We start from the raw sequence: 144179 nt of genomic DNA, 5'->3' as shown, positions 1-144179 counted from the left end.
ATATGAATACACATGTGAGAGCTCCCTCAGATAAATAGGAAGATAAACTACCTCAACCCAGGGCCCAGCCCACATTGTTCAAGGATAACAGTATCCAGTAGCACCATCTACAGTTTCCAGGCCTAGGGAAAGGGCTTCAAATCAAGGTTACAGATACTCCAGAGAAAGGAACCAACACTGCCTACTGGGGCGGGCCCACTTGGAGTTACAAAGCCTCTGGGGACCTCAACAGTAAACCACTGTGAACCAACCCCTTCCCCAAAACAAGATATTAGGAAACTGAAGTAAAGCCAGAGGAAAGAGGAGTTCATAGAAAATTACCTTGGAGCCAACTAGAACTTCGCAGGAGAATATGATTTAGTCTCAAGCCCAGAAATACATACTTAAATAAATCAGGAAGGAGTTTGAAAATCAGTTGGAAAGTTTTGGAAAAGAAACCTAAGAGAATATAAACAACTTAGAATAAGAAAACAAAACCTTGGAAAATAAAGTTGAACAAATGCAAAAAGTAATTCTCTCAAAACCTCAATTGGTCAAATGCAAAAAGAAAATAATTCTCTCAAAAACTCAACTGGACAAAAGGAAAATTCTTTAAAAAATAGAATAGACCAAGGGGCAGCTGGTTGGAGCAGTTAATAGAGCACCAGCCCTGTAGTCAGGAGTACCTGAGCTCAAATCTAGCCTCAGACACTTAATAATTGCCTAGCTTTGTGGTCTTGGACAAGCCACTTAACCCCATTGCCTAGCAAAACAAACAAACAAACAAACAAAAAACAAGCAAAAAAAAACAAAACAAAAACAAAAATAGAATAGACAAAATGGAAAAGGAGTTGTAAAAGGTAAATGAAGAAAATTCTTCTCTAAAAAATAAATTGGAATCTGTGGAAATTAATGACTTCATGAGACAATAAGAATCTGTTAAACAAGGGGTGGCTAGGTGTTGCAGTGGATAGAGCAGCAACCCTGAAGTTAGGAGTCCCTGAGTTCAAATACAGCCTCAGACACTTAATAATTATCTATCTGTGTGGCCTTGGGCAAGCCACTTAACCGCATTTGCCTTGCAACCCCCCCCCCAAAAAAAAGAATCTATTAAACAAAAGCAAAAAAATAAAGTAAATAGAAGAAAATGCAAAATACCTCATTAGCAAAATCACTGAATTGAGAATAGAACCAGTAGAGACAACTAAAGAATCATTGGGCTCCCTAAAAATATTGACGAGAAAAAAAGCCTAGTCTCAATATTACAGGATTTAGTGATGGAAAATTGCCCTGACATCATGTAATCAGAAGGCAATATAGTTATTGAAAGAATATATCGATCCTCTCCGGGAGAGCATGCCAAAATGAAAACACCAAGGAATACTGGGGCCAAATTCCAGAAATATAAGATAAAACATAAAATCCTGCAATTAGCCATAAAGAAACAATTTAGATACCCAGGAGCTGCAGTAAGGATTACACAGGACCTGACTGCATCAGCATTGAGGGACCGAAGGGCCTGGAATGAGATATTTTGAAGAACAACGGAGCTTGAAATGCAGCCAAGAATTCACTAGTTGGCAAAACTGAACCTTCTCTTCCTGGCGAAAAGATGGACATTCAAAGAAAAAGGAGACTTCCAACTTTTCCTAATGAAAAGATCAGAGCTAAATGGAAAATTTAGAAATCAAAGAGGAGATTCAAGATATACATGAAAAGGTTAAAAAAAGGTGGGGTAAAGAAAAATATCTACAGTCCAATAAAATAAAACTAGCTATATCCCCACTGTGAGAAAGACTAATAACTCTTGAGAATTTTAATGCTATTATAGAGAATATAGCTAGCCAGAAATAATGCACACTAATGACTTAATAGTGACTCTGATAGAATGCTTCAAAATAATATCCCCTAAAAAAGGGACAGTAAAGAGATGGGAGGGTGGAGGATATTCAGTTGGATAAATAGCATTACATAATGAAGTACAAAGAACCTATTGCAAAAGAGAAGAAGAAGGGAGGAGGTGTGAAAGATATGAATGTTACTCTTATCAGGTCTGGTTTAAAGTTAACAGAAGGGGTGGCTAGGTGGTGCAAGGAACAGAGCACTGGCCCTGGATTCAGGAGTACCTGAATTCAAATCCAGCCTCAGACACTTAACCTAGCTGTGTGACCTTGGGCAAGCCACTTAACCCCATTTGCCTTGCAAAAACCTAAAATATAATTAAAAGGGGAAGTGAGAATGGGAAGGAAAAGAGGAAATAACAGAAGGGAGGGAAGGAAGAAGGTGGATAGGGAACAAGGAAAGAAAGGGGAGGAGTGTGGGATATACAGGTGCAAACAAAATGAACATGGTGGTATTCAGAAATAAAATACTAGAGAATAGATTTAAAATGACAAAGGGGAAAAGCAAACAGGGAAGTCAGCATGGTGGGCAATAAAGAGTTAGTAATAATAACTTTGAATATGAATGGGATGAACTCTCCCTTAAAATGTGAGAAAAATAGCAGAGTGGATTTTAAACTAGAATCCTACAATATGCTGCTTACAGGAAATTCATTTGAAGCAGAGAGATACTTATAGAGTAATTGAATAGTATGGAGCAAAATGTATTTTGCTTCAGCTGAAGTGAAAAAAACAGGGCTAGCAATCGTTATCTCAGACAAAGCAACTGCAAAAATAGATCTCATTAAAAGAGATAAGGAAGGAAATTTTATCCTCTTTAAAGGTACCAGACACAATTAGGCAATTTCAATACCAAATATGTGTGTACCAAGCAGTATAGCTTCCAGATTATTTGAATGAGTTAAAGGAAGAAATAGAGAGCAAAACCCTACTAGTGGGAGAGTTTAACCTCTGGCTCTCAGATTTAGATAGATCTAACCATAAAATAAACAAGAAAGATGTTAAGGAGGTAGAGTATTAGAAAATGTAGACATGATAGACCTTTGGAGGAAATTAAATGGGTATAGAAAGGAATATACATTTTTTCTGCAGGACATGGCATTTAAATTAAAATTGAACATGTACTAGAACATGAAAACCTAACAATTGAATGCAGGAAGACAGAAATAGTGAGCACATCCTTTCCAGATCATAATGCAATAAAAATCATATACAACAATGGGCCATGGAGAGATACACCTAAAACTAACTGGAAACTAAATAACCTCATGTTAAAGAATGCGTGAATCAAGCAACAGATTATAGAAAGTATTAGAGATTTCATCCTAGATAATAACAATAAAAAGCAACATAAAAAACTTGTGCAATATAGCCAAGCCATTTGGCAAGTGATATATTATATTTTTTAAAGCTTAGATGAATAAGTTAGAAAGAGGAAATCAATGAACTAAACATTAAGCTAAAAAAATTAGAGAAAGAACAAATTAAAACCCCCAATTAAACATCAAGTTAGAAATTCTAAAAATTAAGGGACAAATTAATTAAATTGAAAGCAAAAAAGCTATTGCACTAATAAATAAATTCAAGATTTGCTTTCACAGAAAAAAATGAAATTAGTAAACTTCTGCTTAATTTGATTAAAAAAGAAAAAAGAAAAACTAATTGCTAGTATTGATAATGCAAAAGGTGAATTCACCACCAAGGAGAAGGAAATTAAAGTTATTAATTCAGGAATTATTTTGCCCAACTTAATGCCAATAAACCTGATAAAGTAAGTAAAATGAATGAAAATTTACAAAATTGTAAGTTGCCCAGGTTAAATCAAAAGGAAATAAAATACCTAGATAACCCTATCTCAGAAAAAAAAGCACCAAGTGTCTATTGAACTCCCTAAAAAAAATTCTTCAGGGCCAGATGCATTCACAAGTGAATTGTATTAACCATTTAAGGAACAATTGGTTACAATTCTATATAAACTCATTGGAAAAATGGGTGAAGATGAAACTCTGCCTAATTCTTGCTATGACACCAATGAAGTGATGATACCTAAACCAGAAAGAGTTAAAACAGAGAAAGAAAATAATAGACCTATTCCCTTAATGAATATAGATGCAAAAATTTTAAATAAAATCTTAGCAAAATGATTGCACAAGTTATCACTAGGATAATACATTATGACCAAGTAGTATTTATCCCAGGAATACAAGGTTGATTCAATATTAGGAAGACTGTTACTATAATTAACTATATCAAAAACCAACCAACTAGAAATTATGATTATAGCAATAGATTCTGAAAAAGCCTTTGAAAATATAGCACCTATTCCTACTAAACACACTAGAGAGAACTGGAATAAATGGTTTCTTCCTTAGAATAATAAACAGTATCTAATTAAAAACATCAGTAAGTATTACATACAATAGGGATAAGTTAGAGACATTTCCAATAAGATCATGAGTGAAACAAGGATGCCATTTATCACCTTTACTATTCAATATTGTATTAGAAATGTTAGCTTCAGCAATAAGTGAAGAAAAAGCAATTGAAGGAATCTGAATTGGGAAGGAAAAAACAAAACTCTCACATTTTGTAGATGATGTGATTGTAAACCTAGAGAATCACAAAAATCATCAAAAAAACTACTAGAAACAAGTACCAACTTTAGCCAAGTTGCAGGATATATAATAAGCCCTCATCAATCCTCAACATTTCTATATATGACTAGCAAATTACAGCAGCAAGAACTAGAAAGAGAAATCCATTAAAAAGTTACTTCAGGGGGTGGCTAGGTGGTGCAGTGGATAAAGCACCAGCCCTGGAGTCAGGAGTACGTGGGTTCAAATCCTGTCTCAGACACTTAATAATTACATAGCTGTGTGGCCTTGGGCAAGGTAATTAACCCCATTTGCCTTGCAAAAACCTAAAAAAAGTTACTTCAGAAAATATAAAATATGTGATAGTCTACTTGCCAAGGCAGACTCAGAAATACAATGAAATCAATTACAAAACACTTTTCACGCAAATAAAATCAGAAGTAAATAACTGGGCAAATATTAACAGCTCAGGGATAGGTCGAGCTAGCAATAAAATGACAACTTTATTAAGGTATTTATTTAGTGTCCTGCCATTCACAATTACAAAACAAAATTATTTTAATGAGTTAGAAAAAATTATGAAAATGCATATGGAGGAATAAGAAGCCAAGAATTTCTAAGGATTTAATGGAAAAAGTGCAATAGAAAGTTGCTTAGCCCTACCAGATTTAGAATTATATTAGAAAGCATAAGTCCTCAAAACTGTTTGGTATTGGCTAAGAAATAGAGTGGTGGATCAATGGAATAGACTAGGTACAATAGCAGGAAATGATTATAGTAATCTGCTGTTTGATAAACCCAAAGATTACAGCTTTAGGGATAATAATTCTCTCTTCAATAATCATTCTTGGAAAAATTTGAAATTTTTATGTTATAAACTTGGATTAGATTAAAATCTCATAACCTATACCAAGATAAGATCACATTGGATACAGGATTTAGACATAAAATGCAATATTATAAGCAAACTAGAATATCAACAATAGATGTCAGATCTCTGGAAATGGAACCAATTTATGACCAAGGAAGAGATCGTGAACATCATTAACAACAAATTAGATAATTTTGATTACATTATATTAAAAAGATTTTGCTCAGATAAAGCCACTGTAACCAAGATCAAAAGATTAATTGGGAAACAATTTTTACAGCCAGTGTTTCTAACAAAGGTCTCATTTCTATATTATATAGAGAATTTAGCTCAAATTTATAAAAAAAAACCAAGCCATTTCCCAATTGATATAATTGTCAAAGGATATGTGGAGCAATTTACAGTTGAAGAAATCAAAGCAATCAATAATAGTCATATAAAAATTCCCTGTAGATTATTACTTATTAGGAAAAGGGCAATTAAAGCATCTCTAGGGTACCACCTTACACCTCTCAGAGTGGCCAAAATGACCAGAAAGGACAATGATCAATGTAGGAAGGGATGTGGGTAATCTGGGACATTAATTCATTGTTGATGAACTGTGAACTCATCTAACCATTCTGGAGAACAATTTGGAATTATGCCCAAAGGGAAATAAAAATATGCATACTCTTTTATCAAGTGATACCACTCCTTGATCTGAACCCTGAAGTGATCATGAAAAAAGGATAAAAACATCACTTGTACAAAAATATTCATAACAACCTTGGTTGTGGTGGCAAAGAATTGGAAATTAAGTGAATGTCCTTCAATTGGGGAATGGCTGAACAAATTGTGGTATATGTACATTATGGAAAACTATTTCTATTTTAGAAACCAGAAGGAATTGGAATTCAGTGAAACTTGGAATTATTTGCAAGAACTAATGCTTAGTGAGATAAGTAAAAACAGAAGAGAACTCATAACAGCAATATGTGGTTGATGATCAATCTTAATTGACATGCCCATTCTATGGTACAAAGATCAGGGATAATTTTGGAGTATCTGTGATAGTGAATACCATTTGTATCCAGAGAAATAATTGTGGAGTTTGAACAAAGATCAAAGACTATTAGCTTTAATTAAAAAAATAAACATTATCTTATTATGTAATTTTGTTTTCTCTTAATATGTTTTTTGAATAAGTATATGATTTATCTCTCAATACATTGATTTTTGATCTATGTAAAGCATGGAAACGATATAAAGTCTAACAGATTGCTTTATATGGGGGTGAGGGGAGAGAAGAGAGCTTAGTGGAAAAATTATAAAATATATATAGTATCTGTAGAGGGGTGGAGTAATGATGGCAGCATGTAGACAGGAATTCCTAGAAACTCTTCACCAGAAAACCCCTATTGCCTTAAAATAATGACTAAGCAAATTCCAGAATAGCATAACCCACAGAAAGATTTTATTGAAACAATTTTCCAACCCAACACAAATTGACAGAACCACTGTATAGGTCTCTTCAGCTGGTAAAGGTTGGAAAAATCCTCAGTTCACCTGGGGCCACAGCTGGGCCACAGCTGGAGCAAACCAGCTCCAGCCTTCCACTAACAGCCTGCAAGGGGCCTGGGTCTCTTGGGGTACCAGAATTCATCCAGTGGGAGCATTGTCCAGATATCCTAACTCACAGATCAACAAAGACAACTTGGAAAGCAAGCAGGAAAAATCTTCCTGAGTGAGAAAGGAAACCAGGGAAGCTTAGACCTTAGTGTAGACCTTGCCAGGTAAATAGGAGCAAGGCTGCAGAACCTCCTAGAAAGGAGTCACCCAGCAACTGTTTCCAGATCTGTCAGCCCACTGATGGTAAGGGAGTGGGGGAAGACTTTTGCGGTCACACCACTATCCTTGGGAGAGGACTCTACAATTTTGTCCATATTCTGGCTCAGGTCCCAGTCTGGACCTACCTATTGCCATTATGAAGCAGGGACACGACACCCTTTACAAATTAGGGTAGAGGGGAGTGCTTGTGGTCACTCACAGACCAGATCACAGGCCAGGAGAGCATTCAGAGATTCTCATAAATATTGAAGGAATTGATGTTTTTGAGGGGTAGTGTCCCCAAAATATTCAAAATCATGGGAGGCACATCAAAACCAGATCATAGGTTGAAAAAATTAGTAAGCAGAACAAAAGAATCTGACCAAAAAATTACTTTGGTTCCATGAAGAATCAAAATACATGCTTAGAAGATGGCAAAATCAAGACCACTGTATTCAAAGCCTTCAAGAAAAGTAGGAATTGGTCTTAGGCTATGGAAGAGCTCAAAAAGATTTTGAAAATGAAGAAAGGGAGGTATAGGTAAAATTGGGAAGAGAAATGAGAGCTAGTCAGCAACTTGGTGTAGGATATATAAAAAATACCAAAGCAAAAATATTAAATGCAAGTTTAGGTCAAATGAAAAAAAAAAAAACACAGTCCAAAAGGTCAATGAAGAGAAGAATGCCTTAAAAAGCAGAATTGCTCAGTTGTAAAAGGAGATCAAAAACCCTCTGAAGAAAACAATTCCTTCAGATGGAGAATGGAGTTAAGGGCAACTGATGGAATTTTGAAAAATCAAGAAACAATGAACAAAACTAAAAGAAAGGAAAAAACAGGACAAAATTTGAACTATCTCATTGGAAAAACAACTGACTGGGAAAACAAGTCCAGAAGAGATAATTTCTAAAATATTGTGCTCTCTGAACATCATGACCAGGAATAGAGGCTTGACTTCATTTTTTAAAGACTTTCTCCGGGAAATTTGTATTGATATCCTAGAAGCAGAGGGTAAAATAGAAATTGAGGTAATTTAACAATCTCCTGAAAATAATAATCTCCTGAAAGAGATCCCCTCCCCCCAAAAAACCCTCACATGAATACAGTGAAATTCCAGGAACTCCAAGTCAAACAGAAAATATTGCAAGCACCCAGGAAGAAACAATTTAAATATCATGTCACTACAGTCAGGATTACACATAGCAACGTCTATATTAAGGGCCCATAGGGGTTAGAATATATTAGAGAAGGAAAAGGAACTTGGATTACAACTGAGAATTAGCTATCCAGAAAAACTGAACATCTTCTTTTAAGGGAAAAGGTGAATATTCAATGAAATAGCAGAATTTCAAACTTTCATGTTGAAATAGCAGAGATGAACAGTTTGTTCCCAAGTACAGGACTTTGGCAATTCATAAAAAGAGTGGAAAGAAAGGGCAAATTATGAGGGATTTATTGATGTTGAATTGCTTGTATTTCTACATGGGAAGATAACTCATATGAACTTTCTATTCTCATTTGTTCAGGCAGTATAAGAAATGCCCTAATATATATATTATATATATAATATATATTATATATATATATATATATATATATATATATATATATATATATATACATAAATGAATAAATAAGGTAGAGGAGAATTCTAAATATGAAGGTGTAATATGTTCTAAAGATGGAGTCAGTAGACAAAACAAGAAAGGTGCTGGGGGCTAGGCAAAGGAGAGGTAGAATGAGATAATATATTTCTCATAAAATAAACAAGAAAAAAATATTTTGAAATGGAGTGGAAGGGGGAAAGGGTGGGTATAGGTGACCTAGGTTAGGGAAATTCATGGAAGATTGTGGTCAGATACAACACACTTTTTTCAGGGCATTTGGGATAAATGGCTTGCCCAGTGTTGCAGGACTTTATGATTGTTGGGTGTCTGAGGTCAGATTTGTGCTCTGGTACTCTTGGCCCCAGGACCAGTGTTCTGTCTACTTCCCCACATCACAGTTTTGAGGAGGAATGAAATGAAAGCAGATAGAGAGAATAGAATAAATGCGTGTGGGGACTAATAGTTGTAGTTAAAAAACAGCTAACAATAACAACTGTGAGAAAAAAATATTGGAACAACTTCTCTGACAGACTTATGATACAGAATGTGATCCAACCCAGAGATAGAACCAATGTTATCTGAACACAAAGTAAAGTACAATTGGGTTTTTTTTCCTTTTTCTCTCACCTTATTTTTCATGGGGTTTCCCTGTATTTGTGGGGTGGAGGAATATGTTTATTCTTGAAACAAGACAATTTTAGTAATGTGCAAATTAATTAATAGATTAATTAAGAAAATAAAGTAACCATAGACAACAGAAAATACTTTGGAGTCTCAGTAGATAATCAAACCAAAAAACTACATGGTAACAATTAAATATTTTTCACACAAATAAAATCTGATCTAAATAATTGGGCAAATGTCAATTTTTCATGGGTAGGCCAAGTTAATCAAATAAAAAGACAATTCCATCTTTAATAAATTACTTATTCAGTTCCCATATCATTAAAATTATCAAAAATTATTTATTGAGCCAGAAAAAAATAGAAACAAAATTCATATGGAGGAAAACAATGTCAAGAATATCACAGAAATTAATGAAAATAAAATGTAAAGGAAGATCACCTACTTGAACCAAATCTAAAATTATTTTAAAAGAATTAGTTATCAAAACTATTTGGTACATAAATTATCAGTGGTAGAAGAGATTACACATAAAAGAAATACAAGTAAATGGTGTAGTCCTCTACTATTTGCTAAACTCATTGACTCCAGATTCAGCCACAAGAATTCACTCTTTAATAAAAACTGTTGAAAAACTGAAAGATAATATGACAGAAGCTAGGCATTGATCAACATCTCACACCCTATATTGCAATGGAGTCAAAATGAGTTCTGAATGAGTACATACAATTTAGCATAAGCCAGTTATGAAATCAAGGAATAGTTTATTTGTTAGATCTATAGAAAGGGATGGAGTTTATGACCTTCAAGAGATGCAGAATATTTCAAAATTCAAAATGAATAATTTTGATTATATTCAATTAAAAATTTTGTTGCACAAATTAAATGAATGCAACTAAGATTAAAAGGAAAGGTGGAATCTGGGGGACAAATTTTACAATTAATTTCTAATAAAGGACTCATTTCTAAAATAAATTCAGAACTGAGATAAATATATGAGAATAAACATAATTTCCTAATTGGTAAATGTTAAAATGTTATGAATAGTCAGTTCTGAGATGAAGAATTTAAAGTTATTTATCTATAGTCATATAAAAAATTGCTCTAAATGATTATTGATAGAGAAATGCAAATTAAAACAACTCTGAGCTATCACTTCACACCAATTAAGATTGGCCAATATGACAAAAAAAATAAGGAAAAGTGATAGCTGTTGGAGGGAATGTTGGAAACGTGGAAGACTAATGCATTCTTGGTGGAAATATGCATTAGTCCCACCATTCTGGAGAGTAATTTGGAACTATGCCCAAAGGGCAATAAAACTGTGCATACCTTTTCATATAGCATTATCTATACTAAGTCTCTATCATACAAAGATCACAAAAGAGGTTCAAAAACTTACATGTACAAAATGTTTATAGCAGCTCTTTTTTTTTAGTGGCAAAGAATTGGAAATTGAGGGGCTTCTCATTATTTGGGGAATGATTAAATAAAATGTGGCATATAATTGAGTTGGAATGCTATTATTCTTTAAGAAATCATGAGCAACCAGACTTCAGAAAAGCCAGGAAAGTCTTTTACAAATTGATCCTGAGTTAAATGAGCAGAAACAGAAGAACATCATATGCTTCATTGTGTAACATTGAGCACTGATCAACTATTATGGAGTTTCATCTCGTCAATACTATAATCAAAAATAATTCTAAGTGACTGGAAAATACTATCTGCATACAGAGAACAAATTACGGAGTCTGAATGTTGACCAAAGTTTGCTATTTTTCAATTTTAATATTTTTTATATTTTATGCTTTTCTCCCCTCATTTTTTTTTGTTTCTTTTTATTCTGATTCTTCTTTCACAACATGATTAACATGGAACTTTGCTTAACATAGTTATATCTGTCTAAGCTACTTTTGATTGCTCTCTGATGGGGAAAGGGGAGTAGGAAAGAATGGGACAAGAAAAATGTTGAATCCAAAACCTTACAGAAAATGGTTGTTTTAAACTATCTTTGCATGTAGTTGAAAAAATATTTTAACAAAGTTTACTACTCTTTAGAAGATAAATTGTTCCACATCAAATCATTCCCATTATACCTTTTACTTTGTGAGATCATTAAGATACACTAAAGCAGAAAAGTTGATTTCAATTTAGTTGAACTAAATAATATATCACCAGCATCATCTCTAGTCATTAATCTAATCATGTGAGCATTATTGAATCTGATAATTTACCTGAAATAGCTAAATGGTATGTATTTATCTAGTTAAGGGCAATGCTATACTGGTTCAGCTAGGTGTCTAGAGGACAAACCCTGAAGCCAGGATGACCTGAGTTCAAATGTGGCCTCAGACACTTAATACTTACTAAGCTGTTTGACCTTGGACATATTACTTAATGGCATTGCCTTACAAAAATCCAAAATTAAAAAGATCAATGCTATACTCATCTACATTGACTAGTTCATCTAATTCTTCTATAAATGTCATTCTTGTCCAATGATGAATCCCAGCAATTTGTTTTTAGGAGAAAAAATTAGTGTGATATAGAAAGTGAGATGTCCATACAGATCAAAATATTGCATTTCTAGTTCTCCCTCTGATATGTTTGTTTGCATCTATAAAAATTTCTTAGGTGTCTGGATAATTCCCTAAAACAAAAGGGTACCAGCTTGCAATGTTAGTTTGCATTTCCTCATTTGAAAGATCTCAATACTATTTAAGACACAGGATTAGTAAATTTCTCCAACATTTTGTTATTACATATTTACCCAAATATTTTCACCCTCAAAAGAATATAAGCTCCATGAGAGCAGGGGTCATTTAATGTTATATTCCCATGGTGTTTAATTAATGGTTGCTGATAAAAATTAAAGAATATATTCTAGGAAAAAATAATATTTCTGCACTCATGCTAGTCACAGATATCTCTTGGACAACCAACTATTTGTGTCTACTTCAATCGGCAAGCTTAAGGAAGAAAACCAAAAATTTCGCAGTTGTACAAGTCTTCTAGTTAAGCTGAATGATGGAGAAATTTGCTTGATGTGCAATTTTAAAGCTAGGAATTAAGTGCTAAATAAAGAAAATCTTACAAGGAAAAAAATAAAAATAAGTTCCTAGCTTGTGTATGGACACATTGAGGTTGCAGATAAGCCTTGCTAAAAAAATTGTGGTTACAAAAATAATATAATGCTTTGCTTTTCTCATTTTCAATTTACCAACATCAGCTAATTTTCAGTAGTACTTTCCTCAGTTGTGGGTCTCAAGCTTCATTCCATCTGCCAACTTGAACAGCAGCACTCCAACATTAGAATGCAATTGGTAAAAATGGAAAGAATTTCTTTATCTGATATGTAGCAGTTATTGATGACAATCACTTTTAAAGAAATCATAATCATTAATGAATTTTATTTTTAATGGAATCAGATAACAAGATAACTTGGTAAATATTTGCTTCCATGATCCCTAGATGGGAAAAACAAGGATATTATTCATCTAAGAAAATTTATTTTTTCTTTCCCTTTAATACAGCAAATAGTTATTCTACTCCAGGATATTTAGACAGTATTTATCAAATACATAATGTAGTCAAGGGAGGAATAAAGTTGTCTAGGTAAACATGTAGCATGAAGGTGTTAGTAATAAGACCTCAATTTCTTACACAGATGGTAAATATGTACTATGCAAATTAATAGATCTCCCTTCAGCTTCTCACAGCTTTTCTATAGCTAGAAATATGTCTCATTGGTGATTAATACTCCTGTCATTCTTGGTGTTCACATAGGAAATTCTTTCAGGTCACAGATGAGGTTAATAAAAACAGTTTGGGGTGTCAAACCTGTACCCAGGATGACAGGCTCATTCTCATGTGCAAGAAGCTCACCTAAATAAAAGGACCAGTATGACTGCCCATTTGATTCTAATAATAATGGGCCAAGTTCTTATCATAAGTAATTGCTTAAGAATTTTCTCATTTAGAGGGAAAGATAGAAGGAAAGAACCCAAGACCACTTCCTTAATAACATGAAAATATACAACGCAATCATCTTTCTTGAGGATGAGAGGCAAGTAAAAATATTCTTAAATAAAGGGGTCAAATAATTAACCCATAAAGTCAATAGGAAGGTCAATAGAATTACCAAAGATGTGAAGCTTGTATTCATTGAATAAATATTTACACAAATGCCAGATTTTAGGTTTCTTTTATCTAAAGAAAATAGTAGTTCTCTAATTGCAGTTTTGATTTCTTCTCTATTGAAAAAAAAGCAATCAGGCAAACTTGTTGGTACTTAGAAAGTGCAAATTTTATATAATTTTTTTTTAAATTCAAAAATTCCTGGGCTTTAAACTGTAGTGCACATGTGAAGGAAAAAAAAAAAAACAGAGGAAAGTTGCCTTTCAAATCCATTTTCATTACTTGATAAGTTCTAGCTGAAAAGTGGTCATGCAAAACATCTGTCCATTAACCCTGTTCAAACTTTGCATAAACCTGATATCAGCACTTCTGTTCAAATAATAGTTCTGAATATCAATCCTAGTTCTCTCTCTGTCTTTCTGTCTCTCTGTCTCTCTGTCTCTCTCTCTCTCTCTGTCTCTCTCTTTCTCTCTCTCTCTCTCTCTCTCTCTCTCTCTCTCTCATACACACACACACACACACATGCACAAAATGCTGGGCATTTGTAAACATTGTAAAAAGGATTACTCTCACTTAATTTCTCTACAACAGCAATTAACTTGTAGCACAAGTAATTGCACCACAATAACTTGTAGTAACCTGCTAAATAAGTAGCAAGGGCTAATCTGAACTTTGACAGACTTGTCATATTTTTGAGCTGGAAGGGATCATTGGAATAACAAGGAATTTAATCAATTCACAGCACTGAATATATCTCTTTGGTCATGCAAGCACACAGGCCAAGTCAATTTAATCTCCTCTACTTCTTTTTTTGTCATCATTTTTTCATGGTAAACTGATGCTGAGTGAACTCTTGGACTAGGTCTTCACAGTACAAACTAAAAATTAAAGTAATTATTCAGATAATTTCAAGCACTCAAGAACACCTGAGTTTTCTACTTCACTTTCCTGTTAAATACATAATCTGAAATTTACAGGTGACAGTCAAATTGTTCTCTTAATCCACTGTATATCTATTTCCAAGGTAGTGGACTATCTTTTCAAATCCATAGCTTTTCTTCTAAACTCTTGGCAAGACTATAGAATACTTTAGGCAATTTCTGTTCTAAAATTACCTTGACTGTTTTGTGTTCTGAGGATTTGAATTCTTGGATTTTGAGCTTTGTTTTACAAGTTTTTTTTTTTTGCTTTTTTTCACATCCTTTATATTTCCTATTAAATTAAAATCATTGATATTAGCAAAAATATAAAGTTCACCCAAATCCAAGAGAATGAGTTGTCCTAGTCTGCTTGATTCTAAAATCAGGGAGTTAAACTAACTCTCTCATGTTCCTTTCAGGGTTTTTGACAGCAAGAAAGTATCATTAGCTTTTATTATTGTTGTTGTTGCTCTTATTTAAACATGTAAAATAAAAAAAAAAAACTTAGCTATGTTAAAAATAAGGAAACAAAATAATTGTTTAATGATTTCAGAAAATACATTGACATAAATATTTCAATACTTTCAAATTTTACTGGATCTATAATTTCACTGATTATGTGTCACCTCTAACTATTAAAATTACAGTCTATCTTTTCTCGTGTATGCCTTGTGAATATACCACCATAAGTCATCTATATGGATGTTCAGCTTTTTTAAAATTACTTAACATAAGGGATTCCTAGTGGAATACAAAAGCCATATATATTAGTTATTTCTTTCTCTTTTTTCATGAGCAGTCCAAGTCCATTTCCAGTCATTTCTTTGATGAGAAACATAGAGTAGTGCACAGGAAGAAAGACAGAGACAGGGAGAGAAACATAGAGAGGAGAATGTTATCAAGTGTTTACTATATGCCAGGTACTGTGACTTTAATTGCTAAGGATTCAAAAAATTAGCCTACCTATAGGAATTTTCCTTCAGTGTTGCCAGGCAATACATAAAAAGAAAATTGAAAAGTAAAAATGAGGTGGGGTAATTCAATAGGAGAGAGAGAGCAGGATCATGCAGTCTAGGCACAACTGAGATGAAGAGTGACTAGTGTTGTTCCTAGTACTAGGGAATGAGTCATGAATCAAGAAATGAAAATTCCATGGCAGAGTTTCTTAGGTTGGTAATTCGTAGTATAAGTCTTATGATACTCATTGTTCAAGATGTACTGTGGATACAACAAAGATGCAGCTCTGCCAAGTTCAAGTTTCTTTGGGTCCATATCTCCAAAAGACATGAAGCCCCACACAGCTATTTACCTCTGCTAGACAATAAAACAATGTATTTACTCCAAAGCATTTCAAGAAATGAGTAAGAAAAAGAGCAATAGAAGTTTTCCACATAAATTTAATAAACTTGCTCCCTACAATGAATGTATCATTAGAAAGAATAGATATTAAGATCATATTGTAAATATAAATATATATGTATATATAAAATTTTAGTGAAGTGATTTCTATCCTCAGATAGAAATAAGGAAGTGATTTTGATCTGACAAAAAACAATCTGGAAAGTTTAATTGCACTCTTTAAAATTACTTCACTTAGATTTAAAAACAAAGACATAAGACCCTTCGGACATGATTATTGTCCCCTGTTAATAATACAGTTATAGTGTGCCACCCACCAGCCCATCGTTAACTTTTGCCTCTCTCTCTTCAGAAACCGCCAAGCAAAACTGATTTTCTTTTGCATATTTCAACTTTTGACTTTCTTTACTACTCCCCTTACAATTAAAAAGCATTCAGTGATCTCATGCAGAAAAAGTCAAATGCATCTTTCTATTCAATATTTCCCCACTTTTTTCATTTTGGCATTTGGAATTTCATATCTTTATGATATCTAGGCCTTTTTTATTTATAGTAAATGTTGTCCTTGTCAAAGGTGACAGTCAATTCAAAAGAGAAGAGTCTCTCTATTCACAAGACATACCCAGAACATCAAATATAATCAGAATATTATGTAACCTCTGTGATTCTATGAACCTGAGTTGAAGAAATTGGAAGTAAACTCTGTGGCACAATTATAATTATGTTTATTTTAATTTTCTATAGTTACCAAATCATGAAGTTATAGAGTTGTGATGCATTTCAAAGATTAAAATTCACAAATAATTAAACTTTATATATATATATATATATATATTAAGTGTTTAATAAATATTTGTTAAATGAAATGAAATATGAAGGAAATACATGTCAGGTTCAAACTCTAAACAGTAGGAATCACCTACATGACATCTTCAAAATCTTTTAAAATGTCCACTGTCAGAATTCATGATTTCCTCAAGAACTGTATTCTAGTTTTGTACTACTCTAATTGTTAGAAAATGTATCTCTATACTGATTCATGGTCTGTCCCTGTTCACTTTCTATTCATTTTAATCTACATTCCATATGGAATCCTTTAAAATTATTGAATAAGGAAGGGGTAGGTAGGTGGTACAGTGGATAGAGAACTGTCCCTTGAGTTCAAATCCTGCTTCAGATACTTGATAATTCCCTAAATGTGTGACCTTTGGCAAGTCACTTAACACAGTTGACTTGCAAAAAAGAAATAGAAATTCTGAATAGAATAAGAAACAATTAATATTAATTTGCTAAGTATCTACTTTGTGTCAATCAAAGTTGGAACTAGAAAAAAAGTACTCTACTCATGAAAAAAGTACTCTACTCACAAATGATTGCATCATACTAGGGAAGATAAAAAGGAACATATAAATACATGTATTATAAATATAAAGTGAATAAATATAAATGAATATAAATGAAATACCAGAGTTTGAGAAAGAGAGCATAAGCAAATAGAAGGACCAGGAAAGACACCATGCAGAACAATATACTTGAGTAGTGTCTTAAAGGGAGAGAAAGTAATGGTAATGAGAGAGTGCACTATAATTATGTTGGTCAGTTCCAGATTCATGGAGAGAGGATATACAGTATGATAGGTGAGGAAGAAAGAGTTCAGTTTATTAGAAAAGGGAATAATACCCAAAGATTGTAGGAAGATTAGTCAGCATCATGCTGTGAAGGATTGTATACAGTAAACTTATAAGCAACAAAAGAAACACATAAAATTGACATTTCTATATAATGATTTTTAAATTAGAAAGGGAAATTTTAAAAAAGGAGAAACTAAGTAAAAATAATTACAATATGTATAAATATTGGTAGATTAATCTGCCAAAGCACATAATTACTTGTATAAATTTGAATACAAAGTTGATTTTTTCTTTAAAAATAAAAGAATAATTAGTAAACTTGAACAATATTTAATGCTCATGACAGGATAATTGCAATATAATTAAAATGGCAGTAACATTAAGGTTAATTTATACTTTTAATGCAAAATCAATAAAACTTTGCTATATAATAAATAACTTTTTAAATATAGAAAAACTAATTTATAGGAAAAATAGATTAGAATACTAAGATAAATAATGGGAAAATAAAGAAGGAATGGCACTTTTTGACTTCTAAATATTCTATGAAGAGGCAGGCATCAAAACTATCTAGAATCATTTTAAAAAATAGAAGTAGATCAATTAGATCTGAAAACAGAGAATAAAAACAATTGAACTCATTAAGACATTATGAAACAAACTGGAAAGTATCAGTAACTTAGTAAAGAACTTCCTATTTGATGAATGGTTTTTGGAGAAAATTCAAAGGCAGTCTGGTAGAAATTAGATTATACTAATATATTATACTGTATGCCAAAATTAATTCAAAATGAATACATGGCATTAATATTCAAGCTCATTGTCTAGAAAATTTAAAAAGAAGCATTTCTCACAGGTATGGGAATACTTATTCAAGTTTTGTGGGGAATTTTTTATTTGTTTTTTCTGGTTTTTGTGGGGCAACGTAATTAAGAGACTTGTCCAAGGTCACACAGCTATTAAGTATCAAGTGTCTGACGCTGAATTTTAATTTAGATCCTCCTGATTCCAGGAGCCCACCCACTGTGTGACCTGGTTCCCCCTAGGTATGTTTATTCTTAAGAAAGCAAAGAAATCCCTCAAACACTACTCAATTGTACCATTGTCTCCTCTGCCTCCATCACTATCTTTGTGCAGGAATTCATTACTTTCCTGACAAAAAGCTCTCCCCAATCCAGTCCATCTCCAATCATTTATCAAAATTTTCTTCCTGTAAAGTCCATGTCTCACTGTTTCACCATCACCTTACATATACACTCAACAAACTACAAAATCCCCTGATTGGTGTTCAAAAACCTTCATGACATTACATATCTTCACTTTGCCATTATTCTTAAACACTGCCCCAAGTCTTTCCATATGCTGTTTGGTTCAGTACCACTGACCTATCTGCTATTTCTTGAAGGAGATATTCTATCTCTTAATTCCAAGAATATTGATTGCTGTCAACTGTCTAAGTCTGATACTCTTTAATTCTATATTTATGATGAATAATTGGTTTCTCAAGTTGTAATTAATAGTCATAAATATTTTGTGTGTAAAAATGTCAGTCTGCTATGTCAAAAATCTGTCTCCTAGAAATGTTGACTTAGTCTGTGTCAGTACAACCTGGTCAGCTCTGTAATATCACCAATAAATTCCTTTACCAGTCTCAACAAACCATAAGATAAGAGACGTCATTGATAATGAGAGAGCAATTCTATAGTTATTTGTAAACATTTCCTCTCCAGTCTATGTGAGACTTTTATCAGTAAGAATTTGAACCAAATATTGTAACTTATGAGATGATCATAATATAGAACTATGTCATCTTTATGAAATTGCATTGATTGTTTCCAAAATTTTGTAAAACAATTGACATCGGTAATGACACAATCCACCCATGGGTTCCACTTAGGACCTAGAGAATGCAATTTCATTTATAATATCACCAGGGATTGGTGTCACCAATTTAAGATTGAGAGGCCTTAAATAATGAAAGAATTCACACAGAGCCCTGAGATTTAAAAACAGCTCAGTACTTATTATACATGCCTGCAAAGTATAGAATTTAATTTCTTTCCTCTTCTTTATTTTCAAGCAAATACCTTGTAAGCTGCTAACAGACAGGAGAATGAAAAAAAAGACTAGGCAAGGTGTGTGTGTGTGTGTGTGTGTGTGTGTGTGTGTGTGTGTGTGTGTGAGTGTGTGTGTGTGTGTGTGGTGTGTGAGAGAGAGAGAGAGAGAGAGAGAGAGAGAGAGAGAGAGAGAGAGAGAGAGCTGACTGGGCTAAGACTGGAGCAATTTACCATGAGGGAAGTTTAGTCCAATCTTTTAAAATCTTGCCCATTTTCTGTGTACAAAGCAGAAATCCCTCCCCCTCTATGTGACTGAAACCAGGTTAAAAAACTGGAAGTTGGGGGAATGGGAATGAGGAGGAGAAGTTCTGAATTTACATTAGCAATGGAACAATTGGGGTGGCTAGGTGGCACAGTAGATAGAGCACCAACCCTCAAGTCAGAAGTACCTGAGTTCAAATCTGACCTCAGACACTTAAAAATTACCTAGCTGTGTGGCCTTGCCCAAGCTTCTTAACCCCTTTGCCTTGCAAAAAATCTAAAAAACCCCAGTGGAATAATAGGATTCAATTTTTATCACAGGGGCAGTCATTTCTACAAAATTAAACAGTATAAAGGATTACTGTTTCCAATTACAAATTTCCTATGCCCCAAACTCTTGCATCAATATTACTAACCTCTGTTATCTCATTTTTAGCCTAAGAACAGTATGGTTAATACCACCAAGCCAAATGTTCTCTTATATAAAGTCTGCTTCCTTAAATTATAGACTTACTACAAGTTCCAACTAAAATCTCATCTTGACTTATTGAAAAATTAATAAACATGATATATTGACTGATAATTTGTCAAAAGAATATTAATTTATTCTAAATTTTGCCCTATTAGTAGAAAAATTTATGCTTCTATGAGGGAATGTAATTTTATTTAATCCCTATATTTAATAAGAACTGATATAAAAGTTAATGTCAAAAATATGTCTCACTGGAAAGTATGCAGGTAAGTCATGTGATAAGAAAGGGAAATAGCTGATAGTCTCCACACTATCCAAATTTCCATATGATATTAAAAATAACAAGAGAAATTTATAACATTTTTATCTTTGTAGAAAATTTATGAAAAAAGACATGGCAGTAATTACATTTTAGAGGAAGATGAGTAAGTTGTTTACCCTCATGAAAGTACAGTCTAAGTTAATTGATCCATTGAAATGCAAGTAATAAGGCAGTCAAAATGACAGTAAGAGTTACCATTTTTATCAGCTTGTCCAGCATATTTCTTCTACAGTAACCGAGAAAAAGTAAGAACAAATTGTAATTTGGAAAGAAAAGAAAAAAAATTACTATGAGTATTATAGCCCAGTGCAGATTAAGAAGAAACAGAGATTTACAGATTCTGGGTAAAGTCTGACTAGTAATTCCATACAGATTACTGCACAGAGAGATGGGAAAGAGGGCTGAAAATGAATATATGGGAAGGAAGCTTTAGGAAAGAAAAAATATCCAAGAAAAGCTTGAGTCAGCACTAGCATGAGAAATGAATATCAACTCATTGTTCAGGCAGTCATTATCCAGTTATAAGTCATCATTAGTCAGAAAGGAATAGTTGTGCTTGAGAAGGATTTGAACTAAGTAAAGCAAGGAAACATGTCCTAAAAATATAGTTGTGATGCTCTAAATCTAAGGAAAGAGTTGGAATTCAGTTCTAATGTTTAGGCCTATATAGCAACCAGTAGATTATCATTTCTGTATATTACTAGCAACACATAAAGCAAAAAGATTAAGAAATTCACTTAACAACCAATATAAAATATTTGGGAAGCAATCTGCCAAGATTCCCATAGGATTTACATAAACATAAGTATGATACACATTTTGCACAAATAATGATTCATCTAAATAACTGAAGAAAAATTAATTGTTCATTAGCATACCAAACCAAAACATTAAATGATACAATACTATGTTAATTAATTTACGTATTCAAAGCTATATTGGTCAAACTCCAAAGAATTACATCATTGAACCAGGGGGAAATATAAATTCCTTCTTGGAGGATAAAAGTTCAAGAATATCAATGAAATAATGATAAAACCATGAAGAATGTGTATCTAACAGTAACAAATAACAAGCTATAATATGTTAATCATTCAAACAGGTGCAGAGCAAAAAATAGAGAAGTTCATCAATGAAACATATTAGATGTTCCAACAAAAAGAAACAATTGGACCCAAGACCCTTGAGTTTCAAAAACCCAAACAGACAAGTTATTAAGGAAATAACTCACAATATATGATATAAACTCAAACAACTGAGTTGGGGAAATATGATCTAAAAGAAACTAGGCATAGACCAATATTTCATGCCATATATCAAAATAAGCTCAAAAACATACATAAATTTATCTTAATGTTTGTTATAAACAAAGGAATGGAACAAGAAAAATAGAATCATCCTTTGAAATCTATGGATAGAGAAAAATTCATGTACAAGAAAGAGAGAGTTTCATATGTGACAAAATGCAAAAATTTGATGAAATAAAAGGTTTTATGCAAGAGGCCAAAACATCTACTAAAAGAAAAAAAGCAGGAGGTACAGTAGATATAGCACCTGCCATGGAGCCAGGAGGACCTAGTTTAATTCTGCCCTCAGACATTTAAATTGCCTAGCTGTGTGACCTTGGGCAAATCACTTAATCCTAATGCCATAAATAAATAAACAAGCAAACAAACAAACAAACAAACAAACAAATAAATAAATAAGTAAATTCAAAAAAGAAGAAAAGCAGGAAACTGGGAAAAAATCTTTGCAGCAAATTTCTATAATAAATGTCTCATTTCTATGATATGTAGTAAACTAAATTAAAAGCATAGGAATAAAAGACATTGCCCAAAAGATTAATGATTAAAAGTATGAATAGGCAATTTGCAGAAGCATATGGCAAAGGTATCAATTGCTAAGTTTTTATATATACTTTACAACCTTAATATTGGAATACTGCAATAGCCTACTGTTTTAGCCACCTGTCCTCATTTCACCCCATCCCAGTCTATACTCCACTAAGTTGTCAAAGTCATCTTTGTGGAGAATATTTCTGAATTTTTTCAGTTTCATATTAATTAGACTCCTAGTTCCCTGTGATTAAACTAAACACACACACACACACACACACACACACACACACACACACACACACAGCCCTTTCCATCCTTCTTACAACTCATAATCTTCTCCCCTTATGTTTTGGCCTTCAATCCATTGCTGGTCTTCTTGTTCATTAAACCAGACTATTTAACTCCATATTCCAAGTATTTTCACTGACTGTCCTCCATTTCTGGAATACTCTCTTTCCTCGTGTTTGCTCCTATTTTTTATTGGCCCCTTTCACTTTCTGTGTTCTTCTCAATTATATTGCCTTCCCTGTTAATTATTTCCAATTTATTCTGTATACATTTGTTCATAGTTTTTTGGCATGTTTCCTGTTAAATTGTGAGCTCCTTAAGGGGCAGAAATTGTCTTTTGCTTTTCTTTTTATTCCCAGCACTTATCACAGTTCCTGCCACATAGTAGGTGAATAATAAATGTTTATTGTTGAACTGACTTAGGTGAATTTCATCTGCAGTTACTAAGTAAAATCCTAAGGAAAGCAATTGCTTTGGTGAAAGAATATGCAGCCTCCTGTATCTTCTCTTATCTCATCATATGAGACATTTCAAACCATATCAGTTTTCAGCTTCTGTCCTGATGTCTTCTCATAATCTGGTTGTCTCACTATAACATACAATACTAAAAATAACAATTAATTTGTCAAAATATATCCTATTACTGCTCATTTTCTCTATTTTTTAACGTTAACCTAGATTTGAAAGACCAATTGCCTGGAGGTAATCTGAACAGATTAAAGTTAACAAAAGGCTTTAAAAAGTTTAAGGGAACTACAGAGGCTTGCTTTTGATGGCCCTACTGTTATTTCATTTAAAACAAAAATATTCACTATCAATAAACCTTAAGTATTCACAGTATTATTTTCTTTCTTCTGATTCAACTTTGTTTATGGCAACTCACTTTATTCCCCATGGTGAGTAAACTTTACTTAGTACAACTTCTCATTTCTCACTGCAATTGCCAATTAGAAATTTCTGAAACTATAACTGTGTCAGATCAAGCTTAGGGTGGAGGTAGAGAAGGTAGCTTTTCACATGGATATTTGACAGAACTTTCTGTCCTAAGTTTTTAATACTTCCAGTAGATGTCTTTGAGCAAATATGAAAGTATTAATAAATAGAACAGATAAAGGAAACAATAAAAATCCCACTGAGATAGCAACAGAAAAGCAATCAAACCTATTTGTGGATCCTATGAAATATTAGGCATTCATTACAAAGCTCATGAACAGCCTAACAGTGAAGCAATAAGATCTCTTACATGCAAAATTGAATTCCTTCATAAACTTCCATTTGTAATCCGTGCACTTTTAAATTGACTTCTGAATATTCACCAAGAGATTGAATTCACCTTCTCCTGAGTCCCTGATGAGAATGGAAATTTTTTTTTTAACAACTGATTTTGCTTGGGTGAGGACTGGGGCAATGGTGCTTATGAGGCGGGGAGACAAGAAATGGAATCCAATAGAAGATCAATTATAATATTCAAAATTGATAACATCACAGGTTCACCTTTGTATTGTTACCTTGTGCTGTATATTTGGTGAGAGCGAAAGATCTGAATTTATTTTTTCATGAAAAAGTATTAGTTGTAAAATATTATCATCAAACATTTATTCAGTCCATTTACCTACCTTTACATAAAAAATATGTGCTTCTTACAGCCCTTCTTAATATTATTTCTTTTCATTTCTGTTCTGACTGAGCAAGGAGTGACTCATATGTCCTTAGTTACATAGTTCAAGGAGGGCTACCTCTGAAAAGTTTCAAGGAACTGGAAAAATTCTCATGCAATATCACAAGTAGGGCATTCTATGGACTAACAGAACCATACCTTCTAAGGTTACATTAAAGGATTATGATAGAGCAAACTTTGTGTTTGTGTGTATTACATGCACAAGGTGTGGTATTAGGTGGAATATGGATTATGTTTTATTGCCATGTAAAGTTTTAATATCATGCTATTAATGAAAAATCTTCAGAGTCTATTGTAGAACAAGGATTTACTTATGCTCAAGCTTTCTGATTTCATTGAAATTTTTCTATCTAATACATCTCATTTATTCTACCCCACCTGCAAAAAAAACCCAAAAGAATATCAAATACTTTTCTTCAGATTTAAAATTGAAGGGCAGGAGAGTACTGGAAGGAAAATATATAGCTTTAGAGAGGGTGTCAGTACACACAACGTTCTATCATTTTGGTTTTTTTTTTGATAGAAAACAGTGGCTCCTTCTGGAAGATCTTCAGTCAGCTTTTGTCAATTAAAAATAGATTTGCATCAAAGGCTGCATCCTAAGTCCTATTCTCTTTTCAGTTTATATTATCTTGTTTTCATTAGTTTCCAGAAATGAAATTATTTTCTATATTAAGATGATTCTCAGAACTATTCATCAAGACTTAACTTCTCACCTGACTATTAGTCATTCAGCTCAAACTGTGAATTTCCACTGACTGTCAGTAATACCTGGAATATTGTCTCTCAGTATTTCTTCCTTTTAACTTCCTTCAAGTATCACTTCAATTGTTACCTCTCACAAGAGACCTTTCCAGTACCAACCACTGTCAAAACTCTCCTTATGAAATTTCCTTTATATTAACCTTTATATAACTAGTATATACATAATTAATTGCAGACCTCTGTAATATCACAATAAGTACTCCTGAAGAACAGATCTCCCATGAATTTCCCCAAAAAATACTTAGCAAAGAACCTGGAAGTTACCTGACAATTCTTGCCAACACTTCAGCCTTGCATGTTGAAAGGTCATAGATAAAGGATGAGATGATCACATCATTCCAGCATGCAAAACACTAGTGTTATAGAAAAGGAAAACTGTGAGAGCAAGAGGGAAAAAAGGACTTTAGTAGTCAGCTGCATTTAGCATTGGATCTCCATGCTTTATAAGTGACCTACTATTAAGTACTGCTAGCTATTTTTTTACTTTGTGACAAAACAATCAATAAACAAGCATTAATTAACACTTAGTTTCTCTTGGGCAGTATGTTTCTTGAGAGGGATACAATAACATTAACAACAACAACAACAATAATAATAATAATAATAATAAATTATGTTGATCATTAATGCAATGATGATGATATGGTAAGCAAAATAACTGTTATTATAGTTGTTGCTAATGTTAAATAAACCCTACCAAAGGTACTTACATTCTATTGAGCAAAGACAAATATGCACATATTATTAATGCATGATAACTATGGAGTGGAACAATGCACTAGAAGTTACTAGATGACAATAACATATATCATGTATGAGAGATGCTAAATCCTTAAGGAGAATAGGGATTTTAAAAGGCAGAAATACGTTAGGAGCCCATTTTCAAACATATATGAAAGCTGGAACAAAGACCTTAAGAAGGGAAATAGAGTGGCATGGATAAAGAACTTTGGGGAAAATTGCTGTGGTTGAACAAAGAATTCCTGTCCTCTAGAACCTGAAAATGCAATCATGTTATAAGGGAATATTTTATTCCTCCTTTTTTTTTGAAGGAAATAGAGGGGGAAATGGCGAAGGGGAAGGGGAACTGACATTGAGAAAGAGAGAAAGAGAGAAAGAAACTGTCATCATAGAATGATGGGACTACCTCCATGATCATTTGACAAGAAGGTGGGGTGGATAAAGAGCGTGAGTGATTTACCATAAGTTTCAGTTCATGTTATCCTTTCTCTTTTGTAGTAATTCAGCATTATTTTTTTCTTTTCTTTTTTTTTGCCAGCACTGTCATGGAGGTCAGTGAAAGTTTATTTCAATTTCTCATCACACTCAACTTTAGCATCCCCAAAACACAAAAACAAGAAGCCCTCCCCACCCCAAGATCCCTTCCTGCCTCAGGACTACATTTGGACTAATCCCCAGAACACTAGACTTGAGGGATTGAAGGACAATAAATAAAGGGTAGGCAACCAGCAGGCAGGAAAGCAAATGGTACTCCAGACTCCTCCCTCCCCATAAGAAGTTGATATATATATATATATATATATATATATATATATATATATATACACACACATATATACACAAATAGGGAGCCCAGGGTCACCTGCTGCCGTCCCTCAGGAGTCACAGAGAAAGCTCCCAACCAGAAAGTGTTGCCTCAAGGGGTCCTACAGGCCAAGCTAAACTCTAGCCTTTATAGTTTTCACTGAGGGTATTTATTGGTCAGAGGCTCACCATGGACAAAGTACGGAAGAGAAACAAGAAGTTCTGGGCTACTTGGGAGCAAAAAGAAACAGACAGACCAGAGGTCTAACACAAAATAGTAGCCTGGTGGCTGTTGCAAAGGGAGGAGACAATGTGATTTCACCTCTAACCCCTTCTGCCCCCCCCCCCACAAGATGGAGGTGGATTTACTCCATCAAGGGCACAGAGTGCTTCCCTTGTGATCATCAAAGCAATCCATGGTCTTGAGGTTGAGGATCATGTGCAACCTGTAGGAGAAGGTGAAAAGCATGATGACAGACGTTACCAGCCCCATCCAGATGCCAGGGGAAAAAAAGCTAGCATAGTCACTGGCGTAGGAGAAGTTTCCACCAGACAGGCTGAAGGCCTGAATCTGGAAATTCTTCAAAGACACATGCCAAGAAGAGTCAGGTGAAGCCACCAGGAGGCCTTCGTTGAAAAGTTCAGAGCTAACATACTGGCAGTGGAAGGAATAGGTGCTAGGTGCTGTGACGTGAGGAATTGAAGACAACATGTGTGTTTTTGGAGAAGATCTCTATTTGATCCATGGTAAACCAGCTTCACACTGAAACTGGGTAGTATTGACTGCTCAGGATAAATTTGACCATCAGGAAGGAGCCAAAGACATTGTCATATGTCATCACAAGCTGGGCAAAGGAACTGTTCCAAATGGAGCCAGTCAGGTTGAGCATTGGGGTTCCAAAGGTGAGTTCAGTTCAGTCTCGCATCACAGTGTTATAGGTCACCGTGAAATTCTGGGCCCAGAAGAGGATGGGAGGCTCTGTATCATTGTAGCTCACTGGTGCCAAGGAAGTCAGTGGGGGTGACTGAGTCTTAGCATCGGAATCCTCCCCAAGGAGGTGCCACCCCACACCCCCAGACACCAGCGACAGGTCCCGAACCATCCGGGAAGGCCGAGGTCAGTATGGCCGTATAAGGTACACCTTCTGACTTGAGTGTGCTCATCACCTGCCCAATAATCTCCTCATTGCCTGTGAGTACTTCTTTGGGAGCCATCAAGCCAGAACTGGTGGTATACGGCAGTCTCAGGAGGAGTAGAGCAGGGAGGGTGTCATTGAGCTTCAGCTCCCTCAGGGTGGCCTGGTCTACATGTAGGGGACTAGCTCCCAATTTCTCCTTCAGGTAAGAAGTCAAAGTGTTGGCTGCATACCAGTCCACTGAAGGCAAGATCAAGGAAGAGGGAGCCATTTGAGGTTAGAGAAAGCACTGTCTTGCTTGTTGCCAAACACATCACTATAGGTTGTGAAATCCTCGATGCTTAGTTTGTCCTGCACGGTGCGGGGGCCCTTCCGCAGGGCCACCTCCAGGTAGGAGGCGAGCTGCAAATCCGGGGTGATGTGACTTTCGTGAGCCTGGGCCTCGGCAGCCCACAGATTGCCAGTGCTGGACCAGAGCACCAGCGGCACCTGCTGCTGCAAGGCAGCTGGCACGGCGCGCGCCGCTAGCCGCAGGAGGAAAAGCAGTGGCAGTGCCAGAGGCAGCAGCGGCCGCGGCCGGGCCATGGCATCGGGCAGGCTGGCCGAGAGAGCGCGACAGCTGGGCCTCCTCCGCTGCCGCGGCTGCTCAGATGACTCCCCTTAATTTTTAATTATACAAATAAATTCTCATAGACACAAGACTATTCATGTGGACCTCTGAGAGATTTTTTTATTCGGTTTTTATTTTTTGCCCTTTGTAACTGTGAATACTGTTTCTCCTGATTTTTTTTAGGTTTTTGCAAGGCAATGGGGTTAAGTGGCTTACCCAATACCACACAGCTAGGTAATTATTAAGTGTCTGAGGCCAGAGTTGAACTCAGGTTCGTGACTCCAGGGCCAGTGCTCTATCCACTGTGCCACCTAGCTTCCCCATTCTGATTTTCTTAAGTAATTGTTTTCTGTATTGCTGCTATAAACCTTGCAAACATGCCAAAAAATAAATTTTAAATATTTTTTATTTTAAAATTTTAATTATTTTTATCTTTTTAATATTTCATTTTAACTATGCTACTCTGAGTTCAGAATTTAATTCAATAAAACTTAGATTTGGGGGAAGAATTATTTATTAAATTTTAAAATACTAGCTTACTTGAAATTTTATAATTTTGATTACAAAATTTCTCTTTGTACTAAAATTCTTCTTGTATTTTGAAATTTATTTTTTCTCTCATCGAAGCTTTGAAATTGGCTTTTGTTTTGAACCCTGCTTCTGCTATGGAGTTGTATTTGTTTATATTTGTTCTCTTTTATCTTTTCCTCTTTGTTTTCCTGGACTTTATTTTAACCAGTTTACTACATTTCTACCTTACTTTTGCATCTAAAAGTCCATTGAACAATGGTCATGGTATTCTATGCATTATTTTTGCTTTCTTTATTATTAATATGTACATTTGCCTTCTGCTATTTGGTATATGTGAATTGTTTAGAAAACTACTCATATTATCATTATGGTATTACTTTGATTGCTAGTTTGTTTTCACTTTGTTTTAATTCAATTGCCACTAAGTATCAATATTTGGAAAAATGAAAATTGAATATGAAATGTATTATTATCTAAAGGACAATATAGGGGACAACTGTTTTTTGGGTAAACATAATGTGTGGAAACGATGCTATATCTAATGTTTCAAAGTTCATAGTAAAAAAAATTATGAGATTACATAAAAGTTTACAGTGGAATGACACCAGAATACAATAGACTTGTTCTGTGAATGTCCATACCTCTTTGACCTTTCAAAAATTCTTGTGGGGACCATACTTGAAACTTAACTTTTAGATCTCCAGACAACATGGAGGATGTCTATAAAAGAAGATATCATTGAATAAATGGCATAGCATAAAACTTGGAATACTGATTTAGGCTTGCATTTAGGAAGCCGATGTAATAAACATACATGTGGGAACTTAAGTCAAGATTGCTACCATCAGAAACATATAACAAATATTGGATAGATTCTTGCTAAATATCTTATGTTCAAATTTCTGACATTTGCTCTGACATATGTTCTGACATTTTTTTTGTGTGTACTTACGTTTCTCATCCTGGGTCAGATTTTTTTACTACTATGAGGCTTAATTTTGTCATCTGTAGAATGGAGGTATTTTATTCAACAGTCTTGATGATTCCTTTCATCCACATATCTATGTCTATGATCCCATGACACTTGTGGGCAAAGATGATTACAAATCATTTTATTTTATTTTATTTTATTACTTAAGGCAATGAGGTTAAGTGACTTGTACAAGTTCACACAGTTAGTAATTATTAAGTGTCTGAGACTGGATTTGAGCTCAGGTCCTCCTGAGTCTAGGGTGGGTTCTCTATCCACTGCACCACCTAACTGTCCCCAAAGATGATTACAAATTATTAATGATAAATCCAACTTCTGTTTACACAAAAAGAAAGGACTAACTGGTTTTTTTCAATATGCACAAGTATGCCTCTTATGAAAAAGGGACTAAAATGACTTTGGTAGAAAGAGATAGCTTACCTGTGCATTAGATGTGAGATAAATCTCCTGGGCTACCCAAAACATTCTCACCTGTGGTAATATTTGAGACTAGAGATACAATTTTACACAACAGTTCTTTGGAATGGACCTCTGCAATCCCACAGGAGTATTTAGAAATTGTGGCCAAACCTTCAACAAAGCTTCTATAAGACTAGAAGACATCTAACAAGGATAAGAATTGTTTCCTAGAAAGAATCATAGATCAAATGTATAAATTTTACTGGGGTCTAAAAAAGAAGTAAACCTGATCATGTTTCAAGAATGCTTAAAAAAATCTTGAGTTATTATCCTGATATGTCTTGATGGATGAAATGATAATTAGCCTTTGGGAATTCCACCTATTTTGATTAATGGGAAATGGCCATCCATATTCTTGTTTTGGGGGAACAGATACATATTTGGGCTTCCAAAGAAATACTAGCAATGCCTTAAAAGATGAATGTGGCCAGAATCGCCCAAATGGCCAAAGTAGTAGAGGGTTGGTTTGAATTAAGAATATTTTGTATGCTTTCATTATAAGGAATCAACATTAAGCTGTGGCAAATTGCTGCAGTAAATAAAAATATTTGAGCAAAGGGCAAGGGCTTTACATGACAGCCTGTCTTGAAAAGTATGCAAAAAAATCTAACTACATAAGAGTTATATGTGTGTATAGTCCACAGAAAATAAGAAGGGAAGTCATTCTGAAATGGCAAAGTTGACCAAAGGAACTCGGAGAAAATCCAGTGAAAGTTAGATGAGTGAACAAATCCATTAAATTGAAAGGGGATGGGGGACCACATGAATACAAAACACAAAAACCGACATGAAGGAAAAAAAAAACAGAAATGGTGAACTTCCTTGTCTTGAGAGAATATAGACATACACAGGTTGGACACACTTGTGAGAAGAATTTAATGTTTGTACTACAGAATCTGCATTTCATATCATTCAGAAAAAAGATTTCAGGTCAGAAAAGGAAATTGCTTCATTCCTTACAAACATGGCTTCATTTGCAATTCTTTATGGATTCTTTTTCAACTTGGATGAGTAAGAACACATTCAGAAATGGTGCTGAATATCAAATGACTATCATATTATTTGCCAACCATTTTGTGAGATGAATTTGAGTAAAATATATTTGCAGATTCATTGAAGGATTTGGCTTTGGATGTCTGAGTGTCAAAATCTATCTGTGGGATTAATTGAATTAATTATGAAATTTCTCAAGAAAGGTTGTGGTGATAATAGAGCAACAGACATGATTCTAATTAGTTCAGCCCCTCCTTTTCTCAACAGAGACCCAGTTCCAATGGAAACTATTTCTTGTCTGTTCTGGATTTTAGAAGAAGGAAGTGAACATTACCATAGTGTCACAGTCAAAAGTCTGCAAGTTTTTCACACTCTTACCTTGCTGTTAATTCAAGCGTTCTCTTTATATTACTTAATGAATATTGTAACAATAAGTGGTCAATGTTAACAATACTCCAGGAATGCTGATGGTAGAATGGATCATATATATATATATATATATATATATATATATATATATATATATATATATATATATATTAAAGTTCCATATATGTATATGGTTATATCATACCAACTATGATGATGGGAAAAAAGAGAATAGTTCCATATTATACAAATTCAAATTCAAAATTAATTACTCTCCCTCCAATACTTGAATTCTTCAGGTATTTTCTAGAGTGCTCAGATGAATGGATCATTAAAAAAGATAAATGCTCTGAATATACTTTTCAGATCCAAACAACCTATATGTTTTTTTCCTAAGGACTCCATGAAATGCTTGGTTTAGAGTTAGGAATGCCTGAGTTCAAATTGGGTCTCAGACATTTGCTACCTCTTTGACTTTTTGTGACAATTTGTCTCCTTAACTTTAAATTGAATGTGAGAATAAGAAACAGATGTCGAAGGATCAAATGAGATATCATTCATCAAATGTGGTAGCACAGTATCTGGGCGTATTAGTTACTATATAAATTTTCATTTACTTCCTAGAGATCCTATTCTATTAGGGGAACAATAACTAGGATTTCATTTCTATTTAATTACTTATCATCAATTAACTTTTTGAGGAAGAAATTTATTTCAAAAATCGAGAACCAATATACTGACATTTTCCCCAACCACCTCATACTCTCAGCTGCATCACATGAGTAGTGTGCTGTGGAGAGTAGAGAAAAGTTGCAAAACTTAACTCAATTCCAACATAATGTTGGACCCACCAAATTATGTCCACTTCTGTATGAGTATTCATTTAAACTTTTATAACCATGGACTTAGAATATGGCTCCCAATCACTGTCTGTTCTCCAAACCATTTATATTGCAATAGCAGCAGCATCTAGCTTTTGTTCTATGTCTCAGAAAGCTGATTCACTTTGAGAATGCATCCCCTTTACCTCGAATAGAAAACACAATGAAAAAGGTTAAAGACTCGGTCTTGTTCCACAATGGATAAACACTAAGGCTTTCTATTTTTAGCAGAGGCTCTCTCTGGATGAAGAAAGGAAGAATCACAGAGCTTCTATAGATAATAGAAAAGCACAGAGAGAAAGAGGTTAAGAGATAGCTAAAATTGACCTGGGTCTTTTGAATACACCAGTGGTTTTGGCTAACAAGCCAATCAAAAAAATGAATGTTCTAGTCACATATTTAAATAGCTGTAAAAGATATAGAATGTCTCTCCAAGCTATACAATCTCTCCAATTATTGTGGTCAAACCTTCAACAAAGCTTCTATGAGAATGTTTTGGGTAGCCCAGGAGATTTATCTCACATATAATGCACAGGTAAGCTATCTCTTTTTACCAAAGTCGTTTTAGGCCCTTTTTCATAAGAGGCATGCTGGTGCCTAGTTGAAAAGAACCAGTTAGTCCTTTCTTTTTGTGTAAACAGAAGTTGGATTAATCATCAATAAATTGTAATCATCTTTAGGGGCATCAAGGTGGTGCAGTGAATGTAGCACCCACCCTGGACTCAGGGGAACCTGAGTTCAAATCCAGTCCCAGGCACTTAATAATTACTAGCTGTGTGACCTTGTGCAAGTCACTTAACCCCATTGCCTTAAGTAAAAAAAAAATAAAGTAAAAATAAAATAAAATAATTTGTAATCAACTTTACCCACAAGTGTCATGGGAACATAGACATAGATATGTGGATGAAATTGTGGATCTCATCACAATTATTCAGAAAACATTCTCTCTGGTTTCTCTATGTGAAAAAATTCCATCAGTCAAGAAAATTAATGGTGTCTGTTTCTATATCAAACCCCCATTAGACTCAAAAATATTTGTGGGGTATACAGATAAGTTCGTCCAAAAACATTACTTTGAACCAGGAGCTGCCTCACACTGGGAATACAAAGTAAGCCCAACAAAATAAAATGAAACCATGATACTTATCCTCTTCATATTCAAAATGGGAAGAATAAACACAAATAACTTTGTTCTTGTAAAGATCACTGTCAGGAATGTTATACCATCACACCAAAGGCAAAGTCAATAAACCAAGACTTGTGAGAGAGAGAATAGAGGAATGGATTTAGCATTCATAATGCAATAAGCATTTTTGGACATGGCTGATTTTGGAATTCAATTTGCTCAATTATATATATATATATATGTATATTTATATAAGATAGAGGGAAATTAACATTTTTCAAAAATGTTCATATAGAAGATTATTTTATCAGATGGTATGGGATGGATCGGAATTTTCTGAATCAGAATCAGGTAGATTAATTCTTGTAATAAATTTGTCTGTGACACACTGTTTCTTCCCTTTCTTGAAATTTCTTCAAAACCATTTCACCACTTCCTGCCCATTTATGAGGCAAATATTTTGATATATTCCTCTCCACCTCATATCAAAGCCTCTAAACAAGTATGAATATTAACATACTTCAGTAGAAATGTATAAATGCTATTTCTCCTGTTTATGCATATTTTACTCATAATGCTAATTGTAAATTGAGTTTTTCGCCCACCTTAGAGGACATTCTTGTAGAACTAAAGTCAAAATAGGTAATAGGGAGACCTCTCTTGAATCCCTATAAGAGCATGCTCCTTTATCTATCAAACTTTCTATTGCCTATCTGTCCATCTCTCTCCTCCATCCATATATCTATCTATGTCTGTCTATCTCTTATATATATGTGAATAAACTTTTATAACACACAAATACACATACACAATCTTGCCATGCATGCCAGGCTGACGGGTATTGAATCTAGAAGGACACTGAGGACTTTGTTATTGGTGTTTTCCTATTTCTCTGATGTAAGAATATAAATACATCTGGCTAAAATATAGCTATTTTTTAAGAAAGTTACACTTTGTTTAGTGGATAGTTCTGAGTTACATAGTCAGGATTGTAGAAATTTCTTTATTTCTAATAATATTTGCTCTGCTTATGAAATAGAAATAGGGACAGCTAGATTTTAAAATGGATAGAACACAGGCCCTGGAGACAGGAGGACCTGAGTTCAAGGTCAGCCTCAGAAATTTAATAATTACCTAGATGTGTGATCCTGGGCAAGTAACTTAAGCCATTGCCTTGCAAAAAACAACAAAAAAAGAGAAATATTCTGCTCCTAATTCATCACATTCTTGAAAAATGATATCATTCAATGATTTTATTAGGCTTTGTATTGGGTCACCGATTCCCATGTATGTCCCCATAATTATATGGAGGTAATATTAATTCTAAAACATAAGCCACACCAGGAAATTCTGAGGTAAAATATCAGCAATTGTAGGGAGTCACAATCAAGGTTTTTTATTTTTATTTTATTTTTGCAAGCCAAATGGATTTAAGTGGCTTGCCCAGGGCCATATAGGTAAGTATTAAGTGTCTGAGGTCAAATTTGAATTCAGGTACTCCTGACTCCAGGGCTAGTGCTCTATCCACTGCACCACCTCACCATACCACCACAATCAAGTTTGGGGTTTTTTTTGTAATTATATATACTTTCTTTTTTTTTTCAATTAATGATTTTATTTATTTTGAGTTTTACAATTTTTACCCCCAATCTTAGTTCCCTCCCCCACAGAAAGTAATTTGTCAGTCTATATATTGTTTCCATGTTGTACATTGATCCAAACTGAGTGTGATGAGAGAGAAATCATATCCTTAAATAAACATAGTGTATAAGAGATAACAAGATCAGACAATAAGATATCTGGTTCTTTTGCTAAATTAAAGGGAATAGTCCTTGAACTTTGTTCAAACTCTGTGGTTCTTTATCTGTATAAACCCATATGTTCTTTATCATTTCGAAATGACTACAGAATTCACTGAATCCAAAAAAAATCTAGGCAGTCAAAATTCAACAATGACAAGAAATCTCAAAGAAAGAGAATCAGTGTATATTAAATCTGATTTCATGCACACATACACATACATATGTATGTATGTATGAATGTATAATCACTTTAAAAGCAAAACAAATACATCTATGATAAAAATGAAAGAAGATTAGGTGAAGGTTCTATCTCGAATGCAGTTTTGTCTGTCTCCAAAGGCTTCAGATACGTCTCATTGGAAATATTTTCAGTATGATATAAGAAGTTCATATCATGAATTCTTCTGTTTTTGTTGTCAGTTGTGTCCAATTTTTGGTGATCTCTCATTTGAAATTTTCTTGGCAAACATCTTTGAGCAATTTGTCACTTCCTTCTCCAGCTCATTTTACAGGTGAAGAAGATGAGGCAACCAGGGATAATTCATTTGCTCAGGATCCCATAGGTAGTGTCTAGCATAGATTTTAACTCAGGATGATGAATTTTCCTGAATCCAATTTTGACAGTCTATTCATTTTGCCACCTACCTACAATGAAGATTCTGTTGACATGACAATAAAATATGAATAAGATGAAACAATTTTAACCATGATTGTCTAGCATTTCATTCAAGGGAATCTTTAGTAATCTAACCTGAAAAATCAGCTATGTGGAAGTAGAGTCAGGTAATCTCAGATACTTGTTAGTTGTGTGACCATGGGCAAGTCAAATAATCTATTAACCTTATTTTCTTCAGCTAAAAATGGGAATATAATAAAACCTACATCATAGATTTGTTGTGAGGATAAAGTGAGAAAATTTATAAAGTGCCTGGACGTTATCATCATTTAACAAATACTTATGTTTTTACTTTTCCTATCCTTTGACTATTTCCCTAAAGTTGATGACATCTTTCAGTGAAACATTTCATATAATGTTATTTAAACTCAATTTGGATGAGTGCAGTTCAAGTAGAATAAACAAGAGCATTTGAGAAATTAATGAACTGCAAACAAATGATATAAAATAAATTATGTTTCAGAAGTCTGAAATAGTCTGGGGGCACTTAAATCTATTTTAAGGTGACAGTAAGAACTCATTCCAGAAAATAGTTATGTCAAATAAAGATTGACTCTGAACCAATATGTTTTTTTCTTTAACTGACTGTGCTTACACCCTTCTGTGGTCTTTTTCTTTACCAGAATCTATTTCAGTCCTTGGAAAAAATCCAGCCAAAGGACATTAACTGCAACTTGTGGCAGGAGTCAACTAGAATCAAGAAAAAGAAACATTCATTTCTGTATCTACAACATGGTTTCATTAAAAGATAAACAGAAAAGCAAAAAAAGAAAAAAAAAAAGAAAAAAACTTGATTCTAAGCCAGCATTATTTACTTTTTATTCTACCAAAGTCGTCAGAAGAGAATTTTAGATGAATATCACGGACAATATGCCTCTATTACTCAAATCTCATATTCTACTCTTAAAGCCAAGAACAGACAGATTGAACAACAACAGATAGATGGATTTAGAAGTGCTTCAACACCTTGACTCAAAATATAGCCATTATATGTTTGATGCAAATTTGGATGGTAATTTCTAATGCCCCAATCATCTGTTGTTTTCATGCATTATTCAACACTTCCCTTAACAGGTAGGTTGTAAAGTGGATAAAGATCTGGGTCTGGAGTCAGGAAAACGTGAGTTCAAACCTGGCTTAGATACTTAATAGCTCTGTGACCGGGAAAATTACTAAACATCTGCCTACTTCATTTTCCTCAACTTGAAAATGGGGACAATAAAAGCATTTTCTTTCCAGGACTTTTTTTTTAGGAGGCAGGTTTCAAATTAGATAATATGAATGCAATGTTAGTACATTGAGCATTATGTGGTAGCTATTTTATAAGTATTTTACCTCTTTCTATTATGATATCATTTTTCTCTTGTTGAACCATTCTTTCATCACTGTTATAAATTCAGCTTGATCAGAATAAATGTTATTTTGGAAAAAATATTGTAGAGTATTAACCAGATTTTGATTTGGATATTTTATTTGTTTTTTTTTCATCCATTTAAGCAGGTGTATTTCCTTCAAAAAACATATATTTTCTGACTTATTGCTAAAAATGAAAAAATTAAAACAAAAATCTTACTATTTTGGAAAAAGAACAAATGAATAATAGGTATTCAGTGAGTCTAAAAACGATGATGGAAGTTGGGTAATTGGTATTCTAGGTTTAATTACTTTGTTACTACTTTGAGTCTACCTTGCATTTGATTGCAGCTCATTAGAGTCACACCTCCATAAGAAGCATTTTTAGAAGAGGTCTTCATGAGATAATATCTTAAAAACACAATGGGACAATACAGTGGGAATTACTGGCCACTGAGAACTTTTTAATTAGTCATCAAATTAAAACTACTTCTAACTCTTCAGTACCTTAAAAAAGAATTAAATGTAAATAACTGATTGCATAGGAATACATTTCTAGCCATACATATAACCAAAATGTGGAGATTTTTCAAAGATTATCTATAGATGATAGATATAGATATGTAACTGATGTTAAGCAAGGTGAACAGATAGTTCTCAATAAGAATGCTTCTCTTGTTAGAAGACTTTAGAAAAAATATCTGAGAAAAATTGCCTCACAAATGTGCAATTTGAATATACCTTAAAAGCCTTTAATAACACGCAGTAGATGTAAACATATATGTTTGTCAAACGTTGTTTTATTTTCTTAATGATCACAGAGATCATTTTAGGGATTCTGCTATTCCAACATTCAACAATTATAATAGTGTTCCTATGAAGATTACTGTAAGATTTCATATTTTAATAAACTAGATAATAATCTTTAGTGAGCATGCTTGTATATTATGTTGTAATAAGAGCATTTTTGTTTAAGTATCTGAGGTCGGGTTTGAACCCAGGTACTCCTGACTCCAAGGCTGATGCTCTATCCACTGCACCACCTAGCCACCCCCAGACTATTTATGTTTGATTAGAAAAGATTGCCAGGTGATGTATGTAATAAACTTTTCATTTTACTAGGTCTTTTTTTAATTTATTGTTTTTATTCTCATTTTGTACAAATGTTTTTTTTTTACATTAATAAAATATACTTGTTTACAAGTAAACAAAATATCCCTCCCCCATGAATATAGATAGACTTGCTTGGGAGAAAAAGTACAGGGGAGAGAAAAAAATTAAAATTAAAAAAAACTAATAGTAATAATTGTAGGTATGGCCAGGTGGCACAAAGGACAAAGCACCAGCCCTGGAGCCACGAGCACCCGAGTCCATATGCAGCCTTGTAAACCCAATAATCACCCAGTCATGTGACATGCAAGCCACGCGATCCCCCCTGCCCTGCAAAAACCAAAAGGAAGAAAAAAAAAGACCCAAAATAAAATAAAATAGTAATAATACTATGTGTGGCTGGGTGGCACACAGAGCATTTGCCCTTGAACCAGGAGCACCTGGGTCCGAATCCGGCCCCAGACACCCAAAGATCACCCTGCTATGTGGCCCCACGCAGGCTACCCAGCCCCACTTGCCCTGCACCCTCCCCGAAATGATAATAAAAAATGTGCTTCAGTCTTTGTTCCAACAAGATCAACTCTGTCGTGAGTGGATCACATTCTTTTTGATAAGTCCATCACAAAAGTTACTTCCATATTTTTTGAACGTTGCCATTGCTGATCACAACTCCCTCCTTTCTTATTTCTACCACTACCATGTACTATATTTTCTCTCTCCTTTCACTCTGACTCTGCTGTAGGGTCACTGAGTGGCGCAGGAGACAGATCCCTGGTCCTGGGGCCAAGAAGCCCTGAGCCCCCATACTGCCCCTTAGGCCCAGAATCCACCTGGCCCTTTGGTCCTGGGCAGGCCATCCAATCCCAGTCCCTTGCAAGAAGTAAAAAAGAAAATGTGTTATATCTGACCACTGTCCATCCATTGTCCATCCTCTCCTCCTTTATTCACATCCCCACCCCTTCCCCCTACTCCCCCATCCTTCTTACTCCAGTTGTCTATACCCCATTGAGTATATTTGCTGTTTCCTCTCCTAGCCATCTCTGATGAGAGCAAAGGTTCCCTCATTCCCCCTTGCCTCCCCCCTTCCATATCATTGCAATAGCTCATTGTAATAAAAAAATCTTATTATGTTAAATATTTTGGACTATTCCCCCTTTACTTTTTATTTCTCCCATTACATTTCCCTTTTTTTCCTATTGACCTCATTTTTACACCATATTTTATCTTCGAATTCAGCTTTCTCCTGTGCTTCAACTATAAAAGCTCCCTCTACCTGCTCTATTAACTGAGATGCTTCATATGAATATTATCAGTATCATTTTTCTATACATGCAGTTCATCCTCATTAAATCTCTCATATTTACCCCCTCTCCTCCAATCTCCATGTTTCACCTGAGTCCTGTATCTGAAGATCAAACCTTCTGTTCAGCTCTGGCCATTCCAAAAGGTACTTTGAAATTCCCCCTGTTTCATTGAAAGTCCATCTTTTTCCCAGGAAGAGGACATTCAGCCTTGCTGGGTAGTTCATTCTTGGCTGCATTCTAAGCTCTTTTGCCTTCTGGTATATTGTATTCCAAGCCCTATGAGCTTCCACTGTAGTTGCTGCTAAGTCCTGTGTGATCCTGACTGCAGCTCCACGATATTTGAACTGTGTCATTCTAGCTGCTTGTAATATTTTCTCTTTGAATTGGGAGTTCTGGAACTTGGCTATAATATTCCTGGGGTTTGGATTTTTGGGATCTCTTTCTTGGGGTGATCCGTGGATTCTCTCCATTTCTATTTTGCCCTCTGCTTCTAGAATATCAGGGCAATTTTCCTGTAGTAATTCTTTGAAAATGATGTCAAGGCTCTTTTCCTGATCATGACTTTCAGGTATTCCAATAATTTTAAAATTATCTTTCCTAAGTCTGTTTTCCATATCAGTTTTTTTTTCAATGAGATATTTCACATTTTCTTCTAATTTTTCATTTTTTTGGTTTTGAAGTATTGATTCCTGATTTCTGGTAAATTCATCAATCTCCCAGAATTCTATTCTTAGTCTGAAGGATTTGTTCTCCAGAGACTTTTCTTATCTCTTTTTCTATCTGGCCAATTTTGCTTTTTAAAGCATTCTTCTCCTCAATAACTTTTTGAACCATTTTAACCATTTGACCTAACTGTTTTTTAGCATGCTATTTTCTTCAGCATTATTTTGGATTTCCTTGACTAAGCTGCTGACTTCATTTTCATGTTTTTGCTGCATCTCTCTCCTTTCTTTTCCCAATTTTTCTTCCAACTCCCTCATTTGATTTTCAAAGTCTTTTTTGAGCTCTATCATAGCCTGAGCACAATTTCTTTTTTTCTTGGAGTCTTTAGATGCAGGAGCTTGTGCTTCCTCATCTTTAGACTGAGTATTTTGATCCTTCTTGGGCTCATTTGCAAAATATTTCTCAATAGTCTTCCTCTTGTTTCTTTGTTCATTTTCCCAGCCTAAGCCTGTTTTTGGGGGTGCTTCCTGAGCTTTTGGGACACTCCCACAAGGGTCCTCCCTCCTGGTCTGTGAATGACCATAAGCGCTCCCCTCTGCCACGGGCCGAGGTGGAGGGGCCCTGTTGTCCTATGGGGGGGGGGCTTAGACTGTGATCAGGATCTGAATGTGGTCAGAGCCCCAAAGTCCTGTTCTAGGGGCAGAGGACAGAGCTCAGCAGTCTCTCTCTCTTCACTCCCTTCCCTCAGCTCAATGGGCTCATGCCCTGGGGGCTCCTGCTTACTGGGTCTGCCTGCTTCTTTTTCCTGGTCTAGGTTGCTGAAAGACCAAGCTGCTTGCTGTGTTCCCTGAGGGCTGGGCTCCTTGTGCTTGCTCTGGCAGAGGTTCTCCTCTGTTCCCCCACTTTGTGCCTGGTGCTCCCCGGGGTGCAGCTCAGGAGACTCCCCCGCCGCTGTGAGCCAGGGCTCCCAGTGCCCTGGGGCTGCCTCTGGGAGGCTGAAGTCCTCTGGCTCTGGCGGACCACCCCTCCGACCCGGGGAGCAGAGCCTTTCTGCTCTTTTCCAGGTTACCTTGAGTAGGAGAACTGCCTCACTGGGTCGCTTTGTGTGTTCTGTCTCTCAAAAGTTTAGTTAGCTTATGAGTTTTTATCAGAGAGCTCCTAAGAATCTATCCCTTCATGTCACCATCTTGGCTCCACCCATTGATTTGAATATTTTAGATCAATTTTTATTGATGATATTAGTGTATGACTTTCATTCATTTAATTCATAGTTTAGTTATGAAGTTACTATAGACATATTGAAAGTAATATGGTGAATATTTGCACTCTCAATTTTTGAGGGAAAAATAGTCACACTTAAAAGTACTAAAATATTCACTGAAATTTTATTGCAAAATACCTGTCCCCACCCAACTCTGAGAGTTCCTGTAAAAGTAATTCAATATTTTTTCTAATATAGTGTTATTAAATATCTCTTGTATCTCTATATTTTGTGAAATAATTTATTTCTTTTATAACCTCAGTCTTGTAGTCATAGATCTGTATATTAGGATCTGGTAAATAATTTTTTTATAGTATTTAATTCATTTATTTTTCCAACTACTTTGAATGATGTTTCAACAATATTTTTTTGTAAATAATTGTCTTAAATGTTTTCTTTCCCCCCTTCCATTGACATAATCTGACAGAACCTATATAAATGCATAACCATGCTAAACATAGTTCCTTACTAATTATGTTGTGAATGAAGAATCGAATGAAAATGGAAAAAAAAATCTTTAGGGAGAAAATAATAATAATATATAACACAAGGTTTAAAAATTAAAAATATTAAGGTATAATCTGGTTTGCCCAAGATCACACAGATAGGTAATTATTAACTGTCCAAGGACAAAATTGAACTCAGATCCTCCTGACTCCAGTGCTGGCACTCTATTTACTGTGCCACCTGACTGCCTCTATGATGATGATGATGATGATGATGATGATGATGATGATGATGATGATAATGATGATAATTCTTGTTATTGCTGTTGTTATTTAATTTTAATTTTTTCTCTTTACTTAATGAAAATCTATATTTTTGGGGGGAGGGGATTTTATGTTTACTCTTAAACAAGAACATTTTGGTAATGTATAAAAGGACATCATTTGTACAAAAATAAGAATAAATAAAAAAAGTAAAAAAAAAGTGATCTTATCTTAAAAGATACACTTCTACAAAGTATCAGTCAATCTCAAAAGTGCCTGGGACTCATTAAGAAATAGAGGAATGGACCATTGATTTAGGATAGTTACAAAAGAAAGAGTAGTAAATGATTATAGCATTCTATTGTTTGACAAACTCAAAGAGATTACCTTCTGGAAGAAGAATTCACTATTTGACAAAAACTGTCAGGAAAACTGAAAGATAGTTTTGCAAAAGCTAAGCATGGACCCACATCTCAAACCTTATTCCAAAATAAGGTCAAAACAGGAACAGGATGTACACATAAAATACAATATTATTGACCACAGAATATTTAAGAACGCTATTCACTTTTCAGCATTTCTCTTTTTATTTCTTCCTCTCCCATACTTTTCTTTCTTTTTCTTAAGCCCTAATTTCTCATACATAAAATGACTAATATGTAAACATGTAAAATACATATGTTCAAGTACAACATTCACTAGACTGTTGGTGAGAGGAGAGGTGTGGGAAAGAAGGCTAGAAGAAGCATGTGTAATTTATTTATTTGTTTGTTTATTCATTCATTCATTTATTCATGTATTTGTTTGTTTTAGGTTTTTGCAAGGCAAATGGGGTTAAGTTGCTTGCCCAAGGCCAAACAGCTAGGTAATTATTAAGTGTCTGAGACCGGATTTGAACCCAGGTACTCCTGACTCCAGGGCCAGTGCTTTATCCACTATGCCACCAAGCCACCCCAAAGAATGTGTAATTTGTAAAAATGAAAGTAGATAAATGTTGAAATAACACTCATAAAATCTAATTTAAAAATAAAATAAAATAGCAATAAATAATTTTGGTTACATTTGCTTTATTTGGGTAAACATATCAAGTTAATGTAATAAAATTTATCCATCTTTCATTTAAAATGATTTTTTTCTTTCTCCTTTGGTCATAAACTGCTTCCCTTTCCATAGATCTGACAGATAAACCATTCCTTATTCTCCTAATTAACTTATGAAATAACATTTTGTGTCCAAATTCCATACGTATCTTAAAATTATCTTTGTATAGTTGGGTGTTGGTCTATGATAAGTTTCTTCCCTACTATCTTAAAGATTTTCCCTGTAGTTTTTTATCAAAGAAAGAGTTCTCATCCCCAAAACAGGGATCACTATAATCATTTATTAGTCTCTTTTGTACCTAATCTGTTCCACTGCTCCTTCACTCTTTTACTTAGCCAGTACTAAATAGTTTTTGATAACTGTTGTTCCATAATATAATTTTAGATCTGGTATATATATGTACCTTCCTTTGAATTTTTAAAACTTAATTCCTTTGATATGTTGACATTTTTCCCTCCATGTGAATATAATGACTATTTTTTTTCTAGTGCAATAAAACAACTTTTTAATAGTTTTTTATTCTGACACTAAATGTGTTAATTATTTTAGGCAGAATTGTGATTTTTATTATGATCATCAATGAACAGTTGACATTTGGTCAGTTATTAAGATCAGATTTTATTTGTATGAAGTGTTTTATACTTGTTTTTATGTAGTTTGTCAACTTCCTTGGAAAGGAAGATTCACAAATATGTTATATTTAAGTTACTTTAAATGGAATTTCTTTTCTATCTCTTGCAGGTATGTCTTATTAGTACTACATAGGAATATTGATGATTTTTATATGGTTTTATTTTATATCCTGCATCTTTGATAAAGTTGGTAGTTGTTACAATATATTCTTAAATAATTTTCTAGGGTCCTCTGTGTATCATCTGCACAGAATAAGAGTTTTGTTTTTGCATTACCTGTTCTAACTCCTTCAGTTTCCTTTTCTTCTCTCATTGATAAAATTAATACTTCTAAAATAATATTTAATATTAATGGGGATAATGGGCTTCCTTGTTAACCTCTGATCTTAGTATCAGTGCTTCTAGCTTATTCATATTATTTAGGATACTTGGTAGTTTTAGATAGATTCTGATTATCATTTTAAGGAACACTCTGTTTATATCTATTCTCTCTCTCTCCATTTTAATTGGAATGTTTGTTGCATTTAAAAAAAGACATTTTCAGATCTATAGAAACAATCACTTGATTCCTGTTAGGATTTTATTTATATATTCTATTATACTGATAGTTTTCCTAATATTGAAATAACCCAACATTCCTGGTATAGATACTACTTATTCAAAGTTTATTGTACTATTGATAATTTACTGTAATCATTTTGTTAATGATTTATTTACAATTTTTTGCATATATAATCATTAGAGAATTTGGTATATAATTATTTTTCTCTCTTTTCATACTTCCTGGTTTCTGTATCAGCACTATTTAATGTCATCCAATGAATTTTGCCAATCTCACTCTTCATCCATTTTCCCTCCTAATGCCTTATATAGCATTGGAACTAACTGTTTCTTGAATGTTTGGTAGAATTCATTTGTGAATCCCTCTGACCCTGGAGATTTTTTCTGAGGGAGGTCATTGATGACTTATGCAATTTGTTTTGTTGGAAATTGAGTCATTTAAGTATTTAGTTTTCTCTTCTTTTCATGTGGATAGTTTAATTTTGTACAAATATTGATCTTTTTCCTTTAGATTGTAAAATTTATTTACATGTAGTTTGTCAAAAAGTTCAGGATTATTACTTTAATTTCCTCCTCTTTGGTTGGGAATTCACTTATTTTTTACATTTTTCATCCTAGTAATTTGATTTTCTTCTTTCTTTTTTAATCAAATTATCCAAAGGTTTAATCTATTTTCCCCTTAAAAACCATCAGTTTTATTTATTAATTCAATAGTTTTCTTACTTTGTTTTATTAATTTATCCTTTAATTTTCAGAATTTCTATTTTATTTGTTATTTTCTACCTTTTTTATTTGCATGCCTAATTCTTTGATCTCCTCTTTCTCTATTTTATTCATGTAAGAATTTAGAGATTTAATATTTCCCCTAACCAGTTTTGTTATGTTTCCTCTTATTTTACATTGTCTTGGATGAAGTTATCAATTATTTTACTACTTTTTGTTTCATCCCCTTATTTTTTTTTAAAGTTAGGTGTAGGTTCCAATTAATTTGAGGCATATCACTTCATGGCTGTTTATTGCACATGATTTTTATTGCATCATGGTCTGCAAAGGACACATTTACTATTTCTGCCTTTATGCATTTGATTATGAGGTTTTTATGCAATAATACATAATCAATTTTTGTGTAGGTGTTATGTATTAAATATAAAAAAATAAACTTTGTCCTATCTTCATTCCATTTTCTCCATTGGTCTATCATATCTTGTTTTTCTAAAATTCTCTTTTACTCTTTAACTTCCTTCTTGTTTATTTTATGGTTATAAGGATCTTATATTGAAAAGGGAGCTTGAAGTGCCTCACCTGTATAATTTTACTGTCTTTATCTTCCTGTAGCCCATTTCTTTTCTCCTCAAAGAATGTAGATACTCTATCACTTGATCCATATGTGTTTAGATTTTAAATTACTTCATTGTCTATGGTAATTTTTAGGAGAATTTGCTTTCCTTTCTTATCCCATTTTAAGAGATATATTTTTACATTTTTTTTCTGAGATAAGGATTGCTATGCCTGATTTTTTTTTACTTCAGCTGAAGCAAAATATCTTCTACTCCAGTCTTTTAACTTTCATGCTTTGTTGAGCTCTCTGCTTCAAAAGTCTTTCTTGTAAGAATAATATTATACATTTCTGTTTTTTAATTCACTCTACTATCTGTTTCCATTTTATGGATGAATTTATACAAATCACATTCACAATCAAAATTACTAACATTGTATGATCCTCCATGCTGTCTCCCTTTTGTTTGCAACCCCCCCCTCCTTTCACCCTATATCTTCTCACTATTGTTTTGATTCTGAACATCACCTCCCACAATCTGCCCCCTCTTCTATCACCCAGCCTCCTTTGACTTCCCTTGTTCCCTTTTCTCCTTTTTCTTTCCTCCATTTAATTAGTCCTTCCTTCTGATTGCCCTATTTACCTTCCTAATACATGAAGGGTAAAATAAATTTCTAAACTGAACTGAGTACATGTGTTATTTCTTCTTTCAACCAAATCAGATGAGAGTAAGATTTCAGAGTTATTGACTTTCTCCTATTCCCGTCTTCTGCAATAGGTTTGATATAATTTACCTCATGCTGCCTTTCCTTTCCTCTCATCTTATTAAAACCTAACTTTTTACATAATGCAATTATTTTAAATCAGTGCATAAAAATCAACATATATCCTTACCTTCAGCCTAAGTATATGCCCTCTATTATAATTACAATTTTTAAGATTTATGAAAATCTTTCTCCCAGGTAGGAGTGTAACCAGTTTGATCTTATTTGACAGCAGTTCTTTTCTTTTCCCTTGTTTGCCTTTTCATGGATCTCTTGAGAATCCTCTTAAAAGATCAATTTTTTTGTTCACCCATAACCTTTTCATGAGGAAAATGTGGAAGTTACCTATTTCTTATAATGTTCATGTTATCCTCTGAAAGAATATGCTCAGTTTTGCAGGTCCTTTGATTATTGGTTGTATTTGAAAATCTCTTGTCCTCAGGAATATCAGATTTAATTTATCCAATTGTATTTTCCAAGGTTTTGTTTTCTTGTTGCAAGGTGTTAATTTTCTCTCCCCATTTTGCCAGTTGATTTTTAAACTCCTTCCTGATTTCTTCAAGGAAGTCTTTCTGGGATGGAGACCAAATCATATTCTCCTCAGAGATTTTAGATCTCTCTGAGTTAGAGTCTTTACCTTCTAGGTAGTTTTCTATTTTCCCTCCTTATCACTGGAATTTCTTCATTTTCCTAAGATCTTGAGTTTGGCAAGGGGCTGGCTCACAAACATTTGGGTTTGAGATCCCTAGAGACTGGCTCACTAGGTTTACTAACTCCAAGGGTGCCGAACAGTAGGGGGTGCTGATTACCTTCTCTGGAGTGAATGACCTTAATTTGAAGCCCCTTTCCTTGGCCTGGAGGGTGTGGGTAGCACTGTTGGATTGTTTTATCCTAGAAAAATGTGGATTGTGCCCTAGGGCAAGGTAATTAATCTCCCTATTCAGAGGATGGAGCTTTGCTGCTCATGCCTGACCCTTTGATCTGGGAAGAGGGTTTAGCTGAAATGATTGTATGGTGTCTGAGGTCCTCCAGGCAAGAGGAGCCTGAAACTCATCCTCCAATCCTTCTGGAGTGCCCTAGACCTTCAGTCCCACAGCCAAAGCCTTAATGCCCCAGGTGAAACTTGGGCCATGGTTCTGACAGTCAAGACCTCTGTGACTGATCTCATGTTAGTCTGGCTCATAACCTGGTCCCTCTGGCACTCTTCTCTCTTCCCCCCAGGTCACTCACAATCCACAAAGACAGACCATGTTCATAGATATTCTTCTCCTTGGTTCTTTTTCTTGATTTTATTGAAAGAATTTCTGTTAAGAGGTTTGTTTCATATTATATGAGGGAAAATGAAGAACCCTTAGTACAGTGCCTGTTTTCTCTCTGCCATCCTGGCCAAAATGCCAAATGAAAAACTTCTTCAAAAATAAAATTGACCAATTGGAAAGGAGTTACAAAAGATATTAGAAGAAAATTCTTCTCTAAAAAAAAGAATGGAGTCTGTGGAAACTAATGACTTCATGAGAGCAAGAATCAATTAAACAAAACCAAAAAATAGAAAACAATAGAAGATAATGTCAAATACCTCATCAGCAAAATTACTCATTTCAAGAATAGAATCAGGAGAGATAACTAAAAAATCATTCGATTCCCTGAAAATATTGAAGAGAAAAAAAAGTCTGGACTTAATATTATAGGATTTAGTGATGGAAAATTTCCCTGACATCATGGAACTAGTTAGCAAAATAGTTGTTGAAAGAATACATTGATCCCCTTTGGAACAGGATCCCAAAATGGAAACACTAAATAATATTGTGGCCAAATTCCAGAACTATCAGATAAAAGAGAAAATCCTGCAAGTGGCCAGAAAGAAACAATTAAGATACCAAGGAGTCACAGTAATGATTACACAGGACCAGGCTGCATCAATATGAATGGATCAAAGTGCCTGGAATGTGATATCCTGAACAGCAAAGGAGCATGGAATAGAACCAGAAATTCACTATCTTGCAAAATGGAGCCTTCTTTTACTGGGGAAAAGAAGGAAATTTAACAAAATAGGAGATTTCCAACTTTTTTTTCTGATGAAAAGACTAGAACTTAGTAGAAAATTAGGATTTCAAACAGTAGACTCAAGAGACAAATGAAAAGGTTAAAAAAGGGGGGAGGGTAAAGAAAAAAAATGTGTTATCTAATAAGATGAAACTGGCTATATCCCTACCAGGGAGAAAGAATTTCATAACTCTCAAGACTTGTGACTCTATTAGAGAGAATATACTTAGTTAGAAGTTATGGATACTAATGACTTTTCCACGACTCAGATAGAATGATTTAAAAACATTACCTCTTTTAAACAGGGGATAGTAAAGATACGGGAGTGTGGAGGAAATAGAATGGGGTATATCCCATTACATTAAGAAGTACAAAGGACCTATTGCAATAGAGGGGAAGAAGGGAAGAGGTGAGAACCATGTGATTCTTACTCTCATCAGATATGCCTTAAAGTTAAGACACATACACTCAGTCAAGTTAAGACACTTATCTTACCTTTCACATATTAAAAGGGGGAAATTGGAAAGGGGAAGAAAAAGGGGAACTAACAGAAGGAAGGGGAAAAGGTTTGAATATATGGGGACAAACACACTGAAGGTGGTGGAATTAAGAATCAAAATACTGGGGGATATGGATAAAGTGAAAAAAGGAGGAAAATACAAATAGAGGGTAGATGACATGGAGGGCAATAAAGAGTTAATAATTATAATTTGAATGTGAATGGCTTGAACTCTACATTAAAATGGTAGTGAATAGCAGAATGGATTAAACACCAGAATGCTACAATATGCAGCTTAAAAGACATGCATTTCAATCAGAGTGATATTATAGAGTAAGGTTAAAAGGATGGAGCAAAATATATTTTGGTACAGCTGAAGTGAAAAAAGCAGGGGTAGCAATCCTTATCTCAAATAAAGCAGCTGCAAAAACAACTCATTAAAAGAGATAAGGAAGGAAATTATATCCTCCTACAATGGTACCATATACAATAAAGTAGTTTCAATTCTAAATATGTTGGCACAAATGGTATAGCATCCATATTCTTAGAGGAGAAGTTGAAGGAGTTACAGCAAGCCATGTACCGCAAACTCTACTGGTGGGAGACCATAACCACCCCACACGGAGATTTAGATACATTTAAACATAAAATAAATAAGAAGAAAGTTAAGGAGGTAAACAGATTGTTAGAAAAGCTAGGCATGATAGACCTATGTGGAAATTGAATGGGGTTAGAAAGGAATATACATCTTTTTTCTACAGAACATGGTTCATACGCAAAAATTGGCATGTACTAGGGCATAAAAACCCAATAAAGACTTGGATAAAGGCAGAAAGAGTGAGTACGTTTTTCTCAGATCATAATGAAATAAAAATTATATGCAGTAATGGGCCAGGGAGAAATAGAACTAAAATGAACTGGAAATGAAATGAACTCATTTTATAAAATGAGTGGATCAAACACCAAAATATAGAAAGAATTAATGATATCATAATAGATAATGACTATAATGAAACAACATACCAAACCCTTTGGGATACAGCCAAGTCAGTTGGCAGGTGATATATTATATTGTTAATGCTTAAATGAATAAATAAGAGAAAGAAGAAATGAATGAACTAAATATTAAACTAAAAAAATAGCGAAAGAACAAATAAAAACCAATTAAGTATCAAACTAGAAATTCTAAAACTTGAAGAAAAATTAATAAAATTGAAAACAAGAAAACTATTGAACTAATAAATAAAACCAAGAGTGGGTTTTATTAAATAACTAATAAAATTGATAAACCTCTGGCTAATTTGATAAAAAAGGAGACAACCAAATTGCTAATATCATAACTGAAAAAGATGAACTCACCAGCAGTGAGGAGGAAATTCAAGTAATAATTCAGAATTATTTTGCACAACTCTATGATAAAAATTTTGATAATCTAAGTGAAATGGATTAATCTTTATAAAAATATAAGTTGCAGGATTAAATGAAGAGGAAATTAGATACCAAAATAACACTATCCAAAAAAAAATAAATTCAGCAATTGAACTCCCTAAGAAAAAATCTCCAGGCCCAGATGGATCATAAGTGAATCCTCTCAAACATTTAAGGACCAATTATTTCCAATTATATATAAACTCTTTGGAAAAATAGGTGAAGACAGAACTCTGCCTAACTCTGTCTGTGACACCAATATGGTGCTAATACCTAAACAGGTAGAGTTAAAACATAGAAATAAAATTATAGAACTTTTCCCCCTGATTAATACAGAATTGAAAATCTTAAATAAAATCTTAGCAAAACAATTACGACAAGTGATTAGGATAATACATTATGACATAGTAGAATTTATCCCAGGATTACAAGGTTGGTTCAATATTAGGAAAACTGTTAATATAATTAATTATATCAATAAAAAACCTATCAGAAATCATATGGTTATATCAATAGATTCTAAAAAAGCTTTTGTCCAAGTATAACACTCATTCCTACTAAAAACACTAGCCAGAGTAGGAATACATGGATTTTCCCTTACAATAATAAGCAATATCTATCTGATACGATCAACAAACATTTTATGCAATGCGAATAGGTTAGAGGCATTCCCAATAAGACCAGGCATGAAATAAGTATGCCCATTATCACCACTACTATTCAGTATTGCTACTAGAAATGTTGAATTCAGCAAGAAGAGAAGAAAAAGAAATTGGAATCAAAATTGGGAAGAAAAAAAACTAAAACTCTCGCTCTTTGGAGATGGCATGGTTTACCAAGAGAATCGAAGAAAGTCAAGTAAAAACTACTAGAAATAATTAACAACTTTAGCAATATCACAGGATATAAAATAAACTCTAATAAATCTTCAACATTTCTATATATGACCAGCAAGTTACAGCAAAATGATCTAAAAAGAGACATTCCATTCAAAGTAGCTTCAGACAATATAAAATATATGGGAATCTACCTGCCAAGGCTTAATTCAGAAAATTTTTGAAAATAATTACAAAACACATTTCACACATATAAAATCAGATTTAAATAATGGGCAAATATCTACTGCTCATGGATAGGCTGAGCTTGTATAATAAAAAGTGACTACTAGGGGGCAGCTATGTGGTGCAGTGGATAGAGCACCACCCTTGGAGCCAGGAGTACCTGGGTTCAAATCTGGCCTCAGACACTTAGTAATTACCTAGCTGTGTGGCCTTGGGCAAGCCACTTAACTCTATTTGCCTTGCAAAAACCTAAAAAAAGCCCCAAAACAAAAAAAAAAGTGACTACTCTAAAATAAATTATTTATTTAGCACACTATCAATCAAAATTACAAAAAAATTACTTCAATGAGTTAGAAAAAAATTTTAAGTAAATTCTTATAGAGAAATAAAAAGTCAAGGAATTCCAAAGATTTGATGAAAAGTACAAAAGAAGGTGATTTAGCCCTACCAGGTCTAAAATTATATTAGAAAGCATCAGTAATGAAAACTGTCTGGTATTGACTAAGAAATAGGGTGGTTGACTAGTTGCAATAGCAGGAAATGATTATAGTAATCTGCTGTTTGATAAACCCAAAGAGTTCAGCTTTTAGCATACAAATGTTCTCTTAGATAAAAACTGTTGGGAAAATTGGAAGTTATTCTGATGGAAATTTGGATTAAACCAACACCTCATACCCTATACCAGGATAAGATCAAAATGGATACAGGATTTAGACATAAAAAGCAATGTTTTAAACAAAGTGGGAGATCAAGGAATAGTTTACCTCAGATCTATGGAAAGGGAAGTAGTTTCTAATGAGAAAGAGAGATGGAGAACATCATTAAAAAAATTAGATAATTCTGATTGCATTAAATTAAAAAGGTTTTGCACATATGAAACCACTGTAACCAAAATCAAAAGAAATGTAATAAATTAGAAAACAATTTTGACAACTAGTATTTCTGAGACTCATTTTTAAAATATACAAAGAACTGAGTCAATTTTAAAAAAATCAAGCTATGCTTCAAATGAAAAATGGTGAACAGATATGCAAAGGCAATTTGCAGATGAGAAAATCAATGCAATCCATAGTAATGTGAAAAATTGTTCTACATCACTACTTATTGGAGAAATGCAAATTAATTGATCACTGAGGTACCACTTCATAACTCTCAGGCTGGCCAATATGAGCAGAAAGGCCAATCATCACTGTTCAAAGGGTTGTGGGACAATTATTGGTGGAGTTGTGAGTTCATCCAACCCTTCTGGAAAGCAAATTGGAATTATGCCCAAAGGGCAATAAAAATGTGCATGCCCTTATATCCAGCAAAACCACTATTGCCTCTCTATGCTGAAGAGATCATGAAAAAGGGTAAAAATATCAATTGTACAAAAATATTCATAACAGACCTTTTCTGTGATGGCAAAGAATTGGAAATTGAGTGAATGGCCATCAACTGGGGAATAACTAAACAAATTGGTAAATGTACATTATGGAAAATTACTGTTCTATAGGAAACTAGGAAGGATGGGAATTCACAGAAGCCTGGAGGGATTTGCATGAACTGATGCTGAGTGAGATGAGCAGAACCAGAAAAACATTTTACATCCTAATAGAAAAATAGGGGTGATGATCAAACTTAATGGACTTGCTCATTCCATCAGTACAATCAGGCAAAATTCTGGACTATCTGTGATAGAGAAAGCCATCTGTCCAGAGAAAGACTTTTGGATTTTGAACAAAGACCAAAGACTATTATATTTAATTAGAAAAACACCTTATCTTTTAATGTAATTTTGCTATGTCTTATACTTTATTTTTCTCATTAAGGCTATGATTTCTCTCTCATCGAATTCAACATAGATCAATATACACCATGGAAACAGTATAAAGACTAATAGACTACTTTCTGTGCCAGGTGAGGGGAGAAAAGTGAGATTGGGGAAAAATTGTAAAATTGAAAATAAATAAATTAAATTAAAAAATGAATAGCAGCTGCAGAAAAAGAAGGAATATCATATTTCAGGCCCATTGATACTTTAATGATGATGCAGCTAGTTCCTGTTTTATCCTGATTGTGGTTCTACCACTTTAGAATGAGTTTTTTATTAAAAATATTTTATTTGTTTGCCAATTATATACAATAGGTCTACCTGTCATTTTCTTGTAAGATTTTGAATTTTACAATTTTTTCCCCTCCTTCCCTTCCCTCTCTCCATACAAAAAGTAATCTGGCTATCTTTGCACTGTTTCCACGCTATGCATTGATTGAAATTGGAAGTGTTGAGAGAAAAAAAAAAGTATCCTTGAAGAGAAAGTAAAATATTATATAGCAAAATGATGCAGTACATGAGACAATTTGTTTTTAAATAATTGAAGGTAATAAACTTTGATCTTTGTTTAAATTTCATAGTTCTTTCTCTGTATACAAATGATATTTTCCATCACTGATACCCTAAAATTGTCCCTGATTATTACAATCATGGAATGAGCAGGTACAATACAATTGATCATCACACCCATATAGCTCATAGCCTAAGCAATGTTCTTCTGGTTCTGCTTTTCTCACTCAGCATCATGCAGGTCTTCCCAGGCTTCTCTGAAATCCCATCCCTCCCAATATCTAATAGAACAATATGTTCCATAACATACATATAACAAAACTTGCGTAGCCATTCCTATATTGATGGACATCACCTCGATTTCCAAATCTTTGCTACCACAAGCAGAGCTGCTATGAATATTCATGTACAAGTGATATTTTTACCCTTTTTTATGATCTCTTCAGGGTGTAGACCCAGTAATGATATTGCTGGATCAAAGGGTTTGCACATTGTTTTTGCCCTGTTGACATATTCGCAAATTGTTTTCCAGAAAGTTTGGATCAATTCACAGCTCCACCAACAATGAATTAGTATACTGGATTTCTCATATCCCTTCCAATACTGATCAATGTCCTTTCTGATCATATTGGTCAATTTGAGAGATGTGAGGTGGTAACTCAGACATACTTTAATTTATATTTCTCTAATCAATAATGATTTAGAGCAATTTTTCATGTGACTATAAATAGTTTTAATTTCTTCATTTGCAAATTGTTTTTGTATACTCTTTGTATTGTTAATTGGAGAATGTCTTGTTTTTCTTATATATTTGACTTAGTTATCTATATACATTAGAAATGAGTCCTTTGTAAGAAACACAAGTTGTAAAAATTGGTTCCCAATTTACTACATTTCATTTAACCTTGGTTACAACTCTTTTGTTTGTGCAAAACCTTTTTAATTTAATGCATTCAGAATTATCCAGTTTGCTTTTTACAATGTTCTTTATCTCTTCCTTGGTCATAAACTGCTTCCATTTCCATAGATCTGACAGGTAATACATTCCTTATGCTCTTAGTTTGCTTCTAATATTGTCTTTCTTGTCTAAATCCTGTACCAATTTTCATGTTATCTTGGTATAGGGTGCGAGATGTTGGTCTAATTCAAATTTCTTACATTCTATCTTCCAATTTTCCCCATTTTTTTTTATCAAGGAGTGAGTTCCTATTGCAGAACTGGAACTCTTTGGGTTTATCAAACAACAAGTTACTATAATCATTTCCTACTCTCTTTTGCACCGAGTCTCTTCTAATGACCCACCACTCTATTTCTTAGCCAGTACCAGACAATTTTGATGACTGATACTTTAATAATATACATTTATATCTGGTTAGGCTAAACCACTTTCTTTTGTACTTTTTTTCATTAAATGTCTGGATATTCTTGACTTTTTGTTTCTCCATATAAATTTAGTTACAATTTCTTCTAGCTCATTAATGTAATTTTTTTGATAATTGGCATGACACTAAATAAATAATTTAACTTACATAGAATTGTCATTTTTATTGTATTAGCTCAGTTTATCCATAAGCTTTTGATATTTGCCCAGTTATTTAAAAGTGATTTTATTTGTGAGAAATGTTTATACTCATTTTTATAGAGTTTCTGAGTCTACCTTACTAGACAGACCCTGAGTATTTTATGTTGTCTGAATTAATATCAAGTGGTATGACTCTTTCTAGCTCTTTGAACTGTATCTTGCTAGTAATACATAGAAATGCTGAAGATTTTTGTAGAGTTATTTTATATCATGTCACTTTGTTAAAGTTGCTAATTGTTTCCAGTAGTTTTTTAGATAACCTTTTTTAGGGTTCTTTAGGTATCCCATTATGTCATCTGTGAAGAGTGAGAATTTTGTTCCTTCCTTTCCAATCCTAATTCCTTCAATTTGTTTTTCTTCCCTTATTGCTGAAGTTAACATTTCAAATATATTGAATAGTAGTGGTGATAATGGACATCCTTGTTTCACTCCTGAACTTATTGGGAATACCTCTAGCTTTTCCCCATTAAATATAATGCTTCTTTATGGCTTCAGATATATAGTGCCTATCATCATGAGGAACAATTCATTTATTCCTACTCTTAAAGTGTTTTTAATATGAATGGGTGCTGCATTGTTTCAAAGGCTTTCTCAGCATCAATTGAAATAATCATATAATTTCTGTTAGGTTTGTTATTTATAAAGTCAATTATGCTAAAAGTTTTCTTAATATTGTACAAACCTTGCATTCCTGGAATAAATCCTGCTTGGGCATGGTATTGTTGTTCTAGTGATAGCTTGCTGTAATAATTTTGCAAATATAAGATATTTGCATTCATATTCATTAGGGAAATTAGTCTATAATTTTCTTTCTCTTCCTGGTTTAGGAACCAGCACTATATTGGTGTCATAGAAGGAATTAAGCAGAGTTCTGTTTTCATTTATTACCCCAAAGATTTTGTATAGAATTGGAAACAATGATTGATTGAATTCAATTGTGAATCCATCTAGTCCTGGAGATTTTTTATTAAAGATTTCATTGATGATTTGCTGAATTTCTTTTTCTGAGACAGGATTATTTAGGTATTTATTTCCTCTTTGTTTAACTGGTATAATTTATGTTTTTGTTGATATTTATCCATTTTACCCAGATTGTCAAATTTACTGGCATAGAACTGTGCAAAATAATTCTTAAGTATCATTTTAATTTTCTTCTCATTTACAAAGACTTCATCTTTTTCATTTTGGATACTAGTAATTTGGGGTTTTTTTGTTAATTTTTAAAATTTTTTTTTACCAGGTAGTGGGGTTAAGTAACTTACTTAAGGCCACACAGTTAGATAATTATGTGTCTGAGACTGGATTTGGAATCAGGTCCTCCTGACTCCAGGGCTGGTGCTCTCTCCACTGTGCTGCCTAGCTGCTGCTCCTAATAATTTGATTTTGTTCTTTCTTTTATAATCATATTAACCAAAGGTTTATCTATTTTATTTTTTTTCATAAAATGAACTCTTGATTTTATCAATCATTTTCTAGCTTTTGATTTTCTTAATTTCTACTTTAATATTTGGAATGTGTAATTTGGTATTTATTTTGTGGGGCTAATTTGTTTTTTCTCTAACTTTTTAGTTGCCTGCTCAGTTTATTGTTATCTTTTTTCTTTATTTTATTCTTGTCTTCATTTAGAGATATAATATATCCCTTAGTGACCTCTTTAGCTGTATTCTATATCTTTTTTATGTTATCTCATTATTATTATTGCCTTGCATGAAATCACTAATTTTTTTTCTATAATTTGTTGTTTGATTCATTCATTCTTTCAAATGAGGTTATTTACTTTCAATTAGTTTTAGGTTTATCTCTCCATGATCCATTATTGCAAGTGATTTTCATTGCATTATTTTCAGAAGAGGTTACATTCAATATCTCTGCTTTTCTGTATTTGATCATGAGTTTTTTTAATGCCCCAATACATGGTCAATTTTTGCATTGGTATCATGAACTGCACAAAAAGGTATATTCCTTTCTATTCTTATTCCATTATCTCCACAGGACTACTATATCTAATTTCTCTAGCATTCTATTTACTTCATTTACTTCCTTTTTATTTATTTTATGTTTAGTTTTATCTAATTCTGAGAGAGGGAGGTTGATGACTCCCAGCAGAAGAGTTTTACTGCCTATGTCTTCCTTTAATTCATTCACTTTTTCCTCTAAGAATTTGGATGCTATATCACATGGTGCATACATATTTTAGTACTGAAATTGCTTCATTGTCTCTGGCACCTTTTAGGAGGATATAGTTTCCTTCCTTACCTGTTTTAATGAGATCTGTTTTGCAGCTGTTTTATCTGAGATAAAGATTACTACCACTGCCTTTCTCAATTCAGAGGAAGTATAATATATTCTGCTTGTACCTTTTACCTTTACCTCTGTAGGTTTGTCTCTGTTTCAAATGTGTTTCTTGTAAGCAGCATATTGTAAGATTCTGTTTTTTAACCTCCTCAGCTATGTACTTTTGTTTTATGGGAGCATTAATCCCATTCACATTCAGAGTTATAATGACTGGCTCCTTATTGTCTTCCATGCTATCTTCCCTCCATTTGAATTTTTCCCTTTTTCTCTATTCCATAGTATCTTGCTTCTGAAAACCACTTCTTCTGTGTGTTTTCCCCCTAATATCAAACCCCCTCCATTTTCTTTCCCCTTTCCTTTTGTCCCTTCTTCCTTTCCTTCCTTCAGTTATTCTCTCCTTTCCTCCCTCCCTTATTGCATTAAAGGTAAGTTAAATTTCTAAACTTCATGAGTGTGTGTGTTAATCCCTCTTAGAACCAAATTTGATGTATGTTTCAATTGGTTCTTTCCTCCTCCATTCTACCCATCTATTTCAATATGTCCTTTGAACATCTTCATGTGATGTAACTTACTCCATTCAGTCACCTCCTTCCTCCTGTCTCCTCTTTTTAAAGTGATATTTTCAATTCCTTTCATCAGAGTCACAAGTCATGATTGTCCATTTCTTCTGGCTAAGCATAATCCCTCTAACAGAGTTACAATTCACAAGAGGTATGAGAATCTTTCTCCCAGGTGGGAATATAGCCAATTTCATCTTATTGAATAACAGGTTTTTTTTTAATTTTCTCCTTTATACCATTTCATGTATCTCTTGAGTCTCCTGTTTTAAGATGAAATTTTTTGTTTAGCTCTGATCTTTTCATCAAGAAATTTGAAAGTCTCTTATTTTGTTGAATGGCCATCTTTTCCCCTGAAAGAAAAGGCTCAATTTTGCTGGATAGTGAAATCTTGGTTGCATTCCAAGCTTCCTTTCTCTGTAGAATATCAAATTCCAGGTCCTTGGATCCTTTCATATTGATGCAGTAAGTTCCTGTGTAATTCTGACTCTGACTCATTGGTATTTAAATGTTTTGTTTCTGAATGCTTGTAGGATTTTTAGTTTGATCTGACAGGTCTGTAATTTGACCACAGTATTCCTTGATGCATTCATTTTGTTTTAATTTGGGGATTCTTTTCAAGAGGGGATTGTTGTATTCTTTAAAAGACTATTTTGCCCTCTGGTTACAGAATATACGTCTGTTCTCCTTTACTATATTCTAAAGTATGGAATCCAGGCTTTTTTTTCTCTTCAAGTTGTTCAGGAAATTCACTAATTCTGAAATTGCCTCTCCTGGTTCTATTTTCCAGTTCTTTTGTTTTGATGATGAGGTATTTTACATTTTCTTCTCTTTTTATAGTATTTTTTTGCTTTTGTTCAACAGATTCTTGTATCTCATGAAGTCACTAGTTTCCACAGTTTTCAGTCCTTTTTATAGAGAAGAGTTTTCTTCATTTACCATTTGTATCCCCTTTCCCATTTGGCGAATTCTATTTTTTGAAGGAATTTTCACTGTCAAAATTGTGATTTTTGAGAGAATTATTTTCTATTTGTACTTGTCCAATTGCATTTTCAAAGAATTTGTTTCCTGGTTGTAAGATGTTAATTTTCTCTTGCATTTCTTTCCTCAATTTTCTATTTGATTTTTCAATTCCTTTTTGATCTCTTCTAAACTGTCTTTCTGGACTGGAGATCAATTCATATTCTCTGCTGAATGTCATTTCCCCTCTCTGTGTTAAGATTCTTGGCTTCAATGTATCATTCATTGGGCCCACCCTTCATGCTGGCCTTTCTTCATTTTGGATCCTTTACTTCTGGACTTGTGCTGGGTGAAGAGTTGGTTCACGGATCTTTAGTGCTGAGATTCCTAGAAGCTTTGCCCACTTCAGGTGTTATTCAGTAGGTCAGCCTGGAGGGGATGCTAGAGGCCTTCTCTGGCTCATCTGTAATTAATGGCCCACTCCCAAGGCTTGGGAGGAGTAGGGGGGGGGTGGGGGGGAACCATGCAGGAACTTAGCTTGTAAAAATGTGGGCCCTCAAGTTAGATAGTTGATATAATTAACTCCAATCAGAACTAGGAAAGATCTGCTGCCCACACCTGAGCCTCAGGGATAAGTGCAAACACTGGAGGGTAGAGGTTTGCTCAAGAGAAAGTCTCCCATAGGAATGGTGGGGGGGTGGTAAGCTGGAAACTTGGGGACTCAGCTGAAAACACAGCCAAGCTGACCAGATAGATATCTGGGCTGCAATGCTGGAGCTCTTCCACCTGCCATGCACAAAACAAATGTTTCCACCATTGTTCTTAGGTCAATCCTCTGTGTTCACCCCACAACCTCTGTGCTGGGTATCTTCTCTCTGCTCCTAGCTCACCCACACTTCCCTATGACAGACCTTGCTATTAGATGTTCTTTTCTTCAGTTCTTCTCTGGATTCTGTGGTTCCAAAAAGTCTTGGTTTATATTAGTTCTGAGGGAAAGTGATGACAGCTTAAAACACTGCTTGGCTTCTCTCTGCCATCTTTGCAAAAAAAAATGCTTAGTAAATCTTCCATAGTATGTTGTTGGAAAAACAAATAAAACATTTATAAAAAAATGATTTCAATCACCATTCAGTTTGATATGTGATACTGGTGTTTAGCAAATTATTTAGGGAAGAGTAGCTAGAATTGAGAATCACTGGCAAAGTTACATCCATGGGAACTGATATGATTATTAAATAAAATAGTGAAGTGGGAGAAGAGAACAGGGTCTCAGACAGAGCACTTAAGACACAGTTTTGAGGGCAGTGAACTGTCTGAGAAAGCTTAGTAGAGAAGATTCATTATGGTGTGATATAATACTTCAGGAGAAAAGAGTATTAAAGAGAAGATGACTAATAACATCAAAGGCATCTGGGAGGTCTAGGAGAATGAGAATTGAAAAAAGGCAATCAGATTTAACAAAGAAAAAAACTGATTACTTTGGAGAGAACGACAAAAGTGGAATGGTATACTTGGAAGCTAGTTTTTAAAGACTTAAGAAAAAATTTGAGGTTAGAAAGTGAAGTCACCCATTATGGACTGCCCTTTTTTTATGGACTGCCCTTTCAAGGAGTTTGGCTACAAAGGACAAAAGAATTATAGGATGAAGCCTAGTGGGAATGGATAGATCAAGTGAAGGACTTCAAAGAGTGATGGGGGGAGTCAGCCAAGATTTCAGAAAGAAACCCAAAACTTAACTGAGCTCTTCTCAATTTCCTAAAAAGCAGCATAATATCAAAACTCCAGGTGGTTTCTGGAGTGACAGAACTCAAAAAAAGACAGAGTGGTGGAGCATTTTCATACTAAAGATTTCTTGGGAAGACATCAGAAAACATCTGCTTCATTTAACTACATGATCCAGAGGAGGCAGCTCAGGGAATTCAGCTCTCACCCACAGCAAAAATCAGCAACTAAAAACCCTGGATCTCAGCTAAGCAAGCCAATATTATAGCAGACCAACTGTGAAGTTTCTAGTCAAATGCAGAAGGCATATTGCAAACCCTAGAACCTCAGTGCTTGTGATGCCACTATGGCAGACTACTCCAACACCCTGAACAAGTTGCTAGCACCTGAGGTTTCAGCACTTAAATTCTATGAGCAGAACCCTGAAACCAACATAAGAACTTGAACTCCACTTTAAAAACCATGCATTAGGGGCAGCTAGGTGTCGCAGTGGATAGAGCACGGGCCTTGAAGTCAGGAATACCTGTATTCAAATCCGACCTCAGATACTTAATAAATAATAATTACCTAGCTGTGTGGCCTTGGGCAAGGCACTTGACCCCATTTGCCTTGCAAAAACTAAAACAAAAAAAACAAACAAAAAAAAAAAAACAAAAGAAAAACCCACCATGAATTAAGGTAAAAAAAATTGAGTAAGAAAGAGAAAGAAGCCAGGAACGTTAAAAAGGTACTATGAAATTAAGGAAAATCCTCACTTTCTTTGAAGAGGATAGAGGAAAAAGACCTGCATGTGAAGCCCCAGAGAGGAATATGAATTGGGACTAAGCCCAAAAAGCCCTCTTAGAAAAGCTCCAAAAGGAATTTTAAAATCTAATAGAATAATTAGGAAAAGAAATGAGAGTTATATAAATGAGTCTATAGCTTGGTAAAAGATGCCAAAAAATGGAGTGATGAAAGCAACTTCTTCAAAAATTCAATGTACCAAATGGAAAAAGAAAGCAACTATTTAAAAATGCAATTAGGCAAATTGGAGTAAGGGGGAATCCACTGACAAAAACAACTTCTTCAAAAACATAATTGTTCAAATGAAAAAAGAGATAGAAAAGATAATTGAAGAAAATAATTCCTTAAAAATTAGAATTGGGAAAGTGGAATCTAATGATTCTATGAAACAAGAATCAATCAAACAAAATAAAAATAGAAAAAAATTTGGAAATACTTCTTTTGCAAATAGCTGTCATAGAAACTTTTGCCAAGAGAGATAATGTAAGAATTATTAGAGTACCTGAAAAACATGAAAAGAAAAAAAAAAGAGCCTGGATAATATCTTTCAAGAAATTATCAAGGAAAATCCCTGATAGCCAACAGTAATTGAAAGAATCTTGAGATCACCTGTGGAAAGAGTTCCCAAAAAGGAAAAGTCTAAGAAATATTGGAGCCAAATTTCAGAATTATCAGTTAAAGAAGAAAATACTGCAGGGAGGCAAAAAAAAGCAATTCAAATATCAAGGAGTCACAGGCATGAGTGCACAGTTATTTTTCAGTTTCGACATTAAAGGATCAGGGCCTATATTAGGTTATATTAGAAGACACGGAGTTCAGATTACAATAAAAAATAAGCTACCCAGAAAAAATGAGCATTTTCAGGGGGGAAAATGGACACTCAATGAAAGAGAAGACTTTTGAACTTTCCTGGTGAAAAAGAGTTTAACAGGAAATTTTCTCTTCAGATAAAAGATTCATAAAATGCTTGAAAGATAAGAAAATTAAAATTATACACACACACACACACACAGACACACACACACACACACACACACACACACACACACACACACACACACACACATATATATATATTAACCAATATCACAATTTCTATACCTATACAGGAAGAAGATACTTGGATCTCCAGAACTGTAACTCTCTTAGAAGGTTGATTCATTGGCAGGAGTTTGTTATGATGATAACATAAATAAAGGGCAAAAAGCAAATTGTGCTTAGAAAATAGGAAAGAGGGAGACAAAAGAGCATAAATTATATCATATGAAGAGGAGCAAATCACCTATTAGCGGAGTAAAAAAATGAAGAGGTGGCAATTCCTTGAATCTTGCTCTCAATGTGAGCATTATATATGCACTCAGATGGGTTTATCATAGAAGCAATAAGGAAGGGAAAGGGGAAAGGAAAGGGAATGAGTGGCTGATAGAAGGGAGGAAGGAAGGGAGGGTAGAGGTAGATGAAAAGGGATATAGGGCTAAAATTGCAGAAGGAAGATTTAGGGAGGTGGTAATCGGAAGCAAAACACTGTGATGAGGAATAGGATGAAAAGAAAGATAAAAGTACAAACTGGAGAAAAATTGGGATGGAGGAAAATGCAGAATTAATCATCATTACTTTTAACATGAATGAGACGAGTGGGAAAAAGAGAATGGATTAAAAAACAGAATGCTACTATATGTTGTTCCTAAGAAGCACATTTGAAGCAGAGAGTAAAGTAAAATGCTGAAGCAGAATATATTATACTTTAACTAAAGTAAAAAAAAAAAACATAGTAGCAATACTGATCTCAAACAAAGCAAAAGCAAATATAGTGCTAATTAAATGAGAAAAGGAAGGAAACCACCTCTAACTAAAAGGTATCAAAGACAGTGAAGCAGTATTGATACTAAACATATATGGACCAAATGGTATATCATCCAAATTCTTAGAGATGTTATAGATCACAAAAGTATACTGGAGGGACTTTATTCTTCCTTTATTAAAATTATATTTATCTTACCAAAAATAAATAAGAAAGAAGTTAAGGAGATGAATATAATTTTAGAAAAGTTAGATATGATAGACTTCTGGGAAAAACTGAATGTAATAGAAAGAAATATACATTTTTTTCTCAGTGTCACAAGATACTAATCCAAAAGTGAACATGTATTAGGACATGAAAATCTGAAATGCAGAAAGGTAGAAATAGTAAATTTATCTTTGTCAGATCATTTTTGAATTAAAAATATGTATAATAAAGGGTCTTGGAAAGGTAGGCTAAAATTAATTGGAAACTAATTAATCTAATAATTAAAGAATGAGTGATTCAAAAATATACCATTACAACATTCAAAGATATCATCAAAGAAAATGACAATGATTTAAATCAAATTTTATGGGATGCATCTAAAGCAGTTCTTTTTTATATCTAAATGTGTGCATGAACAAAATAAAGAGGTGATAAAAAAACTCAAAAAAGAACTAATTAAATAACAAATTAGAAATTATGAAAAGCAAGGAGAGAGTAATAAGATTGAAAAGAAAGCTGATAAACAAAAAGATAAGGCTGTTGGTTTTAAGGTGTTTTAAAGACAATAGATTGTTGGTTTTTATGAAAAAAATAGATAAACCTTTAGTTAATTTGATTTTAAAAAAGAAGAAAACGATATTTCCAGTATAAAGAGTGTAAATAGTGAATTCACCATTAATGAACAAGAAATAAATTAATAATCCAGAATTATTTTGCCTAACTGTATGCCAACAAAGCTGCCATTGAAATGGATGAATTATAAATAAAATAAAAATTGACAAGATTAACATAATAGGAAATAAAATACTTAACTTCATTTTAGCAGAAATCGAAGAAAACATAAATAAACACTTTAAGGAAAAATCTCCAGGGCCAGATGGATTTACAAGGCAATTCTACCAAACATTTAAAAATAAATTCATTTCAATGTTATATAAACTATTTGAAAACTGATAATCGAGCTCTGCCAAACTCCTGTTATGACACCAACATGGTGCTGACATCTAAAGCAGGAAGAGGCAAAAGAGAGAAGGAAATTAATACCAATTTCCCTAATGAATATTGATGCAAAATTATAAATAAAATATTGGTGATGATAATAAGCAATTTATCACCCAGATCATATACTTTGACCAGGTAAGGTTTATACCAGGAATACAGGACTGGTTCAGCATTAGGAAAATGATCAGCATAACCATTTCAATAACAAAACTAAAAGGAAATATATGATTATATCAACTGCTGCTGAAAAATCATTTGATAAAATACAGCACCTATTCCTATTAAAACCATTAGAAAACTTTGCAATCAATAGAATTTTCCTTAAAATGACAAATCAGCAAGCATTATATATAATGAGTATGAACAAAAGCATTCCCTAGAAACTCAGAGACAAAAAAGAATGCCAAGTTTCACAACTATTATTTAATATTTTACTAGAAATGGTAACTTTAATTCTTAGATGAAAAAACAATTAAAGGGATTAGAATAGGAAGAGGAACAAAATTCTCTCCTTGTAGATGAAATGATTGTATACTTAGAGAATCAAAAGAAAAAACACAACTACAAAGCTACTTACTTGCAATATACAAAATAAACACATAAATCAATAAACCCTAGCAGTGAGAGCTAGAGAAATTCCATTTAAGGAAACTGTAGAGAATTTAAAATATTTACCATTCCACCTCTCAAGATAAGCCAGAAACTATATGGACACAATAATAAATCACTTTTCACACAAACAAATCAGATATAAAGAACCAGACAAACTATCAATTGCTCATGGATAGGTAAAGTTGAAAAAACAAAATTTATAAATCTACCTAAAATAATCTACTTATTCAGTGCCATGCAATTCAAACTACTAAATAATAATTTCATAGCGGAACACATAGTAGCAACACATTTTAACTGGAGGGCAATAGTTTAAGAATATCAAGAGAATTAATGAAAAAAGAATTACAAAGGAAGTGCACTTAGATATACAAGATCTAAAACTATAGAATGCAACAGCAGTCAGGAGAATTATTTGATATTAACTAAGAAATAGATTGGCGGATCAGTGGAATAGTCTAGTTTCACAAGATATAGTAGCAAATAACTTCATTAATTTACTATTTTATAACCTAAGGTCTTCAAATTCTGGTAAAAATATGCAATATTTGAAATCTCACACCCTATACTATCTTATTGTAGAATTAAGACATGATGGTTGATACCATTAGGAGAAGAAGGAATAGTTTATTTGTCAGATATATGGAGAGGGGATGATTTTATGAATGAAGATAGGAAAATTTTCAAAACGCAAAATGGCTTATTTTGATTACATTAAATTTGAAATGTTTTCACTTTGAATTAAAAAGGCTTTGCACAAAGTTTTCTTATTGTTGGGTTTTATTGATTTTTGTGAGTTTATTTATATATTGCATCTTTGCTATACTTATTGTTTTAAGTAGCTTTTAGTTGATTTTTTTTGGATTCTCTACATAAAAAAAGTTTAGAAGTAATGCAGAAAGCTGCTGAACAACTTTTACAGCTAACGTTTTGATAAAGGGCCCATTTCTGCAATATATAGAGACCTGAGTCAAATATATAAGAATACAAGTCATTCTCCAAATGATAAATGATCAAAATATATAAATAGACAGTTTCCAGATAGAAAAGAGAAATCTATCTATAACTATATGAAGAATGCTCTAAATAATTTTTTATTAGCAATATTAAGTAGCAATTAAAATAACTTTGATGTACCACATCACAGCTATCAGATTGACCAGTATGACACAAACTGAAAATGATCAATGTTGAAGGGTATGTAGGAAAAATGGGACACTAATGCGTTATTTTTGTAGTTTTGAATTAATCCAAACATTCTGGAGGGCAATGTGGAGCTATGCCTTTCATCCAGTAATGTCACTACTAGGTCTGCATGAAAAAGAAATGAAAGACAGACAATAACCTACATACACAACAATATTTATAGCAGTTCTTTTTAAATTGACAAAGAATTAGAAATTGAGGGCAGACCTATTATTGGGGAATAGATGAATGAACTGGGGTATAATGAATGTGATGTAATACTATTATTTTGTAAGAAATCAGAAAAAGGTGGATTTAAAAAATACCTTGAAATACTTTCCAGAACCGATGCTGAGAAATGTCAGCAGTACCTAGAAATCATTGTACAACTTTTTTTTTTTTTAATTTTTCAAGGCAATGAGGTTAAGTGGCTTGCCCAAGGCCACATAGCTAGGTAATTATTTAAGTGTCCGAGACCAGATATGAAGTCAGGTATTCCTGACTCCAGGGCCAGAGCTTCATCCACTGCACCACCTAGCCGTCCCCATTATACACCTTTCTTTTTTTAATTTAAATTTATTTTTATTAAAGATATTATTTGAGTTTTACATTTTCTCTCAATCTTGCTTCCCTCCCCGCTCCCCCCACACTCTGTCAGTCTTTACTTTGTTTCCATGTTGTACCTTGATTTAAACTGGGTGTGAAGAGAGAGAAATCATATCCTTAAAGAGAAGTATAAGAGGTAACAAGATCAGACAACAAGCTATCTATTTTTTTTCTAAAATAAAGGGAATAGTCCTTGCACTTTGTTCAAACTTCACAGCTCCTTATCTGAATACAGATGGTACTCTCCCCTGCAGACAGCCCAAAATTGTTCCCCATTGTTGCACTGACAGAATGAGCAAGTCCGTCAAGGTTGAACAGCACTCCCATGTTGCTGTTAGGGTGTACAGTGTTTCTCTGGCTCTGCTCATCTCACTAAGCATCAGTTCATGCAAATCCCTCCAGGTTTCCCTGAAAGCCTGTTCCTCCTGGTTTCTAATAGAACAATAGTGTTCCATGACATACATATAGCACAGTTTGCTAAGCCATTCCCCAATTGAAGGACATTTACTGGATTTCCAATTCGTTGCCACCACAAACAGGGCTGCTATAAATATTTTTGTACAAGTAATATTTTTACCCTTTTTCCTCATCTCTTCAGGGTATAAACCCAGTTGTGGTATTGCTGGGTCAAAGGGTATGCAAGTTTTTGTTTCCCTTTGGGCATAGTTCCAAATAGCTCTCCAGAAGTGTTGGATGAGTTCACAGCTCCACCAACAGTGTAGTAGTGTCCCAGATTTCCCACATCCCTTCCAACAATGATCATTATCCTTCCTGGTCATACTGGCCAATTTGAGAGGCATGAGGTGATACCTCAGGGAAACTTTAATTTACATTTCTCTAATAATTAATGATTTAGAGCATTTTTTCATATGGCTATAGATTACTTTTATCTCCTCACCTGTAAATTGCCTTTGCATATCCTTTGACCATTTGTCAATTGGGGAGTGGTTTTTTGTTTTAAAAATATGACTCAGTTCTCTGTATATTTTAGAAATGAGTCTCCCACTAGTAGAGTTTGTCAGAATCATTAGTTGTAAAGATTGTTTCCCAATTTACTACATTTCTTTTGATCTTGGTTACATTGGTTTTATCTGTGCAAAAACTTTTTTAATTTAATGTAATCAAAATAACCTAATTGGATTTTGGTGATGTTCTCCAACTCTTCCTTAGTCATAAACTGATCCCCTTTCCATAGATCTGACAGGTAGACTAGTCCTTGATCTTCTAATTTGCTTATAGTATTGTTATTTATGTCTATGTCCTGTAACCATTTGTATCTTATCTTGGTAAAGGGTGTGAGGTGTTGGTCTAATCTAAGTTTCTTCCATACTAACTTCCAATTTTCCCAGCAATTTTTATCAAAGAGGGAGTTTTTATCCCAATGGCCAGACTCTTTGTGTTTATCAAACAGCAGCTTACTATAGTCATCTCCTGCTATTACACCTAGTCTATTCCACTGGTCCACCACTCTATTTCTCAGCCAATACCAAAAAGTTCTGATGACTGATTATTTATATAATTTTAGATCGGGTAGGGCTAAGCCACCTGCTTTTGCACTTTTTTTCATTAAGCTCATGGCAATTCTTCACTTTTTATTTCTCCATATGAATTTACTTACAATTTTTTCTAACTCGTTAAAGTAATTTTTTTGGAATTTTGATTGGTAGGGCACTAAACAGATAGTTTAGTTTTGGTAGAATTGTCATTTTTATTATATTAGCTCTACCTATCCATGAGCAGTTGATATTTGCCCAGTTATTTAAATCTAATTTAATTTGCATGAGTAGTGTTTTATAATTGTTTTCAAAAAGATTGTGAGTCTGTCTTGGCAAATAGACTCCCAAATATTTTATATTGTCTGAAGTTACTTTGAATGAGATTTCTCTTTCTAGCTCTTCCTGCTGTTTCTTGCTAGACATATATAGAAAAGTTGAGGATTTATGAGGGTTTGTTTTATAACCTGCAATTTTGCTAAAATTGCTAATTGTTTCCAGTAGTTTTTTAGATGATTTCTTGGGATTCTCTAGGTAGACCATCATGTCATCTGCAAGGAGTGAGAGTTTTGTCTCTTCCTTCCCAATTCTAATTCCTTTAATTTCTTTATCTTCTCTAATTGCTGCTGCTAACATTTCTAATACAATATTAAATAGTAGTGGTTTCTCCCCTGATCTTATTGGGAATGCCTCTAGCCTCTCCCCATTGAATATAATGCTTGTTGATGGTTTCAGATAGATACTGCTAATTATTTTAAGGAACAGTCCATTTATTCCTACACTCTCTAGTGTTTTTAATAGGAATGGATGCTGTATTTTGTCAAAAACTTTTTCAGCAGCTATTGATATGATCATATGAGTCCTGATAGGTTTGTTGTTGATATAATTGAGTATACTAACAGTTTTCCTAATATTGAACCAACCCTGCATTCCTGGAATAAATCCTACTTGATCATAATGTATTATCCTAGTGATGACTTGTAATCATTTTGCTAAGATTTTATTTAGGATTTTTGCATCTATATTCATCAGGGAGATAGGTCTATAATTTTCTTTCTCTGTTTTAACTCTTCCTGGTTTAGGTAACTGTACCATATTTGTTTCATAGAAAGAGATAGAGTTCCATTTTCCCTATTTTTCCAAAGAGTTTATATAGGACTGGAACCAATTGTTCCTTAAATGTTTGGTAGAATTCACTAGTGAATCTATCAGGCCCTGGAGATTTTTTTTTTAGGGAGTTCAGTAATGGCTTGCTGAATTTCTTTTTATGAGATAGGGTTGTTTAGGTATTTAATCTCTTTTTCATTTAACCTGGGCAAGTTATATTTTAGTAAATATTCATCCATTTCACTTAGATTATCAAATTTATTGGCATAGAGTTGGGCAAAATAGTTTTGAATTAATACTTTAATTTCCTCCTCATTGGTGGTGAGTTCCCATTTTTCATTTATGATACTATCAATTTGGTTTTCTTCTTTCTTTTTTTAAATCAAATTGACCAGAGCTTTATCAATTTTATTGTTTTTTTTCATAATACCAACTTTTGGTTTTATTTATTAATTCAATAGTTTTTTATTTCAGTTTTATTAATTTCTCCTTTAATTTTTAGAATTTCTAATTTGGTACTTAATTGGGGATTTTTGATTTGTTCTTTCTCTAATTTTTTTAGTTGCATGTTTAGTTCATTGATTTCCTCTTTCTCCAATTTATTCATATAAGCATTTAGAGTTATAATATATCCCCTGAGAGTTGCTTTGAATGAATCCCATAGGTTTTGGTATGTTGTTTCATTAATATCATTATCTAGGATAAAATGGTTAATACTTTTTACAATTTGTTTTTTGGTCCACTCAGTTTTTTAAAATGAGGTTATTCAGTTTCCAATTTGTTCTGGGTCTATATCTCCTTGGCCCTGTATTGCATATAACTTTTATTGCATTGTGATCTGAGACACTACTTCTGCCTTTCTGCATTTGATCATTAGGGTTTTATGTCCTAGTACATGGTCAATTTTTGTATAAGTTCCATGTACTGCAGAGAAAAAGGTATATTCCTTCCTATCCCCATTCAGTTTCCTCCATAAGTATACCATATCTAATTTTTCTAACCATCTATTTACCTCCCTAATTTCTTTCTTCTTTGTTTTATGATTCGATTTATCTACATCTGATAGAGGGAGGTTGAGGTCTCCCACTAGTAGAGTTCTGCTGTCTATGTCTTCCTGTAATTCTTCCAGCTTCTCCTCTAAGAATTTGGGTGCTGTCCCACTGGGTGCATGTATATTCAATATTGAAATGACTTTATTATCTATGGTACCTTTTAGGAGGATAAAGTTTCCTTCCTTATCTCTTTTAACACTATGTATTTTTACTGCTGCTTTATCTGAGATAAGGACTGCTACCCATACTTTTTTTTAATTCAGCTGTAACAAAATATATTTTGCTCCATCCTTTCACCTTTACTCTATAGCATCTCTCTGCTTCAAATGAGTTTCTTGTAAGCAGCATATTGTTGGATTCTGGATTTTAATCTACTCTGTTATTTGCTTACATATTAAGGGAGAGTTCATCCCATTCACATTCAAGGTTATTATTACTAATTCTTTATTGCTCTCTGTGCTATCTTCCCTCTATTTGTATTTTTCCCCATTCCCCCCTCCCCTTTATCTATATTCCCCAGTCTTTTTTTTCTGAAAACCAGCCACTTCAGTGTTTTTGCCTCCTATACCATACCCTCCCCTTTCTTTCCCCTTTCCCCTTTTCCTTTCCCTTCCTTTTGTTATTCCCCTTATTTCCCCCACCGCCCTCCACTTTTCCCCTTTTAATACTGAAAGATTAGATGTTCTCTAAGTTAACTTCATATGTGTAGGTTGACTTTAAGACAAATATGATGAGATGAAGATCCAGGTGTTTCTCCTCTGCTCCCTTCTTCCCCACTAATACCATTGGATTTTGTACATCTTAGTGTAATGAGATTTACCCCATTCAATCCCCTCCCTCCTCCTGTCTCTTTCCTGTTCCCCTTTTTAGGGTGGTAGTGTTTTTTTTAAGATCCTTCTGTCTAAGCTGGTGTATTTTTTTAGATCATTCTATCTATGTCATACAATATTGTGAGTGTCTGTCCCTTCTAATTCAGTATATTCTATTGAATAGAGTCAAAATTCCTGAGAGTTATTAGAGTCTTTCTCCCAAGTGGGGTTAAAGCTAGTTACATCCCATTGGATAGTAGTCTCATGGATACGTCATGAGTGTCCATCATTTATGGCTAGGTGTTTTCTCTCTGTTAGTTACATTTCTCAAGGTTTATGAGAATCTTTCTTTTTTTACCCCCATGCTGGGGTTTAGCCAATTTCAACTTACTGGATTAAATTTTATTTCTTTTACTGCCACCCTTTTTTTAACCTTTTCATGTGTCTCTTGAACCTCCTGTTTGATGTCCAAATTTTCTGTTTAGGTCTGGTCTTTTCATCAGAAATTTTTGGAATTCTTCCATTTCATTAAATGTCCATCTTTTTCCCTGGAAGAGAAGGCTGAGCTTTGCAGGAAAGTATATTCTTGGCTGCATTCCAAGCTCCCATGCTCTTCGAAATATCTTGTTCCAGGCCCTTTGATGCCTTAAAGTTGATGCAGCCAGGTCCTGCATGATCCTTACTGTGCCTCCTTGATATTTAAATTGTTTCTTTCTGGCTGCTTGCAGGATTTTTGCTTTTATCTGATAGTTCTGCAGTTTGGCCACAACATTCCTTGGTGTTTTCCTTTTAGGATCTTTTTCTGGTGGGGACCGATGTACTCTTTCAATAATTACTTTGCCCTCCAATTCCATGATATCAGGACAGTTTTCCATCACTAGATCCTGTAATATTAAGTCCAGGCTTTTTTTCTCTTTAATGTTTTCAGGGAGTCCTATAATTTTCAGGTTGCCCCTCCTCGATCTATTCTCGAGGTCAGTGGTTTTGTTTATGAGGTATTTTGCATTTGCTTCTATTCTTTCTATTTTTTTTTTATTTTGTTTAACTGCCTCTTCCTTTCTCATGGAGTCATTAGTTTCTGTAGACTCCATTATTTTTGGGGGAGAGGAGATTTCTTCATTAACCTTTTGAAACGCCTTTTCCAATTTGTCACTTCTACTTTGGAAAGAGCTTCCCATTTGACCAATTGAGGTTTTGAGAGAATTAATTTCTTTTTGCATTTGCTCGTTTGAGGATCTGAGAGATTTATTCTCCTTTTGTGTTAGTCCAATTGTACTTTCTAAGGTATTAATTGTCTCCCCCAAATTTCTAAGCTCCTTCCTTATTTCTTCAAGGAAGTCTTTCTGTGCTGGAGACCGGATTGTATTCTCCTCAGAGGTTCCAGGTCTCTCTGAGTTGGGTCTTTCCCTTCCAGGAATTTTTCTATGGATCCGCCTTTCCACTGACCCTTATTCATTATGCTAAGACCTTGATTTGGGGGGGGGGGTTCACCTGTGCTTGATTTCGTTGACGTCTTTACTGAGTGCAGTTTCACTGGCTGGCCAGTAGGCGGTGCTGGTTGTCCTCTCTGGGGTGTCTGTGACCTTGGTTGGGAGGCCTTCTCCCTTTGCTGGAGGCAGGAGTTGGAACTATTGAATTCTTTTTCCTTCAATCAATGGTGAGGCTGGCCTGAGGTCATTCTTCAGCTTGGCTGGTTCTTCTGCTCACACACCTGGGCCTGAGGCAGAAGTTGCTTGCCTTTGTTTGGGGAGAGGCCTCTATGCAATGGAGGCGTGCCCTCAGGGTTTCTCAGACCTGAGAAGTTTAGGGATGGTGTCTTCTGTTCTCCTGCACCAGAATACTCCCCCCAGCCTGGTCCCGGAGCCCCAGGGGGACAGCACCAACACCAGCGCCTATGCTTCCCCATGGATTCAAGCCCCTTTCATCTAGCCCCACCACTGATCCAGCAGGTCCGCTCTTGGGCCATCAGACTCCGGGTTCCAATTCAGCTGTTAATCTGGCTGATCTAGGGGCAGATCCTCCCTTGGAGCCCGGACTCACCCATCCGGATTCGTCCAAGGCTGCTGCGGGAGACAAATCCTGACATGGCTGTTCTTCTGGCTTTTCTTTCTGGGTTTTCTGGATCATAATTCTTTTAAGAGGTTTGTTTCATGTGATAGATGGGGAAGAGATCAGGAGACTTTAGAACTGTGCCTGTCTTCTCTGCACCATCTTGGACGGAAGTCCTGTTTATGTTCTTTAGAAAAAAAAATCCATTATTCACCTTTCAAGCAACATTATATCATGATCAACTATGAGAGCCTTAGGTCTTCTCAGAAATACAGCGTTCAAAGACAATTCTAAATTCTAAAATTCTTGTGATAGAAGTGCCCTAAACATTCATTGAAAGAATTAGAGAACTGAATGCAGAACAAAGAATACTATTTCCACTTATTCAAATATTTTTATCTATTTTCTTTCTCATCATTTTTCACTTTTGATTCTTCTTTCACATGACTCTTGTAGAATTGTTTTATATAATTGTTCATGTAAAACCTAATTCAGATTACTTGTTATCTTATGGAAGAGGGCTATAAGGGAAGAAGGCGGAAATGTAGAATTCAAAATCTTACACAAATAAGAATGATGAAACTATTTTTACATGTTATTGGAAATAAGTATTTAAAAATTTAGAAGGGAAATGAAAATACTAGGTAATCATGAGAATGTTTGTAGGTTATAGAAAAGACTTCATCTTCAAAGTCTCTGTGTTGCCTCCACAATAAAAAACAAGCTTTGCAGTCTGAAATTGATTGCCTTCAGCATTCTGGTTCCAATCTACTTTCTCAGTTTTATTTCACAAACATTTCCCATTCATTCCTATCAAGCTTCCTCACTGAGTGCTGTATATTCATGACTTTTCATTTTTGATTTCCATGACATTGCATAAATATTTTGTGCAATGCATAGAGCAATTGATTACAATCAGAATCATGGTTCACATTCTTCTTGAGTGTCTTTGGCCAAGTCACTTAATCAGTCTAAGTTTCCTTAGCTAGAAAATTGAGTGTGGGAGCACAAGCTATTCTAATGGCCTCGCCCCCTAATCATAGTCTCAGGAGCTGGCATGCCGCCCTAAGAGATAAGGTGCTCCCCACTGCCCAAGGGCACAGCATACAGCTGTGTTTTACTACCTCCCTGCTAATGTACCCCCTTATCCGGTAATGTAAGTGCTGCACACCCTGCTTGCCACATCCCCCCATTGCCTCATTTTCCTTTGTTCTACCCCGGAAGACCTAACTGTATATATGTAGAAGCTAAGCAGTAATAAAATTGAGCTGGAGGCATAAGGCAGTGTGGCTTGACTCCTTATTCTCAGCTCCCCTCCTGGAGGGAGGTCATCACTGATAGGGCCCCAAGGTGAAGCAAGCTGCAACAAACGAGTCTTGTTTGAAATGACCTCTATGATTCTTCTAAAATTAAACTTATGATTCTGTTGAAAAGCACTGTTGTAAAATCTTTATTTCTGATGTAAAGCATCTGCTGTATGTGAACAGTTAGGTTGCTGTATGGGTCAGGAAAAAAAGGATGTTTCTGTTATGAAAACTGATAAAAATCTATTTTTGAAAAAGATAATCTAGAAAAACTGTTGGAAAAAACAACATATGCATCACACACAAACACAACTGTCATGAGGACTGGTTATAAAATTGCCCCCTGAGATGAATGCACTAAGAGAACTTGTTTGAAGGCAGAGAAATAACTGAAATATATGGTAGCTGCAAAGTATGATGGTACATAAACTCATTTGCATAAGATTTTTTTCTGGCTTTCAAATTTATTATTCAGTACTATTATTGTGGGATGTGCTTTGCTATGAAAGGAAGTTTGGAGCTGACATTATGAAAAAGAAACCCCTGCTATTTTCAGATCAATGTAGTTTGGTTATTTTCTGGCTTATAGATGCTGCTTGTCAGTAAATGGGTGTCACAGTTCTCAACACTCTCCTTCCCTAAACAGGCAGTTATGTGGTGTAGTGGATAAAATAAAATGCCTAGAATCAGAAAGAATAGAGTTCAAGGCCTTCCCCAGATATTCACACTGTGATTTAACTTTCATTTTTAAGCAAATCACTTAAATTTCATTTACCCCAATTTCCTCATCTGTACAATGAGAATTATTATATATTATCGAACTTACTAGGTTTTTATGGGGATGGAATGATATAAAATTAGTAAAACATTTTACTCAGTACCTCACACATAATAAAGTGCTTAATAAACATCCATTTCCTTCTTTCCTTTCTTTTCTAAATGAGAGAATAGCAAGGACAAGAATATTTTCCAAGAAAGAAAACTGGTTTTTGTTTGCTTGGTAAAGGAATGTTCGAGTTGCTATCAAAGGGTATAAGTCCTAAAATACAAATGATTAGTTGTCTTAGGTACACAAACCGCTCCACCCCAAACACACACATGCACACACATTTGTCTCTCTATTTGGTTTCTATGAACATGTGGCTGCTACTGAATTAGCAAGAGAGTATGACTCAGGTTCACAGAATGACTATCCTATAAATGTTTCCATTATTCTTACTATAGCTTTCATTGAGTGATATGATACCTTATTAACTGAATTTCCCTGAAGCTTTCTCACCTTGGTAAATCATTCTGTTCCTTTTACCTTATTACTCTAGAAGATCCCTCCTCCTCTATGCCTCCTTTCTTTGATGAATTGCTCCTGGAGTCTTCCTTTTTGAGTAAGTGTCAGCTAGGAATACTGCTCTATCTATGTCCAACAAGCTCCAACACTCTTCTAACCTTGAGGATAATTTTAAAATTTTAAAGTTTTTACCCTGGAAGATTCCTTTCATAATTTGGTTTTCTCTTCTGATTTATGGGTTGTCCTCAGAATCTCCAATTTGAGGAAGTGACTACTGCACTCTGAATGTTTATACCAGACATCTGGTCTTGATCATCACTCCAGATTTACATACTCTCTATAAACTCTTTTCCATTTCCACTCCTGTGTTTCTATTCCCCTTTATATTTTGTCTCCCTCCATTATATTAAATGCTCCTAGAAAGCAAGAATTATATCTCTTTTTGTCCAAATTTCTACACCCATAATTCAGCAGTGATTGCCACATAATAAGTATTTAATAGATGCTTATTGACTTGACTTGTTAACTATCTAAATGCCATGACTCTTTTTCCCATGTGTATTCTCCCTAAGTCAGCAGGTGTGTGTGTGTGTGTGTGTGTGTGTGTAGTTTGGGGATGGGTAAGTTGTCTGGAAGGGCATAGGAGGGTGTGTATCTCTGTGTACATGAGAGACAGAGAGAGAAGGAATTAGATAGAGGCAAAAGATTGAGCAAGAGAATTTTGAATCAGAGTAGCATTGTTAAACTTCTCTAGGAAATATAATCTTGCTAGAATAAGTTAAGATTATGTGAGTGAGGAAATCTAGAGAGAGAAAGATGGTTGTGATCAGTATCTCAATCAACTTACATTATCATCATGAGTGGTTCATATTTGTAATACATACTGTACTCATCTCTGACTCATAGAACTCCTAAATTCTGTTAGGCTTATTTTTCTGTCTATCTATCTATCTATCTATCTATCTATCTATCTATCTATGTATCTATCTATGTATCTATCATCTATCTATTGACAGCTAGGTGCATTGGTGGTTATAACACTGGTCTTGTATGACCTTGCCCAAGTCACTTAACCCTAATAGTCTCACCTCCACAGCCATTTGTACTCATCCATCTTCATTCATATTTGGCCACTGGAACCAGATGACTGGGGAGAAGAAAATGAGGCTGCTGATTTAGCACAGTACAACCTCACTCAAATCCAATTCATGGAATTGTCATGGCATCACATCCCTGACATAGTGGTCTTCTTTGAAAAAATGAAGAACAAATATTATTATTATTATTATTATTATTATTATTATTATTATTATTATTATTATCTATCTTTCCTCATTTCTGTATATACATTATCCCAGGGGAAAAAATACAAATGTTAGTTCCTTAAGACAGAATCTCTTTCTTTCAGTCTATGTATCTACATGTCTAAGATTTAATCAAGGACAGTACTTCTTATTCTAAGAATCTGTCCATATGCCTCCCTTAGATTTACAGTGTCCATGAAATTTCTTTCAATCCAGAATTAGTCTCTTAATAATTCAGGAACTCAGAAGGCAACTAAGGTTAGAGAGGAGGATTACAGTCTAGAGTGTCACACTTGCCAATTACTTTCAATATTTCTATTTAATTTGTTCTGATGCATCTGTTTTGATCTATTTTATTTAACTCTATGACAATACAGAAACATACAAATAGAGAATACATATAAATAACATACAAATAGGCCTCTTTATTTATTCCCAGTGTCATTGACTTAGACATGTCTATTTGTTTGAAGCTAAAATAATAGAATGAATGAAATTTTGTATTTTGAGATAGTCAGATATGCACTTTGATCTAGGCCTTTTTGGAACTTTCAAAGGTATTTCTTATCTCTAAGCAGAGCAAGCCAACAATTGAACTCATAAAATGAATTAAGACGGGAAAAGGATTTAATTAAAATCTTCCTATAGAAGACAAAGATTAGACAAGAGGCAGTAAAAGCATCTAATTCATTCCCTTCCCAAGAGGTCAAATAACTTCATTGCCTTTGAGAATGTCAGTTTTTGAAAATACCTAACAAAATTAGATTTCAAGTTTCTTGAGGATTATCTTTTGTCTCTTTTTGTATGCCCCAGTACTTCACAAAGAGTCTGGTATATAATATTTAATAAATGCTCTTAGAGTGAATATTGATTGATTGAAAATTAAAGTATAAAAAGCATAAAAATAACATCCTTATTACCAAAACCTAAAATGACTATACTATAGCATTCTAAGTTCTCTAGCTTTAGGCATCATAATAGATAACAAATGAAAGAAAAGTTAATAAGGTAAAATCTGAAGTAGTACCTTCTTTTCACCCTTCTGGAAGAAAGCTACTGAAGATTCAGTATGTGCATTTCCTAAAATATATTAAACATCAAAAAATAAAACATTTAGCAAGTAGAGAGTTGTATAAGATATAAATAGCATTATCCAGAATTGCTATTTGCTTTCAAGGGGATTACAATCTTAAAGAACTCTTTAAATATACAAAAAAAGAAAAAGAAACACTTTCACAATAGATTTTTTCCTATTAAGCTTCAATTCAATGACTCCAATCCTAGTTCACCACTTCTTGATCTCTGCCTTCATCTATTGTAATAGATTCTTAATTGGTTTCTCTTTGTCCATTCTTTGCTGTCTTTGGTTGCTCCTATAGATTATAATTTAGAGTTTAGAGTGTCCTTAGTTGTGCTCAGGCCCAAAACCTTGATCTTACTGAAGATGAAACTGAGATCCATATATTTTTAATTTATGGCTTTAGAATTATAAAATTAACAAAGATGGAGAAAAGATTCAAATTCATATCTTCCTTATACATATCTAGCTATCTACCTTTGTATATTTAATACAGCTATTCACCCCCAATACACCTGCTAAATTAATTATAATAATAACTAGCAATTATAGCTATTACTATGTGTCAGACGTTGTGCTATTATCATTCCCATTTTTGGACATGAAGAAACAAAAAGAATTAAGCAAATTGCTCAAGGTTATAGAGCTAGTAGATGAGGCTGGATTTAAATTTATTTTCTCAACTCTAGACTCAGGGCTCTATCCACTATATTCTTTTACAAGGCAAATGAAGTTAAGTTGCTTGCCCAAGGCCACACAGCTAGGTAATTATTAAGTGTCTGAGACCAGATTTGAACCCAGGTACTCCTGACTCCAGGGCTCATGTTTTATCCACTGCGCCACCTAGCTGCCACTCTATCCACTATTAACCTATCTAGTTGGTTAGTATTTTCAAAACAGAGATCTGACCATGGCACAAAAATCTTCAGTGACTACTTTTTGCTTCCAGAATAAAAATAAATCCACCTCATTCATCCTAAAATATTTTCCCCTCCACATTCTATTTCTCATTGTTTCTAATTTTTTTTTTTTTGCTTCTTTTCTTGTACTCAACATGTCATCAATCTAGACATCTATTTCTTCTTTGAGGTCATTGTTGCATCTTCTTTTTTTGTGCCTTTCACAGATTCGTATGCCTCCCATTCTCCATTTCTTGAAATCTCTAGCTTCCTTCAATTTTAAATTTAAATTCTATATCCTTTGTGGTTTTTATGCAACTCTCTCAGTCATTTATGCTTTTTCCCTCCTGAATTTTATATTACATATCCGCCTACATCCACCTAACACTCAAGTAAAATGCAAGTCCACTGAGGGCAAAGATATTCTTCATTTATATATTTGAATTTTCAGGGTCTAGTAATGTGACTTAGCCACAATAGGTACTTAATAAATGTTTGCGAATAAGTTATCAATATACAATGTGATTATGCATTTAATAATAACTGTATATTTCCGTATATAAATAGAATTATACAGAATTGCTCTCTACTTTCAAGGGGATTACAATCTGAAAGAACACTTTAAATATACAAAAAGAAAAAAGAAACATTTTCACAATATATTTTATGGTTACAAGTTTCAATTCAATGACCCTAATCCTAGTTCACCACTTCAAGATATCTGCCCTCATCTATTGCAATAGCCTCTTAATTGGTTTCCCTTGGTCCCTTAATTGGTTCCCTTTGATCTAACCATAAAGTGCTGCCAATGGAATTGTCTTATTTTATTGCATACACAGTTATTCACACATCTTGAGATCAGTCTTTTAAGCATTTCAATTGTCATATCTAATTCAACATTCTTTGAATTTTGCAAAGAATTTGGAACCCTCTTTTCTTTACTGTCAAAAATAATATTCAATGTATACATGTTATTCTTTTTCCATTTGGCTCCAAGATATGTGGACTGGAAATAAAGCCAAAACATTTTGATAAGACCCCAGATAATAATTATGCCCATAGCTTGGTTTTTAATTAGTTACTTATTCATGAGAAGCTTTTTGGCTCATGAAAACAAGAAATCTCACAAGTAAAAATTTGGAATACTTCCCATAATTGAGAAGATATCTTTCCAATTGTATATTTCCATTTTTATGTTAAGTTTAATCAAATATCACTTCTTTGATGACAAAATTTACTCTTTTTGTCTTTGTGTCTTCAGCAATTAGTGAGAATGTAAAGAAATATTTATTGATGGCCCCATTGATTTTTTTTTTCCTGCAGCACCTTTTACTTGTTCTCCATTTACAAATAACTATTATCAGTTCGCCACAGCAAGTGGCAACCAGAATTGTGCATTAATTAATAAAGGGAATTCAGATAAAAAAAATCTCACTTAATGCAGATTAAACCCTTCTATGAAAATAATAAAGTCTTAGAGTTTCTTAGGTCATGGAATTCAGTTAAACTGGAAACCCAGGCCATTAAATAATAACTAAAATCCCTGGGTGTAAATATTGATTTATTCAAACACTAACACCATTTGTTTCATTTTTTTTCATTTATGTATGTCAATTGCACATTAATCTGTTTCAGGCTGCACTCAGAACAAGTCTGTCCTAGACTATTACAGAGCTCTGTTTTGTTAAAAGTTACACAACTACAATGTGTCAAAAGTGAGATAAAGCCAGGTCCTGCTCCAAGACTAGCCCTCTAATCAATGTGTTTATGTGGCCCTGGGGTTGTGGACCAGATAAATCATTGACTCCCTAAAATCTTCCTTATTTAGAAAACATCATTTTTGTCATCCATTTTATCCATGAAATTATTTTATTTAGCTTATTGATTTACCATAAAGAGTTGAGTTTTTTTGTTTTTGTTTCTAAAAATTTTATATTTGTAACTTTTGTCTCCCTAACAAAACCAAAAACTTCTTAGATTTAAAACCAGGGTGGCTCTTCAGTGAAATTGCATTATATGGTAGAAACTAGTGATTAACTGAATTAGAAGATCTGGATTCAATTATCTCTTTACCTGTAAAATGGAGATACTATTATTTATACTAGAAGAGTACAAGGGAAATAGCATATTGAAAAATAAGAAGTAATGGGTCTTCATTAGAAATCCTGGCTGTGCCATTTACTACTTGTGTAACTTGGACAAATCGCTTAAACTCTCTGACTTTCCTTATCCATAAATTGAAAAACAAGAAACAAAAATGACTAGATTAATTTTAAAGTGCCTTTCAGTATTAAGAATAATATACTAATTCAAACAATTCTTGTGAAAATGCTGTATAAAGATCTGATATAAATATGCAAATTAACTTAAGTAGTGTTTTTTCATACCCAAGAATGGATCTAGCATAGTGGTATAAGCAAAGTAGATTGTCACCAAATTAAAATTTTCTTGAATTGAATTAGTTGCCTATAGAAGATAATAGTAGTGAGTGAAAATCCAGAAATATCTTTATTGGAACCAAATTAATTTACTTCCCAAATCATGATTCAGAGAATTCCAATACTTGTTTTCAAACATCCATCCAGATCAATTCGCATATGCCAGTTTTTATAATGTTCAGTTCTTTTTTATTTGGTTTGGTCTGGTTGATTACTGTACAGCAAAAGAATTAATAATGCTGAGTTCTTAGGACCACAGTGAAGATTAATGAGATAACATTCACAAAAAGGAAATGATTTTTAGTAGTTCACTTGTCACTAAAAATTATTTTATTGGTGTGCTTCTTTAATATTTTTTTATCAAATCCCTCTTCTTTGATCTTATAAATCACTTCTGCTTATGTTGATATCTCTATGTCAGAGAAAAGTCTTCAATTTTTTTTTATGTTTTTGCAAGGCAAATGGGGTTAAGTGGCTTGCCCAAGGCCACAAGGCTAGGTAATTATTGTGTCTGAGACCGGATTTGAACTCAGGTACTCCTGACTCCAGAGCCAGTGCTCTATCCACTGTGCACCTAACCATTCCTGAAATGTCTTCATTTTAATACACTTCAGTTTAATACATTTCAAAAAACCAGGCATTAAATGCATGTTATTCCTTATTCTCCTTTCCCCTGAAAATGTTTTTTTAATCATTGGAAAATATGGTGAAATGAGTAAATTTATAGTCATACTGCCAAAGACATTTTTGTTTAAAATGGAGAAATAATAAAGGATAATACAGTTGATTCAGTGTAATAACATTTTATCTCCTATTTATGTTCTCCTGCTTGCTATCCCACTAGAAAATGCCTGGAATTGAACAATATGTTACATGGCAAATTCTGACAATACCATCTGATTCATAATACTGATACAGAACCCTGATATGATTAATCAACAATGATTATTTTACCCCAAAATTAAAAAAAGACTTTCATAATATATTTATTTCTGTTTACAAACATATTTATTTTCATTTAAAGTTTATTTTTTCTTTTCCTTGAACAAATGATTTCATGTCATTTTTTAAGTAGGTAACCATGGTTTTCATAAAACCAAGAAGACAAAAATCATAGAGAACTTCAAAATCTTAAAATTTCCTTCAAAATTAAAATAGACAAAATATTTAATACATAAATGATTGGCCTGTTCTGGTAAGATAATTTAGGGTTTTCTTGCATTCGTTCTGTTATACTTATTGCTGAAGAAGAGATAGCATACCTCATATCTGACTCTTTGTGTTCTTCTCCAAACGATGCCCTTGTTTCTAATCAATGGTGTGTAAGGAAACATGTCTGACTTTATTGATAACAAATATTCCCAGGGGGGGAAAAAACTATCTTTGTGTCAAAAGTTGAAATAAACAGGAAATTTGTAATCTTAATTATTTGTTAATCTTATACACATAGACACACAAACATACTTACATATATATACATACATACATGTGTTTATGCATGTGTATAGGTGTTTATATATGTATGTCTGATACGGCTATATGTGTGTACATATTTGTTGCTGTTTAATCCTTTTAGTCATGTCCCATTCTTCGTGATTCAATTTCAGTTTTTCTTGTCCAAAATACTGAAGTGGTTTGTAATTTCCTTCTCTGAATCATTTTACAGATTAGGAAACTGAGGCAATCAGTATTAAATGATTGACTTAGGATACTACAGCTTGTAAGTATCTGAGATTTGATTTAGACTCAGGTCTTCCTGACTCTACATCTGGTATTCCGTCTACTGGACCACTTAGCTGCCTATATATACATAATTGTTTATTAAAATATGTGTGTATGTACAAGTATCTTTTTCTAAATACCAGTGATATCAAAGCCTATATACGTGTGAGTGTGAGTATGAGGAGGTGTGTGAGCATGTATATAAACAAATGAGAGTAAATATGTTGTAATGGCTGGAGAGTTGAACCTGAAATCAGCAAAACCTTCATTTGAGTTGTCTAAGTGACACATACTGACTTTGTGACCTTTGAGCATTCACTAAATTCTTTAATCAGTTCTTTGTCTTTTTATCTTTTTTTTAATTTTATTTATTTAATAATGGAGTTAGGTAATTATTAATTTCACTGTCCCTCACTATATGTTATCAAATATGCTAATATCCTCTTCTTTTTATGGTAATGCATGTGGTCAGGGAAGACTGCTGAGCCCATTCCAAGGCTGCTTTCAATATGTGGTACACAAGTGATCTACTTAACTCTCACCTGTGCTTTCAAAAATTTGCAACATGTACAGTAACCAGACTCAAGTAAACTGGAATTGCTGAACAGTTAAACAAGGTTAAGAGTAACTGATGGGTCTCAAACCCATTGATGAGTTTCGGGGCTATCTAGCCCAAGCATGTGAAGACTTCCTCTCATGGAAAGGGCAGATTATAACAATTTCTTCAAATGGTCAAGAAAGTAGTTGAAGCAAGAGTTATGTAGTGCTTAGAGCTTACTTAAACATAAAAGACACCAAGGTCATCTATTCATCTTCAGTCATCACAAGTTGTTTTGATTCTGTCTTAACAATGGATGACTTTGGAAGAAGAGTGAGGTTGCTGACTGCAGTTCATTCTCACCAAAATGAGGGAATAACAAAATCTTCCTTAATAGACTGGAAGATGATCATCTACCTGAGAACTATGGTGGCTTAAAAAGCATTGAGGAACAGTTGATTTGGTATTTGTTGACTGACAATTCCAAGAGAAATGCCATGAGAAGAACAGAGATCTCCATAAACTGTAGAACTGATGAAAGTCTTTGATACTATCAGTCATGGGGGCTTATAGAAAATTATGTCAAAACGTGAGTGCCTGGAAAATTCATCTGTATTGCATGTCAATTTCATGATGGCATGTTCTGATAATGAATATTTTTACATTTTTCCAGTCTCCAATAAAGTAAATGGGAATGTACTTTCTTCCATAGTTTTTGGCATGTTTTCTCAGCCATGTTCTCACCTTCATTGAGGACAAACAAGTCATCCCGGTCAACTACTCCACTAATAACAAATTCTATAACTTGAAACAGTTAGAAGCCAAGCCCAAAGTAGTGGGCATGTTTTTCTGTTTTCATATAATTAGGAACTTAATGCAGCCTCTGAAACGATGCAGGAAAGTATTGATTGATTCTCTGATAATTATGCTAATTTTGTCCTAACAATTAACAAACAAAAAAAGGATCTTCATCAACCAGCAATACACCATCTTTATGTGGAACTGCATTTTTGAAGCAAGTTTTGAATAAAATGCATGAGTTCACTAAACTTGGCAGTTTACAGGTATATACAAATAGATAAAGAGGTTGAAACATTCATTACCTTGGGAAGCTCTGAAGGAAAGTGTGAGTGAGAAAAGGTATAAGTCTGAATACTGAACTGAAGGTCTAGAAGCCATTGTGCTGATCTCATTGTCATAAGCCTGTGAAACGTGGAGAGCATACTAGTGGCTTTCTAGAAGACTGAAATGCTTCCATTCAAATTATCTTAGGAAGATTCTGAAGAACACTTGGCAGGATAAGATACTAGATACTGAAATCTTTTCTAAAAATTAAACTGCCAATCATTCAAACTCTACTACAAAGAGCACAATTTCAATGAGCTGGGTACATTATTCAAATGCCAAAATTTTTGGAAAACTTAAACAGGATAAGTGCTCCCAGTGTTCTCACGAAGGTCAGGAAAAAGTGATAAAATATATAAATAAATTTGTAATTAATTTTAAAACAAGGAGATACTTGCACATGACAACCCAGCATGTCATGTCCTCTTAAAAGAGGATGCTGGATAGTCGGCCAAGATGGTGGAGAGAAGACAGGCACAGTTCTAAAGTCTCTTGATCTCTTCCCAATCTATCACATGAAACAAACCTCTTAAAAGAAATCCAAACCAGGAAACCCAGAAAGAAAAGCCAGGAGAGGAAAATCTACCTCAGGATTTGTCTCCTGCAGCAGCCTTGGCTGAGTACCAGCAGGTGAGTCTGAGCTCCCAGGGAAGATCAGCCAGACCAACAGCTGAATCGGAACGGGAAGTCTGAGGGCCTGAGAGCCGGACCTTGAGAATAGATCGAGGAGGAGAAACCTGAAAATTATAGGACTTCCTGAAAACACTGAAGAGAAAAAAAACCTGGACTTAATATTACAGGATCTAGTGATGGAAAACTGCCCTGACATCATGGAATCGGAGGGCAAAGTATTTATTGAAAGAGTACATCGATCCCCACCAGAAAAAGATCCTAAAAGGAAAACAACAAGGAATGTTGTGGCCAAACTCCAGAACTATCAGATAAAAGAGAAAATCATGCAAGCAGCCAGAAAGAAACAATTTAAATATCAAGGAGCCACAGTAAGGATCATGCAGGACCTGGCTGCATCAATTTTAAGGGATCGAAGGGCCTGGAATGAGATATTTCAATGAGCACGGGAGCTTGGAATGAAGCCAAGAATCTACTTTCCTGCAAAGCTGAGCTTTCTCTTCCAGGGAAAAAAGATGGACATTTAACTAAATGGAAGAATTCCAAAAATTTCTGATGAAAAGACCAGAGCTAAACAGAAAATTTGGATATCAAACAGGAAGTTCAAGAGACACATAAAAAGATTAAAACAAAAAGGTGGGGGGGGGGCGGTAAAAGGAAAAAAATGAAATCCAGCAAGTTGAAACTGGCTATATCCCAGCATGAGGGGGGGTAGAGACTCTCATAAATCCTGAGAATCCTGAGAAATGTAACTCTAACAGAGAGAATATACCTAGCCAGAAATGCTGGACATCCATGACCTATCCATGAGTCTGCTATCTAATGGGATGTAACTGGCTTTAGCTCCACCGGGGAGAAAGACTCTAATAATTCTCAGGAATTTGGACTCTATTCAACAGAATATACTGGACTAGAAGGGTCAGACACTCAGAATTTTCTATGACTTAGATAGAATGATCTTAAAAAAAATACACTACCTCCCTAAAAAGGGGGACAGGAAAGAGACGGGAGGAGGGAGGGAATTGAATGGGACAAATCTCATTACACTAAGAGGTACAAAAAACCTATGGAAATAGAGGGGAAGAAGAGAGTAGAAGAGAAACACCTGAATCTTCTTCTCATCATACTTGGCTTAAAGTCAATCTGCACATACTTAGTTATCTTATAAAACATCTAACCATTCAAGAAGTAAAAGGGGAAAAGGGGAGGGGGGATAGAGAAAGGGAAGGGGAGTGGAAGAAATAAGGGGAAATAACAAAAGGAAGGGAAGGGAACAGGGAAAGGGGAAAGAAAGGGGAGGGAGTGATATAGGAGAGCAAACACACTGAAGGGGGTGGTATTCAAAAACAAAATACTGGGGAATATGGATAAACGGTGGGGAAAGGGGGAAAAATGCAAACAGAGGGAAGATAGCACAGAGGGCAATAAAGAATTAGTAATCATAACCTTAAATGTGAATGGGATGAACTCTCCCTTAAAACGTAAGCAAATAGCAGAAGGGATTAAAAAACCAAAATCCTACAATATGCTGCTTACAAGAAACTCATTTGGAGCAGAGAGATACATATAGAGTAAAGGTAAAAGGTTGGAGCAAAATATATTTTGATTCAGCTGAAGTAAAAAAAGCAGGGGTAGCAATCCTTATTTCAGGCAAAGCAGCAGCAAAAATAGATAGCATTAAAAGAGATAAGAGAGGAAACTTTATCCTCCTAAAAGGTACCATAGACAATAAAGTCATTTAAATATTGAATATATATATATATATATATATATATATATATATATATATATATATATATATGCACCCAGTGGGACAGCACCCAAATTCTTAGAGGAGAAACTGAAAGAATTACAGGAAGACATAGACAGCAAAACTCTACTAGAAGGAGACCTCAACCTCCCGCTATCAGATCTATATGAATCAAATCATAAAACAAACAAGAAAGAAATTAGGGAGGTAAATAGATTGTTATAAAAATTAGATATTGTAGAATTATGGAGGAAACTGAATGGGGATAGGAAGGAATATACCTTTTTCTCTGCAGTACATGGAATTTATACAAAAATTGACCATGGACTAGGACATAAAAACCTAATGATCAACTGCAGAAAGGCAAAAATAGTGAATACATCTCTCTCAGATCACAATGCATTAAAAGTCATATGCAATACTGGGCCAAGGAGATATAGACCCAGAGCAAATTGGAAACTGAATAACCTCATCTTAAAAAACGAGTGGACCAACAAACAAATTATAGAAAGAATTAACCATTTTATCCTAGATAATAATAATAATGAAACAACATACCAAAACCTATGGGATTCATTCAAAGCAACTCTCAGGGGATATATTATAGCTCTAAATGCTTATATGAATAAATTGGAGAAAGAGGAAATCAATGAACTAAACATGCAATTAAAAAAATTAGAGAAAGAACAAATCAAATAACCCCAATCAAATAACAAATTAGAAATTTTAAAAATCAAAGGAGAAATTAATAAAATTGAAAGCAAAAACTATTGAATTAATAAATAAAACCATAAGTTGGTATTATAAAAAACAATAAAATTGATAAAACTCTGTTCAATTTGATTAAAAAAAAGAAAGAAGAAAACCAAATTGCTAGTATTATAAATGAAAAAGGTGAACTCACCAGCAATGAGGAGGAAATTAAAGTAATAATTCAAAATTATTTTGCCAAACATTATGCCAATAAAGTTGATAATCTAAGTGAAATGGATGAATATTTTCAAAAATATAAGTTGCCCAGGTTAAATGAAGAAGAGATTGAATACCTGAACAATCCTATCTCAGAAAAAGAAATTCAACAAGCCATTACTGAACTCCCTAAAAAAAATCTCCAGGGCCTGATGGATTCACAAGTGAATTCTACCAAACATTGAAGGAACAATTGGTTCCAATCCTATATAAACTCTTTGGAAAAATAGGGAAAGATGGAACTCTGCCTAACTCTTTCTATGAAACCAATATGGTACTGCTACCTAAACCAGGAAGAGTTAAAACAGAGAAAGAAAATTATAGACCTATTTCCCTCATGATTATAGATGCAAAGATCCTAAATAAAATCTTGGCAAAATGACTAAAACATGTCATCACTAGGATAATACATTATGATCAAGTAGGATTTATTCCAGGAATGCAGGGTTGGTTCAATATTAGGAAAACTGTTAGTATACTCAATTATATCAATAACAAACCTATTAGAAACCATATGATCTTATCAATAGATGCTGAAAAAGCTTTTGGCAAAATACAGCATCCATTCCTATTAAAAACACTAGAGAGTGTAGGTATAAATGGACTGTTCCTTAAAATGATGAGCAGTATCTATCTGAAACCATCAACAAGCATTATACTCAATGGGGAGAGGCTAGAGGCATTCCCAATAAGATCAGGGGTTAAACAAGGGTGCCTATTATCACCACTACTATTCAATATTGTATTAGAAATGTTAGCATCAGCAATTAGAGAAGAAAAAGAAATTGATGGAATTAGAATTGGGAAGGAAGAGACAAAACTCTCACTCTTTGCAGATGACATGATGGCCTACCTAGAGAATCCCAAGAAATCATCTAAAAAACTACTGGAAACAAGTAGCAATTTTAGCAAAGTTGCAGGTTATAAAATAAACCCCCATAAATCCTCAACTTTCCTTTATATGACTAGCAAGAAAGAGCAGGAAGAGCTAGAAAGAGAAATTTCATTCAAAGCAACCTCAGACAATGTAAAATACTTGGGAGTCTATTTGCCAAGACAGACTCAGAATGTTTTTGAAAATAATTGTAAAACACTTCTCACACAAATTAAATCAGATTTAAATAACTGGGCAAATATCAACTGCTCATGGATAGGTAGAGCTAATATAATAAAAATGACAATTCTATCAAAACTAAGCTATCTGTTTATTGCCCTACCAATCAAAATTCCAAAAAGTTACTTTAATGAGCTAAAAAAATTGTAAGTAAATTCATATGGAGAAAGAAAAAGTCAAGAATTGCCAGGAGCTTAATAAAAAAAATGCAAACGAAGGTGGTTTAGCACTACCAGATCTAAAATTATATTACAATGCATCAGTCATCAAAACTTTTTGGTATTGGCTAAGAAATAGAGTGTTGGACCAATGGAATCAAATAGGTGTAGAAACAGGAGAGGATTATAGTAATCTGCTGTTTGCTAAACCCAAAGAGTCAGGCCACCAGGATAAAAATCTCCCTCTTTGATAAAAACTGCTGGGATAACTGGAAGTTAGTATGGAAGAAATTTAGATTAGAACAACACCTCACACTCTTTACCAAGATAAGATCCAAATGGTTACAGGACATAGACATAAAAAACAATACTATAAGCAAATTAGAAGATCAAGGACTAGTCTACCTGTCAGATCTATGGAAAGGGGAACAGTTTATGACTAAAGAAGGGTTGGAGAACATCACTAAAAACCAATTATATTATTTCAATTACATTAAATTAAAAAGTTTTTTACACAGGTAAAACCAATGTAATCCAAATCAAAAGAAAAGTAGTAAATTGGGAAACAATCTTTACAACTAATGATTCTGAGAAAGGACTCATTTCTAAAATATACAGAGAACTGAGTCATATTTTTAAAACAAAAAGCCATTCCCCAATTGTCAAATGGTCAAAGGATATGCAAAGGCAATTTACAGTTGAGGAGATCAAAGCAATCGATAGCCATATGAAAAAATCCTCTAAATCATTAATTATTAAAGAAATGGAAATTAAAGCTTCGTAAAGGTACCACCTCACACCTCTCAGATTGGCCAGTATGACCAGGAAGGATAATGCTTATTGTTGGAAGGGATGTGGGAAATCTGGGACACTATTACACTTTTGGTGGAGCTGTGAACTCATCCAACCCTTCTGGAGAGCTATTTGGAACTATGCCCAAAGGGCAACAAAAATATGCATACCCTTTGACCCAGCAATACCACTACTGGGTCTATACCCTGAAGAGTTGAGGAAAAAGGGTAAAAACATTACTTGTACAAAAATATTTATAGCAGCTCTGTTTGTGGTGGTAAAGAATTGGAAATCCAGTAAATGTCCTTCAGTTGGGGAATGGTTTAGCAAACTGCGTATGTCATGGAACACTATTGTTCTATTAGAAACCAGGAGGGACGGGATTTCAGGGAAACCTGGAGGGATTTGCATGAACTGATGCTGAGTGAGATGAGCACAACCAGAAAAACACTGTACACCCTAACAGCAACATGGGAGTGATGTTCAACCTTGAAGGACTTGCTCCTTCCATCAGTGTAACAATTGGGAACACTTCTTGGCTGTCTGCAAAGGAGAGTACCATCTGTATCCAGATAAGGAGCTGTGGAGTTTGAACAAAGTACAAGAACTATTCCCTTTAATTCGAAAAAAAAAACCCAGATGTCTTATGGTTTGATTTGGTTACCTCTGAGAATTCTGTTCTCTTTAAGAATATGATTTCTCTCTCATCACACCCAATTTGGATCAAGGTACAACAAGGAAACAAAGTAAAGACTGATCGAGTGCTATCTGTGGGGTGGGGGTGGGGGGAGGGAAACAAGGTTGGGGGAAAACTGTAAAACTCAAATAGTATCTTTAATAAAAATTTTAAAAAAAGAGGATGCTGTTCTCATTAAGGACATGACAAATGCAAGTGTAGGGAATCCACCCCAGTTCTTCATATGGACTTTTTGTGGCAAACTTCTTCCATCACAGTTGGACACACTATAAGACTCTTGCTTAGTGATGTTGTTTTGGTTCTCTTCAAGGACAGCAAAACCCTAGGAGTGGGAGACTTCAACCTCCCACTCTCAGATTTAGATAAATAAAATCATAAAATAAACAAGATGGAAGTTAAGGACATAAATAGATTGTTGGGAAACCTAGATATGATAGAACTATGGAGGAAATTGCATGGGGATAGAAAGGAATATACATTTTTTCCACAGTACATGGCACTTACAAAAAAAGTGACCATGAACTTGGACATAAAACACTGATGATCAATTGCAGCAAGGCAGAAATTGTGAATATATCTTTCTCAGATCATAATGCAATGAAAATCATATGCAATATTGGACCAGGGAGAAATAGACCCAGAATTAATTGGAAATTACATAACCTCATTTTAAACCATATGTGCATCAAGCAGCAAATTATAGAAAGAATTAATTAGTTCATCCTTGATAATGACAATAATAATACGACATACCAAAATCTATGGAATATACTCAAAGTGACTGTCAGGGGATATAGTATATCTTTAAATGCTTACATGAATAAATTAGAGAAAGAAGAAATCAATGAACTAAATATGTAACTAAAAAATAGATAAAGAACAAATTAAAACCCCCAACTCAATACCAAATTTGACATTCGAAATGTGAAGGAGAAATAAAACTGAAAGTACGAAAACAGGGATGGCTAAGGGGCAGAGTGGATAAAGCACTGGCCCTGGATTCAGGAGTACCTGAGTTCAAATCCATCTCAGACATTTGATAATTACCTAGCTGTGTGGCCTTGGGCAATTCACTTAACCACATTTGCCTTGCAAAAACATAAAAAAAGAAAAAAAAAACAAAAGGCGAACAACAATTATGAAAATAAGAAACCTATTGAGCTAATAAATAAAACCAAAAGCTGGTTTTAGGGAAAAAAATCAATAAAATTGATAGAACAATGGTTAAGGTGATTAAAGAAAAGAAAGAAGAAAACCAAACTGCTAGTATCATAAATGCATAAGGTGAACACAACACCAATGAGGAAGAAAATAAGGTAATAATTCATAATTATTTTGCCCAACTCGATGCTAATAAATTTGACAATCTAAGTGAAATGGATGAATATTTACAAAAATATAAGTTGTCCAAATTAAATGAAGAGGAAATTAAAAACCTAAATAAACCTATCTCAAAAAAAGAAATTCAACAAGCCATTATTGAACTCCCTAAGAAAATATCTCCAGGGCCAGATGGATTCACAAGTGAATTCTATCAAACATTTAAGGAACAGTACTATATAAACTCTTTGGAAAAATAGATGAAGACATAACTCTGCCTAACTCTTTCTATGACACCAATATGGTACTGATACCTAAACCAGGACGAGTTAAAACAAAGAAAAAAAATTGTGGACCTATCTCCCTAATGAATATAGATGCAAAAATCTTAAAATCTTAGCAAAATGATTACAAAAATGTATCACTAGGACAATATATTATGTTCAGGTCTGATTCATCCCAAGAATACAGGGTTGGTTCGATATTAGGAAAACTGTTAGTATAATTAATTATATCAATAACATAACTATCTGAAATTGTATGATCATATCAATAGATGCTGAAAAAACTTTTGACAAAATACAGTACACATCCTACTGAAAACACTAGTTAGTGTGTAGGAGCAAATGGTTTGTTCCTTTGAATAATAAGCAGTATCAGTCTGAAACCATCAACAAGTATTACATGCAACAGGGACAGGCTTGATACATTCTCAATAAAAACAGGGGTGAAACAAGGATGCCCATTGTCACCACTACTATTCAAAATTGTATTAGAAATGATAGCCTCAGCAATAAGAGAAGAAAAAGAAATTAAAGGAATTAAAATAAAGAAGGAGGAGACAAAACTCTCACTCTTTGCAGACGACATGATAGTATACCTAGAGAATCTCAAAAAGTCATCTAAATAACTATTAGAAATTAATAACTTTATCAAAGAAGCAGGATATAAAATAAACACTCTTAAATCCTCAACATTTCTTTACATAACTAGCAAGATACAGCAGAAAGAGCTAGAAAGAGAAATCACATTCAAAGTAACCTCAAACAAAATAAAAAACCTGGGAATCTACCTGCCAAGGCAGACTCAAAGACTTTTTGAAAACAATTACAAACCTCTTCTCACTCACATAAAATCAGATTTAAAAACCTGGGGAAACAACAACTGTTCATGGATAGGTCAAGCTAATATAATAACAATGACAATTCTCCCAAAACTCAACTACTTGTTTTGTGCTCTACCAATCAAAAGTCCAAAAAAATACTTTAATGAGTTAGAAAAAGTTGTAACTCAATTTATATGGATAAATAAAAGTCAAGAATTTCCAGGGATTCAATGAAAAAAAAGTGCTGAAGAAGGTGGCTTAGCCTTATCTGATCTAGAATTATATTATAAATCACCATTCCCCAAAATTGTCTGGTATTGGCTAGGAAATAGAGTTGTGGATGGGTGGAATAGGCTAGGTGCAATAGCAGGAAGTGATTATAGTAATTTTCTGTTTGATAAACCCAAAGAGTACAGCTATTGGTTTAAAAACTCTCTCTTCTTTAAAAAGTTTACCTGGGGGCAGAGCCAAGATACGATCAAGAGAGCAAGGTCTCTTAGAAGCTCTAACATAAAACTTTGAAACTAAAGACTCTAACTAAACTTTTGAGAGACAGAACCCACAGAGGGACCCAATGAGGCAGTTCTCCTACTCAAGGTAAACTGGAAATGAGCAGAAAGGCTCTGCTCCCTGGGGTTGGAGGGGCGCCGGCAAGAGGGGTGACCTGCAGAGTAAAAGAACTTCAGCCTCCTGGAGGCAGTACCAGGTTGCTGGGAGCCATGGTTCACAGAAGTGGGGGAATCTCCTGAGCTAGACACCAGGGAACACCAGGCACAAATTGGAACAACAGCAGTGAGGGCAGAGGACCTCTGCCAGAGCGAGAATGTGAAATCCAGCCCTCAGGACACACAGTTAGCAACATGGTCTCTAAGCAGCCCAGATCTTGGAACAGAAGCAGGCAGAGCCTGTAAGCATGAGCCCCCAGGGTATGAGCCCATTGATTCTAGGGAGGGGAGTGAAGAGAGAGATTGCAGAGCTCTGTCCTGTGCCCCTGGAACAGGACTCTGGGGCTCTGAACACATTCAGATCCTGATCACAGTCTAGGCCCGCCATATAACAGCAGCCCCCCCCCCACCTCAGGCCTGTGGCAGAGGAGGGCACATATGGTCATTCACAGACCAGGAGGGAGGACAGAGTCTCACTCACTGAGATCCTTGTGCAAGTGTCCCAAAAGCTCAGGAAGCAACCCAAAACCAGGCTCAGGCTGGGACAATGAGCAAGCAGAGAAACAAGAGGAAGACCATTGAGAAATATTTTGCATATGAGCACAAGAAGGATCAAAATACTCAGTCTGAAGATGAGGAAGCACAAGCTCCTGCATCTAAAGACTCCAAGAAAAACAGAAATTGTGCTCAGGCTATGCCAGAGCTCAAAAAAGACTTTGAAAATCAAATGAGGGAGTTAGAAGAAAAACTGGGAAAAGAAAAGAGAGAGATGCAGGAAAAACATGAAATTGAAGTCAGCAGCCTAGGAAATCAAGGAATCCAGGAAATCCAAAAAAATGCTGAAGAAAATAGCATTCTAAAAACCAGCTTAGGTCAAATGAATTAAACAGTTCAAAAAGTTATTGAGGAGAAGAATGCTTTAAACTCAAAATTGGCCAGATGGAAATAGAGATAAGAAAACTCTCTGAGAACAAATCCTTCACACAATAAATGGAACTCAGGGAGACTGATGAATTTACAAGAAACCAGGACTCATTACTTCAAAACCAAAAAAAATGCAAAATTAGAAGAAAATGTGAAACACCTCATTGAAAAAACAACTGATATGGAAAACATACTTAGAAAAGATAATTTAAAAATTATTGGAATACCTGAAAGTCATGATCAGGAAAAGAGCCTTGACATCATTTTCAAAGAATTACTACAGGAAAATTGCCCTAATATTCCAGAAGCAGAGGGCAAAAGAGGAATGGAGAGAATCCACCGATCCCCCCGAGAAAGGGATCCCAAAGAACCAAGCACTAGGAATATTATAGCCAAGTTCCAAAACTGCCAAGTCAAAGAGAAAACATTACAAGAAGCCAGAAGGACACAGTTCAAATATTGTGGAGCTGCAGGCAGGATCACACAGGACTTAGCAGCAACTATATTGGAAGCTCGCAGGGCTTGGAATATAATATACTTGAAGGCAAAAGAGCTTAGAATGCAACCGAGAATCAACTACACAGCAAGGGTGAATGTCCTCTTCCAGGGAAAAAGGTGGACTTTCATTGAACCAGGGTAATTCCAAATGTTCCTGTTAGAATAGCCAGAGCTGAACAGAAGGTTTAATCTTCAGATACAGGACTCAGATGAAGCATGGAGATTGAAGGAGAAGGGACTTGATAATGAGGGATTTGATGATGAACTGCATGTATTCCTGCATAGAAAAATGACACTGATAATACTCATATAAACCTTCTTTGTTAATAGTGCAGGTAGAAGGAGCTTTTATAGTTGAAGAACAAGAGAAAGCTGAATTCGAAGATAAAATATGGTGTAAAAATGGAGTTAATAGAAAAAAAGGGAATGTGATGGGTGAAAGAAAAAGCAGAGAGGGAATAGGCCAAGATATGTCATATAATAAGTTCTTTCTTTATTACAATGAGCTATTACAATGATATGGAAGGGGGGAAGACAAGGGGCAGTGAGGGAATCCGCTATCATCAGAAGGGGTTAGGAGAGGAAACAGCATATATACTCAATGGGGTATAGGCATCTGGAGTAAGAAGGAGCGGGGGGAACGGGGGAAGGGGGTTGATGTGAGTGATGGAGGAGAGCATGGACCATGGAGGAAGGGTGGTCAGATATAACACATTTTCCTTTTTACTTCTAGCAAGGGGCTGGGTTTGGATGGCCTGTCCAGGAACATAGGGCCAAGTGGATGCTGAGCCTAAGGGGTGGTATGGGGGCTCCTGTCCTCTTGGGGTAAGGGCCAGGGATCTGTCTGCTGTGCCACTCAGCTACTTTACAGCAGAGTCAGAATGAAAGGCTAGAGAAAGTACAGTACATGGTAGTGGAGAAATAAGAGAGGAGGGAGTTGAGATCAGCAATGGCAATGGTGGAAAAATACGGAAGTAACTTTTGTGATGGACTTACCATAAAGAAGGCGATCCAACTGCAACAGAGTTGTTGGTGTTGGAACAAGACTGAAGCACATTTTTTATTATTATTATTTGGGGGGGGGTGCAGAGCAAATTGCTCTGGGTGTGTCTGAGGCCAGATTCGGACCCAGGTACTCCTGGCTCAAGGGCCAATGCTCTGTGTGCCACCCAGCCACCCCTACTATTATCACTATTTTATTTTATTTTGGGTCTTTTCCCTTTTTTTTGGTTTTTGTAGGGCATTGGGGTTGGGGTGGCTTTCAGGTCATACAGCTGGATGATTGTTGGGTGTATGGGGCCAGATATGGACTCAGGTGTTCCTGGCTCCAGGACTGGGGCTCTGTCCATTGCCACCTGGCCATACCTACAATTATTACTATTATTTTTTTTAATAATTTTAATTTTTTGTCTCCCCTTTACTTTCTCGCTCAAGGAAGTCTATATTTTGTGAAGGGGTATTCTGTTTACTCTTAAACAAGAATATTTTATTAATGTATAAAAACATTATTGGTACAAAAAGAGAATAAATAAATATGAAAAAAATTTTTAAAGTTTACCTGTCGGATCTATGGAAAGGGAAACAGTTTATGACAAAGGAAGATATAGAGGACATCATTCAAAGCAAACTAGATAATTTTAACTCCATTAAATTAAAAAGCTTTTGCACAGACAAAACCAGTGTAATCAAGATCAAAAGAAATGCAGTAAATTGAGAAATACTTTTTTGCAAATAGTATTTTTTACAAAGGACTCGTTTCTAAAATATACAGAGAACTGAGTCAAATTTTCAAAAAAGCAAGCCATTCCCCAGTAGAAAAATGATCAAAGGATATGCAAAGGCATTTTACAGCTGAGGAAATCAAAGCAATCCATAGTCATATGAAAAATTACTCCAAACCATTACTTATTAGAGAAATGCAAATGAAAGCATCTCTGAGTTACCATCTCATATCTCTCAGACTGGCCAATATGACCAGAAAAGACAATGATCCATGGAGGAATGGATGCAGGAAATCTGGGACACTAATACATTTTTTATGGAGCTGTGAACTCATCCAACATTTCTGGAGAGCAGTTTTGGATTATGCACAAAGGGCAACAAAAATGTGCATACCATTTGACCCATCAATACCACTACTGGATCTACACTCTGAAGAGATTATGAAAAAGGTTAAAATCATCACTTGTACAAAAATATTTACAGCATCCCTGTTTGTGGTGGCAAAAAATTGGAAATTAAGTGAATGTCCTTTGGGGAATGACTTAACTAACTATGGTATATGTACGTCATGGAACACCAGGCAGGAAGGGAATTCAGGGGAGCCAGGAGGGATTTGGATTAACTGATGCTGAGTGAGCTGAGCAGAACCAGAAATACACTGTATATCATACCAGCAACATGGGGGCGATGATCAACCTTGATGGACTTGCTCATTCCATAAGTGCAACAATCAGGGACAATTTGGGACTCTCTACAACAGAGAATACCATCTGTATCCAGAGGAACAACTCTGGAGTTTGAACAAAGACCAAAGACTATAGCCTTAAATTCAGAAAAAAATACTGATATCTTATTGTGTAATCTGCTATCTCTTATTCTTTATTTTTCTTCCTTAAGGATATGATTTCTCTCTCATCACACTCAATTTGGTGTATACCATGGAAACAATGTGAAGACTGCATATTGCCTTCTGTCTGGGGTAGGGAGAGGGAAGTAAGATTAGGGGAAAAATTGTAAAACTCAAATGAAATAAATTTTTTTATTAAAAAAGTCAGTCCATACCAATAGTAAAAATAAAGGACATAAACATCTAACCAATCAACCAATCCACCAACTATCCAATCTAAACATTCTCTTTCTAACCTCATAATAATTTTCATGTGATATGTCTTTTTTCGTTAACCTCCATTGAGGTCCTCTTCATCTCTTACCCCCACTATTGCAATGCTCCCCTGATTAATCTGTTTGCCATAAGTCTGTTCTGGATCCAATCTATACTCCATATTATTGACAAAGAGATTTTCATTAAGAATTGATTATGTCATTCTTCTAATCAATAAATTTAATTTGATACTTACCTCCCCTAAAATAAAATATATATTCTTCATTTTGACTTCTAAATTACTTTAAGTAATCTAACCAAACTTACTTTTTGAGTCTCATTGTATATTACTTCCTCTTTAATACTCTATGGTCTAGTCAAAATAATATTCTCTTTTTTCTTCACACATATTTCTCTATGACTCATCTAATTTTTTATTGACCTTTCTATTACAGAACTTAGCACAAATATGATCCTCTATAACTGCTAGTCATTTCTCTTTGCAACTTCCTTTTATTTATTTTGCATTCACTCTGTATGTACTTATAGGTCTATATATTGTCTCTCCTAATGTAGCATAAACTTCTGAGCAAAAGGACTGTTTCATTCCTTAAATTTCCAGTGACTGGTACTTTTTAAGCAATTAATAAATAATTGTGAACCAATTGGTTGAATTCCCAAAGCTTTTCAAGGCTTGCACAGATGCCTGGGAGTTTTGTAGCATGAGAATTTCATACTTAGATAACATAGGCAACATTTTCTACATTGCAGACAGAGATTCATCATCTAACTAATCCAGCTTTTATTTTTCTTGTCTTTCATTGTTGATATAGTCTTCTCAAGAGCAAAAAGAAAAAGTGAACTCAAAGAAGCAAAGGAATTATTTCCATATTCTTTTTTTATAGTTCTCCAATATTTTTCACCTTGATCTGAACTTCTAAAAATAGTTCTTTGGCACTTGTAGTAACATTCCATTTATTTAATTTTTAAAAGCTTTATTTATTTTCTAATTTTACTTTATTAAAATTTGTGAAATAAACATTTTTATAATATGGCAGAAAAAGATGATTGCACATGAACCTACAATTCTATTATGTAGAACTAGCTATTTCTTTAAAATATATAACAAAATAATCATATATTTTTTACTTTCTTTTTTTCCTCTTTCCTCCCCTTCCTGGAGATGACTACCACTAGACACAAATACTTTTTCATCAAAGGTTTAAAGAGTCTTTAGAAATTATTAATAAATATTCCAAACCCTTAGAATACACTATTGTGGAGATGAATGTTAAAAAAAGAGTAAGAAATGTAAAACTGTGATTTCTACATTGGGCAACTGCCCAAGTGCCAACCTTAAAGCAAACCCTAATTACAAATTCCATTTTAACAGTTCATGGAACTCAACATAAAATTAGGTATCTGTTCTGCTGAACAGGAATCAACCAACTGAATCCCACTGCTGCAGTGCTCTATCTTTTTTTTAAATTGATGAATTAATTTATTTTAAATTTTACAATTTCCCCCACCCCATCTCACTTCTCTCCCCCCTCCCCAGAAGGCAATCTGCTAGTCTTTACATTGTTTCCATGGTATACATTGATCTAAGTTGAATGTGATGAGACAGAAAGTGTATCCTTAAGGAAGTATAAGAGTTAGCAAAATTGTTTAAGATAAGGGTTTCTTTTTTTCTAAAGTAAAGGTAATAGTTTTTGGTCTTTGTTCAAACTCCACAATTCTTTCTCTGGATATATATGGTATTCTCCGTCGCAGATAGCCCAGAACTGTGCCTGACTGTTGCACTGATGGAATGGGCAAGTCTATCAAGCTTGATCATCACCCCCATGTTGTTGTTAGGGTGTATGATATACTTCTGGTTCTGTTCATCTTGCTCAGCATCAGCTCATGCAAATCTTTCAAGGCTTCCCAGAATCTGCGTCCTACCTGACTTCTAATAGAATAATATTGTTCCATCCCATACATATACCACATTTTATTAAGCCATTTCCCAGTGGATGGACATTCCCTCAATTTCCAATTCTTCGCCAATACAAATAGGGCAGCTATGAATATTTTTGTACAAGTGATGTTTTTACCTCTTTTTTTTATAATCTCTTAAGAGTATAGACCCAGCAGTGGTATTACTGCGTCAAAGGGTATGCACATTTTTGTTGCCCAGTGGACAAAATTCCAAATTGCTCTCCAGAAAGGCTGGATGAGTTCACAGGCTGTGAACAATGTATTAGTGTCTCAGGTTTACGACATCCCTTCCACCATTGAACATTGTCCTTTCTAGTCATAATGGTTAGTCTGAGAGCATCCATTCCCTTTCAATCATCATTTTCACCTTCCCTAAGTCCAGGAACACAAAAAAATAGTGGATCTATGATTTCACTGATATGGAAAACTATCAGATAAGGAAATTCTACATATCAATGCAAGTTTGGGCCTTCTCTGAAATTGATTCTTCTAGAGAAAAGACTAGGGCACTAAGAAATCAGAACTTTCCCAGGACCACACAGTAAATATGCCACAAAGCCAAGACTTAACCCCAGATAATCCTTTATCCAAGACCAGTCCTCTATTAAGTTCAGTTGATCCAATGAGAAAAATACATTATTATTCTAATAGATAAAAAGTGAAATCAGGTTCACTGTTCAAGTTTAAATACCAAATATAGACTACTTTGCAATGGACCTAGGAAAGCTAGTATCTTAAATTCACCTGACCTAATGCTTTCTTTGCTCTAAGATTAGACAATTTCTGTTCAACTGTATACTTTCTTATATGGTCTAATTGACTTTCTTCTCATTTTATAGTGTTAGTAGACTGTCACCTTCTCTCACCTGTTCTAATTACCCTTCCTCACAATGCAGAATGTCTCTAAATAAATTACTCAATATGATACAAATATTTGAATTTTTAAAGGTAGTTATATTATTTTGAAATACAAGTAATAGAGATACAAGTTATATTATTTTGCAATACATGCAATAGAAAATAAAGTCATTTAACAAATTGATTGCTTAATTGAAATCTAAAAATATAAATGTATATTTCTCCAAGATTCTAGCACAACATTTCTTCACAGCTGGAACAGAGCTTAGGTAGATATTTTAAAAGATGACTTTATGTCTAAAATGAAATATGTCTTGTTGTTTAACTTTATAATAAGTCTAATTCTCCATATCTAGCAAGGGCACAATAATAAACTTCCCTGAAATGTGGTGGGATGAAAATCCATATTTATCCCACATCTCTGAGTCACTACTTGAATTATACCTTATGCTTGGTTCAAACAAATAATCACTAATTGCTCTGATACTTTCATGTGTTTCTAAAAAATCAAAAGGGAAGAAAAACATATACATGGATATATTTAAATATAAGGTAGAAAAAATCTATCATATACTCTTTGTAAAATTCATAATTCTATACAAATGGAAACTAGGCAACACTAAAATTACTAAGTAGTGGATATTCAGTGAATAAAAGATTCTCAGAGTGACTGTTTTAGCTGGATGAGAGTCAAAAGGAACACAATTTTATCAGAGTAATGGTACATATAATACACTTGTTTAGACATTCAGTTTTAAATTATTTTCTTCTGAAATTAACAAAGTATATTCAACATTAAGATTTTACATGGAACTGTAGAAATTATTAATGTACAGCTTGCTCTTTTTTAAAGTAGTATGAGTAAATTTTGATATTTAATGCTGTCTTGTTTGTCTTGCCTTCCTTCTGATCTTCCTTCTCTTGATTTCCTTCCTTTAAAAAAATCCCAAATACAATTTTCTATATTTTTAGGGAAAGACAATGAAAAATAAATGATTGGTGTATTGTCCTATCTTTGAATCATGTCAGACTTAGTTGTGTGAACTTGGGCAAGATAATGAAGAGTCTTTTTAACTTGATATATAGGATATTCATCTGTAAAATACAAGTAATGATCACTGACATTCCTCCTATTTTTCTCTGATTAGGGTATTATGTGAGGAAGAGAGAAGCAGGAACAATGGTAGCTGAGGAGAAGAAAAAATAAAGGAAAAGGGAGAAATTGATACATTTTAAGATAAATGTGAGGAGTGCTTTATATCCATGAATTAGAGTTAGACCCAGACTTAGTTCTGGGCAAAATTAACTTTGCTGACTGCAGCTGTGATGAGTCATGGCCTATAAATAACTGCTATGAGAGCATAGGCAATGAAAAGATATAAATCCATGTACCTCTAAGTTCAGTCTTTTATGGTAGAGAGACTAATAAGTATTTTACAAGAATGATGGTAGACTCACATATTGTGCCATCAAACTCTTGGAGAATGTCTTTGAATGAGATTTATGTGGCCAATTTATTATTTGATGAATAAATATTTATTTCTTTATTTTTAAATTGCAACTTATTTTTCTGTAATCATTTTGAAAGACTATTTGGAAAATGTGCTCAACCTTTCAGAAGAACATTGAATCAATGTCTAGTTATGTACAACTTCTAAGTGTTTTGAAAAAGTTTTAACACCCAAAAATTTAATGATAAATAACAAATATTTTTTTTGAATTTGGGATCAATTCTCTAAGGTACCAAGTGAAAAAAAAAAAACACTAGTTTCACTTACTGATCACATTTTGTTTCTGATAACATCAAAAGCATATTCTCAACCCTGTAAGCTATATTATATTTAGTGCAACAATTATTTGATGAGAAAATGAATTATTTATCTGACATTTAGAGAAAAAATGATTGTTAATGGCAAAGTTTTCAGAATCTAAAATAAAACAAAATTGTTCCATTATCATTTATTAGACATAACTCTTTTTGTCTTGAAGATGGTTTCATTTTTATTAATACTAAGATTCAGAATACTAGAGGTAATATTTCCATTGCCCTTTTTTTGAAATAGCATAAGATAAGAATAGCAAGAAGTCAATCAATAAGCACTAAGTCCATACAATTGGCTCCCTTGGTTTCTGTTATGCCAGGATAGGGCATAGTTTCAGGGTGGGTTTTATGATTCAATGAATTATGTGCTAAATTTTGTTGCCAGATTACCTATGTAAGTTGGACAAGTCAATTATTCTCTGTAAAGTTTAGTTCCCTCATGTTCAAAATGAGAATAAAATAGATCTTATATAATAGGATTGTTTTGAGGATAAAATGAAATAACGGATATAAACCACTAGGTTATTATTATTAAAATATTAATGAGCTAATTGATATGTTAAAACCTAATCTATTATTATTATTATTATTTTATTAAGACCTATAAAGCACATCTTAAACAGTCAATTTGCTTTGGATGGACAGCAAAACAAGAATAAGCAGGATTTAAAATAATGACTTCTTATGTTCTCTTCAAGATTTTAACCACAAAACATAACAATTATGCACCCTGGATTTGTTAAGTTTGAGAATCCTCCCATTTTTTTCCCTACCAATTCCACATTTATGAAACAGAACTGTATTAATTTGGAGGAAATCTCTGAGACATTTTAGTCACTGATGTTGCTTTCAAAGAACCAAGAAAATTGTTCATGCCCACATTGTCCCTGGTTAACTCCCTTCATTGTGGTCATTTGCTGTTGATTTTCTAAATGTAGAAAAATTGACTTTAATATACTAAGATGGACATCAATTTTGATTCTCACCACATTGTTATACCCACTACTTTTGTATTTTGTCACTTCATTACCCCCCCAATTCTTTGAATGAATTTGTTTTACCTTAATGATACAAACATAATTATCATTAGTTTTCCAATATGTTGAGAATTTAAAGCTAATGAATTGCTTCAAAAAGGCAGTTTTATTGTCTGAATATACAAAACTCATTACAATATTTTAACATATTCTATGGAAAGAATACAATATTTATTAGAGACTCTGTGGACTAAAGAAACCTGAAAAAAATGCCCCTTGAAAGCAAAAGATAATTACCAAAACAATCCTCTTCTAATTAGTTAAAGAGTAATAGAAGAGGCAGCATTTGTTTCTTTATTTCCTCTTCCTTTCTTTCAATTGAAATTTGTGAGTCAAAAAAATTGATTAAAAAAACAATAACAGGGTAAAATGCCTTTTACTTTATCTTTATCACATAGCCTTGTGATTATAAACAGAAAGTTTAAGGGCATACTTTAGTTAGTATTATAAATCCTTCAAATGAAAGCTGATTAAATATGAAAACTAATCCCTTTAAAAGACTGCCTGCAGTATATTATTTTTTTTAGGGAATAGAAATCATAACCAAATAGGCACATTGTCAAACCCATGAGAATATCTTATATCTTATTATCATGAGTCTCATACTAAACCAGGGAAGAACATTCATGTAAAAATATTTAAATTATTTTCATAATGGATGCTCATATATTTAGTAGTGAAAGAAAGTCCAAACATTTTGGGGGGAGGAAATATAATTAGATAAAACATTGGCTTATGATCACTGTAATATATCTTAAAGGCATCTTTGCAAAAAAGAAGTCAAGTCCTGAAACTGACTCTGATTTTTCATAATGTGAAGTAAAGCAACCGCATCTGTTTTTTCAAGCTCTGTTCTGATAGTTTTCAGGTATCACTATTTTCTATGTGACTGTTTGCCCTTTATAAAGGAAGTTTTGAACCAATTAGGAATCAAAATTTTATTGAATGGCAATCAACTGAATTGTTTGCAAGATTGGATTAAAACAAATTCTCCACAATACCATCCCTCCCCCTTCACTTGTGTGTGCATGTTAGGATTGGAAGGTTAGAGATATTTTTTTTTGTATTGGAAAAGATAGGTTTTGATCCTCATATTTGACTCTCCTGCATTGAACTTCAGGGAAAACAATGACATCTTGAGTGGCTAAATAAACAAAACTTTAAAATCTAATAAAAAATCAATAGTGATCTTCTTTGTGGTATAGAGCCTGAGGAAATACATAATTTTCAGATTTTCCTTTTGAAGAATATGACACAGGTTTGGAGCGAGCATATATTATTCTTTATTTTTTAAAATGAAAACAGCACCACTTCATTACAATATAAACATTCATATATATGTAAAACAGAACTTAATTGATATAAGGAGATTCTACTGAGGAAATTCCCTCTGTCAATATAGTTTTGTAGGTGTTCTGCAGCTTCAGGTCTTAGAGCATTACCTTTGGCAATGAGAGCTTAAGAACACTGCTCAAGTTGTTCAGTACTTTCAGTTTAGTTCAGTTCTTCATGACCGCATTTTGCTTTTTCTTGGCAAAGTGGTTTGCAATTTTCTTTTCTAGCTCATTTTATGGATTTTATAGGTTGTATGATTTATTAGTAAGAAGAAATTAAAGCCAATAGACTGGCTTCTCCAGGGTCACATAGTCCAGATTTAAACTCAGTAAGAATATTCTTCCTGAATCCAAATGCAACATTCTATCCACTTAACCTCAAAACCCCTACCCATACATATGTATCAAGAAGTACTTGAAACCAAGCCTTGTAAGTCAGTTCTGTATTCATTAAGTCACATTACCTTAGCATATAACTAGCATTCTGAACTTTTTTTCCTCTCATGAATCTATTTGGCAGTCTGGTAAAGCCTAGAATCTTTCAGAATAATGTTTTTAAATGTACAATATAAACTACATATAGTTACAAAGAAATTAATCTTTCTACAATGCTTTATCTATTTTTCTATTTTCTATTTCATGTATTTATCTAGTCTATATAGTATCTATATTTATCTAGTTTATTTACCCTTGAAAATAAGATGATACTTCTTTTAAAAAAATTTCTTTAGGTTTTTTTGCAAGGCAAATGGGGTTAAGTGGCTTGCCCAAGGCCACACAGCTAGGTAATCATTAAGTGTCCGAGACCGGATTTGAACCCAGGTACTCCTGACTCCAAGGCTGATGTTTTATCCACTATGCCACCTAGCTGCCCCAAAATAATACTTCTTAATTTTATACTCAGATTTATTTGCAGCTTTTGTTGTTGACAGTGATGAACCCGTATGACTGGATTAAAACCACATACCTATTTTAGATTTCAGCTACTTACACATTATTAAGATACGATTGTTATAAAAGCAAACATAATTTCCCTCTCCCCACAAAGAGAAACATCACAAAAAATAAAGTGAGAAAAAAAGAAAAAGAAGATTTGTACTTCAGTCTGTGTTCTGATAACATCAACTTTGTGTCTGGGATGGATAGAATTCTTTACCATAAGTGTATCAGAGAAGTTGCTTCAATCTGTTTCCAACAGTTGTTATTGTCCTCCATCTATTACTCCTCACTCTCATTTATTTTATTCTCTATCTCCTTTCTCTTTGTCCCTCCTCTAAAATGTGTTGTGCGGCAGCCAAGTGGCACAGTAGACAGATCCCTGACCCTGGAAGCCAAGAGGACCCAAGCCCAAATCCAGCCTCAGATACACAACAATCTCTCAGTCATGTGACCCTGGGTAATCCACCTAAATCCACTGCCTTGCAATAAAAAAGTGTATATCATCTGACTATGCTTTAACATGATCTTCCCTGTTTTTATCACCTACTCTCCCCCATCTTTCTCCCATTCCCTTTCTCTCCTTTTACCTCTGGGGTAAGATAGATTTCTAAGAACTATTAAATGAATATATATAATTTCCTCTCTGACTCATTTCTGATGAAAGTGAAGGCTCACTTATTTCCGCTCACATCCCTTTCTTCCAATCCATTTCGAAAATTTTTCTTTACTCTTTTGTGTAAAATATCTTAGCCCATTCTAAATCTGCTTTCTCGTTCTCCCAATACATTCTTTTGTTGCCCATTGACTCTATCTTTATAATATACTATACACTCATACTCAGTTCTCTCATGCTCCTTGTCTATATATATATATATATATATATATATATATATATGTATACATATACATATATATGTATATGTATATGTATATGTATATGTATATATATATACTCCTTTTAAACACTCTAATAAATGAGAAAGTCCATATGAGTTATCTGAGTTATCAGTATCATCTTCCCTTGTACAATTACAAGCAGCTCAACATCATTAAATCCCTCATAATTTGCCCTTCCATTTCACCCTCTCTATTTTGTGTCTGTTTCCTCTATTTGAAGACTAAGTTTCTGTTCAGCTCTGGTCATTTCAACAGGAAAGTTTGAAATTACCCTATTTCATTGAATATCCAGCTTTTCCTCTGAAAGAACATGTTCAGTTTTGCTGGGTAATTGATTTTCATTTATAATTCAATGCTTCACTTCTGTAATATTACATTCCAAGCCCTAAGAGTCTTTAATTTAGATGCTGCTAAAACCTATGTAATCCTGACTATTGTGTCATGATATTTGAATTGTTTCTTTCTGACTGCTGGTAGCTTTTTCTCTTTAACTTGAGTGTTCTGGAATTTGGTTATAATATTCCAGTCATTGCTGAGATGTATTTTCAGTAGGTGAACTAATGGAATCCCCAAGTTTCTATTTTCTCTCTGGTTCTAGGATATCAGAAAAATTTTCCTGGAGAAGTTCTTTAAAAATTAATTCTAAGCTCTTTTCCTGGTAATCTCAGATAACCCAATAACTTTTAAATGACCTCTCCTGAATCTATTTTCCTGGTCAGTTGTTTTTCCAGTGAGATATTTTACATTTTCTTCTAGTTTTTCATTCTCTTGGCTTTGTTTTATTGTTTCCTGATTTCTCAAAAAGTCATCAGCTTCCCTAAACTCCATTCTAAATTTGAAGGAATTGTTTTCTTCAGAGAACTTCTTATGTTTTTTTTTTTCCATCTGTTCAATTCTGCTTTTGAAGATATTCTTCTCATTAACCTTTTGGACTGATTTATCCATTTGACATAAACTGGTTTGTAACATGTTGCTTTCTTTGGAAATTTTTTGTATTTCCTTCACCAAATTGTTGATGGGGTTTTCCAGGATTTTCTTGCCTTGCTCTCATTTTTCTTCCCAATTTTTCTTCTACCTCTTTTACTTGATTTTCAAAATCTTTTTTTGAGCTCATCCATAACCTAAAAACAATTCAAATTTTTCTTGATAGCTTTAATCCTCCATGGGACCAAAGTGATTATCTATGGTCAGGTTCTTTTTTTCTGTTTACTCATTTCCTCTGTCTGTGCCCTGGTTTTGAGGTGCTTCCCAAGATTTTACAGGTTATTGGGGCACCCTACAAGGACCTCCATGCCTTCAAGAGCTTATGAGAGACTCTGACCACTATACTTCCTCTGGTTTGGTCTGTGGGTGACCCCAAGTACTCCCTTCTGCCCTAGAACTCTGAGGAGAGGTCCTGCTGTATTGCAAAGGGGCTCCAAACTGCAACCTGGATCTAAGTATGGAAAAGCAACAGAATCCTGTCCCAGGGATAGCTGAGCGAGACCTCACTGTACTCCCTGATTCCCTTTCCTTCTGTGGGCTAAGCATTCTAGAAGCAGCTGCTACAGGGAAGCTCCACGGGTCAACTTCTGTTTCTGGACAGGGACTGCCCTCAGGGCTGCAATTACACTGAGGGTGACACTGGTCTTGGCTCTGCAATCACTCTGGCAGAGGTTTCCCACTATTCTTAGAAGGTTGAAGCTCTTTCAGTGCTGTGACACTTTCTGACCCCAGTGATTTGGAGCCTTTGCACAGATCTTCCAAGTTATCTTAGGCTGGAAAATTGTTTCACACACTATTTCTGTGGGTTCTGCCCCTGTAGAATTTGGTTAGAGTCATAATTTTAAGGTATTTAGACCATTTTTGGAAGAGAGGTTCTCAGAATTCCTGTCTACACACCCCTATCTTCAATTCCAGTTACTTTCATTAAAAATTTCACAGTATGCAAAAAAAATCAGTTCAATTCCATTACATTTCAGTAAATTAATATATAATATTCACATTTTACTGCAGGTGAAACTGATCCCTGGATAATTTGATTCTCAAAGACACTGAATTAATATTTTATTCCTATTTTCCATTTCTCAGTTCTAACACATTCCTAAAAGCAGATTTCCATGATTTCTTATGAGGTTCCCTATTCATTATGATTATACTTTCTCTGCCAGATTCTTAAGGATAATAGATAAAAGCAATAGGAGTAACTGCCGAAATGTCTAAGAGATTATAATTTGACTTGGGTAACACATGCAGTATATTAAAATTAGGACCCAAAACTCTGTCCTTTATGATTTTAAAGTCAGCTGTCTCTATTTCAACCTAGAGAAACAATGTAGACAAATAAAAATGATATAGATATGCATAGATATGTTTTGCATATGTGCAAAAAACTTTCCCGTTTCCAGTACTTTGAACCTCTTTTTTATCTTCCAGCAATTCCAAAATCATTTCCATTATTTTTCATTTATTATAATCATTTTGAAACCTTTTTTTTCTGTTGATCTATCATGTTATTTGTAGCCATAATTTTAAATCTTTGTCTCTAGATGTCATCTTCTCTGAGAGATTAGAGATTAAATCCATGGTACTTGTTATGTTCTCAGTATAATTACTCTATTTATTAGTGATATGACCTTTTTAAATAAAATATTTATTATTTGGTAATTTTTCCTTAGATAACCACCTATTTATAATATTTGAAAATTTATTTTGCATCATCAAGTTATATATCAAATTTATAATCATAGCTAGTATTTAGAGCTTACATTTATATGGTGCCTACTAAATACCAGGAATTGTGTTAAAAGCTTTCAGTTATTATCTTTTTGATCTTCACAATAAGCCTCAGATCTATCTATGAGGAAAATTGAGGCAAATAGAAGTTAATTCCCATGTTTCTTACAAGTAGGGAATTTTGAGTTTTGTGAACCACTTCACATATGTTATTTTATTTGACCCTTAAAACTTTTTAAAGGTAGATGCCATTATCTAACTGAAAAAGAAATTGAGACAGATAGAAATAAGTGACTTCTTTAAGGTGATACAGGTAATTAGTATTTGAAGAATGATTTTAACCTAATTTTTTCTGACTCCAAGTACCACACTATATCTAATATATTAATACATCTAATCTGAAGTATAGACTAGGATTCAGTTTCAATTTATTAATGCAATTAATAAGAATTTAGCTGGTTTCAATTTAATAACTTTATAAGACAAGACTAAAAAACACCACAGAAGATAGATTCCATGTGATTGCTTTTTATTCCTTTATTTTTTAACATATTTGCTGATTTTATTACAAATTGACTTAATCACAATTTAGGCCTTGCAGTGGAGCAGTGGATTATAGCACTGGCCCTGGAGTCTGGAGTACCTGAATTCAAATCTGGCCTCAGACACTTAATAATTACCTAGTTGTGTGGCCTTGAGCAAGCCACTTAACCCCATTTGCATTACAAAAAAAAACAAAACAAAAACCAAACCTAAAAAAAATAATTAGGCCTCAAATGTCCTCAAAATGAAGCAAAGAACTGATAATCTAAATTATTTAATTCACTTATCCGGTAAAAAAAAATGGTTATCTGACTCCATAGAGGAAATTCTGAGGGAAATACCAATAATATAAAACCCCATGGCCTAAAGTAGAGGTGAACAAACTTTGGTCCTAGGGCCAAATTGCGATAGCCATTCTGTTTTTATATGGCCTAGGAATTAAAAATGTTTTTGCTTGTTTTTGTTTTATAGATATGACTCTTGGGTGATAGTTTGACAACCATGGCCCTAAAACCATTCCATTTATGTGTCAATATAGCTGAATATCATAGAATAATGTTTAATTGAGCTTCATCTCCCAATATATTTAAAGAGATCCAAGAGGCACATACACACACACATATGGAACAAAAAAAGTTACATAGAATCATTAAGTAGTAATTTGAATATTATTTCCCTTATGCAAATTATCTTTGAAATTATCTTCACAAATAATTTACTGAGAAATATTAAGATAGTTTAATATTAATAAATTTAATACCTTATTTAAAAATATTGTGAGCACTAAAAATGGCCTATTTCTTAAAGAATTTTCTTTTAGTTCTCAATTTTTGAGAAATGTAAAGAATTTCAATATTCTTCTCTTTTTTACATTCCTTCCTTGCTTTCCATTGTTCTTAATTTCAATACTGGACCTAAAATCAAATGAAACAATTGGTCAATATGTGCTTTACCTGAGACTCCAAACCATTAGACTTCCAGACTTGCCTCAGGCCCTTTTTTGATGTATTTTTATGTATTCTATATACACCTTTAACAGCTGTTGGAAAACTTCACTGTCATTTCATAAAAAGGCCCTATTTCACAGAAAGGAATAAGATATAATTGGAGGGTTATATTTCACTGGAACAAATACATGTTTAAACTAGTTATAACCTTTTATGAATCTGTCCTTTTTTATATGTCTAACAGGCTCTTGGTTCCCCCTATGACATTCATGCTAATTCTCAGATGAGATTTTTCAAATTAAAACAAAGCTTATAAATCTTCCTAAGTGGGCATGTGAAGGGTACTGTTAGTGAATCCTTAAAAGCCATCTGACAATGTTAATATTTTGTACTTAGGCATATCTCATAAAATTATGGTTCTATATGCCCTTTAGAAACAGGGACTCATTCATTATTATAACATTCCAGCATATGTCAAATAGGTGACAAACATTGTGTAATAATCTTCATTTTCATGAGGGAGAGACAGAAACAGAGAGTGATGATTATTCTTTAAGTCATACAAGCATTTATAAGAGTGGGAAAAAGTTACATGTATCCCAATCGTATTTTCTAAATAAAAATAAATCTTAAAAAACTGAATTACTATTTCCATTGGTCCATTTTAGAATGCCAGGGACTAATGGTCTGATTCCATTGATCTTTTTTTTTGAATGGCAGTTGGTTTAAGATTATCCAGCATAGGAATAGTGAATATATGAAAAAGAAGTTCTATGGAGCTGGGAAAATAATGTTGCTTAAATGATTAAAATGGAACATCCATCTATTGTTCACAGAAATGATTAAGCAATATTCCAATAAATGTCTTGTCATGTCACTATGCCTTTCATAGTCACTTTAGTAACTCCTTGTTGTCTTTCATGTTTCATATGTCTATGCAAACACACATTACAAGATTTAAGATAACCTTTAAAATTGCCTTTACTGGAATCTATGTCAGCATTGAGAAATTAGAAGGTGTATATGTTATAAGCACAGAAATTTTTTCCAACGAAATTGATTTAAAAAGTTAAGTACAGAAAGTGGAAGAAGGAATAGCTGGAAGTATAGGAATATAGGAATATGGTGAATCATACATAAATAGTACTTAGTTTCTATTCATCCTTAATTTTTTGAAGAGGACTGACAAAATCATGACAATTATCCATATCTGGATTTACTCATGAATTATAGTTAAGTGAGACAAAGATGCACAAATTCTTCAGTATCACTATCTCTTCTTGAGTCATCAAAGATCAGTGGCAGGACAAAAATTAGGATGACTGGCAATGACCCACAATGCAGAGTATTACCTTGGCATATTTGTTATATGACCAGGCTTTAGGTACATGTTTCAGCTGCATTCATGGACTTTATAACAAATTGTTCTCAAATATCCACTTTGTTAAAAGGAAGTTTCCTCTTATTTGTGATAGTCATTCTCCTAGCTCACTGTTGAGTTTGAAACATGCCACTTAAGTTCTATGTGGTTTAGCCTATCAACTGAGATGTTTACCAGGGTGTAGTGACTGAGCATGCTGCATCTTTATGGAGCCACAGGTGAGAGTTGAGTGACAGGTAGACGATAGGAACTATACAGCTCATCAAATTCAACTCTTTCATTTTATATATGGGAAAACTTGAGGAGGGGATACTTAATGACTCTACAAAAGAAAAATAACTAGCACAGAAGAAATGTCTGAATCTCCCTCAAAACAACTATGCTGGCCCTCATACCAGAAGTCTTTCCAGAAGCCGTCAAGTATCCTTACAAAATTAGTACCATAAGTATTAAAACTTAAATCATCTTTCACATAGATATCAAATGGATATTTTTAAAACCCACATAAAAACAAATAACTCCCCTACTCTGAGTTATACTGTAGTTTGGAATTGCATCTAGAATTAAAAACAAACTTTAACTTGGCCTTTAAGGATCATCAGATCACTCTAGTAACTTCCCAGGCTTTAACACAATGTTATTTTCCTACATTCTGGCCATTTCACCTTCTTTCTTAGTGACTTTTCAAAGATTTCGATCCATTCCTGCAGACTGAGTGAAAAGAAAAGCATACTATGTTCACTTTTTAAAATTTATTTTATGTTTTTCCATAGGTAGCTCTTTGAAACTTCAGCTCAAGGGACATGCAACTTATCCTGGTTCCCTCAGGGGCAGCTAGGTGACACAGTGGATAGAGCACTGACACAGGAGTCAAGAGTACTTGAGTTCAAATTTGGCCTCAGAATAATTGCCTAACTGTGTGGGCTTGTGCAAGCCACTCAACCCCACTGCCTTGCAAAAGAAAAAAATAACATATATATATATATATATATATATATATATATACATATATATATATATATATAATATATATGTATAACAGTATGATTGGTATGATTGGTGCAGAACAGCTGCTTCACAATGCTTGCTGACTGAAAGGGACTAATAAGTGATTTTGCATGATTCTGTGCCACATTTTGTGAGTAAGACAAAGATAAATTGAAGATCATCCAGTCAAGCAAACAGGATGTTGAAAGGAATTGTATCCTTTGTAGATACTGAGGATCAGCTGTAGTTACTGGGAAATATCAATCCTTTCTAGAAGGCTAGACAGAGGAGGACATGCAAGCTGACTTTGAGAATTTGAAGGTCAATGTTTCCCTACTAATTCATTGTTTGTTTTCTTCTACAAAGAAGAATGTTTCTTCACAAGTTTCAATAATTTCCATTTTTATCCTCAATTTGCCAAAGGTACAACTCTACCGAAGTTCATTAATCCATAAATCAATAATTAAGCACTTACCACAGGCCAAATATTGTCCTAATGACTAGGGACTCAAAGAAAATCAAAAGCAGTACTTGTCCTGAAGTTGCCTATATTCCAAAGGGGAAGACAGCATTAAATAAATATATATTTACAAACAGCAGAGAGGGAAAATGGAAAGTTGTTTTTATTTGTTCTTAATCTTTAAAGAAACACAAAGTATCGTTACAATATCTGGATCAATGTAGAGAATGCCCTGCTTTGGCTTATCATAACAATATCAAAGAGCTCTGAAGTCTCCACCAAGGGGTTGGGGAAAAATAGTCTGTATAGATGAAAAATGCTCTAAGAATGAAGAGGAGTCAGGACAAAGTTATGGAGATAGAAGTTTGTATGATAGGAATAGAACAATAAAACAACTATTATGAAATTAAGAGTACAAAGAGGGGGGAAATATTTTATAAGACAAAAATGACAATAAGGGCCCAGATTATAAAGAATTCTAAGTGGAATAGGAGTTTATAATTAATTCTAGAATAAATGGAAAACCATTGGAGTTAATGGAATAGAGCTATATATGATATAATCATTACCATAACATTCAACAAAGTGGGAGAGGCAGAATGAATAAATCATGGCAATTGCTGATAAAGCTCAGATTCCATGTCCATCACAACCTCATTGTTGGTTACCCAGTTATTTTATTTTTTGTTTTTTAAATTGTATTTATTTTTCCAGTTATACCTAAAATTATTTTCAATATTAACCATTTTGCAAGCTTCTGAATTCCACAATTTTCTACCTCCTTCTCTTTCTTCCATTCTCCCCATAGTAATGAGCAATCTTATATAGGTTAGTCATATTTCCATATTAGTCATGTTATGAATAAAAGGGTATAAACTATAAGAGAGACAGAAAAATACAAAATAAATTTTACAAAAAGAACATAGTATGATTTGCTTTCCACTCAGACTCCATAGATTCTCCTCTTCCCCAGATGTGGATGGAATTTTCCATAAGAAGTATCTCAGGGTTACCCTTGATCACTGAAATGATGGGATAAACTGAAGTATATCACTTGGAATTTGAAATGAAAGGGTTAATTATGATGTTAATCGAACCTAGCTTTGTGTAGAAAAAGGTCTCTGACAGAGATTTACTAGCAGAAACATGTTGCTGTAAACTGACCTTGGTAGGACTTTCTCAGACAGCATAATCTTGCACCATGATCTCTCCCCCTTACATTGTCTTCCCTTCCTCTCAAACTCCATCCTTGAAAATTTTGTAACTGGGATTCCTGGCTAAGGTTCAAGATATTTCTTTATAAAAATTCCCCATTCTTCCCCCCCTCAAAAAAAAAGAAAGAATTCCCCATTCCTTCTATGGTCAGTGAATTATCTTATATCTCTTCTTTCCTTGACTCTCTGAGTTTATGCTTAGTCAAGTTTGATTGAAACAGGCTCCTTGTCTACCTGAGTTCCCTCATAATCACGCACAAACCAGATTGGAGTCCTAGAACATTTCTAAGTCCCTTCCCACAACACTCCAATTCAGAATGATTATTTTACAAGCAAGAAGGTTTCTTAGTTTAGAACTGAAATAATTTGCCAAAGATAACACAGGTAGTAAATGTTTGAGTCAGCATTGCGATTTTCTGACATAAAGACTAGTACATTTTCCCCTTGTAGCACAGTCCTATACCATTTACAAAAGGTTGAAGATAAACTGTGTAGGAAAGCTATATATACTGGCCATTTGCATTTGTAACTCTGGAAAAATACCAGCCGTTTGTAGTTTTTCAGACAGCTAATTCTAAACAGTATATTCCTCCATAGTCCCTTGTCCTTTTTGCAAATGACTTACACCTTTTTTACCTTATTCTTGATTGCTTTAAAAAATGTATTTGTGTATATAGCTGAGTAAGCAAATAGATTTTGCAACTTTCTGACTTGGACATCTGACTCAAGGAAAAGTTTCAAATTTCACTGATAATCCTTTTATAATTCTGTCTTATGGCTGTAATAATCAAATAGAATAACAAGAGAGAATTTCTGTTGAAGACTTGAAGGCTGCTATAGGCAAACTTATTGACTACAAAGTACATGCTATGTTTATCCAATGGACCTAACAGTTTTTAATTTTCTCAAACCTTAGGAGCACAATCAGTAAATGGAAAGGGAATCATCATGAATGATGATTTCATTCTTGTATTCTGATATTGCTGTAGAATGTGGTATTATTCAGAATTTGAGCAGAAAATGAAAAATCAATCACCATAATTAAAGTACTTTCTCCTATTTTCTGAAGGCTCAAGATAAGGAAGCTGATTGTCCCTTTGAAAAGTAAATTAATATCACATTATTCCATATGTTAATAAATCTAAACCTTAAATGTTTATCATTTTTCAGATAGGATAATGAGGTAATAGCAGAAGCAGTGACTTATCAATAGTCATACAGTTAGTCTTGGGCACAATCCCATGTCCTTCCACTAAAGCGTCAGAAATCTTTCCACTATATCTCACATAAACATTACATCTGAAGGTAAAAGTATTTTCCTTGCATCTTATATTTAGCCTACTAGGGAAAGGCTACAAGTGAAAATTTAAGTGTTGTAAAATAAATGTCAGTAAAATTTGATTTCAAAATTTAATTGTGTGAATAAAAATATCCCACAGACTTGGGATAAAATGTTTGTCTAATATTAGGCAGCAGAAGAAAGCTTGTAAGCCTATCAAAAATTATTTTCAGCTAAGAATTTGGGGTAATTTAGGAAGTAGTAGGGTGGATACCAGGGCAGTGATTGTTATAATGAACCACTAATCTAAAAGTGCTCTCAAGCAGGTTTATGCTGAACACAATGTTAGAAATACTTACATTGGACAACTTTGGACTATGTTGGTAATGGTCGTCAAGTTGCTAGTGAAGAAATAGCTCTAAAAGGGTAAGAGACTCTAGAATTGTTAAGAGAGTATCTTCACTCTGGTTTTGAGAATAATAGTTTTAGAAGTTAAACTGATTGATAAAAAGAAATCTGTCAGTTATGTGAACTTTATTTCTGGAGAAGTGACAATTGCTTTTCCGTCAGCTCTTCCATGCACTCAGTTTAGCAACTGATTACCTCTGTTTTCTCTGAGGCCCATTCATCTGATTGATGACTCAGATTTTGTGTGAGATCGTACCAAGGAATGATGGTGTTGATGACCTCGCTCAATACTAGATCTGTGAGAGAAACAGCTATTTAAATCATAAACAGTTCACTAGGAATAATTTGACTAATGAAAATTTTGAAATATTCTATCATTGTTGCTATTTTAATAAAATGAAAACAAGAAAATTGAAGAAAAGGATTGTCATATGACTTTCATTAGCTTCTGGACTCTCCATGACTTATTTTAGAAGAGGAAATTTCATAGAATAATTCAGTAAGGAAGAAAATGAATGATTTTTAAAAACTTGATGAATAGAGTTCTTAATTCACTGAAAGGCAACAAGATTATAGGACATAATGTGCTCATATTATTATACACATATGCATATTTATTGTATAGATATGTATGTATAGAATTATGAGAGATATTCCATCTCTACAATAAGTTTAGATATCAGAAAAACTATTCAGTATGGGTAGATTCTATATGGCTATAATTAGTTTTGAAAGTATCACTTCGCTATCTTATTCTTATAGATTGATGTTATAATTGAAGAACATGAACTCTAAAGTCAAAGACCCTGGGGTGAAATACTGTACCAGATGTTTCTTTGTATGACTTTGGGTAAGACATATAACATATTACATCTATTAAATGGGAACATTAGACTAGATGAACTCAGAAGTCTCATGTGATTCTAAATATATTCTCCTATGTTTTAGATGACTTTACTCCTCATCATGCTTCATTTGTATCAAAGCCTTCACAAAGAAAAATAGCTAGTAGCAATTGCTGTTATAATGCTATTGTACCTAGAAATCCAATTGTACATAGAAAAAAAGTTTTATTACAAAGGGCCTATATCTCTTTTTTTCTCATTTTTTTTAGGAATTGGATAAACACCAAAAAACACCATATGAATCATGACATAAAAAGTCAACAACTGTTGTTATATATTCAGGAATAAGGGGATCATTATTAAAAATACCTTCTGATAATACTACTTGTATGACTGCAGAAATTATAAAATCTCCCTTGGCCTCTGTTTCAAAAATTATAAAATGAAAAGGGTGGATAAGATAATTCCACTCTAGTTGTATGATCTGAAAAATACCAAAAGATACCCATCCAATAAAATACAGTTTTCTTATTCTTTGATATTCTCTTTCATGTAGCATTTGGCATGAAATCAGGTAGATATGAGTTCAAATCAAGGATTAGACTAGCTGTAACCAAAGCTTTAAATGTGTATTTGCTCAACTGTTAAATGGGCATAAAAATAAAACCTGCATTGCAGGGTTATTGTGAGGATAAAATGAAACATTTATAGCATAATACCTAGCACATAAAATGAACATTTTGGGAATTTTATATAAATATATATTTTTATGTAATTATAATTTATAATCATTATCATCATCATCTTCATCATGAACATCATCATGATCATCATCATCATCTCATGTAGTCATGCTGTTTTTCCCAACCCAACATAAGTTTCATGAGGGGAGAAATTATTTCACTTCCATTTTTTCATTTCTAATTCTTAGCAAAGTGCCATATGCACAATGATACTTAATAAATGATTATCTATTTATTGAAAAAGGTGTAGTCCTATGTTGTAGTTAAGATGATGTCAGAGTTATTAATAAAGAAAGTTTTTAGTACTTTCCTTGATCTTCACAAGAATAATTTGAGAGTTGATACATTAGTTCATTAGGAGTAATTATATCAAGACTTCATCTTCTTGGGGGAGAAATGTGTGTGTGTGTGTCTATTTTCCATATGTGTGTGTGTGTGTGTGTGTGTGTGTGTGTGTGCGCGCACGTGCATGTTTGTGTGTATTTAGAAGCATGAAAGTATATTTAATAATCTTCAGATTGTCTTTGGTCTCAAAAATAATAAAAATATTTATGAAGATTTATTTTTATCTAGATATACATGGTTAAAACTCTACATGGCACGGTTCACTCCCTTTGCTTTGGCAAATGAAGAGTTGACAGTGGTTTGTTTTTTCTTTTTTGCATATGCTTATCTTATGAATATATTAAATCCTGTCTGATACCAGATACTAAGTTTTTACACCTAGGAATTTTATACAGGTAAGATGACATTTGCATAATGTATTCTCTTTAAATTAGTTGCAGAAATAGTTATTACTAAGAGTTTCTATAAAAGAGAAACATAATGCACTACACAGAAATCATTGATACCCATCTGGTATAAGGATTGCCAAATTGCATATAGATATCTGTGCCCTAGAAGACATAGAAAGGAAGTTTTATTGTTTAAAAGATATTTAGTTTTATGGGATTTTAGCAGGAAAATGATTCCTATGAGTCAGTTTTTGTGTCATAATCTTGGCTTTATCAGTGAGTTTCTTGGAATTGATTCCTTAACCTCTCTGCTACATGGTAATTATCTATCTTATTGCCTGTTAGTCCTAAAGAGTTAAGTGCTAGGCAATATGTTTGATATTTTCCAAGTGAGCAACTTAACTAATGGGAGATTCCTTCTTATTGCAGCCAATTTTGCTTTTTTTTTTTTAGATTTGTTCTTCAACTTCAGGGAATAATTTAATTTTATCAATTTTGAAGGTATAAGAAAAAGAGAAAATATTGTTTATCCATGATAAATATAAATAATGCTACACTATAAATATATATATATATATGTATATATATATATATATATATATATATATATATATATATATATATATATATATACATATATAAACTTGGTATATTAGATGGAATTCTGGTTTTTATAGTCACAAGACTTGACTCCAAGTCGTGGTTCTGACACATACTGGCAGTGTGACACTGTACAAATCACCTTAAGAATTTAGGCTCTAAGATCATATGTTACAGAGAAGACTCTTAAATTGTTTAAGTAGAAGGAATTTCCTCACATGGTAGTTTCCAATGTTATTACATGCTTAATCACTATTCCTATATCTAAGTGATTCAATAGATACATATAGCTGCTTAGACCAAATTCAATTAAAAATGTATGAATCACTTAAAATAATCCTTTTTTTTCAGTTTTTCCCCTTAGCAATTGAAGTAAAATATACTTTGATAAATAAAGAAAACTTAACTTTAGAACAAGGTTAGGAAATGGATTTCACAGTAATATTTTACTTCTATGAAATAATAAGAATTTTCTAACCCTTAATGATCATAAATAATATATTACAAGTTTTCCTGTGCATTGCCAACCATTTGCTAAAAAGATTTCCACTTTCTTCAATGCCTTCATGATCAACAGACATTTTCTTTTGTACCTTTTTTTCTTTTTGGCCTAAATATCCATATTGAAGGATGACAGAATAACATGTGGAACTTTGACCTTCCTAATTCTGCTGTACTTAATCTACTTCGGTCAGTCACATAATTTTTCAAGATCTTAAACTTTGAACTTCAGTTCTCTAACTGTAAAATCCTTTTATTTTCAGTTTTTTTCTACTGCCTTACCCCAAATCTACATGTTCTTCACATTCAAAATGATCATTTGTCTCTTATTTCGTTCTTTTCTTTAGTTTCATCCCAGAAACCTATTCTTTCCTTTATTATCTTCAGGTGTTTTGCCAATTTAGCCAAAATGTATATTTCACTCCAGTATTACCATTTTCTGCCATAAATTATCTCTAGCTTCCTTTGTATATCTGTTTATCCTTTATACTCTGACTCTGGCTCTCTGCCTTTCTCTTTCATAGTTTTTCTCTCTATGTATGTCTCTCTGTGATATTGTCTCTACTGTTCTCTTTCTCTGTATCTGTCCATTTTTCATTTCCATTTTCCAGTATGCAGAACATCATAAAACAAGATGAACTGGACCAGGTTGCATTTTTTTAAATTGATTAGTTTTACTAAACTTGAGTTCTAAGATGTTTTCCTCCCTCCGTCCTAATCCCATGCTAGAAGAGGCCAATATTTTAGATACATGAATAGATAGATCAATAATCTATGTATAGATTTATAGCTATAGATATATCTAAATTAACACACACACATACACATACACACACATATACACATATGCAGGCATACAAATGGACATACATAAACAGAACCTACATGCACATACATACATACATTCATGCATATATACATGAAATTATACAAAACATAGTTACATAAATCAGTTCTTTCTCTGGAGGTGGAAGGCATATTCTTTCCTACATGCTTTGTAATTGGATAGTCATATAACTCTGAAAAGCTCAATCATTCACTTTTACTCTTTAAATGATATATCTGTTTTTATATACAACATTAACTTAATTCACTTCATTGCACAATATTTGATTCAAGTCTATCCATGGTTTTCTGAAATCAAACTGTTTATAATTTCTTACAGTACAATATTTTTCCATTACAATCATGTATGACACAAATTTCACAATTCCCCATTTGATGGGTATCTTCTCAGTTTCCTCTTCCATGCTTCTACAATGAGAACTGCTATATAAACTTCATTTTCTCTTTTGTTCTCTGTTTGACAATCAGACCTAATAGAAATACTGGTGGGTCACAAGTTATACTCAGAATTTAACTCTTTGAGCAAAATTCCAGATTGTTCTCCAAAATAGTTGGATCACTGCACAGTTCATTAATGTTTAACAATTCATTAGTGTATGATTCCATATCCCTCCAACAGTTATCATTTTAGTCAATCTGATATGTATGAGATGATATCTCAAAGTTGTTTTAATTTTAATTTTCATAATAAAATAATTAAGACTATTTGAATATGATGAAATGTGTCTGACTTTTTCACAAAACAATCTGATTATATATGTGTATATATATGTGTGTGTGTATATATATATATATATATATATATATATATGTATACTTATTTACCAATTAGAGAACAATTCAATTACCAAGACAAACCCAGAAACTGTATGAAGACAATCATAAAGCACTTCTCACCCAAATAAAGACAAATCTAAATAATTGGAAAAATGTCAATTGCTCATGGTTAGGTCGAACTAATATAATTAAAATGATAATTTTAGTAAATTAAATTACTTATTCAGTACCATACCAATCAAACTACCAAATAGTTATTTTTATTGAGCTAGAAAAAATTATAATAAAATTCATGTGGAGCAACAAAAGGTTAAAAAAAAAAAAACCAAGGAAACTGATGGGGAAAAAAAGTAAAGGAACGTGACTTAACTCTAACAGATCTAAAACTATACTATAAAACAAAATTCACAAAAATTGCTTGGAATTGGTTAAGAAATAGAGTAATGGATCAGTGAATTAGGATAAGTTCAAAAGAAACAAGAATAAATGACTACAGTAATCTACTGTAAAAAAAAACCCAAGGACATTAGCTTCTCTTATAAAAACTCACTGTCTTACAAAAATCTTTGGTTAAACTAGGAAAACATTAAGACAAAAATCTGGGCATAGATTCACATCTCACACTCCATACCAAATTAAGGTCAAAATGGGTACTGGATTTAGAAATAAAGGGTGACACCATAGATAAATTAATAGACTGAGAAATACTTTATCTATAAAATATATGGAAAGGGGTCAAGTTTATAACCAAACAAGCAGTACATTATAAACTATAAAATGAATGATTTTTACTACATTAAATTAAAAAAAAAAGGTTTTGTACTAATAAAATCAAGCCAAAATTTGAAGGAAAGCAAAAAGCTGGGAAACAATCTTCACAAATAGGAGCTCCAATAAAGATCTCATTTCTAAAACATATAGAAACTGCATCAAATTTTAAGGTTGCAAGTATTTCCCCAATTGATCAATTGATATGAATAAACAGTTTTCAAATGAAGAAAGTAAAGCTATATATGGTCATATGAAAAAATGCTCCAAATCATTATTAATTAGAGAAATGCAAATTAAAGCAGGACCTCGCACCTAACAGTTTGTCTAAAATGACAGGATAGGAGAATTATTATTATTGAACAGATTGATTGAGGATTGGGATATTAATGCATTGTTGTTGGAGTTGCAAAATCATCCAACCATTCTGGAGTACAATATGGAACTATGCCCAAAGAACAATAAAACTTCAAAATCTTTGATCCAGCAATTCCAATTCTAGGTCTATATCTAGAAGAAATCATAAGAAATGGGAAAAAATCCAACATGATAGAAATATTATAGTAATTCTTTATGTAATGGCAAAAAATTGAAAATTGAGGGGATTCCCATCAAATGAGGAAATGGCTAAACAAGTTATGGTAGAATTATGGAATGATATTGTTCTATAATAAACCATAAATGTCAGACTGTAGAGAAGCACAGAATGACTCACTGGAACTGATGTTGACTGAAGGGAATAGAACCAAGAGAACAATGTATATACATCAACAGCAACATTGAGATGATCAGCCCTAATGGATGCAGCTGCTTTTAGCAGTTCAGAGAGCTAGGACAACCCTATTAGAATGTCCATGGACAAATCCTATCCCCATCCAGAAGAAGAAAAACAAAATCAAACATGGAAAATAATTCTTCAGAATCTGATGAACACTACACTCACTTTAAAAAAAAATGTCATGTATTTCTTTCCCTTAATGCTAATTTATCATAACAAAAATGACTAATCTGTAAACATGTTTAACACAAATGTTTATATACAATATATCAACCTTACTGGTTGCCACTGAGCTGAGGAGGTGGGGTGGAAAGGGAGAATGGAAGGAAATTTTGCAACTTAAAAATATACATAGGCATACAGATGAATGTTGAAAAATTTTCATAGCATATATTTGAAAAAATAAAATGTCAATAAGAAAGAATGATTCAGTTTTTTTTTTTAAATTTGACAGATTTTTGATATATTTGAGACCTGAGATTTTCATTCAAGAAATTGTCCATAATTATTTTCCCCAAATTTTTTGTTTTCCTTGTAATCTTGGTTACGTTGGTACCAGTTCTGATGGCACTTTAGTTTACTAGAAGTCAATAATCCATGAAATCTAGAAATAAATTATTGGGTTCTAAAGGTTACATTATAAATAACATCCTGGTAAATTGTCTCATATTTTCAAGTACATACTAAATATACTGATGCAAGTTCTAATGATCTCAATCTCAGAAAAGTTCATTTTCTCCCATTGCTTCTCTGAGGTAACATAGATTCAAGAAAAACTGGACCTTTAAAACAATTTATCGACTTTAATTATATCCACATTTAATGCTGCTGTCACTAGTTCTTAACCATGATTTCATTAAGTTATCAAAGAATATGTATCTGAGATAAATTAATTTTTTTCTGTAGTCTTCAAAGACTTAATATTCTTCTATACCTCTACCTATTCATCACTCCATATTTCAAAATCCTGAGAAGTCCCAGAAATGCAAAGAAATTATGAAAGTGTTGACATTCAAAAATATTTTGAAAGAATTAATGATATACATAATAAATTCAATTCAGAACAATATTAATGAGATTCAATATGCTATATGTTAAATAAAATACACATTTCTTGCCCTCATAGATCATCTACATATATTTAATATATATATATATACATGTTGTGGCTTGCTTCACCTTGTGTTCCACAGTGGTGACCTCCCTCCCGGAGGGGAGCTGAGAATAAGAAGTCAAGCCACTACTGCCTTATGCCTCCAACTCAATTTTATTACTGCTTAGTTATTACATATATCCTGTTAGGTCTTCCAGGGGAGAACAAAGAACAAGGAAATAGTTGCAGGGGTGCAAGTGGGGTATGTTCAGCATCTTGCAATACAGGATAAGGGGGTATGTTAGGGAGGAGGTGATAAAACACAGATGTGTCTAGTGTCCTTGGTCTGTGGGGCAGAATGTCCAGCTCCAAAGGACTCCCTGCACCTTATCTCTAAGGGCAGGGTGGCAAGCCAGCTCCTGAGATTGTCCAGGTGGTGGTTTACTTGGAAATGATTTCTGTCATGGCTGTTAGAATAGCCTGTGTATATACATATATATATATATATATATATATATATATATATATATACACATACATATATATGTATATATATTTACATATATATACATATATACATATATACATATATATGTATATATATGTATATATATGTAAATATATGTATGTACATATATTTTAAATTAGTACCTGTTTTCTTTAGACAAGAACAATAGGACACTAGAGACATGTAACAAATCAGGAACAATCTACTGGTATTTTAATGTCATAAACTTCATTCTCTACAGCTTCAATTATTTTTCTAATTCATATTTTAGCTTACACTCAAATTTGGAAAGCATAAGACATGGGTATGGGAACAATTCTAATAGCCATATTTTTTTCATTTTTAACAGCCATCTTCTAGGGTTTTAAGTGCCTATTTTCAAGTACATAGGTAATCAACCAAATTCTCAAAAGTCAAGTAAAGGATTATTTGTTCCTTCTCACTTCAGTATTTGCGCACATATTAAAATTGAAAACGATCTATAAATACACTTATATTTCTTGGTTTTCATTTGTTTTGAATAACAAATTGTGCACCTAACCAGAATTTGTGTAATTCAGAAATCTAAGAAGCAGAACTCCTGGTTTCTAATGCTAACATATGGAACCTTGATCATGAATAGATTTTATGTGGATTTTATTGTCTCACTTATAGTCCCTTTTATAATGTGTATTTAATTATTATTGTTCCAAGTCCTTACTTTTTGATCCTAGAAGTGTTTAATTTATCATAAAAATGCTAGTGGGGGGCAGCTAGATGGTGCAGTGGATAGAGCACCAGCCCTGAATTCAGGAGTACCTGGGTTCAAATCTGGTCTCAGACACTTAATAATTACCTAGCTGTGTGGCCTTAGGCAAGCCACTTAACCCCGTTTGTCTTGCAAAAAAAAAAAAAAAAAAGCTAAAAAATGCAATATTTTTCTATAGCTGAGATCTGAATAACCCTGGCTTTTTATTTATTTGCTTGTTTATTTATCTACGGATTTTTTCATTCAATTATTAGTCAGTTTGTTTAATCGTCAAAATGTATTCTTAATCAGATACATTTTTTTAGTTTAGATATATGGGGTAAGACGTTCTTATGTACTCCATCTAATACTGGAGGACCCAGTTGTTCAGAGGTGGTTGTATATCTTTTCTTACTCTGAACAGTTTTAGGCATCATGCTTGCTATCCTTAGTCTATGATTTCAGATCACATTTATCTTACCAAATTCTAACTCAGTCCTCTCTCTCAACCTGAGAAAAATATTTTAATGCATTTCAAGATAATTTAATTGTACAATCTTCCAAAGTTCTCAGTTCATAAGAAGAGGAAAAATTATACAAAATGCATTTTTAATAAAATACCCACTTTCCAGATAAAGAAGATTAAAAATGCTGTGTCTACAGACAAGTAAAAGCTGGATCACTAAGAAGTATTAGCCAGAGACTAATATTTAATCTTCCTCCCCCATTTGCAACTTTATGAAGGAAAATAAAATAGGTACTTCAAATGATTCTAAAACTGGGGGTTCACTTTAACAATCCTGGATTGCACCCACTGCCTCAGCTCCACCCTAAGATATCTGCTGCTTTCCCTGGATTTCTCATTTTCTCCTATCAATCAACAAGCTTTTATTAGCACTACTATTTACTAAATAATAGACTGAGACAAAAACAAAATGAAACCATTCATGCTTTCATGTTAATTACCTTCTGTTCAAAGAGACATCATGTGACTGATTAAGTAAATATATATATATATATATATATATATATATATATATATATATATATATATATATATATATATATATATATATATATATATATACACATAATAAATATAAAGTAAAAAGGTCCAGGACTATCAATTTACAATTTACAAGATGGTCTTTGGAAGTAAACGAAATATCTGCCTATGATCTATACATATCAGGTAGCCATAGACTTATCCCTTTCTTTTCTTTTTGTGTCTTACTGAACTCCTTAAGCAAGTTATCTATACTAGGTGTCTAAACTTCTTTTCTGTTTGATCTTTTAATTCTTACAGACTATGCCCTTAAATTTTTTTTAGGTTTATTCAAGGCAAACGGGTTTAAGTGGCTTGCCGAAGACCACGCAGCTAGGTAATTATTAAGTGTCTGAGACCTGATTTGAACTCAGGTACTCTTGACTCCAGGGCCAGTGCTTTATCCACTATGCCACCTAGCTGCCCGTGCCCGTAAATATCTGAAATCAGGAGTCCAAGTTATTATTCAGTTAAAACTATTCTCTCCAAAGTTATTAATAATTTTTTAATTTTCAAATTTAATGACTTTTTACAGTTCTAATGATTTTTGAATTTTCTGTAACCTTTAACATTGTACACCACAATCCATCTTCCTTATATTCTCGTCTCTTTATGTTTTTTTTTCTACCATTCTTTTATGGTTCTTTCCATACATTTTCTTTCTCAAATTCAGTGTTGGATTTTGGACATCCAGGAATCAATATGACAGAATAAGCATTAAATTGGTTTAACTATTTTGTATTCACCTCACTCTGAAACAGAACTAGAAAAAAAGATGAAGTGAAGCAATTTTTTAGATGAAGAAATTTGGAAGAAGACTGGGAATGGTACCATTCACTCTGGTAAAAGGGGTGCAGGCGAGTACAGTCTAGGAAGAAAGAATCTGTACAAGTCAAAAGCAAACCCAGTCTCTGCAAACCAGTGGGAGATTGTGTGTCCCAATATGGTGGAGCAGGTAAACACCAGCACTACGACACCCCATAGGCTGGAGTCAAAGGAAGAAGCAGACTCTATAATGAGAAAGAGAGAGAGAGAGAGAGAGAGAGAGAGAGAGAGAGAGAGAGAGAGAGAGAGACAGACAGAGACAGAGACAGAGACAGAGACAGAGAGACAGGGTCAGCAAGAGAGACAGAGACAGAGGGAGACAGGCAGAGAGAGAGGGAGAGAGAAAGAGGGAGGGAGAGAGAGACAGAGACAGAGACAGATCTAGAAAAAAATGAACACAGGATTCAGTTGAAACACAAAGGGATAATATCTAACAATAAAATTAAGCTCTGAGATATGAATATACTGGGAGAATGGGAAAGGGACAGAATCTCCTTAAAGAAGTAAGCAAAATCATTAACAGTGAAGGGAAACCTCGAAGATGAGTTAGAGTGAGTGAATCAAACTCTCATCAGAAGTAGATCGAAGAGGAAATAAAATACACACTCATTGGATTATAGAAACTTGTCTTATCCTACAAGACAAGGGGGGGAAGGGATAAAATAAGGTTAGTGATAGAAGGAAGTGCAGATTGGGGAAGAGGTAACCAGAAGCAATACACTTTTGATAAGGAATAATTTGAAAGGAGAGAGAATGGAATTAATAGGAGGATAGAGAAAAATACACTTAACAATAGTAACTTAAAGAAAAATTAAAGCTATTTTCTTTTCATTTCTTAAACATTAGAGAAATGAATCAAATTTATAGAAAATAAGAATCATTTCCTAATTGAAAAATAATGGAGATGAGGATATAGAAAGACTTATGGGATCTGATGCTGAGCAAAATGATTAGAGCCAAGAGAACTATGTACACAACAACATTTAGTAGAACAAATTTTTGATGGACACAACTCCTCCCAACAGTCCAGAGAGCTAGGACAACTGTATTTAACTGGTTATAGACTATATTATCCCCAACCAGAGGAAGAAAAACAAAACAAAACAAAATGCACTGAAAAAAGCACCCCTCCTGAATCTGATGAACACTTTATAAAAATGATCTCTGATGTATTTTTTCCCCTTAATATTAACTCCTCATGCCAAAAATTAATAATTTGCAAATATGCTTAGAAAAATATATATATGAAATGCTAACCTGACTATTCCCTGTTGAGGGGAGTGGAGTGGGAAGGGAGGGTGGAGGGACATTTTGTAACTTGGATATATACATGTACAAATGCATGATGATAAATAAATTAATAAATTTTTAGAAAGAAAAGATATGAAAAGTTTTCATATGCTTCATATGACCTCAGTTCTTCTTAACTCCAGGGCAGTAGTCTATATAATTCACCATGTAACCTAGAGAATGGTAGGTTATAATAAGATTTTTTTTTTAAGAATAGCACCTGCTTTTAGTCATCAGGGAAGCAGACAAACAATAAGGAAAGACAGAGATGCTAATAGGATCAATCTTCTAATGAATATGAGAGCAAAGGGCCAAAAGTATTGAACTTTGGGTGGTAAAAGTCATCTCTTTTTCAGAGAAAAAAGTAAGGAAGGAGAAGGTAAGGGAATGATGCTAAAGTTAATATAGAAAGGGAAAAGGATCTCACTTCTAAGCAAAGCAGAGAGGGAGAGGAAAAGAAATACCAGATTTCTCCACATGTAAGATGCACCTTAATTTTGGGGCTGAAATTTGAAAAAAATGCATTGCATAAAATTTTTGAACTCAAGTTTTATTCATAATAAAATTCATACAACTTCCCATTTGTGTTTGATGAAGAATAACTGTCTTGAGAGTCTCTGACTGCTCTCCTGCCTGGACTCTGTTCTGTGGTCCACAACAAGCACTCCCTGGGCAAGTCTGGTGCAGATGCATGCTTAGTCCATTCCATTTCATGAACCTGAATCACCAATTGTGCCCTTTGAAATCAATCACTCCTTGTTCATCAGCAATTTTTCTGGCCTCCTGTTGAACCATCTTTGTAAACAAAGGAATTCCACTGGACCTTTGCTCCTCAATCCATCTCTTCAATTCCCTCTAACTCAATCCATTTGGCTGACTTGCCTCTCATGGCCTTATGCTTCAGTGGGATTTCTTCTTCCCCAGCTTGTCTCAGATTGTTTTCTCAATTGGAGGAGGATCAAACAGAAGTTCAGCAGCATGATTTCCATTCATGTTTGCAAACTGGATCACTTTGATCTTGAATTCAGCCCTGATTCAAAAATCTTTTCTGAGTCATTACAGGGTAGAACATGGCAAAATGTAACTTAAAACACTGGTAACAAATATGAAAGAATGAGCGCAAAGGCAGCAAGTGCAAAAAAAAAGTGGAAAATGCATGGAAAAAATCTACAACCACTGTATAAGGTGCACCCAGTTTTTAGATCCTAAATATTTTGAAAAGGGGTGCTTCACACACACACACACACACACACACACACATATATATATTTGATCACTGCCATTGTATATATATATATATATATATATATATATATATATATATATATATATATGGGGGTATGTGAGAAATTAAATTAAATGAAAGAATTAAATTAAATTAAATTAAATGAAAGAAGATATTTTGAACAATATCTCCAGGAAATGGGGAAAGGAGTTAAATAGGAAAAAAGAGTCAAAAGAATACCTCACTGTGTTTAGAGTGCAGGAGAAGATTACATAACACGTTTTGAATAGACTCATTTAGATTAGTAGTGTGGTCATTGGACCTTTTGTAGTTATATTCAGCTTCAGATGAGTAGGAATAAAAGAGATAAATGATTGCAGTGATCAAATTTGGTTCTTGACAAGTAAAAACTTGAAAAGGAGAGGGTATTATGAGACTCCCAGGAGTAGAAGACAGGAAAGTTGAATTTTTGCAATATTTAATGTTGTAGCAATGGAGGTTGGAAATGGTGGAAAATGTGCACAGTACATAGATTCATTATTGAATCTCTTATATGCATTTCTATTCATTCCAGGTACTTTCCTCATACCAGTAAATTTAGAGAGTGCTGGTACAACTGCGAGAAAGAAGAGGCAGATCACCAAAGAGAATGGGAAGTTCCAATTTTTCAGTTCTCATCAAGAATTCAAAGAATAAAATGTTATACTTTTAACCTTCTATATCACCTCTAATTTTCTTTTTCTTTGTTCTTTTATATGTTCATGGTCTGGCCATATGCCACTTCCTTTCTCTATAGACCAATTCCTTATTTCTCCATTCATTCAGAACTTTCTATAAAACTGGATCAGTTTTATTGGCTAGAATTATAAAGGTTGACCTGTTAGAGGGAGATGGGGTCATTTAAAGACTATATCTAACATAAATGAAAGAAGATAATTATTTTCCTGGGAAATTGTGCAGTGGGCTATCTCTCTAGTCACTACTTTCTCTTGTTTTATCTGTGAAGTAGACTATAAGTTTCTTGAGAGAAGGGTCTTTGCTTTGAATTAGCTTTCTCAATGTTTAGCACAATGCTTGATACACAAAGAGAATATAATAAATTTATATTAATTTATTCATATATTCATTCAGACAATTCTTAAATTGGAGGGCATCGTGCTATGTTAACAGGCATTTAAAAGATAATTTCTTATGATAAAATACTCGTTTTTAATATTCAAGTATCCCATTATTTTTGTTGTCTAAATTTCCCATGACAACAAGTAGCATGTGTGATACATGGGGTAGTGGATAAAGAACAAGTCTTGGATCAAGTTAGATCTAGGTTCATAGTCCTATCTCTGACCTGCACAAGTTAATTAACCTTTCAGTGCTCAACATAACTATTTAATTTGAAGTTTCAGACAATATTGATTTGCATTGTTAGGGGTAATTCCATTGTCAGGGAGTTCTCTATACTATACTAGCTAAATATCAAATGTAGTTTCTATTCTTTGGGCCTTAATAAACCACTCCATTTTGAGTCTAGGAAAAAAAGTTCACCACCCTCCTTTTAAGTTATTTCTATAAAAATAAAGGGAAAACAAACAAGTAAGAACGAACTTTAAAAAAATAAAAAAAACATACCAAGTCTTTTTTTAGATAAAAGGTAGAATGTAAATGAGAGAGAAATCATCCTTCTTAAAAAAGAAAAAAAAAAACACTCCACTTAACTTCCTTCTCCATCAGAACTCAGGTCATGCCTTACTTCAGACATCATTTTTCTAAAAAAAATTATTTTTATGGCTAATTTAAGAAAAACACATTTTCATGTGAGTTCTGTGTTATTTGAACAGTATACCAAACAAGCCTAATTTTAGAATTCTTATGAGATGATGGCATTAAAATATGAATGGAAATACACATTTCAAATATAGATATCTTTGCCTTTGTCGGTCTCAGGGATTGTTTCTTTTTTCCCCAAAACTTTCAAAATGATTTTTTTTATGTAGAAACTTTTAGGAACTGCGTATGCTGATATAAATACATTTGCATGTATATTTTATTATTTTCATTTGTCTTATTCCAGTGACTAATTTGCCTAAGAGAGAAAATTCTTATATTTTGATAACTTGTACCATGTGTGCTTGCATATGAGGGGAGGAAATCAAAGGACAGGATAGGAAGAAAGAAAAGAAAATCCAAAACCATTTTCCTCAAACTGCACAATATGAAACCCTGAAATAACCCAAAAATGCTTTTTTCATATGTTTATTTTAATTAATTTTTAAATAAGCATTAATATAATAATTTTACAGAAAAATGTTCCATCAAAGTTTTGTTTAAATTGAAGTATTCTACCATTGTGGAAAAGTTTTGAAGCAGTGTCCATGAAAACTAAGTGTAATTCGCAGCACAATTCTCATGTTTGTTCCAGAGGTTGCAATATCTACAAATACTATAGAACTTTTGTGAATTTCTCTACTTAGTCAAATACATGTGCCTTGATATATGTCCCTCTCACTCAGAACAGGTTTTAGTTCATAGTCAACACATTGGCAATCATCTAACTGACCAGTGATTTGACACTTCAAAACAAATTTTGGAATATGGGGACTGTGGTAGAAAAAATACTGTTTTTAGAGTCTTGGTATCTGTGGTTAAATCCTTGCTGTTGGAATTCATGTTCTTATGAAAAGTATTCTGAAACTAGCTTAGGATCATAAAGTATAATTCTTGTTCCTGATAGATCTCCTATTTTTTGTCCTACTCACTGGTTCTCTGTAAAATGGCCCTATTTGGTTTTGTTTCCTCATTTTATTTTCTCAGGTTTGATTCTCTAGGTGATCTGCTACTATACATCTCCAACAGTATCCTCTACTAGACACCAACCAACCAGCTATTCCTGATCCTGACAACCACCATCCTATGAATCTTGTACCATTTGAGTTCCCACTGCAAGTTTCTCTTCCAATTGAGTCCTGAAAGACCCAGATGAATCTTGGTCCTAATAATTTGAGTGGGGGAAAATATAGTGCAGGGAGTTATGGACATAGGGAACATTGTAATTGGAAACAAATTTTGTAATCTTTTATACTGTTAAATTGTGGCTATCTGTGCCTGTGATGTAAATTGACTCTTGTTGAGCCATGGTTATATTTAAATTCTTAACCTCCCCTCAATTCCAACCCCACCCTCCCAGTTTCCTACATTTTGCCTGATTTCAGTGAGGTAGAGGGGGAGGGATTTCTCACTTTACTCATATTCTCCTGACCCTTCTATTCCAAGAGAGTGTACAAGTCTGACTTGGATTTCCCTGGTACCAAACAGACTCCTCTCTCCCTCCCTCCCTCTGTGTCTGTGTGTGTCTGTCTCTCTGCATCTCTATCTCTCTCTGTGTCTCTGACTCTGTGTGTGTGTCACTCTCTCTTTCTCTCTCTCTTTCTCTCTGCTTCTATCTTTGTCTCTCTTTCTCTGTGTGTCTCTCTTACTCTGTGTGTGTGTGTGTGTGTGTGTGTGTGTGTGTGTGTGTCTGTCTCTTTCTGTGTCCCTCTCTCTGTCTCCCTCCCTCTCTCTGTCTCTCTCTCGGCCTCTGTCTCTGAGTCTCTCTGTCTCTTTCTGTGTCTCTGTGTGTGTCTCTCACTCTCTTTGTGTCTCTTTGTCTCTGTCACTCTCCCTCCTTTTGTCTCTGACTCTGTCTCTGTTGCTATCTTTCTCTCCCCATCCCCCTCTCCTTTCCCCTCCCCTCTGTCTCTGTATCTCTTTCAAATCTTGCTTAGCCTTTTACTATTCACTCCTGCCCTCAAGCAGATTTCAAACAGTTTGTTGCTTCTGGAGGAGAAAAGATTTTTAATTTGTAAACTTTGATGGCTTGTTTATTAAAATCTGAGCAGTTTTAAAGCTTCAGGGTTATATGTGAATACTTTTTTTTAATTGGTGACATCAATCCTCTGGCAACAATTTGGGGGACTCACTCATTCTTACCTCTTCTCCTGTTGCATTTCCCTCCAGTAAAATGTAATTCTCTTATGAGCAGGAACTATTTCAAATGCATTTTGACCAAAGTATATTTTTACTGATAGAAGAAATTGGTAGTATAGGAAGTTTCTCTCACTATCTATACAGGCTAGTCATTTTTGTACTATCTGTATTATAACTTTGCATTTGTCACTGGAAGGTCAGGTAATTTGCCTGAGATCACATAGCCAGTGCTTATCAGAACCTGTGGTTAATAAATATCTATAAACCCAATTTTAATTAAATTATTCCAGTTATTCTATGCCTCTGGGAAAGAAACCAATACCTCTTAAGGAAATTGGATTATAATCACTAACAGTTGACTAAATCTCATAGAAGACTATTGAGAGGAACTGAAAAACTTAGACTGTAAACTCCTTGAGAGCAGAGATTGTTTTATGCCTCTTTTTTAATCCCAGCATTTACCTAGGTGAACAAATAATAGGTACTTAATAAGAATTTAATGATTGATTAAAAACCAGCTTGCAAAGCAAAGACAAAGGAACTACAAAGTTATAGCAAAAATCAGAATACTAGTAAAATGAAATATTTGAATGGAGTCATAGAGAAATGGTAACAAAACATATTTGAAAACCCTAGTTGAAATTAGGGTTTTATTCTGTGATTTCATTTTTTTAAATCAGCCAAACAACATGGTTCAAAACTAATATGAAAAATTAAATCAACATAAAATCACCCTTGAAATATTATGTATTTAGGAAGAAAATCTCTAACCTAAACACAAGCATCTATATTCATTTCCTGACAATTTATTTTTATTCCTGCTCGCCACTTCCATGTTGTATTGACTATGCACAAAGGTTAAAAAAGAATATCTAAGTTTTCCAAAAAACAATCCATCAGGGTATGAGGAGAAAATAATCTTTGTTGCCTGCTAGTTATCTAAGTTAAACCATACATATAAATGTATTGCTAAGAGTTTCTGATAGATTGCCTCTTTATTAAATTAAGATGGTTCAAAGGAGGCAGTTTTTTTGTAAAACATTGTTACTGTTTTATATACACAGGCTCTATCACACATATTTGTAATCAAACTCAAGTACAAAATTGGTCCAAGCCTGACTGTATTCATAAAATCATTAGACATATAGGAGTTTCTATTTGATAAATGATGTGTAGACAAAGTACACATCTGGCAGCATATAGAGATAGTATAAAAAAATAAAGCAACATCCACGTAAGTTACAAACCAGTGACTAGAGTACTTTGTCTTTTTATTGGTGCAATCAGAACACTGAGCACATTGTTGGGGAATAAAGATGATTAGTGGCATTATAGCAATTAGATATGTATGTGTTATTTTTCCAATCTTGCTACTATGGAAACAGTAATATAATTGGTATGGGAGGAGAAAAGTGATTTCCTTATGCCCTACATTTAATGGCAAGTGAGCTTTCTATGGTCATTAAAACAAAGACTTTTTGAATACAATTACTTTTTCAAAATAAATTGCCATCATCAACAATCATTGTTATCGATAAATAACAAAAATAATAGCAATTTGCATCTGCCTAGACATTTTCATCTTATATCATAATGCTATATAAGTATTGCTTAGGCATTTTAATGGCTTCCTTTTGCTTATAATGCGCAACCTTTATAATAATGTTCAGGTGTCAAGTCAGCTAAAACCTGTCTGCATGTTTAAACAAAACCACATCAGGTTGAGACATTGTCCATTGGCTGGATAACTTCCAAAATTATGTCTTTTTTATTTCCTTTTTTAAAAAACTTTGCTCCATTTAGAATGACCTAAAATGTTTATCAATGACATTATTTATTAGAAAACTTTGAGTGAAGCTACAATTTAGGACAACAATATAAGATATATTAAAAGGGATGCGAAGATAAATTGCCAAATGACTACAACAGGCAATTTTATAGGAATTTTGAGAAGAGAGTGATCATTGGAACCAGAAGCCACCTGGGAAAACTTCTTGGAGGAAGGAATATCTAGAAATTAATGGACATGCAGGATTTGTAGCGAGAGAAATAATGGCAGTGAATTAATTCAATTACAATCCTTTTTCTCTTTCAGGCATTACTCTAGAGAGAAATTATTAGATAAAATTCAGTGCTTTTTTTCACAATCAGTCCACTTTCAATTTCTCATCATTAGGAAGTGTAAAGGAATTTAAAAGCAAAGATCCATGAATTTCACAGTGTGCTTTTTCTCTGTTTGCTACCTTCTTTGATGTCTTTGCTGTCTTCATCACTACAGCTACCTTCCATTTTAGACAATTATCACCTCATACCTGAGTTATACCAATAACTTTCTGACTGAACTTCCTGCCTCATCTCTCCCTTCTAAAATCCACCCTTCATTCAACTTTGAAAAAAGAGAGTCCTTAAAAAAAAATCTGACCTTGTCACTTCCAATCTAAGGTCTCTCTGTTAGAACCAGAAACAAATGTAAATTTCTATGTCTGGCTTTTGAAACCGTTCATAAACTCCTTTTTAAAATTTTTCCAGTCCTTCATTTACTCTCCTTCACAAATCCATGATCTGGCATATTATTTCTTGTTGCTTGTATATGATGCACTTTCTCTGCACCCTCTGCCTTTTCACTAGTTCTTCCCTATTTCTGAAATCCTTTCCCTTGTTTCCTCTTGACCATCTTGAAGTTTTAAGACACATGGAAAAGTCTGTTCCTTTGCCCCTATTGCTAGTGCTCACTCTCTGAAATCAGCTCCCTATAATTATTTATATGTTTTGTGTCACTCTGTGTGTATGTAGGTATGTATCTATAAATATATATGTACATATATATATATGTATATATATATATATACATATATATATATATATGAATTCAACCTTTGCATATATTCTAAAGCATAGTCAGTTATTTTGTCTAAGATAGAGCAACTAAAATTGAGGAGAAATGAAGGCTGTATGTATCTACAACCTAAGAGATAAATCCCCCAAATGCTGAAAATTTCTAATTCTTTTAACTTACTGAAGTCAATGAAACTGTCATAAAATACCATCACTGTGTCAGGTGCAAATATTATGCAACTCAATGGGAATATGGCTGTAAAATTACCTGTGGAAGTGCACTGAATATGAATCTGGCCTATAAAGAACATCAATAGCAACACTCATAATAATGATCAGAAGTTACGGTTTGTGACAACATAACTGCTGTGGTTGTAATGATGCCAGCTTTATGAGAGACATTAAGTATTTTTAGATGTTTAGAATTCAACAACTGATGTTCACAAATGGCTCACTATTACCCCCCTCTTCACTATGTAACTCTTAAAAAGTAATAGGATTTTGTAACCTCAAAATAAGTCAGTGTTCCTCATCTTTCAAATTTGGAAGAAAGCTTTTTGTTTATTTTTAAAAGTTTTTTTAATTAAAATTATAAAAATTTGTATTAGTACATTTTTTTATATAAAATTTCTGTGTCCTTCATCCTGATTTCAGTGTTAGTGTCAAAATTTGAATTGATATTATCCATAACATCATGAACCCCTTGGATTTCAGGGTAGTATCTTGTCTATCTTAGACCTTGTTCCATGTAAACACAGACAAATATAAGAAAACTATTGCCGTGCAAAATATGACTAAAAACATGATTTTAGATTTACATGATCTCAAGTACCGAGCTAGGAAGAGGAGCACCCAGTCTTGCCAGGGGTGTGAGATGCTCAAATTGTTTTGCAAACCTTGCTATAGGGGTTTGCTGAGTCCTTTCACTTCACATTTCTTGGGTCACCCATCTTCTCTTAGCTCTATCAACTTTGACTCCCAAAATCTATAGCATGCACAGTGATTACACTTTGATAAAAACTGCCTTGCAAGTTGAGATAAACCAGATTGAGAGTAACCAAATGGCTTCAAAACCATTGATGATTTATGACGATGAATATCTTAAGCATGTGAAGACATCTCCCTGGGGGCAGATGAGTACAATTTATGACAACAGTCATAAAAGAGGCTGAACTGCTGTGGATTGCAGAGAACTTTTTCAGACAATAAAAACACCAAGATCATCCACTACAAAATGGACCATTACCAGTCATCTTGACTTTTGTCTTATAGGTGGATTTATATGAATATGGAGAATAGAGTGTGGGAGACAATTTTTAAGCAACTCTCCCTCGCTTAAATTTTACACACACACACACACACACACACACACACACACACACACAAACATACACATACACACGCATTCACAAATGCCCACAAACACATGCCCATACACACAGTCCAAGAAATAATTCATGATATCATTGGTTCTCTTCAAAACGATGGAAAAACAAGTAACATACATAATGTCATGAGCAGAGGCATTGGTGTTGGCACTTACCATCTGGAGCTTGCTGACAGGCCTAGGGGAGAGTTCCGCTGCAGGAGAGCTGTGGATATCATCCCTGGGCAACTTTGGTCTGAGGAAATCCGAGGACATGCTTCCATTATGGGTTGAAGTCTCTTCCCAGAACAAACACAATTACAGACTACTTCTGGCCCAGGCACAGGTATGTGAGCAGAAGAACCAACTCAGTTGACCATAGGGAGAGTGCTCACCTCAACCGAGGATAAAGCCCACCATTGATGGAAGACAAAAGTATTTAACAACTTCAATCACTGTCTCCAGGCTAATGGAGAAGGCCTCAATCAAGGTCAGAGACACTCCAGAGAAAACAATCACCACCCCTACTGTCCAGGTGGAGAAATTACACTCAGTGAACAAAATCTCTAGCACCCCCTACAAGCAAGCAGGAGATATTGCAATCAGTGAGTAAAGCTTCTAGGGATCAGAACAGGAAAGGTCTGAACCAGCCCCTCCCCAACTCAAGTTCTTAGATAAATAAAGAAACATCAATAAAGGTGGAGCCATAGAAAAATTATTGGAAGTAAAAGACCCTAACACACAGAGAACTAGAACCTCTGAGGAGAATATGATCTGGTCTCCAGCACAAAAAGACTTCCTTAAAGAAATAAGGAAGGAATTTAAAAATCAATTGGAAAATTTGGGAGAGACAATTCTTGCAACAAGAAAGCAAATTAATAGAAAATACAATTGTACAAATACAAAATGAGACTAACTCTCAGATCCTCAATTGGGCAAATGCAAGAAGAAAATAATTCTCTCAAAACCACAATTAGTTAAATGGAAAGCTCTTTCAAAAGCAGAATTGACCAATTGGAAAAGAAATTGCAAAAGATAAATGAAGAAAACTCTCTTAAAAAAGAATGGAATCTGTAGAAACTAATGACTTCATGAGACAGTAAGAGGCAGTTAAACAATATCAAAAAATAGAAAAAATAGAAGAAAATGTAAAATACCTCATCAGCAAAATCACTGACCTTGAGAACAGATCAAGGAGGGGCAACCTGAGAATTATTGGACTTCCTGAAAATGTTGAAGAGAAAAAAAAATAAAAGAAGGGGTCTTAGCCCTACCTGATCTAAAATTATATTATAAAGCATCAGTCATCAGAACTGTCTGGTATTGGCTAAGAGATAGAGTGATGGACCAGTGGAATAAACTAGGTGTAATAGTAGGATATGATTATAGTAATATGCTGTTTGTTAAACCCAAAGAGTCCAGCATTTGGAATAAAAACTCTATCTCTTTGATTAAAACTGCTGGGAAATTGGAAGTTAGTATGGAAGAAACTTAGAGTAGAACAACACCTTACACCCTATACCAAGAAAAGATCCAAATGGATATAAGATTTAGACAAATAACATTACTATAAGCAAATTACAAGTCCAAGGACTAGCTTACCTGTCAGATCTATGGAAAGGGGAGCATTTATGTCTACGGAAGAGAGGCAGAACATAACTAAAAGCAAACTAGATGATTTGGACTACATTACATTAAAAAAATTTGCACAGACAAAAACCACTATAACCAAGATCAAAAGAAATGTAGTAAAATGGGAAACAATCTTTACAACGAATATTTCTGACAAAGAGCTCATATCTAAAATATACAGGGAACTGAGTCATATTTTTCTTGAAAAAGCATTCCCTGATTGACAAATGGTCAAAGGATATACAAAGGCAATTTTTAGATGAGGAGATCAAAGCAATTCATAGCCATATGAAAAATTGCTCTAAATCTTTAGTTATTAGAGAAATGCAAATTAAGGCTTCTCTGAAGTACCACCTCACACTTCTAGACTGGCCAATATGAACAGAAAGAATAATGTTCATGGTTGGAAGGGTTGTGGAAAATCTGGGACACTATTACATTACTGGTGAAGCTGTGAACTCATTCAGCCTTTCTGGAGAGAAATTTGGAACTACACCCAAAGGGCAACAAAAATGTGCATACTGTTTGAACCAGAAATACCACACCTGGGTCTATACCCTGAAGACATGATGAAAAATTGTAAAAATATCACTTGTACAAAAATATTCATAGCAGCCCTGTTTGTGGTGGCAAAGAATTGGAAATTTATTAAATGTCCTTCAATTGGGGAATGACTTAGCAAAATGTGTGATATGTATGTCATGGAACACTATTGTTCGATTAGAAACCAGGAAGGATGGGAATTCAGGGAAGCCTGGAGGGATTTGCATGAACTGATTCTGAGTGAGATGAGCAGAACCAGAAAAACACTGTACACCCTAACAACAACATGGAGGCAATGATCATCCTTGATGGACTTGCTCTTTCTATCAGTGCAACAATCAGGGACAATTTGGGGCTCTCTGCAATGGAGAATACCATCTGTATCCAGAGAAACAACTGTGGAGATTTCACAAAGACCAAGGACTATTGCCTTAAATTTGGGGAAAAAAATGATGTCTTACTGTCTAATCTTGCTATCTCTTATACTTTATGTTTCTTCCTTAAGGAAATGATTTTTCGCTCATCACACTCAATTTGGATCAATGTATCCTATGGAAACAATGTAAAGATTGACAAATTGCCTTCAGTGGAGGGGGGATGTGGGGAGGGAAGCAAAATTAAGGATAAAATTGGAAAACTCAAAACTCAAAATAATTAAAATCTTTAATAAATAAAAAAATGTACTTGATTTTAAGTTGACTTATAGGAAAGTTATCACAAGATTATTACCAGGTGACTGTCCTGAAAACTCCAGTCTTCTTTTCGCTCCTCTAAACCTATCTAGTGTTTTCAACTGATCCTTGTGTGTGCACTCACACCACATCTATCCACCTATCCACCCACACCACATATGTACATACATGTGTGTATATGTGCATGTATATGTATGAAAGTAATGTAGTGTAGAATAGCAATTATGCTTGTGTAGGCTGACATATGTGCACTCATGTATATGTGAATATTTATGTCTGCATATGTGGTTATATGCCTATATTTGTGCATTTTTGGTTATATGTCTGTAAATATTCTTTGGTTATATGTGTAAATATTCTGCATGTATGGCTATGCAGTATCATTAGATTGTAAACTTCCTTATGACAGGGACATCTTCAACTTTTTCTATGTGTAGTGATTACAAGAGTACATGAAAAATAGTAAGCACTTAATTCTTCTTGTTGATTTGATTTATTGATTGATTCGGGATTTGATAAATCACTTAAATTCTCCACTTTTTCATCTCTAAAATAGGAAAAATAATACACATGTCACTTTTTTTCTTAGAATTGTTGTACACATAAGATAGGTTAATGTCCAAGAAAGCACTTTGCAAGCTATAAAATATCAGAATATTAGAGATGATTATTGTTAGACCTACTGACAAAAATGAAAAATATTAACTATCAATTTAGCATAATTCTTTCATCTTTCATTGAATCTCGAATTAATAGGAGGATCAGTGCTTTATCCTGGGAAATTAGTGAAAAATGGAAGTCAAATTAAGTCTCAAATTGAAATAGATCATAAGATTATAGATTTAGTATTGGAAGAAATATTCAAGTAAATTTCTATCAACTGTAATTTTATAAATGAATAATTTGAAATTCAGCAGACTAATGTGACTTACCAAAGATCACAAATGTCTGAATAGAGATTTGGATCCAATTTTTACTTTTACTAAGTCCAAGATTTTAACCAATGTTTCACACCAGTTCAAAGAGCAGAAGGTATGCTCACCTACAATTTGCTTGTAAACTGATCTATTTTATTTTTTAAGGTAATGAATTATGTGCATGTATGTTTGTGTACCATATGTTTTTCCAAAGGATTTTATGATGAATGAAATTCTTTCTCTCAACAACCCTATTAGGTGCCTGTATATATTATTACTTTTTTTTCAAATATAAGGAGACTGAGATTTCATATTTCTTACTTTAGCAAAAGAGAAGCTCTAATTAGTCCTATTATGTCATTCTACTCCACAGTTCTTGTTACAAAGAAAGTGACTTGATCGTACTTAACCATACAAGCTTCAGGACTTGAATCATTTAACTTGCCAGCATCAGTTTTCTCCTTTCAGAATGCTAAAGCAAAATTCCATCTCCTCTGCAGGAATTTCCTTTCTTAACACATTTATTTCAAAATATAGAAATTTTCTACCTTCATTTGCTTCTGCCATGGTGGTTGCCACTGATAGTTTTGACAAGTTTCAAATAAACAAGCTATGGACAACAGCAACAGTACAAAGAACTACAAAAATAAAAAAAAAACACTCTCTAGGACATCCCTGAAAACAACTCAGTAGAAGTATTTTTGAATGATATGCTAAACAGGAAAAAATCAGAAAAGAAATCAGTAGAAGTTGAAGTTTCTTCATTGTTAAAACCAACTCCCTTCCCCTCCCCTAAACTCCTCCTTTTGTTTTCTGGCTCTATATAATGCTGGAAAATTGATATAGTTGAAA

At 33.9% G+C, this 144179-nt stretch overlaps 1 pseudogene; it reads right to left on the bottom strand.

Moving 5' to 3' along the window:
- Positions 1 to 27025: 27025 nt before the first annotated feature.
- Positions 27026 to 139819, bottom strand: LOC141505329 (V-type proton ATPase subunit S1-like; annotated as a pseudogene).
- Positions 139820 to 144179: the final 4360 nt, after the last annotated feature.

Source organism: Macrotis lagotis, chromosome 1, assembly GCF_037893015.1.
Source record: "Macrotis lagotis isolate mMagLag1 chromosome 1, bilby.v1.9.chrom.fasta, whole genome shotgun sequence".
Taxonomy (NCBI): domain Eukaryota; kingdom Metazoa; phylum Chordata; class Mammalia; order Peramelemorphia; family Peramelidae; genus Macrotis; species Macrotis lagotis.
The sequence above is the reverse complement of the archived record's forward strand: the minus strand, read 5'-3'. Positions and strand labels throughout refer to the sequence as shown.